Source organism: Pempheris klunzingeri, chromosome 24, assembly GCF_042242105.1.
Source record: "Pempheris klunzingeri isolate RE-2024b chromosome 24, fPemKlu1.hap1, whole genome shotgun sequence".
Classification (NCBI taxonomy): Eukaryota; Metazoa; Chordata; class Actinopteri; order Acropomatiformes; family Pempheridae; genus Pempheris; species Pempheris klunzingeri.
Window position 1 is genome coordinate 14,027,769 of NC_092035.1, and position 144,179 is coordinate 14,171,947.

Below are 144,179 nucleotides of genomic sequence, written 5' to 3' on the forward strand. Positions count from 1 at the left end.
CTCTGAAAGGAACTGTCACTGGCCAAAGTCTCCCGTCATAAGCTAGATTTTCTAAAGCCGAGTCAAGATGAGGTGCAGAAGACTAGTTTTCTCTCAGACAACCTGAAATACAATATACTGAAAGGTTATAAAGGATTTTTGCTTAATGACACCAAAAATAAACTGTGTACCTCAACTGCAACGCATCAGACAATACAGTCAAGATGCAGGACCACACACTTGGCATTTATACTAAACGAGCAGAATGCGCTAGTCCAGGGACTCAGAGAAACAAGTGTGATCAAACGGCCCGTGCCCGTGTTCAAGTACCCACGGCCGGCTGACATTCAATGGGAGGTTGGTGAGTGGGTGAGTTTGGACACCTGCTGGGTGCACGGTAGGGATGACATAAAAGTTAATGAAGTGATAGCCCTGATTAAAAAAAGTGTGGACCATATTGAGTTTGGTATAAATTTGTGATGCATCAATTCTAACATCTTTGCATCTGTAAACTGTGTGTGTGTGTGTGTGTGCATACCTGAATTTGACTGGAGATGTTAAAGGTCCCATATTCTGTTTGTACTTGTGTTTGGAGGTCCTGCTAGAACAGGTTTACATGATTTAATATCTAAAAAAGACATTATTTTTCTCATGCCAGGCATGGCTGCTGCAGCAGTTTTCAGCCTCTTTCTGCTCTGCTTTCTTCTTTCTGCTCAGAAGAGCAGAACACTTAGCGTACTTTGTTTTTGCCATCGACATCTTTGTGTTACCAGAAGCTGGCGTTAGTAAGAAAAACGTTGGCGTACGGCAAAGTGAATTAAGGAGGTTTTCTTTTCAGATCCCCTTATGCTGTCATAAGGGGAGCCAAATCTAAATTGCATGTTTTCACAGTTACTGAAAGAGATGGAGAAAGAGAAAAAGAGAGGTCTTTTCTCATAGTTAAGCTGTATGTATGCACACAGGGGACACATATCTATGTTGAAAAGATAGTAATAAGTGCATTTTGCATTACATGGGGTCTTTAACATTAAGCACAATATGAGATGTTATCTTCACCATGACGATTTTTGATCAAAGTCATTATGTGCATTTGTTTTCCAATTTGTTGAATCGCACTGTGTTGTCAAATTGCACTGTATTGCAATAGCAGTAACTTCATATGTATCTTTAATGTATAATGTTCATTTGCCTGTGTTGAGCCCCACTTACAGTCATGCTCACTTCAGTTACACCCACATTGCTCTGCTCAACCCAGGCAGGCTTCATCTTCCAGAAATGTATCGTTCTACAATTCCTATTACCATTAACTGCTACTTGAGAACTGATTTATTACAACTATGATTTCCTATGGTGCAGCAATAATACAATACAATTACCAAAGAAATTGCTTGCTTTAGTTTACTTCGTTTTCCTTTAAGCTGCAAACTTGGGTCGAAAATAAGGCCTCTTTGTGTGTATATTTCTGTGGATGGCTTCTCTAATTGTGCCTGGATACATTTTTCAGGCGTAGACAGAGGGGTGTCGTGAGCCAAGATTTTTCAATACAGATACCACTGCTATACTTGAGTTTTCGTGTAGACATCAAAAGATAATTCTATCTTGAAAAATGATTACAGAATAATCAAACATTTTTGAATTCTTAGCGTGATGTAGCCAAATAAGCCGACATTAACAAATGCTCCAGTGTTCATGTTGTCTTGACTTATTAATGTGGTAATATCTGATCAAAGATTATTTTCATTCTTGCAGTACAAGTTCAGTTAATGAATAACCAAAAAGCACCAATCATTGTAGAGTTACAGCGCTCTTTGGAAGTGGGGAACAACTTGTTCCACTATGATAGGGGTTGAGGAAACCTCAATCACACTTGTCAGACCTACTGTATGCCCACAGCCTCAAAGCACTTAATCTTCTCCCTTGTTCAGACTCTGCCCCGATGAGTCAGCCTGATCACTACTCCGCCACACAACTTTACTCTGTTTCCCAGGGCTCAGAGGGATAAGTGCTGTTATGGAACTAAAGCGACATAAACTGAGAATAAGTTGCACCAGAAGACCAGAAATGTTCTGGGTTAGGGTTAAGTGTGAATGGATGACAGCCTCACACACAATAGAGAAATGAGGGCACAGAGAAGAGGTCAAACCAACAGGAGATAACCACCAAGATATGACTCATCCCTCCCCAGGGCTAATACCAAATGCCTGAGAGGGGCTTTCTCCCCTCTGCTGTAACAACATGGAGCAGTTCCCATGGTGTTGGTAGACATCACATCAATTAATGTTCATGCATTCAAGAACAAACACTTTCTCAGCATGAGACTACAATTCTGAATCTCAAAGACTTAACACCCACACCAGCTTCATACAGATCCAGAGCAAATGCAGACCAGAACTCTGAGTGGTATTCACGAAGCTTGTATCTTTAAAAGCAAAATGAAATAGAATGAAATGAATGAAAAAGAGAAGGGATGACTTGTTGCAAAGGTCAGGGATGTTCTGATTAGATAGTCTGTGTCTTAAATCCCCAGATCAAATGGATGACCTAATGCTGTTTTTTAACCATGACCATGACCACAAATAACCAAATAGGTTTTCTTTTAGTCCTGATAGGTCCTGAAGGTTCTCATCAACTTTCCCTTGTTTTATTCAATCCATGATAAAGATTTCCACCCAGTGTTTTAGCCATACTTGGAACTTGTTGCTCCTATTGGTAGAAGAATGGTTGTTCCTCTCTTTTCATACAGGTCTGCTAATGTGGTAAAAGTGAGTGTTTGGCTTTTAAACAATACTTTTCTTTTTGTATTTATCTATTTGAATCTGAATTATGATTTGATACCTGAATGACTTACATTTTTTACATTAGGCCACACCTACCAGTAATTGCAATCATAATAATGATCGTCACGTTAATAAAATGAACAGCCTTTTGCAACGGTTATAGAAAGCACTGCTAAAACAGTGTGTCAGATCAGAAATGGCTATTATGAGTTCTTTGTAAAGGCAATGAGAAATACATTGTTGTTTAGTTTGAGGGGATGGCACCATCCTCATTCACTCACACATCATTCATACAGGAGGAGACTGTTCTTTCATACACATTCACACACTGAAGTTAGTTAGTTATTCAGGAGTGAGTTGGGTTCTTGGCCAGGGACACTTCTGCAAACTGACATGTGCAGTTTCACAAAGTGCAAAAAAATGTGGTGAATGTGTTTGCACTCTCCTTTGATACAGCTCAGTTTTGTAATTTAGGTTAACAAGGTGGATAGTCTTTGTCATGACTATTGTGTTTAGTGAAGCTCCAATTCTTTCATTATGCCTAGCAGTCTCAGGCACTCAGGCCATGGCCTGACAATATTCCAGAGGGAAAAAATGGAGACAGCACAATGTTCAGAAAAGCAAGTTATGCTCAGTCTTGGGGCTACCTTGTTTAAATGGGAATTTTATTATCTGGAAATGTCCTATAGAGTTCTATTTTAATCTGCTATGTCTTTTAAAATGTGCAATTACGTTATCTATAATGTTGTATTTTGCTCTAAGATGTCTATTATAATTTTCCAGAATTTGCAAAGTAAAGCCCAGGTGGAAAAGAGCAGGATAAATAGTGATGAAAAATGAAGAGATACTGCAGAGGGGAGAACCGGATGAATTAGCAAAGCTTTTGAAATGTTCCTGCAGAGTCTCCAGTGTTCCTCACAGAAAACAACAACTAACAATAGAAGGAATTATTTTCACTCCGTAACGTCTCTGGAATTCACTTTTGTTTCTTCGTGTTGTGACAAATTCACAAAATCATGTGATCAATGATCAGCGATCAGGAACAGAACGTGTTGTGATACAGTGCATGTGTGTACAAGAGATGGAATATCGGAGCAGTGCTGCAAAGAAGTGCTGCAAAACCTATAGTTACATTTAAGTATAAGGAGATTTGATTTGAAATGGCTCCTTAAGAACTGTCCTTTAGAGTTTGAAATGCACATCACATCTCGCTGCATTTTGGGTATTTCAGGGAAATATATAGTGACTATAGTCTGCTGAGATTATAGGAAATGAGGAAGGAGAAAGGCAAAAATGAGGGGCAACCAAGACTATAACCTAAATGCATGTACATGGTATGCATTTTAAAGAAAAAGGTAACATTCTGGAACAAAAAACCAAGCAAAGAAACTGTTAAATGCCTAAAATATGTTAAATAAACATATATCTATGCAATAACTATGATTTGGGCCGACTGTCTCACCACACTTGAGTAGCTAGCAGTGAAATATCATCGTATGTGGTGGTTGTCACTTGGCATATGCTTGGTTAACATTTCCAAAAGAACGTGGTTATGCTTTAATGTATTCAATTCCTCATCCTCTTCCTTGTGCTTCTCTAGCCATGTCTTCTCCTAGCCATGCACACTTTTGAGCCATCCAATTGCATTTTCAGGATTTGATTTAAATCGCTCGTATAACTACACACCTTTAAGTTTTCACAGCATTATTTAATCAGGAGTAGGGCGTCGTTGAGATTGAAAATCTTGGAATGAAATGATGATTTAATTGGCTCAGTTTCATGTCCATCCAAGCCATGGAAGTGCTCCAACTCATCACCTAAGTAACCTTACATAGTCTCTGAGATTTGACTGGACCAGGAGCACCCAAAACCATCCTCCTCTTCATTTTGCTATGACATATTGCTAACAAACATCAAACATCACAACTTGTATAAGAGCAGAGTTCTTGTTAAAAGCAGTTAACCATGAGAGGACTATTACTAAAAGAGCCATTTCAAACAAGTCACCATGAACCTCACTTTAAGCATTAATGCGTCTCGACATGATGCTTCCAAGCTTCAATCAACACTCGAAGAAGCACATCAAGACTTAACACTGTGTCTCAGTTTAGCTCAGTGTTTCACCCTCCTCTGTGTTTAATGTAATAAGGTTTCCAAATATGCACTGGCCTTCCTCCAAGGACGCTGCCTTTAACTGGTTAATCCATTCCTCATCCATTAATTCAACAGACTTAAAACAATGGCAGCTTGGCCAGTGACAGCCTGTCTAATCTTCAGAGCTCCTCTGTACAGATGGGAAATGTTGCCATATATGCAACATCCCCTTCCTGTGATGACCCCGGCTTCCCCCATATATAGACTTTGCCGCTCTTTATGCTACATTACCTGACTTTCGTCCTTTGCTTCCGTCATAATTACTATGGCCAGTCATGGTCGCCTACGTAAATATCGGTCCTTTTAACCCCCTTGAAAAAACAACCACTGTTGTTTGGTATGTGTGTATTAGTCTTAATGACAGTCAAGTAGGCCAGGCACACGTACATGTCAGGTTTAATATAGGAAGAAAGCAGTCCTATGTCTACAGCCCATAGTCACATCTCCTCAGCTCTAGGGTGGATGAACAGGATGTCATGTTTTTGCATCCTTTCTTCCCTTCAGTGTGAACTAAAGGTGCTTGACAAGGACTTGACAAGTTTTTGAGCCATGCTAAGCTGACATAGTCATATTATAAGCAGACAGAAACCCAGCCCAAGTCCTGCTGAGCCACGGAGGATTTTTCAGCACTTTGGCTGACTGGTAGGCATTTCACTTCTCCGATGGAGTAACTGCATTTGAAATGGGCCTAGAACAAATTCTTGTTGGGAACAAAGAGTGTCTGTCCTTAAAAACCTAAACCCTGCAAAATAGTCTGACATGGCATTCTCCCATTTACACGAATGATTGAATAATAAGTAAAATTGTTCCCGCATTGTGGGACCAAACCCAAACGCTGATCATCATATGAATCATATGAATTATCAGAAAGACAGCAGTGTCACTAAGCCAATAGAAAAATGAATATGAACTGAAGAATTCTTTATGCCAGTGAAGGACAGGATTTTCTCCTGATATTGTGGTTTCAGCCTGTCTGTCTAATTGTCTGTCTGACTCCAACATGAGCATTAGGGATGGAATACCAGGACTAAATGAGGAATTCCAGCACGTCCTCATCATGGCCTACTTTTCATCCTCATTCCATTTCCCCAATTCCCTCTTACCCATTCCTCCCTCCATAATTCCCTCCCATCCACATGGTTTCTCTTAAGCATCCCTTTTCTTCACACTACCTGTTCTCCATTCTCTCTCCTCTATCCTCTTAGCTCTTTGTTTCATTCTTTACACACTGCACTGCCTTCTAAACATGTATGTTGTTCTTCTTCAAAAAGCTGTGGTTTGAGGAGAGCTCCATAAACAGTTCAGTGAAGTGTTTGATTCTAAAGAATATCTTTTTAGATGGATTTGGTTTCGTGTCTACAATATCAACACTGCAAGGTAGAAATTCAGAAATTCATTTGAAGAGAAACTTATTGTTTCAGCTACAAGGCAAAACAAACCATCTCAGCTGCTGTAAAAGGTTAGGCTGCAGTCTACAATAACATTTAACACAGTACACTGCATCTATATTTCATAGCAATATCAAACAGTAGAAGCTCTCGCAGATCCAGTTAATTGGACCCAATCTGAATCTGGACAAGGAAACCAAATTTAATGTTCATAAACCTGAACAGACCCAATAGAGAGAGAACACTAACACTGCTAGCTACAGAATACCTCACCAATGAACAATTAGCTGCGGTGGAAAAGAGCAGAAATACCTATCATTTCTCCTGCACTTCACGGTTCACACTCTCCATCAGCATCATAAAAACTATTTGTACATTTTGTATTTCTCATAATATTCTAAACTCCTAGATAATCTCACTCATCAACCAAGTAAACAACAAACTAAATACTACTAAACAAAATAAATCACAGCTGTTTTCCCTTTTATCATCTGCATCTAACTTGGCACGCGTAGAAACACACTAAGCAAAGAAGAATTTGAATTTAAGGAATGTGAAGACAATAAAAAACAATTCCACTGAACAGAACAAAGATAATGGTTCTTACTGGACGTGGCGCAGACTAAGAATGGCAGTCAGCCACTGCTGTATTAGTCTGTTGGCTTAACTTTTCATCCCACAACTACCTTCTCCATTGACTTCAATAGGAAAGTCTATCATCTGACATGTCTGTGTTCATCAGATTATGAATGCACTGTGTTTTAGGTGCTTCTAGGTGCCTTTAGGTGCTGATTCTTCTGGCATCGCTCTTAGGCCAAGCTGTCAAATTTGTACATAATATATAAGAAATAAATGTCTCTCGATGCACTTCAAGGTCATGGTCATCAGACGATAAACCTTAATTATTAAATATTGCATTTAATACCACCCAATTTGGACCTAAAGGCTACATTGTTAACTGCAGGTCTCATGACTTAGCACAAACAAGTAGTGTAGACCTAAGAGGAGAACATCAAGTAGGTATAGGTATATCATATTATACAGTGGAGGGCAGAAAAAAGTTTGTCTGACGTGGTCATTATGAGCCTATTTAAGCAATTTCCTAGCATCCTACTATGACCCTTCCTTCCACCACTCAGACCCTAGGGCACAATAAGAAGAAATCCTAATGCTCTTTTATCCTCTCAAAATAGCCTACCATATTTAGTTTTTCAGGAAGATTGTCATCATGTGACCTGAGTAAATTCCATTCAACCTTCATATCGAGATCATTTGGTTGACACAGAGATTTTTCTATATTTTAGATTTTCATTCTTTTTTGCTGATCACAACCTGGCGTAGTACTGATATATTTTTTACTACACTCATTTTTTTTCTTCTTCTAATAGGTCCCACAGAACAGACTGCATTTTAAGTTCCACTACTGGTTGGCTCTAAGAATAGTTAAATCATCACAACATTGTTTCAGCCTCTATTTCCAGAACTAGTGCTAGTGGGGCCAAACCTTTAATCATTTTTTAATATGGTAATTAATACTTTAACAAACAACTGTTAACTGTGGCAAACTGCGCATGGCTGATAAAACGTAGAGCTTAGACAATACTATTTCTCACTTCTATCATTCTAAGACATGCAAGAAGTATGCAGATACCATTTTTGAAACCAAGGCAGTGATGGATGTCAAACATGATTACCATTTGCTTGCTGGAATAGGGGAAATGAGTCCCCAACTGGTTAAGTTGAATGAAGCACAATTAGCTGTTAAGATCTCCAACATAGCTGTCACAGTGTGTGGTATGCTTCTTTAAATCCTTTTATTTCCCTCATTGTCCTGCTGCTACCTTCTCCTCCACATCACCATATCACCTGATGTCTCCCAGCAGTCTCTCACCCCTCCTGTCCTGTACAAATAGATCTTTTATTGCTTGATTAAGGCATACTCATATTTGATCATGAACAAAACAAATTAACTTAAATGAAAATAACCAAGCTGCAGGTTATTTCAACAGACCCCACAACATTTGCATTCCCTCGTAATTCACAAGTGTAAGTAACTCACAATATGCTTTAGTTTTGTGCATTCCCTCTGATCCACAGAGGAAGGCTGGGCTCTAATACAGCGTAAATACATTATGATATGGTATTTTTTTTGTGTTTGTGTTAGTTGCCGTGGCTTGCTGTGAGTCTATATCATTCAAGCTAATTTTAAGATAATCAGTGGAGGCTTGTTAATATAGATTTAGACAGACTGTAGCTGTTTATTATGGCGCGGCATCACAACAGATTCTAAATGGGTGGTGAAGCTATTTCTGAACTCCTCTTGTATATATTGGAAACACATCTGTCATATTTCACATTTTGCTCTGAGTCTATATGCACCAATGGGGACCCTTCTACTAAATCCCGTAACCCATTTCCATTCTCCAGCTCCGTCAACCATCTGTCGCTCACCTTTAAATATGTCATCTTGTACCCATGTTTCTATTCTGGCACAGGAGCAGGTTCTTCAGTGTCTTTTTGAACGTCGCATTGTACAGGGCGCAACAAGCTGGATTGATAGTCCAGCTGACATAACACAGCCCGTAGCCACAGTGTCACTGATACAGGGCTGGCAGAAGGATGATATCAACACCATTACATTGTGCTATGTACATGTGATGATGAAAACGAAGACACTCCAATCCTAAGTGTCTCGGCTAATGTTAATACATTAAAAGATGCAGGAAGTATTAATTATGTGCCTACATACATTTTGCGATTTTAAAGATGTTAATCCCACATTTTGGGGTGATTTTTTAATCCCAAAGGTCACACTTGTTTATTCCATGACTTGTCTCCGGAATTAATTGATTGTGTTGCGTTTCTTTTATGTTGTTACTATCTCTGTCAACCTTTGAAGAATCATTTTACCAGCCCACTGTTTAGGAGGACAGGAGATATTACCCTACTAAAATCTGGAACCATTACCCTTCAACCTGAGTATTTAGAGCAGTGATAAGAAAATACAGTCAGATCTACCCTGAGAACAGATAGACACGCGTTTATCCTTCCCCTAAAATTTGTTAGTGTTTACCATGAGAACATAATCATACAGCACTTGTTTCTGTCCATCATATCATATCCTAACAGATAACAGGAATTAGATCCCTTTTTCCACAGCTCCAGTCTACCATCCATCCATCCATCCTGCAACCCAGCAACACTACTTCCTCAGACATGCATGCTTGCAGTGTTGTCCCTCAGTGTTACACACTGTCATTATCATTCAAATATATCTCTCCATTAATCAATCATCATCATATCATTTCTCCATTTTCTCCACCCTCTATACATTCGGTACCAACTTTCTCTGCTCACCTCAGTTGTAGTTCCAACAGTGCAGTTACTTTCCCTGTGTCTGTGAAACCACGTTTTCCACTGTGTTTGTGATTTTTTTTTCCATCTTAGGGGAAGCTGGGCAGGTTAAGGAAGCCCAGATTTACGTTCGCATTTCGCTCTGAGTTTATGTGTCAGTAGAGATGACTGGTATTCAGTTGCTCATCCCCTGCAGGTGTCTCTTCTCTTCAGAAGGAATCCTTTACCAAAATTCTGCCATCCGTCTCTCTTCTCCAGCTCCTTCGGCCCTCTGTCGCTGACCCTTCTATAATATTTACTCCCTTACTCTGTCCCCCATTGTCGCAGCGGCTTACCCCTTCCCCACCCTCAGTCATCTCCTTCCATCTCATCTTGTACCTATATTTTTATACTGGCAAAGGAGCAGGTTCTTGAATGTCTTCTTGAATGTGGCGTTGCACAGTGCATAACAAGCTGGGTTGATGGTAGAGTTGACATAGCACAGCCAGTAGCCAATTGCCCACACAGTGTCAGGGACACAAGACTGGCAGAAGGTTGAGATCAACACCATGACGTTATACGGCGTCCATGTGATGATGAAAGCCAGCAGGATGGCAAAGATAGTCTTGGTCACCTATCGAGAATGTGAAGAAAAGAGAGGAAGAGTGAACGAGAGAACAGGAGCATCAAAAAAACAGTATATTCTCTACAAAGCCATGTCTTTCATTTCACTGTGGTATGAAAATCTGTTTGCTGGGAATTAAAAATAGTTTGATAGTTTGAGATAATGCACAATCCACAAGAGTGAAAACTGTGTCTGTGTTTTTGCAGTCAGAAAATGTGTTATTGTTGTTGAAAAAAATGAAAACTACATGCAGACCTGAAAGACTAAATCTGAAGTATTTACCTGTGTATAGGTATATATAGACGTGTGTGTGTGTGTGTGTGTGTGTGTGTGTGTTAAGATTAGAATAAAAACTAGTCTCAAAACGCTTTACCACCAAATAATAGAGCCAAGAATCAAGTTGCTGTTCTTTTCATCGGCGGGCGACCTGTGCTGCCTTGGAGCCACAGCCTGAGGTAAAGATTTCAGACTATGAGCAGTTGTTGGTTGAATTTTTGACAACATGATGCAACACCACCTAAATACTTTGTGCACAACATCCTGCTGCTGTCCACCTCGTGTTATAATCTCAGCATCCAGCAGGTTGCAGCTCACAATAGAAGGAAATGGTTAGTTTTGTCAACTGATTTCTGAAATAAAAAAAGACCAGATTGGATTTATATCCGTTACATGGATATCTGGGCTAAGAGTCCCTCTTTCCTCTGTTAGATATGTTGGTTAATCTTTATACACAGATATCTGCATATGGATGCAGATAAATTAAATAAAAGCTAACAAGAAGCTAAATCATCGTGTGATTAGTTTACGCTGCCTCTTTTACTCTTCCCACGGACTGCCCATTCAAAATGATTAAAAAAAAGGATCCTAGATTAGAGTAGAAGATCCAAGGTATATCAGATGTGGGGGCTATCCTTTATTGTTGTGTACTTATCTCACAGAAATATGTGACATGACCACAACTTCTCAACAACACATTACTTGGTGGTGTTAGAATTACATGCCTGCACCATGAAAACCATATGTTATATATGACCACTGGAAAGTACCAGTGCACCAGACTTTTGTAGTTATTGTAATAAGTAACGTGGTTAATATTGGTAAATCATCGCAGTTTGGTTAGGTTTAAGCCCCTAAAACAAAAGGTTTAGGAGAATAACATGATTTAGGTAAAATGCATTAGTTGTGTAAATATGTAAATGAAGTTATAGCATGTATGTATATGTATGAATGAGAGGTGTGTTATGTAAGTTAGTTTATAATTGTAACTGAAAATAAGTCAGATTTGACTTTTGGTCTGAAGAGTTTCTTAAGACTTTGAGGTAATTTCATATATGTCTGTGAGGTCAGTGCGGTCTGAACACAGCCTCAAAGTGTGTTCAGACTCTATGTGAAGTCCGTGGAGAGATGCAGTAAGGCTCAAATTATCCCGGAGAGGAACCCACTGAAGTGAGGAGAAATCCGCACTTATCCTGGGGTTCTGTGAACCTGCTTCATAAAGTATGAACAGACAAAGAGGGAAGGGAGACAGGGAAATAACAGAAAGAACTTAAGCTCATGCTAAGTACTGAGATCAGTCACAGCCTGAGCTGAACATCAAGTGTACATTATGTAGAATTTTAACTTTTGCTTATAGCTGCGCTTGAGATAGACAGGAGCCTTCAGAAAGATAATGATAAAGTCTTATCTTTACTTCTTTAAGCTGACCTCCACTAAGAGGTACCCCTAAGGCAGAGGGCAGAAAGCCCTGACTGCTGACTGAACAATAAGCTATAATGTCATCCATTTTTATTCTGTCATTGGCAACAGTTATGCTTTGTGATTAACAAATGTATTGCATGGCTAGGGACAGTGTGTGTCAGTATCTTGAACTTAAAACAGGGTCATATTTAAAACTGAGAGATGTAACAATGTATCTGTGTGCATTCTGAGACAACTAGAAATACGTAACTGATTTCAAATCCTCAGCATCTTGGAACAAAATAGCTGCACACCGACCCTCCCCCACCCCCAGCTGCTGCTGCTGTGGCTCCGCGGCTGTGTCTCTCATTCGATCTCATTCAATTCTGTACACAACCACTGACTGACAACCTCGATTAGCTTTTGCGCTGCTGTGTTAGCTCAATAGCTTAAATGATTATGTCTCACGGCAGCAGCTCTGACTTGTTTTCCAGCTCGGGTTTGCTCACCGAAAGGGTTCAAACAAAGCTTGGATTAACAACACACAAAGAGGGAGCGCGGTGTCATTCCCTGCTCAGATCACTACTGCTTCACTGTGTCTTTACATCGCAAATAGTTGTTAAATGCAATATTAATGTCCTTAATGGTGTATCGAAAACCTTTCAAATACATGCACTGTTACTTTAAAAGCTCAGAGGAATATTTCCAAATGCCATGTGTCATTCTGAACAGTAATTAAGTGAAGAGACCGCAGCACAAAAGCAACTTATCTTTGAAAACAGCTGCTCTATAGCTTTCACGCAGTGGTGGACTTGGCTGTACACCAGCAACATATGATTCCAGACTTATGTTTAAGGGTCAATGAAAATTACATAAGTGTAATTTACCATGTTATTTCAACTGGAAGAACCAATGCGTTCCAAACATGCACTGCAAACTATGAACATTTAATCCTGAGAGTGATTTCAGAGCATCCAGAAGAGACGGCATCCATCCCACTTTGGACAGAGCTGCGCTCTTATCTAGAAATATGGCGAAGTTTATAAATCCTAAAACTTGACAATCCAGAGTCGAGACCAGGAGGCAGAGCTGCAGTCTTACACAGTTCTCTGCTCCTCCATTAGAACATTCACCCACCCAACATCCCATAGAGACTGTGTCTGTCCCCCAACCACTCAGATCATTTAGATCTATTAAGTCCAACAAGAGAGGAGTTCAGCATAAACCACCATTGGCACTATGAAACAGGACAGGAGAGTGAAATGTGGACTTTTAAACATCAGATCTTTGCCATCCAAAGCTGTTATAGTAAATGATCTGATATCTGACCACTGTATTGATTTATTGTGTCTGACTGAAACCTGGCTACGTCCTGAGGAATATGTTAGCCTTAATGAGGCCACTCCTCCCAGTCATACTAATACTCACATTCCCAGAGATTCTGGACGTGGAGATGGAGTTGCAGCAATCTTTAACTCTAGTTTAATAGTCCAACCTAGACCCAAACTTAATTATAACTCCTTTGAAAGCCTTGTGCTTAGTTTTTCACACCCAACCTGGAAAACTCTAAAACCAGTGTTGGTTGTCACAGTGTACCACCCTCCTGGTCCATAATCTGAATTCTTAACTGAGTTTTCAGAGTTTTTATCAGATTTAGTCCTTAGTGTGGACAAAGTGATTATAGTAGGTGACTTTAATATTCATGTGGATAATGAAAATGATAGTCTCAGCACTGCCTTTGTCTCACTTTTGGACTCAATTGGCTTCTCCCAGAGTGTAAATGAACCAACTCACTGTTTTTACCACACTCTTGACCTTGTTTTGGCTTATGGTGTTGAAATTGAACAGTTAACAGTCTTTCCACATAACTCTATTTTATCAGACCATTACCTGTTAACATTTGATTTCTTGCTACTGGACTATGGCCTATATGACAGAGAGGTCCTCACTAGATCCTTATCTGATAGCGCTATTGCCAAATTTAAGGAGGTGATTCCTTCAGTATTTCAGCCTGTGTGTCCCTGTGCTGGGGATGACCCCCATGCTAATCTTAGCCCCTCCCAAATTGATTATCTGGTCGATAGTGCTGCAGGTTCACTGCGAATGACACTAGACTCTATCACCCCATCTAAAAACAAGAGAATTAAAGAAAAGAGACAAGCTCCCTGGTATAACTCCCAGACACGTGAGCTTAAGCAACTTTCACGAAAGCTAGAAAGGACATGGCGGGCCACCAAATTGGAAGAATCCCGTTTAATCTGGCAAGATAGTCTTAAAACCTATAGAAAGGCCCTCTGTAATGCCAGAGCAGCCTACTACTCCTCATTAATAGAAGAAAATAAAAGCAACCCTAGATTTCTTTTTAGCACAATAGCTAGGCTGACAAGGAGCCAGAACTCTATTGATCCTTGTGTTCCCTTAGAGCTCAGCAGTAACGACTTCATGAGCTTCTTTAATGATAAAATTCTAACTATTAGAGACAAAATTCATCACCTCCTGCCCTCAACAGGGTCTGGTCCAACTTCAAACCTAGGAACCATAGAAACAGCTGTTACACCTGATGTGTATTTGGACTGTTTTTCTCCAATTGATCTTGCTGAATTGGCCTCAATAATCTCCTCAACATGTCTCCTAGACCCCATTCCTACTGGACTACTTAAGGAGGTCCTGTCCCTAATTAACACGTCCTTACTGGATATGACAAATCAGTCTTTACTAATAGGCTACGTACCACAGTCCTTTAAAGTAGCAGTAATTAAACCTCTCCTGAAAAAGCCTACTCTTGATTCAGGTGTATTAGCTAACTATAGACCTATATCCAACCTTCCCTTTCTCTGGATCCTATCCTGGAGAAAGTCGTAGCTAATGAGCTGTGTAATTTTCTAAACTCTAATAGTCTATTTGAGGATTTTCAGTCAGGTTTTAGAGCGAACCATAGCACAGAGACAGCACTGATGAAAGTTACAAATGACCTCTTTATGGCATCAGACAGAGGACTTCTCTCTGTACTGGTCTTGTTAGACCTGAATGCTGCTTTCGACACCATTGACCATCACATCCTGTTACAGAGACTGGAACAGTTCATTGGTATAAAAGGAACTGCATTAAGCTGGTTTAAGTCCTATTTATTAGATCAATTTCAGTTTGTACATGTTAACAACGAATCCTCTGTCCACACTAAAGTTAGACATGGAGTTCCACAAGGTTCAGTGCTTGGACCAATACTTTTTATCTTATATATGCTTCCTCTTGGTAATATTATCAGGAAGCACTCCATTAATTTCCACTGTTATGCAGATAATACACAATTATATTTATCAATAAAGCCAGATGAATCCAATCAGTTGGCTAAACTTCAAATCTGCCTCGAGATGAGCAGCAACTTTCTGCTGCTAAATTCAGATAAAACTGAAGTTATTCTGCTTGGCCCCAGACACCTCAGAGACACCTTTTCTACCAACATAACTGCTCTGGATGACATTACTCTGGCCTCCAGCTCCACTGTGAGGAATCTGGGAGTCTTATTTGATCAAGATTTGTCCTTTAACTCCCACATTAAACAGATTTCTAGAACCTAACCCTTTTCCATCTACGTAATATTGCTAAAATCAGGCCCATCATATCCACAGATGATGCAGAAAAATTAGTACACGCATTTGTCACTTCTAGGTTGGACTATTGTAACTCATTATTATCAGGCTGCCCCAATAAATCGTTAAGGACTCTCCAGCTGGTCCAGAATGCTGCTGCTCGTGTTCTGACGAGAACTAAAAGAAGAGACCACATTTCTCCTGTACTGGCTTCTCTTCACTGGCTTCCAGTAAAATCTAGAATAGAGTTTAAAATCCTTCTCCTCACTTACAAGGCTCTTAAGGGTCAGGCCCCATCATATCTTAAAGAGCTTATAGTACCGTACTACCCCACTAGAGCACTGCGCTCCCAGAATGCAGGCCTACTGGTGGTTCCCAAAGTCTCCAAAAGTAGTGCAGGAGGCAGAGCCTTCAGCTATCAGGCTCCTCTCCTGTGGAACCTCCTTCCAGTTTGGGTTCGGGGGGCAGACACCCTCTCTACATTTAAGAGTAGACTAAAAACCTTCCTTTTTGACAAGGCATATAGTTAAGGGCTGGATCAGGCCTTAGCCCCTAGTTATGCTGCTATAGGCTCAGACTGCCGGGGGACTCCTATGGTGCACTGAGCTCCTCTCTATTCTCTCTCCTCCTCTTCCTCTCCATCATTATGTCCCATGTCAGCCAAATGTCTGCCTCTAACTTGCTATCCGGAGCCTTTCTGTGCTTTCTCATCTCTCAGGTTCCTGTGGATCCTGGTCCTGGTCCTGGTCCTGCTGATGTGGTTCTCTGCTTCATGAATCACTGCTGCGGATCGTCGGCCACTCGTCATGTTTTTCAATTATATCATACTGCTAATCTTTTAGTCACATTCCTATTGTTAGTGCTATAGTCACTGCTAGTATGTTGGTTGCTGTTTGTGTTGTCTCTCTCTCCCTCTCTGTCTCTGTCTCTCTCTCTCTCTGTCCAACCTCCACCCAACGCGAACCCTTACAGAAGCCGCCCACATTGAGCCTGGGTCTGTTCGAGGTTTCTTCCCGTTAAAGGGGAGTTTTTCCTTGCCACTGTTGCTCAATATAATATAATATCTGATGCTGCTCATGTGGGGATTCTTGAATCCTTAATTTTGAATTCATGAATCGTTGGGTCTCTCTCTAATTAAAGAGTTTGGTCTAGACCTGCTCTTCAAAGCGTCTTGAGATAACGCTGTTGTGAATTGGCGCTATATAAATAAAGACTGATTGATTGATTGATTGAGAGCAAAAAAACACTACCATTTCAAGTGATGCACAACCATGCATCAGTACATTTTATAATGTTTATCCACTCATGCTTCATGTATGTGCAGTGAATTATGACATACTTTCTTTTCTCTGGCAGCCATTTGTCTTTTTCTCTTCACTTGGCTTCTAGCAATGCTCGCAAACTTTCTCGCCACAGTCCTAGGACGGCTGATCGGGATTGAATGCCTCTCAGCTCCCTCTACAGGGGGGACAATCTCTATAGCCGTGATGCACTCGTCCCCGGCCTGCTTTGTTACAATCTTTATCTTGGACCACCTCGAGGATGGATTGTTCTTGAGCTCGGCAGGGTTGGCTGTTGTCATAGCAACTGGATTGGGATTTGTTGCAGCCTGAAACAAACCCAAGCAAGTTTTGTTAGGAACTCGTAAAGCCACCTGTGACCTGTTGTAGGGTGCAGGAAGAAGCATGAAGTCAGGCAAGTAAAAGATTTAAATTCAATGAAAACAGATAAAGTGCTAGAAAGAGCACTAAACACAGACTGTGTTAAAGAAGTGGCTGTAGCGTGAAAAAGTGAAGCCAATGCGGAGGTGCCTTAAACCTTAAATCTTTCTAATGGCCCACAGGGGGGGTGACTGTGCTGCTTCTCACTTGATTTATTACATCAGTAAATATTTTCCTAATGAGTTTACGGTCTCAGTCCCTAGCTTCAACTCTTTTCAACACAGCGTGTGTGTTTAGTAAATCACGGTCTCATTTAGAATACAATAAAGCAGGATAGACTTTAGGGTGGAGCTACATTGAGAGGTTTTTCTCAACTGTGAATTTAAACAAAATATAAATTCCCTCCAATAGCTTTTGGCGATCTGAATATTGAAGCATACGGCAACAACAGAAAAGGAAAAAAAGAAGAAACACAAACCTCAGATATCACTTTGTTATTGGTATTGTCCTTTGGTTCTGTGGGGGGGATAAAAGCTGTGGACGAATCGTTGGAGCTCTCTTTTTCCTCCTAAATAGATAGATAGACAAACAAACTATGAGCCTTTGTCTGAGCAAAATGTGTTGGCCATATTAAGCAATGAGTCAGTACCTGTGCGAGTCCTGGACTGGGCTGTGCTGGAGGCGGTGGCTGAGCTGGTTTTGGTTCTTCTGCTCTGCCATTCTTCACAGCCTCCAGCGCGGTGGTAGTTGAGTCCAGACTGAGTTTCGGGGTGGAGCGGGGGCTTGCCTGAGGACTGGTCTCATTGTTATTGTTTTGCTTCAACAGGTGACTCTTTATCAAACTCGGTGTTCTGGAAAAAAACCACCCAGAACATTAAAGAACACCATTTTCATTTTCATTTTTCATTACAGACTGTGCTTTGGTGTAAAAAATGTGAAATCCACAAGTGGATATTACTATGCATGCATGCAAGTGGCTAAATTAAGAAAAGGCTTGTGCATCATGATTTCTATTTTGTCATTTGTTGTTTTTGTCTCATTCATTTATTAGTAACATGTATAACACAATTTATTCATCGCTTTGGTGCTCTTACTTTATTCCCTTCTTCTCTTTCTTCTCTGGTTTGTGTTTGGAGACCCTGCTCCTGGAGGCCAGGGAAATGTGGATGTACAGGACTGTCATAATAACGACAGGGAGATAAAATGCTGCTATGGCTGTCCCAAATGTTACTGCGGGGTTAGAAAGGAACTGTAGAAAAAGAAAGAAATAAGAAACCCAGAGAATGTTTAAACATATACATTTTCTATATGCACTGAGTAACCAGTTTGTTAGGTACACTTGTATGATCTATTGCAAATCCAAGGCAACATATGTTAGATCATATGTTTTAATCATAGAGTTAGTGGTGGTGCCTCACATTAAAGGTGTTATATCATGTACATATCTATACATATTAACTAGGACTTTTGAAGTACTTGCTCCCAATCACTGACCCGACCCCAACTCCTACTGAGAACGCATTTTGACAAGTGCAAATCAGCAACTGTTTTTAACCAGGAAGCTGAGGAACTTTGGCTTAAGCCAACATATACGTGAAGTGCCATGCAGAAGCCAAGTTTAAAACATTTCATGGTTTAACATAACAGCATTGTATGGCACACAAACAAGCTCTCCAAAATTGTTAACATTGCAGGGAAGGTGATTGGCAAGTCACAAAAGAAACTTTGAATCTTTGAAATAAAGTGAGTATATCCTGCCAATCTGCGCTATTGTAATTGTAAATAGCATATTCTATATGTTTTTAATTGTGCTCCACGTTATGTGTGGTGTTTGTACTTTTGCTGTACTTGGACACCCTGAAGACAATTTTCCAAAAAACTTTACACAAAATAATGTAACTCTATCAATCTAAATACCTTAACAATAACATTTTGTCAGGGCTTCCACATAAAAGCTTATTCTTGAAATTAGAAACCGAATGAACACCAGAAACGAAATACCATCAGACCAAGATCACTCACAGCATCCAGAGAGACCCTTGACTGCGACCTGTAAGTTGTGGGTAATGTAATAGTGGAAAGCCTCATTGGTTGGTCAGTTCTGCAGTCTAGCAGACTTGCTGCATCATCCAGTAGGGGTTCATGACTCACGGTACATTATCCCTCACCTGGCTGTGTGAGCGGTGATGACAGTGGTATCCAATAGACCATAATGCTTGTGGGTTTGATGATGTTTTTACTGATGAGGAACTGATTATTGAAGTCTATTTTTTCATTATTAGTTATAATTACTTTATATAAATTTTACGTTGTTCTAATCACAATTTGAAAATAGAGGTAAAAGAATAACGCAGAAGGTTGATTTTGATTGTTTCTTTTTGCTGTAGCAAGTTTTAATAATTTTTAAGTTCATATCTTATATATACTTACACTTATACTTCACACAGTACATGAACTGTTTCACCAGAGAGGAGAGGACCCTGGACTCTGGACTCACTTGGTGCAATAATTTACCTCTGTGTAATAATTTGTAATAATAAGTTTTAATACATAATTTTTAAAACATACTTTTATATATTTATATTTTTACTTTTGTGTTTGAAGTTTACTCTTATTCTTTTGGAGCTGTGTGTAACAAAAGCAATTTCCCCCTGGGGATTATTAAAGGAATTCTGATTCTGATTCTGATACTATATTTCTAGTGAACACCTTCGTGCGTGTCTGTCAGTACTAATGAAGTTAGCCTCGTCGGTAGTAGCAGTGATGGACCAGAGTTCAGTGGATGCCAAGAGAAAGATCAAGGAGGACATTACCTGCTTATTTGCCTAAAGGATCATTTAAGTTTCACGGACTGTACCTGAATATAACACTCTCCAGGTGGCACCGTTCGCTGTCCAACGATGAATTGCCAGAACAAGATAGCAGGAGCCCACAAGATGAATGACATGATCCATGCCGCTGCGATCATTAACCCTGCCATCTTGGTTGTTCTCCTTGCAGGGTACGTCAGCGGTTTGGTCACACAGAAATAGCGATCAAAGCTGATGATCAATAAATTCATCACCGAGGCGTTCGAGACGACATAATCTAAAGCTAGCCACAAGTCACAGACCACTGGCCCAAGCGGCCAGTAGCCGACAATGATATATACTGTGTACAAATTCATGCTGAAAACACCGATGATCAAGTCAGCACATGCTAATGAAAATAAGAAATAGTTATTGACAGTTTGTAGGTGCCGATTTACTTTGATGGACAGCATGACTAAAATATTTCCTGTGACAGTCACAAAGCTCAGAGATCCCGTAACCAAGGCAATAAAAAACATCTCCAGAGCTTTATAGGGACTTCCTGCCCCCATTTCATCGTCCAAAGGAGAGCAAGATGTTGTATCGTTGGTGGACATGTTGCATGAGGTGTTGGAGAGTCCATCAGCTGATTGGTTGACCAGTGAGCCTGAAGGAAGAAAGAGGAATGTAAGAAGTCAGACAAAGGGAATCATGGCATCATCATTATGGCCGATGTCCTGTGATTTAATTACAATTTACTGAAAATGTCCATATAACTTAAAAGGGTTCTTGTTTTCTTCTAGGGGAGGAGGCAAGAGGAGTCATTTACTGATGTCCTACAGTAGATAGGTTAGCAAAAGTATAGGAGGAGGTGTAGGAGAAGTGATCTGTGAGTATGAAAAGTTTACATTTCTTGGCTATAATCTCTGCTAAATTTAAGTGATAAATTATAAAAATTCTATTCAAATGAACATTTGTGACTCTTTATCTTATGCTATGATACTCTAATTCACCAGTAGAGGGAAAATGGCATGGATTGAAGGCAGTGATTGACATAAGAGAGCGCAAGAAGTAGAACATGCAACAGAAGATAAATTAATTAGTGTAGCAGTGTAATAATAAAAGAATTACGAATTGTAGTTTCCTGTATACACCCAACTCTACACACTTGAGCTGTGCATTGCTTTTAATGTTAAGGAGCAGAAGCACGTCCACATTCATTAGCAAACAGTTCCAATATGCATGTAGTGCAGTGACCAATGTAAGCAGTAGGATGAAATTAAGAACAAGGGCATGGTAACCTTAATAGCAGAGATTCAGGTACAATACAAATGTACTTCAAGTTACTGCAAATAATAATAATAATAATAATAATAATATGGAAAATGGCACTGCTTTTCTCTCATTGCCTGGACATCAGAGGACTATCAGAGGGCTGGTGTTTATACCACTGGATAAGCCTGACTGAAGTTCCTAATCATGAGTCATGTAGCTTATTTGTGCTGATGATTTCAGCTTGGTATAATATGAGCTTCAGCTCAGCCCTCTCACTCAGCAGAGAAGCTTTTTTCCTTAGAGATTCTGTACACAAAATGTTTCTGACTTTGCTTTATGTGCACTAGAACACATATTTCACACTCTTTGTTTCTCTGCTACTGTTACTTGAATCTGATTAGTTCATCGTTATTTACATTAAACCGTGGATTCACAAACAGTAGCCATCCTTTCTGGTTGTACAATCATTAAAGATCCTCCACCTCTACTTTCAAATAATGGCTTGTTATTTTCCACTTTGTGTCTGATTGCTTCTTGATTTTATCCGATCAGATTGTTCCCCTCCTATATCATATCAGAGGTCTATATCCTGGTGGACAAAATGGACTATTTGTTAGAGAGAATGGGTTAACGTTGTATTGTACCTGTTGATTATATCTATGTGTGTCAGGTCTTTTTGTCCTTTCTGTCATCATAGAGTTTAATTATGTTACTTGATTAAAAAAGTATAATATGTAAATATTAAGATCCTTTACTTACTAACACAACTGTGTTAATGTATTATAAGTAAATTGAAGAATAGAATGAAATAAAAAAGTCAGTGAAAGTACTGCATTGAAAATGTTACTTAAGTAACAGTAAAAGTATATTATAATCAGGAAAATGCACTTTTTGAACTGAAGAATAATTGAAACTAAAAGCACTCAACTCAGACTATGTTTTGTTAAAAGACATTTTAATTCATTTTATCATTATTACACATGCAGGATTTTACTGTTGTAGCTGTATAGGTGGAGCTCATTTTGAAATGTTTCGTATAATGACTGCAACTGATGATCATTTTCATCGTGGATCGGTCTGTTAATTATATCAAATGATTGTGAGAAAACTTAGTGGTTATATTAGTAAAAACTATCAATAAAAATATGTATGTATTAAGTCATTAACAGAGAGTAGCAGAAATGAAAAATAAAATCTTAATGAGAATGTATTAAGTCTATTAATCATGCATCTCATAAATCATTACACAGCTAATCACAACACATCTGACTCGGTATAGACAAGAATATTATATACCTATAGCTGAAATTAAATGCTCAGACCTTTCTAATACATCAAGTCAGAATGGTAATCAAACATATTCTGGTGTGTGTGTATTGCAGGCACTACTTCAAAGCTCCATGCATATTGAAAATGAATGAATAACCTCCTAACCAATCTCTGCTGTGAATTCAATTAAGGACAGGGTTTAGATATGCAAGTATTGTTCTTTCAACAAGATGCTGAGTCAACACAGTCACTCTGATATTCAAACTCATTTAAGAAAGAGAGACTGGCTGGCTCTGATAAAATGCAGTGGACATATTAAGTGCAGACAGAAATTAATGCTGCAGATTCAACAAACCAGGTGATGGCATATGAATAGGATATTCTATTTTTAAGCATTAAAGCAGAAGTCCAATAATGTTCAAGCTTTAACCATCTTTTTTTAATATACTGATGAGCATTCTGGGACTTTCCTAAAGTTTTTGGTTTGACATGGGACAGGGCTGATTTTCAGATTTTAAACTGCCTTTTAAAGAGCCGTGTGGAGGCTGACATTCCCCCTGAACTTTTCCACCATGCAAAACGCTTTCAGACTGCATTCACATTCACCCAATCACACACTGATAGAAGGTATCCAACCCTGCCATCAGGAGAAAACTAATCATGCACACACAAGTGTAGCAATTTGGGATTCAGTGTGGTGTACCCACTCTGCCTCTGAGCCACGGCCACCAACTCATGTGGAGATTCTCAAAAACAGATATACAGAGTAAGATGAGGAGTAATAGCAGTCAATGGTGGTAGTGTGAGGACAACTGGTGGGGAACTGGGCACTCAAGAGTTAAACACAGAGTCTGTAACTCATCTTAGAAGCACTTCTTCTCATCTTGGTTGAAATTCTGCCCAACAGAATCAATAAATGAAATAGTTTGACAAAAAAAGGAAAGAAGTTTGGTGTCTGTGGCTTTCACGGGACTGTAAAAAGCATGTCCGATCATTTCATTTGGACTGAATTCGGACAGAGTTAAATGACTGAACAGCTGGCCTGCCTGTTTGCCTATGTACCTGCCTACCTGTGTGAACACTGCACCCTTATTGTCCTTTATCCTCATGACGAGAACGTAAGAGATAAGAGACATAAGGGATAAGGTTAACAATTGTAATTGTAATTACAAAGCAACTGTATTAGATTGAGATCTGCCAAGCTGGTGGTGTGAAGTGATATCCTGGCTATACTAGAGCCACGCCTAGAGCCATGAATGCCGCGAACGGTCATAGTTCCTTGATTAGATTTCAGAGAGCAAATAGATTACTTCTCATATTTGGGATACATTTAGAATGACCACATTTGGGCATACAGTGATTTTTGACATGCCATAGACTGCATCAATAAGCATTGCTGTGTAAGATATCAAGGTCTCAAGCAAGGTTTTCCTCAGAGGTACCCACATCCGAAGACTTCCCTGACAGATGCTGTCTTGAAGTGGCTCTCATCAGGGATTTTCTTACATCCACCATAGGTACTGACAGTAACTGGCTCTCTTGTGACATGCCAACCTGAGAGCCGACTCTTTGTTGAGGTGATCAAAGTGAGCATAGTAAATGTTAAGCCCATCTGGTGACGAGGCCTCTCACATGATGGGGGCACTCCAGCTTTTGTTGCTTGTGATGTTCTGAATTGCCTGACACAGATGTTTGGTGTTGATGTTGAGCTCTCTCTCCAGTCACTGCTAATGTATTTGCTATGCCTCGTTCATGCCAGCTGTCCGTTCCGTTCTGGCAATGCTGTATAGTTCCTCACCCAACTGAAGGGCAGCTTTTTTTGGTTCTGGATATGGCCCTCGCCTCTCAATTCATTCCGGCTTTCTGGTCGGGGAATGATTTGATTGTCTTTGTGATCACCATGTCATCAACACGTTTGCTGTTGTATAATATATTATATAATATATGGTCTAATCTTTTTAATCAGCTGGGAGTAAGTAGGAAGGAGAAGCAGGAAAGTCTGATTGACCAAATGGGGTCTGAGGAGGGTTTTGTAGCTGCCAGTAATATAACTGTAAATATAATCCAGAGTGTTGCCTCACCAGTTGGGGGTGTGGACATTTAGGTAACACTTCTGAGGTCTGTTGATAAAAATCGCTAGCTACAGTAAAAATGCCATTCCCTTGTCATGTGGCCTAAAACAATTCTTGAATTTGTGTCTGGGGACAAAACAGCACTAACAGAAACATTGGTGAATTCTTCAGGCAGATAGTGTGGCAGCATGTTAACATTAAAAAATGGACATCTGGGAAACATTGTCAATCATTTTTTACTAATCAAGCATCATTGATTTAAACAAAGAATTCGTCTCCTGTCATCTGACTGGTCTATAATACTACATCCAGGATGCAATGATGGAGACAAGTCTCTGTAAAGATGCACAAAAGTCTGAGATAGAACAGTTGCTGAGTATTTCATTTATGTTATTTTCTTGCAACTGGAGCCTTACATCTAATCCTGGCTCTCATCGCTCTCTTCTTTGGGAGGGTTCCGGTTTCAAATCCACGTCTGCGGTTTGAGCCTTGAACCTTTCTGTGTGGAGTTTGCATGTTCCTCCCACAGTCCAAAGACATGCAGGTTGGGTTAATTGGTGATTGACTGGTGACCAGTCCAGGGTGTAACAGGACTCTCACCCAACGTCCAGCCCCCCAACAACCCTTAAAGATAAGCTGTATAGACAGTGAATGGATGGTCTAGCTGGGTGGTTGGAGGATGTTGTGTTTAGTGACATTGGTGCCTGAGCAATTTCAGACCTGGAAGCAAACATATGTTTTTCCATCCCCCACTTTTTGATCAGACAACTTTGCTATTTTTCAACAGTTGTGCTAGTTTGAATTAAAATGTGTTCTCTCTCACTGTATCATATGTAGTATGTAAATTAAAACTTACACTTCCCGTCCTTACCAAAGCCATTTGTATATATATTTCATGGAGAATCAGGTCTAGACATCTGGAGTCAGCCTTTCACAAATGTAGCCACAACCACACAGCCTTATCAGACTGTCAGACTGTTATCACCTACTGAGATACTCTGGTTTAGCCAAGGGTTGCAGCAGGCAGGACATAATGCTAAAGTACACTGTGGTTGTATTCAGCATTTTTACGTGTTTACTAGAAACAATTCAGCTTTTACTGTAAGAGAAATCACAGGAAGTTCTCCCTCCCATTAGCGCTGAGTGTTCAGGCTTAGTCAGAACTAACAGCTGCACCACTGTGGTCCAAACAAACCACTGGAGAACTACATAAGATACGATAACTAACTATGATACTGCACCCTGAATATCTGTGTGGTTGGTTTTCGATCACTGAGCATGAAGAGGGATTTCTGGTAGAAACTCAGTAAGGTGGTGTTCTAATGGGTGAATAGCTCTGTCTATGAGACGTGAAGATTTGGCTAATATTTTAGGGTTTAAGGTTACTTTTCAAGTTTATTGTGGATTGGAAAGTGAAATGCCTGTCACTAACCATGCACCTCCACTTTTAATTATAACTAAGCGTCCATGATCATCTCAAGGTCTGCTACACTCAATCCAATCCTTGCATTTACTTTTCTAATGTCTAATGTGTGTACTTCTGTCATAGACATTATTGTTCTTCCATTGGCCATACAGTGGTGTGAAAAAGTGTTTGCCCCCTTCCTGATTTCTTTGCATGTTTGTCACACTTAAATGTTTCAGATCATCAAACAAATTTAAATATTAGTCAAAGATAATGCAGGTTTAAAATGAAGGTTTTTATTATTAAGGGAAAGCAAAATCCAAACCTACATGGCCCTGTGTGAAAAAGTGATTGCCCCCTAAACCTAATAACTGGTTGAGCCACCCTTAGCAGCAACAACTGCAATCAAGCATTTGCAATAACTTTCAAAGAGTCTTTTACAGCTGTGGAGGAGTTTTGGCCCACTCATCTTTGCAGAATTGTTGTAATTCAGCCACATTGGAGGGTTTTCGAGCATGAACCGCCTTTTTAAGGTCATGCCACAGCATCTCAGTAGGATTCAGGTCAGGACTTTGACTAGGCCACTCCAAAGTCTTCATTTTGTTTTTCTTCAGCCATTCAGAGGTGGACTTGCTGGTGTGTTTTGGATCACTGTCCTGCTGCAGAACCCAAGTTCGCTTCAGCTTGAGGTCACGAACAGATGGCCAGACATTCTCCTTCAGGACTTTTTGGTAGACAGCAGAATTCATGGTTCCATTTATCACAGCAAGTCTTCCAGGTCCTGAAGCAGCAAAACAGCCCCAGACCATCACACCACCACCACCATATTTTACTGTTAGTATGATGTTCTTTTTCTGAAATGGAGCATGATGTCTAGCTTTTGAGGATCTCTTGGTCTACTTCACTTTGTCAGGCAGGTCCTATTTAAGGGATTTCTTGATTGAGAACAGGTGTGGCAGTAATCAGGCCTGGGTGTGGCTAGAGAAATTGAACTCAGGTGTGATAAACCACAATTAAGTTATGTTTTAACAGGGGGGGGGGGGGGGGGGGGGGGGGGGTGTCACACAGGGCCATGTAGGTTTGGATTTTTTTTCCCCTTAATAATAAAAACCTTGATTTAAAAACTGCATTTTGTGATTACTTGTGTTATCTTTGTCTTATATTTAAATTTGTTTGATGAGCTGATACATTTAGGTGCGACAAACAAAAAAATAAGAAATCAGTTTTTCACACCACTGTATGTGTCTCAGTAACATAAGTGAGAAGATAACAAATTAAAGGAGACACATTGCATTTTCAGGTTCATAATTTTGGGGGTCCTGCTAGAATATGCTTACATGCTATAATGTTAAAAAAAAAAGTTCTGGGCGGGATAATCAGCAGGCTGAAGGAGGTCACATGTTAAGCACTTCCCCGCAAAGTGGCCACATCTGAACAGCATCTTTTCACACACATTTAATGAACAAAAATGTTTGTTTGTGGGAGCTACGGGCCACCACACCTGCATGGGCCCTTGTCACCATGGTGTGTGACGTGGTAACCCTTACGAATGATCTGTATCTGGATACATCATCTGGATAATGACATCCATCCACAGGTCTCTCAGTTGTGCTCCAATGGGAGTGGATCTTAATATACTACTTAGGCAAACAAGCAAACAAACATTCCAAGTTGAGGAAAGCAGTGCCATTAAGAGAAATCTTTCATTTGTAAACCACTTTTTGTGGGAAAAGACTAGTTAGCTACTGCTACTACATGTAGCTTTTGGCAGACTTTGAGGTGGAGTGAGGTGACCTTTCAGGGCATTCTTAATATTGTGATCAGGCTGAAACCAATTGCATTTACAACTGCTGACATCATAATGTGGGCCTGACCACTTCCATATGTGGTCCGGCTCATCTGAAGCAGTACTACTGGGGGGCAAAATGACATCAGTGCTCATCACTACACTTCATCAGTGAGGAAGTATGAAGAGAAGAGGTGTAGATGTTTACCACTGCTCTCTCTCTCTGTTGTTCATCCAACCCACATTCAAATACAATCAAAATGGTCTTGAGTGCGGAGTTATAAGACATTGGTTTGAATGGTCTCTGTTTTTAGAGGACAATCTATTAAAAGCAATTTCTATTATCTTAATTATCATCTTGAGACTTGTTTTGCTTATAAATCAAATGCTGTTAATTGGCTGACGAGGGGCTTTAAACCATCAATCAGTGTAAAAAGGCTGCATTTCTAAGTGACAACAAATGAAGAATGAGAAGCTAAATAAATGCTGCTGAAAACTGTAATTTGGAAGAAAAGAGTGACTATAAGCAGACAGATGAAGAGAAAACAATGACAAAAAAAGGAAAGCAAAAAGACTGATTACAAAGACCAGGCTGAACGACAGCTGTCTCAATACAGCATGAGGATTGATTGTATGAAATGTAATCTGTAATGTATGAAATTAATTGTTTCTAGTTTCTTTTTGTGCTCATCTTTGGTGGATTGCTGCATTCACAACACTTTTAGTTTAGTTTTCCAGCACACTTTCTGATTACTTACAGAGGAGCGAGCACCTGGAAATCTCGCCTCAGTCAAATCCCATCCCAGGTTTAGGGTGGTTCTGGAATTGATTTTAATCTTCCATTCATGCATCCATTATACATGCCCACTCATGTTTTGCAAGGAGGACTGCTCAAATTGAAAGTGAGGAAGGGCTCACCTGGATTTGTCACCGGTCTCAGGGCTGACAAAAATGTAAATTCCAGACAAGTTGGCCATCTGGATTCAAACCCAGGGCCACATTGCTTTCAGACAGCACCTAACCACTTACACCACTTCACTACAATCTGTCAAAAACAAAACCTTGAAATGATTCAGTCTAGTGAATGCAGTAACTTTTCACATTTGAGAAACTGTGACTTTTTGCTCACTTTTGCATGAAAAATGACAATTTCTATCAGTCGCTGATTAATTTCATATATTTTTATATGCCTTTTGGTCGTTTAGTATTCTACAGTGCATAATAATATAAAAGTTCTTCACCTTTTGTATGGAAAAGTTAAAGATCTGCAACGCTTTTATAGCACAAACACAAAACTGTTCTCATTCAGCCAAATAGATTGTCATTTGAAATAATCCAAGCAAATAAAGTTAAACTCAACAGTATGATGCATGCATACACATTAAAAGTACCACAACATGATTAATTGACTATACAGTGCATATTGCATCACATAGAGATAAGTAGCTGACCAGCACATGACTGAATGATTCATACACAGACACAGCTCCACTGGTGTTCAACAGTAACAAGCATGTGGTGAGAGAATGGAGTGATTCTGTGTTTAAACATGTATGTAATGTATCCGCAGTGGTTGAATCATGCATACTGCCACTGTAAGACATGCCACACTGCTCTTTTGACAAGGATTTCAGTTTCAGAGAACTGCAGTTGCCTCGTTAAATCTTAGTCTGCAGCTCTATAGAGCAGTTGTTGCGTGACAAAATAATCCTCCTGATATTAGGCTGGCATGAGCAAAGAATTTCCACAGTGACTTGCAATAATTTTCCATGGAAACTCCTTTGGAAATCACTTCAAATAATTTGGGGAATTTTCAATCAATCAACATCACAATTTAAAGGTTCCATATTATACAAAATACACTTTTTAATGTCAACATACATTTTAACATAACTGTGTCCCCAGTGCTGACCACCAAACTATGACTATGAAGACCATCTTCTCTCTTTTTCTCCTGCTCAATCTTTTAGTAAATGTTTGTGAAAACACACTGTTTGGATTTGGCTCCCCTTTATGGGATTTCACGAACAAGTGACCTCCTCAAGCTCTTCAGGAGGCCGTCTGTCTCTGTTCATTGAAAACCTATTGAATTCACCTCGTTATTTTTCCTCACTAGCATGAGGACATCTAGATGCATGCAGACTGTTCTGTTCTTCTAAAATGGAGCATTCAGACAGAAGCTGAAAACATGTCTGCTACAAGAAAAATGTGCTTTTTAAACATTAGGAATATTTCCCTGACAGCGTTAAAGTTTGACTAATAGATTACCATTAGTTGTGTCAGACAACTAACAAACTAATCACTTTGTTATTTAGAGAGCTGAAGCACATTGTACACTAGCGAACTGAAATGGAATTAAAAACAAGGAGTATACACTCCACTTAAAAAGAATATAACAATCATGCGCATACCATGAAGTCACAGTTACTTATATAATCAGATGAATCAGAAGAAATGAAAAACAAGATTAACGAAGGTATGCATATGATGCAGAATAAAACATGCAACTATACTAATATATATTAATATATAATATTTTGCATCTACATGTCTCAAATGTACATAACATATGTTCAGGTTATTTTAAGCTTAACATACATTAAAACTGGTTAAAGTGTATTCTGTGGATTATCCAAATTAGACGGGACATTTCTTGAAAAAACAAGTGGCTGTTGTGTATTGTAAAACTTGTATGTATCTTCATTGGACTGGAGTGGAGGCAGATCACGAAAACAGATATTTCATACTGTAACTATAAAGGAAGGAGTCTCTGTGTGTGTGTGTGTTTGTGTGTGTGTGTGTGTGTCTATCCATCTCTCTGGCTGTGAACCCAAGAAAATTCAGTGTCAAGTGTGAAGTTGTTTTATATGAAATACTTAAGATATCATTAAAAGAAAACTTTTCATGAATCTTAATCTCTCCTCTGTGTGTGTGTGTGTGTGTGTGTGTGTGTGTGTGTGTGTGAAAGACCGAGCTGGAGTCAGTCAGCTAGCTGTAACTTTCATACATGTGTAGCCTAACATTCAATCCAATTTAACAGTGTTACGGCCCCAGAGCCTTGGTCGTCTCTCTCTCTCTCTCTCTCTCTGGGCGGAGCGTGTAAGCACCTACCCTGGCACACCTGGCCAGTGTACCAGGTTATATAGGCCGGCCTGTGGAACCAGAGCCCTCTCTCTTCACATCCAGCCACCCATGCTCTTCGATGTTATAATAAAATGGTCTTTATTGACAGTAAAGCCTCTCTTGCACCTCCTCCTTGGTTGTGGCCTGGGAGCCAGCCGTGACAACAGGCAGAAAGAGAATGCAGTTCATTTACAAGCTGATGTGCCAGGGTTATTGAAAGTTGAACTTTTATGTAAATGGTCTGTATAGCGCCTTTCTAGTTATTTTAACTACTCAAAGCGCTTTACATGACATCCTCATTCACCCATTCACACATCAATCATACAAGAGGAATGTAATTTGGAGGAGACTATTCTTTCATACTCATTCACACTCTGAAGCTGCTTCAGGAGCAAGTTGGGGTTCAGTGTCTTGCCCAAGGACACTTCGACATGTTGACCCATAGGAGCTGGGGATCGAACCCCCAACTTTCTGATTGAGGGACGACCCACTCTACCACTGAGCCACAGCCACCCACGGCTTATGTTAAAAACATTAGTGACTTAAAAACAGGATCTATAATGGCATTAAGAAATACTGCATATAGTATGTTAGTGTATAAAAGAGACTATTCTTTAATTCTTATTTTTTTGATGCACTCTTTATACTATATGTATTAATGGCTGAAGTTGAGTTGCGAGCAAAGATGAAGTTTGTGTCCAGTGAAAAAGAGATTTGTGGAAGTTTTTCATTTGGGTGTTTTAGCTCTTTTGTTAGGTCGACAACAGTCGGAGATACCCTTAGCTTCCAATGAGATATTACAGAGTGATTTTATATATTTTCTGTTGTAAACCTTACTGTTGCTGCTGTGGAAAAGTCAATCAATCAATCAATCAATCACATTGTGACGTCTGCATGAAGACGGGAGGTTAAACAGCTACAGTACTCAACATTTAATTATGAAATTTTATCTTTGATTTTATTCATTTATTTAAATTTTATTGGATGTGGATGGCTCGATCTTTTCCTGCTATCCATAACATGAGTTTATATCTTAGGTAGAACGACAGTATGACAGTAAACATGATAGATGTTGGCTGGAGAGCCCTGTTGTGTTGAAATGCACAGGTGGCAACATAACAGAACCTCATTTGTCAAGTTCCTTATTAACTAAAGTAGGTGGCAGTCCATTTTGTGTGGAAGTTAAACGCACACCCTCATGAAGAAAACATGGCTGACACACAAAGTTAATAACCACCGTAATGATAGAAATCAACTCAAAGTTCAACTTGTTTCCCCCCTCTGCTGCTGGTTGTCATAAGAACCGTTTCTTTCCTAAAAACAACTGCTAGTAGTTAATTTATAGTTTCCTTAGACTGTCTTACATTTTATAACATTATTTCTGTGCTTTTTTACCTGTAAAATGGTTCTTGCCAAAAATATAATGATAAAACCCAAAAAATAAAAGAGTAAAAATGACATTTCAATTTAATTTCAAGGACACACCCATGCACACAGAAGAATTGGCTTCGATCTACTATTAAATATACAACACAGGCAGATGAGAGGCACATTACCACTGATTTCATCACCAGCATCTCGCACACTACTGTATACATGAACAGCATTCCAACAACACGGCTGGAGCCAGCACTCTGTTGCAACATTTATATCTCTCTAGCCTTGGCAACAGACAACAGACAACTACAAGATGAAATATTCATCTAAAATATACATTGTATTAAATTATACAACTGTTGATGTCAGCCTGGTTTATTCCTCATTTTCCTACCGCAGCTTTGGAGCTGAAACAACATATGTCCCAAAACCTGCTCTCATTAATACTGAGCTACCTTTTAATTCAGGATCATCTTAAGCCATACTAAGAGCGAGGTTGATTTAACTGAGTGTTTGAGGCCGTAGTTTGCCTTGGATGTGATTTGAGGTGTTTGGATTATTTATGCTCTCTAACATCTCCCTATATGCTTTTATTGCTTTTTCCTTATTACCCCTGAGAGAAAGAAGAGATGAGCAAATGGGGGTGACTGTCCTTGTGCATCTCCCTGCTGGAAACACAGAACGCTGGAGGAGGGACAACCTGTTGGATCCTGGGATGTGATGAAAACAAACAAATAAATAAATACATGAAAAATTAATGAATAAATAAATAAATAAATTCGAAATGGTCCTTATGAAGAAAACTGGTCTGGCAGTTTTCTAGCAAATGAGCCCCTGTGCGGTCCCTGTTGGTTCTTTGCTGGTAGCGTAGACCAGAGCAAACCCACACTAAACCCACAGCATGTTCCTAATTATTGGCCTATTGTGGATTTTTTTTCTTTGCAGGCCTCCTAAGGTACAGAAAGCCATAAAGACCATGGGTGTGAACAAAGCCCATTACATGAAGATCAATGTTACGTCCCTGTAGTCTAGAGAAAGGGAGGAACATAAAAATGCTCGTGGTGTCAGGCAGTGGGTCACTTTTACTGTACAAGTGGTCAATATGAATAATACAAGAAATAAGATAAGATAAGATGCACCTTTATTTATCCCCCAAGGGGGAAATTCTCATTACACAACAGCTGCATCAGAATCGAGGAAAAAGGAGATAAAAAATTGAGAAGAAATAAAAATACAAATATACAAAATACAATGCAAATGTGCAAAAAATACAAATATAGAAATGTACAAATGAAATGAAATGAAACAAGAGAAGCCGTAGCAGCTGGTTAGTAGGGGAGTTTTGGGAATAAAACCTAAAAAATTAAATAAAATATCGACAGATCACAGAAAATGCTGAACATGAAGAAGAAACGAAATCACTCCATTAAAACAAGATTACAATACGGCAGCCACCCCTTAACCGAGTGTGATATGTGATGGTGCACGCTGATATGGACACAAAAGAAAACCAAACCTTGCCCAGTCCCCAACTAAAACGAGTGACCCTATAAGATTCGCCCGCAAGCTTGCAAACGAAAGTTCACAGTAATCACAAGCCGGCTTCTACACAAAAGCACTGACAACTGAGCCGAAAGGGCACAGCGGTGGACCGTTCAGACTAAATCACAGCCACCCTGGCCATTAGCTCCACCGTCTTTTAAAACGTCCCAGCTGGTGCCCCCGGGAGTCAAGGACTGGGTGGTGATGTCACCAACCGAGGGGAGGAAGATGCATCAATCGCCGCTGAGAGGACAGACTGACCCAGGAGGTGACCGACTGTGAGGAACACCTGGGAACTCACGGGACCTGGACCACACAGTGCCTACGCCCGTAACGATCTCAAGCAGAATGTTATTTGCTAGCATAAAAAAAGTCAAATTAATTATACTGCTACGTTTAGCAAAAAGAATAAATAAAACCAAATGACACAGAAGGCCTCGGCTCACAAGCTATCACAACTTTGGCTTTATTTTCATAGTTTTGGTGTTTATTGGCCCTAATAACACCATCCAAACTGCTACAGCAAAGTCAGAGTAAAATGAGCAGCTTCAGACAAGTTAACAAGAGAATAGTTCACCTGATTATGACGGTAATCAGTAAGAGTTTGTGCAGCAAGAGGTTGATTTAAAGATTTCCAGCCCTTTGCCAGGTGCCATAAAAGTGCAATATGTATTTTACATTAGATTCAGCTTTTAAGGTGTTATGTGGAAGGTGCAAAAATATGAGAAGAAGGAGTGAAAATTCATGAAATGACTGGTGAAGCTGATTTATTATTGCTGACTGACCGTTGTGGCAGAGGGAAGAAGGCAGATGATTAAAAGTCTGAGTTTAGCAGGGGTAAAATGTATGGCTATACTGAATACAGAGACTGAGCAGAGAGAATGAGAGAGACTGTGAGAGATTAAGACAACTTTAGCCCCTCTTATCATCAGAATTATAAGAATAGTTAAGACAAGGGTGACTGCAAAGAATACTGCCTTAAATTAAAAGAAGCATGTTAAAGATAACCTGTGGAGTATTACAACCTGATTCCATCTGCTTTTTTCCATCCCCCATATAGCTTCATATCCACCGGGAGTGTTTCGTTGACTTGCTCAGGTTTAATTGATTTTGTCATTTTCCTTGATTAATGCAGTTAAACTGTTTCTTTCTGTCTCTTTTAATTATGTTTATTGTTGGTGTTTCATACTTTGTTGTGCTGCAGCCTACAGATAAAGTTAATACAGTTAAAAGTCCAGTTGTGAAATATGGATCACAGATTTGTGGCTGTGTTTTAGTGAAAAATACATTGATCCTTATCATTTTCTCCTAATAATTCACATACAGGGCCTGCTCTTCCTCTTCCTATTCTTATTCTTATTAATGTTATTATGTTATTATTTTAATCGTCCCTGATGTGAGTCTGCACAGGGTGTTTTATTTTGAAAATTGACCGGGTGCTCTATGCTGTTCCTGTGACTGACTTCCTGGCTGGAATCACAAGCACTGGAGCACTTCTCTCATGCACTCTCACAAAGACGCACATGCATTATGCACTCCAGTTATGTGACCCACACCCATACCAATCATTTCAATTTACAGATGATAATAATGTGCCAAGAAATACTGCAAACAATACAGATTTAAAATATCTAAGATAAGATACCAATAATAATTAGAATATTTTCAAAGGTTGATTAATTAACAAATGAAATATTTCTTGCTGCAAAACCATCGAGGTGTAAAAGCAAGACTACACTGGTCAGTCAAAATATGAGCCCCTAGACAGAAACATTTCCCCTCAGCTCATATTTGTGTTTGTTCGAATGTTTGCATGGATTTCATGTTTTCTATACCATGTAAATATTTTGCTCTTAATACTAATTCCATTGGGAGTATTAGACTAGCTCTGTGTGAAGGGTGCACTTGACTGTTCTGACATCCATAATCCCTGAAAGTGTGTGCTGTACCAACTGTGAGGGAATGCAGATTTGGCAACACGAGGGAATCTCCAGAGAAGCACACAGAGGTTTTAGTCTAGTAGTGCTGAGGTACTATATCCCCAAAAGAGCCATGAAAATACCAGTAAGGTATTCATTCTGTAACTGCAGCCGTAAGTGATGTCTTTCTTAAATTAGGGTCCAAATGATATTATCAATGATTGCCAATGATGAAAGTAGTTAGTGTGATACTACAGTATGCATGTTTGGTAGCACCACAGGAACATGAGACTCATCTTTGCTGCTCTTGTATGAAGACCACACTAACCATAAGCTTTCACTTCCTTTGGCCAATCACTGAAAAGCACTATTCTTAAGGCACTACGTTGCATCCCATGTCAAATCGTCTTTGAACATGTTGCTATGCTACAGCCAAAAATAGCTATTGGTATCCACCAAACAACAACAACAACAAATGTTTTGGACTGCGTCATGTTGCAAGCCTGCTGTAATCCTCTGCATCTCCGCTCGTGGAAAACGAAAGCGTGACTACGTTTGAACTTGCACGTGGTCGGTGCGACTCACTGGTGTTTCAAATTGGGCTGACTTTAAGAAATTAACCATCATTAAGAAAAACCATCCTATTCTTACACCGCATGTGCAGTTCCAGGGCGTTGCAACATGCAAATCGAAGGTACTATGGATTATGTGCCGCCTACATGGCACACTGTAATGCTCCGTAAAGCTCATTAACATATGAAAAAGTTAAAAAACATTATTAGACTAACAAATATAGATTACTGAGCAACTTCGAGCCACACACACACCCACACACACAATTCCTCTGATATTCTCTGGTTACAATGTCCTCTCTTTGCTTTGACTTGATCTCATTACAGCAGCATACAGTAGGTTGGTTGTGATGATGGTACACCAACTTCATATTATCAGGAAGCTTATTATTGCAACACTGACTGCTTTGTCATATTAATGAGAATAAAAATGTTGCAATATGAAAGGATCTTGTTTTAAGAAGAAAAATGTTTTGCTGTATCCAGTGTGCTGGAGGATTTATTTACTTCAGTTGTGTGTGCAAAATGTTTGTATTTTTGTAATTTCATCTCATCTCTTGTAAAATCATCTGGCAGGAGAAGATATTAGAGGATTATCTCTTTTTCATCTTACAATGTCTTACAATACAGTCCATCCGTTACCTATACCACTTATCAGCCAGGGTGACGGGGGAGCTGGAGCCACATGACAAGAGTGAAATATACAATACAATGCTGTCTTAAATCACAGTGCAAAAGCACATGTGGATGCCTACTTCCTCTGAAAATATAGGGTGGGTCAGATGATGTTTTCCTATAGGAATATGACATATATCATATTACATTGACTACATGATCCGTCCATATTACAATTACAACTATGATAATCAACAGGAACTCCAATAAAACACTATAAAATTAGACTGATGTCAGAGACTGTGTTTCTCTCTCTTTATCACCCTCACATACTCATTTTTCTTTCTCTACGTCCATGTGAAGACACTCTGTTCTCTTCTCTACATCTCTCCCTTGTCCCCTCTTACCAAGTCACAGATTGGTTCTTAGTTTGGATTTTGAACTTTCAAAGTGTGTGTGTGAGAGAGAGAGAGAGAGAGAGAAAGAGAGTTTGTTTTATACCCTCAAAGCATGTCTAGCGTTGCCAATCCATACATCACAGTACAGGGCAAGCAGCTCTCTGTGTGAGCATAATGGTGCATGCAAGTGTGTGCATGTGGTTAGTAGTCTGACACATTCACAGTGTGATGGAGGTTCTCTCCCTTTATAGTACCAGTCTCTCCCTAGCTCCACACATCACACACACACACACACACACACACACATACATACACACTCCCTCAAAGCAATGGTTCACGTCGAGTCTTTGAGAGTTGTTTTGAATGTAGTCAGTCTATCTCACGGACTTAGTTCCATCCCAAATACAGCTTCCTGCATAGACCTCCCTCTGCTGGATTCTGTTGGAAGACAAAACAAAAGGCTCTGCAGCCATAAAGCGGCAACCCTTCCAACAGTTGTAGAGATATCACAGTCCCCACTAACCAAATGACCAACTCACAAATGCAAATGTGGCTAATAACTTTTGTTGGCAGCAAGTCTCGTAGTCTCAAGTCTCCACGTAGTGCTTTTAAAGCAAACCATAGTTTTCTTTAGTCCATCTCACACAACATACACTTTCACAGGTCTTACTGGAGAGTCTGCACATTATTCAACCAACATGTTTCAGTACAGCACAGTCATCAGTCTATACCACCGAATGGCTGAGTTAATTAAACAATCAGAACTGGACACCTGACTCTGAACACCTGTCCCCCACATGAATAACAATCATGTCTCTTTAAATTTGAAACAGCAAAGTCCGTGGCCGTATTATCTGGCCACAGTTTCTTGTTAAGAATGAGCTCATTGGTCTGTAGGAGCACCAACCCAATGACTTTTTTGTCCTCAGTGAAGAGTTGGCTGTTTGGCACCTCCAGAAGCCACATCATATCATAACTGACTTGACCTCAATCCAAAACACGCTGATTATCAGACATGTTTCTAAAGACCAGAAGAACATAAAAAAGTGGCCCAGTGGTGACATGCAGCCATTGTAAAAGTAAAGCACCCATTACACTGGCAACCCCCACACAGATGACAGTTTTGCTCACATAATAATAACAGCTGTCCGTCCCGCTCCTCAACAGATGTTGGCTGTGATGCAATTTCGTTGCCAATTGAAATGAGGGCTAGAAGAAAGGATTTGTGTATTGTTCAGGCGGAGGATAAACGACATGGGAGCCAAAATTCTCCACCCTTCAGATCAGCCGTTCTCATTACATCTCCTGTGCTAGCAGCTGAAACCTCATCACATTAGGTTAGGGTAATAATGACGACGATATTTAAAAAGCCACTGTTAAACATCGCACTGTTCGGTCCCTTCATCCACTACAGCCATAGCAGGATAGACTTAATGCTAGATGGTGAAGTGTTGCTTTGAGTTTAACATCAATACTACCGAGATCTAATGGGGCAGAATGAGATGACTTTTGCTGCATTATTTCCTCCGCTGAATTCCATGTGTCACATCAGATATTGGCTCAGACTCCGGAGGAGCTGACATTATCTACATTTCAGCAGCACAATTCTGGGTCCTGATGTGTGTGTCCTGTTTTCTGTCTCCGTGAGAGCATATTCCTGTTTGTCTGTCACTATATGTTATTGAGCACTGTCTAATGTTCTGCCATATCTAGATTAGGAACTTTAAATGTAGTAACATGCTTTACAGCAGCACAAGTAGGATGGTTTCAGACATCATGCTACAATTCATCAAAATATGGAAATAATATAGAAAGAGTGTAATGTATAATGGATACTGTAAAATCTCAGCTTAGGTGGTAATTAAATACTGACTAATAACAACATGTCCAAAACAAGCTTGAATGAAAAATGTTGCATACAATGTAAATTTACATAGCGCTAACTGTATCTGTACAGTCACAGAATTACATCAGGCACTCTGAGAAAAGAAGTACTACCCTAATCGTTTCCGGTCTGGGTATCATTGCATAATCCGTAATTCAATTGTAATTTCAAGTATAATTTAAAATGTTTTTGGAGTCAAAAAACGAAAAACCAACCCAGAAACGGTCGTTTTTTTGGTCTTGGTAATTCTTTTTATCCTCATTCCTTTTTGATTGAAGAATGAAAAATAGCAGATAAACAGAGATAAAGTCTCCGTAAAGTCAAATAAAGAACAATTTAAGAATTTAGTTGTTGTTCAGTTGTTACGATTTCCAAAGATATAAATTCTGATTCTTTATCGGAAGAACAGTCTTTTTAAATGAATGATGGGAAGATGAATAATAAAATATGAGCGGTGTCGCCACAATCAGTTCGAACACTACCGGACTCGTCGTCCTCTCTAGCCTTGAACAAGTTGGTATGAATCCTCATCTGCCTCTAATCAAAACCTTCTATCGCCCCTCTGTATCCAACCTTTTCTTCCAACTTTACATTCCTCTGTGCCCATTTTGATGCCAGCTCGCAGGGAACGCAACAGCTGGGGCTGACACATCCACATCCAGATACAGAGCCGCGCTGCAGACACGACATGGCAACTGCATCCTCAAAAACTAGGCCACTGCAAGGTGGAAATGGAGTGGAGGATGATGTCAGAAAATGGAGAAGCTGGAGTCCGAAAATGTTTTGCCAAACGTGGTGGAAGATTAATTATGAGCTTCAGCTCTGAACCATCACAATCAAGTGACAGCTTGGAAACAGAAGACAGAAAAGATCCAACCAACTTTGAATGTTCTAAGGGCACTTTTCTGTCAGAAAAGGGGCTCTGAGAAGTGATGGCTTTTGTTCCTGTGACAACATATCATCACTGACTGCAGCTGTTTGAACAATCAGCCCTTTTGCTTTTTACTATATATTTTTGTTCATTTGTGTTTTCACAATGAACACCAAATGGAGGTTACTTGCCCTTGTGTTTTGAATGGATGAGCTTAATATTAGTGATGTCTCAGTTCAATCTGACAGCTGTAGAGCAAGGAGGATGTGGGTAACTACTGTTACAGCCTGATTCCAGCCTATTTTAGGCTCATCAAGAGAATATATCATAAAGGTCCAGATGGAAAGACAGGGCAAGAACAACCTTCCCATTTCTCTCCATTTTTGTGGACTCAGGGTGATGAGTCCCGCCCCATGTAATGTATGATTGGTTGTCTGAAAGGGACCAACAGTGATGACACCAATGCCTCTCTGAAAAGTTTTGAGATTTTCGCTCGGTACGACTCTAAAAAAAAAAGCCACCTCGAGAAAAAAGCACTCACCTCTTCAGGAACTCGAATTCGATGTATTATCACCCCAACAATAAGCCTGAGGGGGTTATCATGTGTCATACCCCATGTGCGAGTGTGCCTGTACCTGTCTGTCAGTTTTGAACCAGAGCATCTGCAGATTGGATCCATACTAACAGGAAATATTGCTGCCCCTTCACATTAAAAGCATTGCAATGGCAGCCACAGGAAATACCGTTTCAGGAAAGAAAATGCTCCCTTTACTTTTACTTTTAATCACCACAAGACGCAACGTTAGGAGAAGAAACAGATGCAGTGAAGCATTTTTTTAGTTTTATGAAAACTAATTTTTGCTATGGTTGCAGTTAGAGATCAGATCTCCCTCAGCCATATGAAAAGTCAATAGCCTTTTCATGGATGGCATCCTCAAACCAATCTTCTCTAAATTATATCCATTCATGAAACAGACTGCAGCAGTGCAGAGTGAGTGGGGGAGGGATGGTACAGCCATATGGGTGTGCTGCTAAAAAGCATTCCCAGTGGAGCTCCGGAAGTAGAGAAAAAGGTTCCGCACAAGAAAAAAGTGAAAAATAGGAAATATGGCGCTGAGTGAGTTGGCCAGACTTTAGCCTGTAGAGGCCATGGCTGCCATTGCTCTACTGACAGAGACTAACTGCCTCCCTCCACCTCTTGTCCTTGCAGCTTGCAGCTCTGTCCACTCAATGCGCAGAGACAAAATTGTCATCCATTACACAAGTCATCACATTTCTATTATGCATTATTCTGTAATTCAATTCAATGTCCCAGGCCACATTTCACCAGAACACGGTTCTTTAATCTGTGGAGTCACTAAAAGAAGCTGGAAGCTGATAATAATGATAATGTGCATCCGTGTCAACGAAAAGAAGTTACAGGAAGTTGATGTAGTTGGGGAAATTGACTAAAAAACATACCCAACAACAGGCTACTGAATAGAATGCAAATGTAACAGAGTCTGGAACAAGCTCATGAGTTAAAAAGAAGTTGTATGTAAAACCCAATGAAGAACAAGGAAATGCAGAGTATTTGTTGGGTCAAACTCCAGTTGAAAGAGTCAAAAAACAGAAGACAGATAGGAATAGAGGAATAGAGAACTGCCTGAGATGGAAATTGTAATTGCAGGTGCATCACAATTAGACTGTAGTGGTACCTGGAACCTTCTTGCTGTGAGGCAACAATGCATTCTATAAGTTTATCAAATACGTTTTATGTACAATGTTTATCTGAGAGGTAACTGGTAACTACATCTTTCAGATAGTAGGAAGTACAGTGTTTCCCTCAGATATATAGTGGAGCAGAGGGATTCAAACCCACTCTCACTCCCACAATGCTTCATTGGTCTGATCTTACTAGCATAATACTTAAGATTATCGTACCCTGCATAATCAGTTTCTTAGTGTATATGTCTTTTCTTGCTGCTTGTAAAATGGCTGCAGTGAAGTAATTTGGTTTATAATTTATAAAATAAGTGAAGACTTGATCCATTAAAAGGACCCAATTACAGTAAACACTACAAGCTTAACTATTTAATACATTTCTGGCAGAATACAATTCTGTTTTTAACTGAAATATTCACATTTGAAGTCCCATACTACGTACAAAAAATATAAATCAGTATATCAGCACTCAACAGGTTGTCCAGAGTTACACCTGTAGATAAGCACATAAGTAAATGCATGATATGTCGAAGCCACGAAAGAGATGAGCCATGAAACACAAAAGTGCACTTAGTAGATTGCAGATCTCTGCTTGGAATGAGCACATCTTCATATTTAAATACTCAACACAGTCCACCATATTGGTCTGCCACCAACCGAGGGCCGTTTGTGTTCTCATGTTTAAGTGGCAGCTTGAATCTGGTGGAGCAAATGCAAAAATTGGAAGACGAAGAAGACGAGAAATAAGCGCTTGCTGGTGCTGGCTACGCATTTAGTGTTGTGAGGAGTTTGAAAAGTGGAGAATCACACTTCACTTCACAGCTTAAAAACCCCTTTAGAGCAGAGTTACTGCTCACTGCGCTAAGTCAGATGCGTGAGCACACCGACAGGTCGGCCGTCCAATCATTTCATTTGGTGCAAACTAAACGATTGAACACTTTTACTGCAGTGGTGTGCCAGCTGCAGATACTGGATGAACTGTGTCATTGATTGCTGTTATGAGAAGTTCAACAAACTCAAATGCCTCTATAATAAATTGCATTCCCTGACTTTAAGCACACAAGATTAGCTGCAGACAGGCAGATACACGAATGCAAGCACGCACATGATCCCCTGCAGGTATACGTCGTTTGAAGACTTTAGAATTTAGGATGGCATAACACAATGACACATGGGGACGGAGCTGAGTGATATCATTTTCACATCATTGTGGTCCAAATTTCTTTTTTTTTATTTCTTAATTTAGCATCAGGACATAAATACATACAGTATGTGTTGGAGCCAAAAAGCATGAACTAAGAAAATTAATTTGTATTTATATTTTGAACTGTTTTTTGGATCATTCATTGTTAGTTATATATATATATATATTTTGATTGTTAATAATTTGAAATATCATATTTAGAGAAATGTTACGTTGCACTCCTCCCTCCTCCTCCTGCATCATAATCAGGTGACAGAAGACAGCTGGGGGATTCTTTTGTGTCTGAAGGAGAGAGATTTATGACCACAGGTCGTAGAATTTAAGTTGTTCTTTTGAGTATTTAACATGAGAATTTGATTTTGATGGAAAAGTCAACCACTGGGAAATTTTTGTTACCCGCAATTTTCAATAAACGTACGACGAGGAACGGATTCCAAGGATCTCTGCGAGTGCTTTATGTTTGTACCGTGAGTCCAATCTCTACCTAACCTTCAGCAACCCATGTGGAAAAGTTGCCCCCACAGTATGTGTATATTATTCTCATCATCAGACACTTAACTATAGGTTTTCCTAAAAGAAGCGAATATCAAACTCAACATGTTCATTACAGCGAAATGCTGTAAAATAATGCTGTGAAATATTATTTCCACTTTGGCATTTCTTTTATTTTTCTCGCAGCACAAACGCGACATTTTAATCTACTATTTAAACGGGTCAGAACCTGCAGTGGCAAATGAGAGGTATGAAACGGCTTTTTAAAGTAGCAGAATTTTCTTTTCCCACTTTGTTTCGTTATGTGATGTGTCAGCTAACAGCATTCACTGAATATGAAATATATTTTACACTCTGTAGAATAGCAAACTGTAAAAGTCACAACTCGAGATACAGTATGACAAGTTTAAATGAAAGTAGGCTGCAGTCTAAGTGTAAATGCAGGAAACTTTGAAACCACCAATTATATTGTACCTATTTTATCTTTTATGACACATTTTCCAACATAAATCCACGTCAGGCTCATACCTTTAACCGTGTGTGAACTGTTATAATGTCCTGTCTAATTAATCATCTCTACCATTTGCTATTACTAAGTCAAACATCTCTAGACACGAGGTGAAAGTATTCATCCTGCAGCTGCAATTATAATATTTTTTGACTCAAACACAGCTTAACCACGTCGTGTGATCTGCTCCTTCAGCTACTTTAAGAACAAATCACGTGGCAGTAAATCTGAGGAATTGTTTGCCAGGAAATCTTCGAATCTTAAATTGCTTTGGAGGTTTCAAACTGGCGCTTAACAACCGTCTCAGAGGTTATGTATAGTAAGATATTACGTCTGTAAACACGGTGCCTTTCCTTTTCTTAGTCTTAGTTGTGAAATGAGACCACAAAGGGACCACAATGGAAAATAACCCTCAGGGCTTTTTTGTGTTATCCTGACTTTTTTTCTTTTATGTTAACACTCTTTGCCGCAGCAGAACTGGTGTTCTCCTTAAAATGAAATTGTCTGATAAATCAAGCACATTGTTATCCATATAAGTCCAGCCATATACTATCATTTGACCTAGTTTTGTTACAAAATCTTTAATTGGAAGGTCGAGAAGTGTCACAGGCTGCACATTGATAACCAGTGATCTCCATCACATCTGCACAGCAGTGTTTCAAGTGCTTCCTTGTAAGCATGCTGAGCACATGTAATATTTCGCTGCTGACCTCCCTCAAGCTATAGCAAGAGCTGAGAGAACAAACTCATGGTGGTCCTTGAGCAGTTAGCACGACTTAGCACGGTCGATGCAAGTATGCATGCATCCACTAGAGATGACCAACAGATACACTCTACTCAGTGCAGACCACTGGAACAGAATCAAACAGAGCCCACCAAACTCTCTGTGTTTATCTTCAAACATTTGTCATTTTACCTGTAAAAAGGTTGTTTTTTTTTAATCTCAAGTGTACTTCACCACATTTCAAGTCTCATCTGTAACAGATTAAGAACAAAAATCACATGAAAAAGTCCTGTATGAGAATGGAATAGAATACATCAGCATCTGCAGCAGAGAGGCTACTGGAGGTGTCTGCGGCTGTAAGGAGGGCTTAGCTCCAGAGAGCTCCACATTCACAGGACAGAAACTCTGCACTCAGCTGACGCTGTGGAACAGATACATATTGACTGTGTGCATTCACTGTCATTAAAATCAAAGGACGACGGCATTATGCGGTACAGTGAGCGTTGATGTGTCCGGATGCAGGGCAGGTATTTATTCCCTGCAACGAGGCGTCCGGTGGATCACAACTGTAAACAGAGGCAACACTTTGCGTTGAAGCCGTTGAATTCGCTCTGTGATTTTTACAGTGACCTTTCAAAGCTCACAGGAGTGACGGTTCGATACTGAGCGACAGATGGAAAGAACAGATTCACATTTTCGGGAACTAAAACTTGTGGAGTTAAATGAGAATTTAATGTCAACAGTTAAATGAGAAGATTGATGACACTCTCGTGGATATAAGCCAGCAGTCTGTTAGTTAAGCTTAGCATCAAGACTACAACTAGAAATCAAAATCAGAATCAGAATTCCTTTAATACTCCCCAGGGGGAAAGTGCTTTTTGTTACACACAGCTCCAAAAGAATAAGAAACCACTTCAATCTCAAAGTAAAAATATAAAGATGTAAAAATATGTATTAAAAATTCTTACACGGAGGTAAATTATTGCACCAGATGAGTCCAGAGTCTCATCAGTATGACATAAATAAGGCTCTGTCTGAAAGTCACAGTATCCACCTTCCAGCTACTCTGAAGCTCACAAATGAACATGTTAGATTAAAAGATTAACATGTTGTTTATTTGAACCTAAGTATAAAAATTATAATTTGTGGTTTTACAAAGGCTTATATTGGTGGACTATTTATTGTTCAGGGGCAGTGACTTCCTGGAGTCTTCATTGGATCCCTGGCATGATGATGAGACATCAAAAAACTATTTTTAACACCTGTGGTAATTGGTTTTAATCATATTTGGGTGGCTGTTCCGACACTGTGTGAGCCTGTGGGAATGGTTAGTCTCTGACCAATGAACCCTGTCATCAGTATATGAACGGTGTCTGAATGGCTGGATGTGAATGTAGGGCTACAGCACTTTGAGCGACTGAAAAGACTAGAGAGGTGCCTTTAAAATGTCTGTCTCACTACCAAAAATCTATTCAGACTGAACTGAATCATTTTTGACCAAACTTTGTTGAATGTTTGCCCTGGAAGAGGCTCTGACTGACACTGAGCCAGCACTGCAGCCTCATACAAATTACACAAGCAGCTGTGAACAACCTATAAATCAACATCAGCCATGAACAAAACATGTTCTTCATATGGATTATCCATTCATAAACACTATATCCTATTTAAAGTGACGAAAGGCTGTAGCCTGTTCCAGCATCTATCAGGCACCCCCCCCCCACACACACACACACAAGTTTACAATCTTTAGAGCTGTCCGACAGTGAGAGGCCTTTATATAACTCAAACTAGACATTTGCTCCAACTAGTATGGCAGATTTCCAATGGGATTTCTGCACTGAACTTTTCAGAAATTAAAAAAAAACATATGAGAAAATGAGCGGTACGGAAGTACGGAACAAAGACTTACAGCACTAACCTATTTAATTTGACTGGAAAATCTCGAATGAACGTGCGATTTATTCTATTCGGGAGGTTATAATTAGCAAATTATACAAATACATTGAATCTTTCTAATAAGTGGCTCACATTACTTGAAAATATTCATCTATAAAATTATGCACGTATAATAGTTAGTTGTAAGTTTCATCATAATATTTGTAGATGTGTGTTTTTATAGGGTTTTTTTTTTTTTTTTACAATAATAAGACTCATAGAGTAGCTGGATGCTCCACTCACACATTTTTCTTCATACACTACATGCGTGCCATCATGCGCACCCTCCCACATCCAAAAGTCTTTATCCACACATACATGTGCACACACACAAACAAACACGCCTCCCCACCACAGGGAGCTGTTCGCTGCTGGAGCGAGGATGTAAATAGGATGGAATTAGGAGAGCAGGAGGAAGACGGGAGACATAATAGGTGAAGAGAGAGGCGAGGAGAACAGAAGAGCTGCTGATGGAGGGGAGGAGACAGGGGAAGAATCAGAGAAAATGGAGAAAAGGGGGAATGTTACATCAACCCCCTGATGTTTTATCTAGAACTCAGACCTGTCAATCATTCTATCATACTGAGCGCGGCGCTTTTCCTTCTGGGAAAAAAAAAGTCTTTTTTTAAATCATGTATTAACTCATTAACACAACATTGCTGTTGTGTACACGCCGTTTCAAAAATAGTCTGTGGAAGCATTACTGGTCAGGAATGACAAATCTAACCCCCTGCACACCGTGACACCGTCAATACAAGAGCCAATCAATGCAACCTCGTACACATGGTTTTAATTGTTGTCACACTGAGGTTTCACAGAGGTCTTCTTTAGTTTTGAGGTGATTATTTCTGTGGACTGCGCTACATTGTCTAGTGCCTGCGTGTGGTATGTCTGTATATTTTGCTTCTCAGTACAATATTTGTTAAGAGTTTTACAAAAGATTTTACTCAAACCTTCATGCAGTCTAATACTAAGAGCTGAGTGATCACTGATACAACAGCCGGAACAAAAAATAAATATGATAAGTCAATAGGTGTTTTATGACAGATGAACACTTAGTGTCCTCTAATGGTTTATAAACTACATGTCTCACATTCCTCTTCCCCTCCTCTTAGTTCTGTGACACACACACACACACACACACACACACACAACAGAACGCCAGTCAACTGTTCAGAAGCAGATTTGCAGTGTCCACATCTCAACACATATAATTCCATGTACAGTCATATGTTGTACAGTCACTTGAGCTCCACGTCTCTCTTTCTCTCTCCTTTATCACTTTTATACTCCAAGACATGAAAAGAGGAGGGAAAAGACAAGAAGTGGAAAAGAAGATGTGAAAATAATGATGGAGGAAAGCAGGACAGGAGAAGAGGAGGAGTTTGATTCAGGCTTTTTAATCTCTAAAAACCTAATTCTTTCGCTCTGTGTTTGTTATCTCCTCCTTCACCACCTACTGTCGTCCTACGCCCCTTTCTCCTCTTTTTTCTCTCTCCTCTACCCTGAGGAAAAGCTGCTGCTCTCATTCTTTGGATTTGGATTTTTAACAACAACACAACCTTCCACCATTTCGATATGCTGAGCGTGGAGCGTGTTCATTATAGACCATGTGAGCATTAAATGACCACTTACCTGCAAATCCAAAAGCACTTCAATCAATGCCAATCAATTATTAGTTAGAAGGGTCTGAAAATATCAACGTCAGTAACAATAAAGAATCTCTTATTTAATCATTTACTATAAATACCACAATATTGTGCCTCTTTTCATCCTGGCTGGCTGTGAAAATCATCTCCACCTTATTTGGTTCACAATGTTCTTTTTAGGATAAAATGATTTTTTTTTTTTGCTTCAACTTGTTTTAGAAGTCCAGACATTTTTTTTCTTCATTTATCAATATTTACTTATGCATCTATTTATGAATTCACTTTTTCTTTGCATTTTCTCTTCTTTTTTCTTTTTTTTTTTTTTACATCATTCTTCACTTTACCATAATGCATCACCGTGCTTCAATTTGCAGAGAAGAATAACCAGGTTATGATCCAACTCACTTTATCCATCTTTTTAGGATGGAATACATTTACAATGATGAGACGCTCTTCCAACACACACTGGAGGCTATCCGGTGTGTGTGTGACGAAATGTACATGACAGCTTTAGGTGAGAAAAAGCCTAAATGACTAAATGGCTTTATTTGCTTTCAGGTGGCTGATCCACGGGGGGTGGGGGTGCGGGGGGGTCATAATAAACCGAGCGTCCTTTGTTTAGCATGGACTGAATGTCTCCAACAACCTGTGCGCGTGTTTTTCCACTCACCATTGAAGTTCCAGAGGGGCTGAAGCCCCCCAACTCCGTTACTGTCGTTACTCATGTTGCATGGCGGAGCCCCACCAGCTGCCAATATCAAATCTCTCTTGCGTAATTGTCCGCGTCCTCTCCTCTCCGCGCTCCCTGCTCCAAGTTTCCCAGCGGCTGTGGCGCAAAAATTGGTCCGTAGTCCGCCTGTAATTCTCTAGTTCTGGTCTCAGAGGTTACCCTGTGTAGTTCTTCTTCCTTCTGTTGGGGGTTTCTGTCTGCGCTATGATATTAACCAGTTTGAGTGGTGCAGGTTTCCTCTCTGGGGGGTGAAGGGGGTGGGTAGCTGCTGTATCATTCAGCCGGATAATAAAAAGGAGTCTATGACAGAAACCACACACACATGCAGCAACTAATCACTTCTGCTTCATAATTACTCATCGATTGTCCCGAAAATAAAAAAATGTGGCTCAGCTTCTGTGGCACGGTTTCACGCGCGTCAGAGAGAGCGCTCCTTCATTCAGAGCGAGAGAGAGAGCGAGAGAGAGAGCGAGGGAGAGAGAGAGAGAGAGAGAGAGACAGAGAGAGATGTGATGTAATTTCCCTAAGCCAGTTCTTAATGAGTGGATCACTGTTTCAGCTGTTTAACATGTATTTCTTCACACTAGTTCATCACTAACATGAATTCATTCCTCTCAGCAGTGAGGAGATTAATATATATATATATATACTAATATATATATAATATTTTGTAGTTGTCACAGAAAGTAAAAAAGGTCAACATACTTTCACAAAATTCTGTGCAATTTTCATTGCAGCTCTCTCTACTACGCCTGCAACACATTATTAGTTCCCTCTAACCCTGACCCAAATGAAATGGTCCAAGAAGCATACATCAGTATCACTGCAATCCCTGCCCCCCCTGGCCTCACATACAATAAGACTAAAGGAACTGTAGTGGAGAGGTGGGCAGGAACAACAGGGTATTTCAATTTGGCCATGGTCAAACATCAAGAGCAGGGGGGGCCAAACTTTTTTCACTGAGGGCCACATACAGAAAAACATACAAAGGGCTGGGCCACTCACTAGAAGTGAGCTGTATTGCTAACTTTAATCCACTAGAGATGAATCAATCAAATGTAGGTAAATTCTGCTTGATACCTGAATATGATTCAAGAAAAAAACAGCCTTTCCATTAGTGGGCTTCAGCATCAGAGAGGGAAGCTTGAAATAGTCTGTGCTAGAGCCCTGGTGCTCAAATCAACAGCCTTACCTCCACTTTCTTGCCCCTCGGCGGACACCGTAGAGGCCCTTCCTTTGCGCTCGCCTGTCCCAGCTGGAGCTCCATCCGTCGTACCTCCACACAGCTCGTCCCATTTAAGTCCCATCATGCCAACTGCATCTGGCACAGCTTCAGAAACATCCTCACCCGTCGTGGTGCTCTTTAGACTGCTAACATCAAGCAGCTCCTCTGTAATGCAGAAGTGATCTTCATTAGTTATTAGCTGTGCTCTCATATCGCACACCGCGTCTCAAACTTTCTGCACTCACTTGCTCTCTTACGTTTCCTTAATTCTGCCACGTTGGGTCACCTGTAGCAAATTTCTTCTTCATTTCTCATTTTTTAGAGAAGCTGCCTCGTTACTCCACCTAGTGGTGAGACTAAGAAGTACAACATAGTCCAGCGCAAGCTCCATGTGTGGGCCGCATTCCAATACATTTTTAGAATTTCCTGCGGGCCAATGAAAAATGGACCACGGGCCGCAGTTGGCCCGCAGGCCGTAGTTTGGACACCCCTGATCAAGAACATGAATCTGTCAGAGGGCAATGAATGATAACCTTCATCCCCTCAGTGTTTAGTTTTAGTTTCTTCCTGTGTTTAAGTCAGTGATCCTCATGATTTTTCAGAGCTACAGCAGGACAAAGTCAGTAGCAACGCTGTCTCTACCACCAAACACCAAAAGCCTCCCTAACCATGAAGCTAATCTGCCTACTAATAAGAAATTATTTGACATTTGCGCTGAGTTCTAGGCTCCAACCTAGCATTTAACAAACCCCTTACTTGCCAGCCCTTGACAACTGTGCAATTTCATATACAGCTACATGTTTCTGTGCTGATTTCTTTTTTTGTCAATAAAAAAAATTTTAGTCCCAAAAGTGGCCAGCAGTTTGTTGTTGCAAGCCCATATCACATCTTGTACAAGTGTTTTCAAAAGGAAAATCACTGCTCAACTTCAAAAATCTTGCAACTCTTGCATTTTACTTTCCAAAGAAAGCATGATTAGAAGCCTGGCCTAACAGCGGATATCGAAGGGGTTTCCATAAAGTTGAACGTCCCTGACAACCGGATTACAATTCTCCCCCTCAGTTCTTCCAGGACGTCAAACCCTCTGTGTCTGAGGTGCTGCTGCACAGGGATTATGAATGATTAGGATGGTCCGTGTCTGGTCTGACACGGACTCACCTCCGCACATTTTCTTCACAAACACTTGAAAATCCATTAGTTTCATGAAATTCACAATTCCAGGCATTGTAATGTTGTGCATGATCATACTGCTGCTGTTTGAGCTGAGATTTGATTGGTTGCTACAAAAGACATCCTGAGCAGAACCTAATGGTCTCTGTTTGGGCCAATTCAGATACATCTTCTGTAGAGATGCGTTTCTGTGGTTTGTAGTAATGAAGAGAGGATACCAAGATTCATTCAAGAAGTTTATGTAGGTTCACGAGCTTGGAGTCCAACGTCACATGCATAGATGAGACTAAAGAATACAGGGGAAAGCGACCACATATATAAGATTCTACAAGCAATATCTGGTTTCAGGTACATGAGGGGATGCCCCAATATGGACCTGATCTTTCCTTAGACCAACCAGTTGTCCAGACAAAGTGGAGTCGGGAGAGTAGAATGCTGACTTGAGAGTAACATATATACCATTTATGGCACAAGTTCCTACAGCATCATGTTACATGAGAAAAACCTTCTAACATCTTCTAAGTCAGACAAAATCTGATCTGAGTTTTGGTCCTCTGCTGCAGCAGCACACTCACCATGCTGCCATTGCCTAGCAACTCGCAACAACAACCTATGTGCATCACTATGGTCTGCTGTAGGATCCACTGAGCAGTATCTACTACCTTGTTGGGATAGTCCAAGGTCCACCACCGGTTGGCATTTGTGGTGCCAGATGGCCAACTGAGATCATTGTAGGACTGTCCAGACACGTCCCATATGGTTTTCCATTGTAGGATTTCCACATGGACATGTGGGCTCCATTAACATGGTCCTGCCATACATTCCTCCATTTTGTTCCGATTCCGATCCTATTCCGATCATCCAAGGTTTTATAGTAAGACAGTTCACCTCTGAGGTAGTCATCCCGAAAACCATTACAGTTCTCTCCCACTCATCTAAATTGGTAATCATTAATGAACCGTCCCAACTCGGAAACCTGCCTTTAGATGAGCAAAGTTGTTCTCTCTGTGTGCAAATTGGTGTGATATTAAGAGTCTTTGAAACTTTATATCAATCCTGTGTTCACTATATGGTTTTACAAAGACTTGGGAGTGGTTACTGATCACCATAAGTGATCATATTAGTGCATCATTAATACTAATTACTGGTATCTTGGGGAAAAAAGTAATTATGAGCTCAAACCACATTCCTGTTAGTAGGCAGAGATAGAATTATCGCCTATCATCCATTGAGCCTACATCTCTACCTGCCTACATTATGTCACTTCATCACACTGAATGTCATTGCATAACAAACAACCTTGCCTCAAGGCTTACATTTATTTATTTCTGTTCAACTGTTAGTCATTTCTGTTCCACACTCCCTCTCGTTCAGCCTCGCGCTCCCAAACTGCGCTGAAACATTGCCATTTACACAGACACACGGAAAGTAGACTTTGTGTACTGTTACGGTCACTTCAAAGCTCAGCGTTAATTAATCCAATTAGGAGAGGAGGAGGACTAAGTGCAGAGCAACAGAAAAGCGGGTGAGGTGGGAGAAGAGGCTTTCACATCTGTTCATATACATTAATACCCCAATAATAATGCATGTCAGACATAGACCAGCTCCATATAGAGGCCTAAGTGCTGCTACCCTGTGGAATATATGACCTGTAGTATTGTTGGAGGGCCCCCCATCTTATACACCTGCCATTCAATGCAGATTGAGTAGGCTGCATTTTTGATATTTCAAGTATATTTTGCTGATAATACTAAAGTAGTTTTACTTAAGTAGGATTTTAAATGTCTGATTTTTACACGTAAGGAAGTATTCTCACATTGTTATACTGGTACTGACACTCACCTCTGCACAGAAACAATATACAGTTGCACCTAAAATTATTTAACTTCCATTGCAAATTAGGTGTTTTGGCAAAGTGTACAAACTTTCAGCTGTGTTCAATGAGCAACTCAACCAAAAACAACTGAAAAATCCCTTCTTGACAAGCATCTTCGGCACCTAGTAGAGCACCCTTTTGCTGTTATGACCTGCTGCTAATGTGATGCACAGCCAGACGCCAGGTTCTGACATAGTTCCTGAGAAATCTCAGCCCATTCCTCATGGGCAATAGCCTCTCTGACTCTCTAACTCTTGGGTTTGCGTGCTGCAACTTTGAATCCCATCAGAGATTTTCTATGGGATTCAAGTAAGGAGACTGTGACGGCCACTCTAGTATCTTCCAGGACTTTCTCTGAAGCCTTGGTGGACTTTGAGGTATGCTTGGGATCATTGTGCTGTTGGAAGGTCCAATGATGCACGAGCTTCAGCTTCCTCACAGACAGCATGACGTTTTCTCCAAGGATTTCCTGATACTTGATTGAATATTTCTTGCCTTCCAAACGCAGCAGGCTTCCAGTGCTCCTGCCTACAGTGAAGCATGGCTTCACTGTGGGCAGGTTGTTCTTTTCAGCGTCTGCCTCATTCTTCCTCCTCCAAACATAACGCTGATCCACAGACCTGAAAAGTTCCAGTTTTGTTTCATCGCTCCACAGAACAGAATCCAGACACTTCTGGGGCTTATTTATATGGTTTCCGGCATATTGGAGCTGACTTGTCTTCTGCTTTTGGGTCAGTAGCTATGAACGTGTTTGGGCATGGAGGCCTTCAGCGTTTAGTATGTACCTTACTGTAGAAACTGAAACCTCAGTACCTGCTGCCACCAAGTCTTACTGCAGGTCTGTTGCAGTCACTCAAGGGTTTTTGTCCTCCTGCCTCCTCAGAAATCTGATGGCAGCCTTTGATAGCTTCCTCTTTCTGCCACATCCAGGAAGTGTAGCCAGTGTTCCTTTAGCTTTAAAATTACGAACTATGTTTCCAACAGCATCTTTTTGTATCCTTATCCTTGTTTGTGGAAGGTAATGATCTCCTCACTTAACTTTTTGGACAATTCTCTTGACTTACCCTTATTTCTAACATGCAATCAAACGTTGCTGTGAACAAACCCCTACTCAGTCCGGGTATTTGATGTGTTCTATCTCAAGCACCCGTGATGCAACTAATGAGGCCCTTGATTAGTTGCATCAGGTGTGCTTGAGACACCACCTGATTTGCAAATGAGGGCTCTTATGAGGGATTCTATTCAGGGGGTGGAATCATTTTGTAGCATCAGTTGTGTTGAGCTATTTCAACTGTTCTTTTCCGAGCTGCCAGTTGAACACAGCTGAAAGTTTGTATATTTTGCCAATACACCTAATTTGCAATGGGGGTTGAATGATTTTAGGTGCAACTGTATAATTAACATCACTGCGATCCTCACTGGTAGTGACGTTAGTTAAATCCTGGACTGATGCAGAAAAAGGAGACTACAAATTTAAAGCATTTTATTTATAATAGAGTAAAAAATATGACTGAAAAAAGATAATAATTGTAATTTAATTCTCCATAAAAATTAAAACAACACAAGTGATGCTGATGAGCATCAGCATTACTCCTAAAGCAGTTGAATACAGTGTGCTGCTGTGCTGCTAGAAATCATTATTTTATAATTATGATGTTGTCTGGCAATATCTCATGATTGTAGGTTAATGACAAAAGTTGTGTGATTAGCTGTTTAAAACAAGTGACCACAAATATAGTTACATCTTTACTGCTGCATCGCCCCCTGTGTGAGTGACTATGCATCCTCCAGAAAAAAAACACTGGTTTAACCTGTCAAGCCCCCTCCTGGTCTCTGTGGTCACCTTTACTGTTTGAATGCAGCTGGGAACGCAACAGAAGAAAAGGAAGGAATATCAAATATCATCCCCAAGCTGAGGTGATCAAATCATATTTCATATTCTTGAAATGATCCAAGCATGTATCAGCAAAAATACAGATGAATGACAACAGCTGTGCTCTAATAAATATCTGAAACCTGAAACAGATTCTGGTTACTTCTCCATCACAGCCCCTGCATGATGTGAAATACATAAAGAGAATGCACAAGCGTTGATACTACTTTGGGAGTCCTGCACAAACACACAGTTATGATTAAGGAGGGCATTTGCGACTCCTGGTGGCAGAAAAGAGCATATTGGATTTTATGAGGCTGGGAGGGCACTGCATGATTGCCATGGCAACCCTGTGGGGGAGCTGCTTTTAAGTGCTACTGTGAGGACTCTGAAGGGTTATCAACTGCTTTACCGCGCAGCTGTGGGGAGAAGGTAGAACTTATTTGGACAACACTTGTTATGATCACTTCTTTTTGACCATAACCCAGCTTTTACATATAGGAAGATAGAGGATAACTGATTAGATTTGATACAGTGAGATAGGTGGTGATCAAGGGTTGTTAGAACTATTGTTTTTAAAAGTTATGTTCTCCTCTTCATAAAGCTAAAATGCTAAAATGATTAAAAAGAAAAGCAAACCTTCACCACAGTGCGTTCAAGTACGTCTAATGCTTCAGTTGATTATATCAGTTTATCACCACCCCTCTGCCGGTCTATGATGGGTTTATACATTTGAATCACCCATGAGTACAGTCTGCTAGTCTAGTTCAGCCTTTAAAGTTATTATTATATTATATTATTATTTTATATTACTTAGCCATAGCCATTACTTGACTGATTAAGTGTACACCTCCAAACTCATATTTATCATACAAATATTACATGTTATATATATATTTTATCTGGTTTTATTGGTCATAATGGGTCTATTATATTATCATCTCAAGTATCTATCCTGTATTATCTGCTATGAATGGAGCCTTTTAATCCTGTTGTGCTCGGTACTCTGGGGCACCAATAAATGTTGGAGTTTGCACCATTTCTGGGGCGATTTGGCTATTGGAGATAATCAATAACTATTAAAGATAATTGCTAATTATTATTTGGCACTATTTTTATTGATTAGTGGTACTTAATGTAAAGTCCACCTCGACAAACGAGGAAGAAGATGATTCAGTCTTCTAAAATACTAAACTATCAGTTTGGTATCATGATTATTAGGCCTGTGACTGGACTCTCAGAGGTCCTGGGGAGATTAGGTGCAGCGCTCAGCTGGTCTCCAGCAGAGGCCAAGATGAAACAGAGCCGGACCCTCAGAGGTTCAGAGGAGAATTGGGAGAGCTGAGTCGGACCCTCAGAGATCCAGAGAAGTCAGAGAGAGCCAAGTTGCGCCCTCTGGGGTTCAGAGGAGAGGTGAGAGAGAGAGAGCAGTGGGGGAGCTCTGGTTTTGTTGACCTGAGGCCGTAGGGCAGGGGTGCCCACACTTTCTCAGCTTGCGAGCTACTTTTAAAATGACCAGGTCACACAGGTGACAAACAGTGATGGAATCAATACTGCCTCTCACTACCTTACTCTGATGACCTGCACTGAATGGAGTTGAATATCTCTTCCTATCCTATTCCCCATCCCAGAATATCCCTTCTTTAGTAGATATAAATTGGAAGGCTAACTAGGTCACTTCGCTCACTGGAGTTTTGCAATAGCTAGCGCGTATGTCCCTGCCCGTGACCCGTAGCAGAGAAGAGATCTCAGACTGACCGCCCTGTACGACAATCAAGTCGCAAACGCCGTAGGGAGGATACAGACATTCATTCATTTTCTAAATAGTCCTAATAGTCCTAATTAGGGATGATAGATGATGGACTAAAATATATATTTCTTTTTAATGCCATGCAATCTACCTGCACCACCTTTGCGACCTTTGTGATCGCGATTGACGTATTGGGCACCCCTGCTGTAGGGTCATGTGTCACACATTGACCAAAGGCGGCTGTAAAGCTGAGTCCAGGGGTGGGTTTAGCACATACAGTGGGGCAAAAAAGTATTTAGTCAGCCACCAATTGTGCAAGTTCTCCCACTTAAAAAGATGAGAGAGGCCTGTAATTTTCATCATAGGTACACTTCAACTATGAAAGACAGAATGGGGGGAAAGAATCCAGGAAATCACATTGTAGGATTTTTAATGAATTAATTGGTAAATTCCTCTGTAAAATAAGTATTTGGTCACCTACAAACAAGCAAGATTTCTGGCTCTCACAGACCTGTAACTTCTTCTTTAAGAGGCTCCTCTGTCCTCCACTCGTTACCTGTATTAATGGCACCTGTTTGAACTGGTTATCAGTATAAAAGACACCTGTCCACAACCTCAAACAGTCACACTCCACTATGGCCAAGACCAAAGAGCTGTCAAAGGACACCAGAAACAAACTTGTAGACCTGCACCAGGCTGGGAAGACTGAATCTGCAATAGGTAAGCAGCTTGGTGTGAAGAAATCAACTGTGGGAGCAATTATTAGAAAATGGAAGACATACAAGACCACTGATAATCTCCCTCGATCTGGGGCTCCACGCAAGATCTCACCCCGTGGGGTCAAAATGATCACAAGAACGGTGAGCAAAAATCCCAGAACCACACGGGGGGACCTAGTGAATGACCCACAGAGAGCTGGGACCAAAGTAACAAAGGCTACCATCAGTAACACACTACGCCACCAGGGACTCAAATCCTGCAGTGCCAGACGTGTCCCCCTGCTTAAGCCAGTACATGTCCAGGCCCATCTGAAGTTTGCTAGAGAGCATTTGGATGATCCAGAAGAGGATTGGGAGAATGTCATATGGTCAGATGAAACCAAAATAGAACTTTTTGGTAAAAACTCAACTTGTCGTGTTTGGAGGAGAAAGAATGCTGAGTTGCATCCAAAGAACTCCATACCTACTGTGAAGCATGGGGGTGGAAACATCATGCTTTGGGGCTGTTTTTCTGCAAAGGGACCAGGACGACTGATCCATGTAAAGGAAAGAATGAATGGGGCCATGTATCGTGAGATTTTGAGTGAAAACCTCCTTCCATCAGCAAGGGCATTGAAGATGAAACGTGGCTGGGTCTTTCAGCATGACAATGACACCGCCCGGGCAATGAAGGAGTGGCTTCGTAAGAAGCATTTCAAGGTCCTGGAGTGGCCTAGCCAGTCTCCAGATCTCAACCCCATAGAAAATCTTTGGAGGGAGTTGAAAGTCCGTGTTGCCCAGCGACAGCCCCAAAACATCACTGCTCTAGGAGGCAGAGGAGGAGATCTGCATGGAGGAATGGGCCAAAATACCAGCAACAGTGTGTGAAAACCTTGTGAAGACTTACAGAAAATGTTTGACCTCTGTCATTGCCAACACAGGGTATATAACAAAGTATTGAGATGAACTTTTGTTATTGACCAAATACTTATTTTCCACCATAATTTGCAAATAAATTCTTTAAAAATCAGACAATGTGATTTTCTGGATTTTTTTTCTCATTTTGTCTCTCATAGTTGAGGTATACCTATGATGAAAATTACAGGCCTCTCTCATCTTTTTAAGTGGGAGAACTTGCACAATTGGTGGCTGACTAAATACTTTTTTGCCCCACTGTATATGTGAAAGTATAGGACTGAATTCAGAGGGGGGGCCCTTTGTTCAAAAGACAGAGAAACATTTAGTCCTCCCACAGTATTTTACTCAGGACTCAGCTGCACGATGTCACCGAGGCCTCACTGCGAAATAAAACATCCATAATGGCTCTGTTGATTATACCAGCAATTCATCTTGTCAATATTTTTGCATCATAGCGTTGCCATCTCAGGGGCCATGCAGTTCTTTTGAAATGTGGGGTCATTACGATGCCCACCTGGCTGTTGTATACTTGACAGCATCCAGTTTTCATCAAGCATTTTTAATGTATGTTAGTTTTTTTTTAGATCAAAGAAGGCTCTGTATGTTGGTCTAAGTCCAGAATAATAGAATGCTTCATTATAATATTTTTCTTACTATTCTGATATTGAAGCCTTACAAATAATGTTATATATGTATCTAAATGTTCCACTGTCCCTTATATTGAATGCAAATCTGACATAGTCTCTCTGTATCTTGTGCTGTGAGCAGCAGGGAGCAGCGATGTGTTTGTATGTGTGTTGCATAAGAAATTCTATGTTCTGCTTACCTCACCTCTGACACACACACACACACACACACAGACATACACAAACACACATGTCATTATGGATTGAAGTGGGCTGATTTTGGCTCAGCCATTATCTTCTTACACAACCCACTACAGTGAAGAGAGTCTCCGTGTGAGTGTGTGTGTGTGTGAGCGCTCACATTACTCATGTGCTTCGGTGCCATTTCAAGTCATTTCTAAAATTGCACACTAATAAAGCAGCGTGCTCTATCTGTCAGCCCTCTGCCCCCTTTGTCAGCAGGGCTGGTGAGCTTTATTGTCAAGTGTGTAAGTCTGAAACGCAGAATTGATGTAATTACTATCACTTTGAAACCGAAGAGATGCTGAAAAAAGCTTTCCCAGACGTGGTGGCGGGGCTCTCTCCAGGCTCTTACAGTCTGTATGCAAACACGGGCACCAGAATCCACATTAGCCATATGTTATGTTGCAATAAAATGAGTCTGATGATGATTATCAGGCTGATTATTTGTTAAACAGGCAGCACGGTTGGGGGGTGGGGAGCAGATTTGTGGTTTGAACTTAGGGCCTTGCTGAGTGGAGTTTGCATGTTCTCCCTATGCTTTTGAGTGGGTTGAGTGGGTCAATGCAGCCATGCAGATTAGGTTAACTGGTGACTCTAAAATGCCTGTAGGTGTCAGCGTGAGCATAGATGTGTCGGCTCTCTGGTTGATTGATACTGGTGTGTATGTGTGCGCACTTGTATGTTTAACTTCCTTTTTCAGCCTCAGTTCATTTACTAGATTCAACTTTTCAAAACAGAATCGTTGTTTGATTAATCTTGTCAAACAACATGAAGACAGAACATTTAACTTGAATCACTCTAAATCATCTTCCTTTAAACATTGTGTTCCTCGCTCTCCACCCTCACTCCTCTGACACTCTAGATTCTCTCCTGACTACTTCTGCTTCTGGTCCTGGTCGTCTGCTGCTCTGCCTCACATGATGACACGCTTCTTATTCGCTAATCAATCAACCTTTTAACATGCATTTCTTCTTTTAAACATTACATTAATGAACTCTTAATAGAAACTGATTTACATTCCGATCTTACAATAGCATGTGTATTTTTATTCCTGTGTATTACAGACTTACATGACACAGCCTCTTGCAGTTCCTTACATGGTACAAAGGCCACAGGATCTCAACTTTCTTTTCATTTTAATTGATTAATTTATTGATTCTTATTCTTTATTTCTGTTTAAATCTTTTTATTTTTATATATAATTAAAAATGCACAAATAAATGTTTTTATACATTTTCTGTGTATCATTATCATTAGGAAGTTTCATTTGTGTCCCCTATTCTAATCTAATTTCCTAAGTTTTCCGTTATTGGGCAAAAAAAAAAAAAAAAAGTTAAAGATAGATGATTCATAATTGTTAGTAACTGGGTATTAAACTTTATAAAACTTACCAAAGCATGAGCAGGATCAGACTGAAGATCTAAATGTGTCTGCATTATGGAGGCTTCAATAAGTCATTTCAGTGTTATGAAGGATATCAGACTATGAATGTGACATTTATCATGACACAACATCTGCATATCCATATCTATAAACTTCTTAAAACCTTCAGAATGATTAAAAACATTATTTAAATGTAATCATTTATAATATTAGTAATTCCTCTTACTGTTCCTTAGAATCACAAATGAATCGAGCCCACTACAGACTGCCTTAAGGGCCTCAAACTCAGTCCTCAGTCAGAGTAAGACACAGAGCCTGCTGCTGGAATCACTTGCAGGCGTACTGTGGCTGTTCTCGTTGGTCTCATAGGGTGCGGTAACGTCCCAAGCAAATGGAGTGACTGTGTCTAAGCGGCCGGGGTTCGGGACAATGACTCCATCAGAAGATGTGTCTCTCAGCTTAGTCTCACTTCTCGCATCGGGCTCTTTGTCAGGCTCTACATGAAAAGGAAATTCAAAGGAAAGTTTTAGGATTTAATAAACCATTGTATCTACCCACGACATGCTGTCCTCTCCAAATCCTCCATGTCACAAACAAGTGTTTTATTCAGTTTGACAGTTGGGAAAGTTTTGCAGTTAAACGATATGCTAAAGTGATCCTCACCTTGGAAGAACATTTGCCTCTTAATCAACTGATAAGGTATAAATCCCAATTAACACACTTTGAGTGGTTGAAAAGACTAGAAAGGCGCAATACAAGTAAAATAATCTGACCATTTCCCATGAAGTTAATACAAACTCTTCACAAACACAGAGTAGACCTGGCATGTGTATTAACTTCTAAATTCTGCAAACCAGCAGATGTCACTGTACTGCTGCCTTTACAGACCCAAACTACAAACAAGGTCAAGACGCACAAAAAAAAGGGCTCTTCAACTCCGTCTTTTAATAATGCATCCACAGCGCATGCATTATTTAATGAGTAACCTCTTCCTGGATGCAGAGCAGACATGTTGACCTGTGTGACTTGATATGTTGTCAGATCAATACCTGTTTCGCTCTGGCCATGAGGGTCCTCCCTGTAAAGGCAGGTCCCGACCTCTCTTCCCATGATGCCATCTTCTGACACCAGCGGGTTCCCCAACAGGAAGTAAGTGGTCATCTGGCCTTTACCCTTCACCTCAATCTGCCCGCGCTCTTGTATGTTGAACCCTGCGTCCTTCAACTCACTGAGGGATTTGGGTTGAGGTGATTGGATGGGGGGTGGGGGGTGAACAATTAAAACTACCATTGTACTTGTACTTCAGTCACGTGCATGCACATATTAATGTATAAAATGACAGCAGGATAATCCCTATACATCCATATACTATCCATACACCATATACATGCAGGCTCAACAGATACAAGCTGATTTCCACTTCCTCTGTGATGTTCTTTACTACATTAGTGATACATCATGTTTCAGATACTGGAGATGTCCATCCTATCTGTCCTAAGAATCAGCAGTTGTCAGTACTTTCTCTGCCCACAGTGTTTGCATGCACTTACTAACATCCACAAGTCAATAGTGGGTTAGTTGCTTGGTGTTTATAAGTTTTAAAATTGGAGGGAAAGAAGAAGAATCAAAAAGATAATTTAGTACGGACAGAGGAATCCAAGGTAAATATAGGATATGTGGTCACATCTGTGCTTATGTCCTAATTAAAAGGTCCTGACTCTGCTGTAGGTCTCAGTAGCTGAGTGTGAGTGAGACACGTGCATGCACACACATACTCATATGTGGAATTGCTGAGGTGAATGTGGTCAGGGACTCCGTGACTCTCCATCCTGGAGGCGGTGTTAACGGTGTCTCCAAACAGGCAGTACCGAGGCATCTTCTCCCCCACTACGCCAGCTAACACCGGACCCGTATGGAGACCCACGCGGATCTGGAACAAACACACACACCATGTCGGAACGTACATCCTGAGGCAGAGGGCTCATTTTGTGGTGTAATGTGTCGGGATCACAGATATTATCTACGGTCAACATTTTGTCTGTGGTGTAGTAGAATCTTTGATAATGTGTTAGTTGCCTCTTCATAATACAGATATTAACTGAGAAAGTACAGGTTGAAAATACTAAAATTGGTGTAAATGAATTGGCCTCAGTGATACATATATATATATATATATATATATATATATATATATATATATATATATACACACACATTTTAGTATTTTCAACCTGTACTTTCTCAGCTAATATCTGTATTATGAAGAATTCATGTATATGAACATATATATATGTGTGTGTGCAAAATTGGTTCAATCTGTCCGTGTCCTATGTGAATTAAAAATGACATTCCCTGTCTTTACTGAAGCCCTTTTCTCATATACACTCTGGACATTTACCGGAGAATCAGGTCAGCACAGCTGGAGTCGGCCATTCACACATGCAGCCACAACCACACACCTATTCACACAACAGGAGGCTGTATGTCAGAGAGTTATCACCTACCGCCATACTGCAGGAGGCAGGACATGAATTACGCTGTGGCTGTAATTCAGCGTGTCAGCGTTTATCAGAAACAATAGGGCCTTTTACTTTACGGGAAATCACAGAAAGTCCTCTCTCCCATTAGTGCTAGCTTTACAGTGGAGCGTTCAAGACCAGTTAGAAGTAACAGTGGTCCACTTTCTGCTAGAAAGACTTCAGGAAATCAGGTGAAGTAGTTAAAAGGTGAAGTAGTATAGGTGAGGTCCTGGAGGGTGAACTGACCTGTTCACCCTCCAGGCCTATTAAAACAGACCTATTAATCACATTTGGTTTGAGTCCTCATTGATGTACAGAAGCTCTGCCGATAATGTGTATAAGGGGTTAGGATTTGGTTAGTATACATCACAAGTTTATTGTGGATTAGAAACTGAAATGCACATGATGTTGGACCAGGTCGACCACAACAAAAGCTGGGTTTTGAGTCAAACCACGAAATATCTGCATCATGTCACTATGAGACAACAGTCTGTGGCTCACTGCTGAAAACAAAAAACGCAATAAAAAACTAATGTGTTATGATGCAATATTAACTGAGCTTTATACTGAAAGAGCAGCTTAATTGGTCATTATTGAAGACTCTGTTTTAGGAAATGGCATTTTCAGGTGTTAATTACATGAATTCATACTATGTCTCCCCTTGTCATTAATCATGCACCCCCACTTTTAACTTTAACTATGTGCCTATGCGTTCATAGACAAGATATCAGTTACCAATGTTAAGCATACAAATGTAATTTACAAATTACCTGACAGAAAAAAGAAAGAAAGAAAAACGTACCTGTATGGGTTTGCCTGTTACAGGGTTGGTGACCTCTCTGGCTGCTATCCTCATACCCAAAGCAAAGTTTGACACTCTGTGAGCGTGGGTTACTGTAGCAACTGGAACGCCTCCCACCACCATGTATGCATCACCAATAGTCTCAACCTTTAAGAAACCAATAAATCCAAAAGAATCTCATGCCGTCCTTGATTGAGCAATTTGAAATACAAATGTACAAACTTGTAGTAAAGAGGTTATGGGAAATCTTAGTTTTAAACCTGGGCCCTGGTTTTACTTATTTTGGGATCAAATTACTAGTAGATATTAAAAAAATGGAGTTGGTCCAGTGTGTAACCCTTGTCGATAGGCCTCAACTATGAAACTGTGTTAAATTAGGAGTTAGCAGTAAATAAAATTCTGAATCCGATATTTTCCATAAAGGAATAAATTAGGAGTTGATTGTTGTTGAAAACGGCACCATGCTATAAAACAAACTGTGGATCTTTAATATGGAAATGTCTCTCATTTCTATGGAAGTAAACGGGCCTTGATGATTTCACGCTAAATCCTGATGATCATTTCCTTGTGAAGACCCTCCCCTCTCCTGAGTGGACGAGATCAGAGTCAGATGCACGTTGGATTGCTGTGGAGATAGAATTATGCTGGAGAACTCAATATTTTTGCTTTCTTTTCGACGATACAAGCTGTATGAGTGGAGAAGTTCCTGTCTGTCAGAAGACTGATCAAGAAGCAGCTGTTGTACACAGCGAAATAGGGAAGAGAATCGTAATGTATACATATAGCTGTGCTCTGCACACACTAAGACAGTTACTGTCACTAGAGCTCAGCTGACTTAGATGTCCAGCTGAGTGACTTAGATAGTGTGTGCACTCTTAATGCCAGTAGTTGTGCCACCAAGGGGTATCTCGAAGAACTGCAAGCCATTTCTAGAAGTGCATATAACATGAATCAGTCATTTGGGACTTTGCCGCTAAATATTGTAACAGGAGTGTTTAGGACCCAAATGCAGCACACAGTACGTCCTCAAAAGCTCAAAGTGAATTTTATTACGCTTGGCAAGCACATGAATGCAAGTCCAGAATAACAACCTGGTTCAGAGTCTCTTTGTGTTTGGAGGATGCCCCAGGACTCCAGATAGGCTAGCCGGTGGGCGAAGCAAGAAAGGAGAGCTCACACTCACAGAGGACAGTTCAGTGGGAGCTCGTGGTGCTGTGAGGACTGCAGCAGGAGCAGAGCTCGGTGAAGCAGCGGGTCCAGAACCAGAGCAGCACTGGGCAAGACAGGCAAAGCTCACCTGTTGAAATGGCACCTATGCAGTTGAGAAGGTATCCGTGGATGCCAAGAACATGCAAGACAAAGATGCGGGTCTTAAAATCATCATCCAGCCACAACTAAAGCCACTCTGTGAGGTCCAAGGTAATCACATTACTATAGCCGTGTTATTGCCAAGGACTTAAGACCTTACAGTGCAGATGAAAGTGATGATGTGGGTAGAGGAGTAGAGCTGAGGTACCTACCAAGTAGACCACCTCACCGACAAATGCAAAGTTAAAAAAGAACTCTTGCAAAAAAGTGTACCCTCTGTACACCAACCATTGTGGCATCAGAATGAGTACTGAACTGCTAGCAGCATGTGTTGTAGGGCAAACAGGGACTGGGAGACAAAGTAAGCACCCTAGAAAACCCAAGAGAGAGTAAGCAGCAAGTGTGCTACTGCCAAAATAGCACCCCTTGGACTGCCACCAGGTCCACTAGGAACAAAATGTACCGCTCAAGTCACTATTGAGGGCAAAGAAGTTCTAGACACGGGGTCTCAAGTAACCACTGTTCCACTATCATTATACGAGAGGCACTTACCTCATCATTGCATGAAGTCCCTGGATGACCTTTTGGAAAGAATTCCACCAATTCCATCAGTCATCCCTTTCCAGCTAGGTAGGGTAAGACAATGACAGAAACTGGTGCTCTAGTGTGAAGATGCAAAGTAAAGGGGCAGCTATGGCTCAGAGGTAGAATGTGTCGTCCCTCAATCAGAAGGTTGGTGGTTCGATCCCAAGCTCCGATGGGTCGTAAAAGTGCTTTGAGTAGTTGAAATTACTAGAAAGGCGCCATGCAGACCATTTCCCATTTTAATGTCCCTGAAGTAGTAGTCATCCTTGATGAGCGTGTTAGTAGGGCTCATGCTGAGAAACGGGTCGAAGTGGAGGCCCCATCAGAGTCTTAAGTGAGGTGAAGTGTTGACTGGCTCAAAAGGATTCTCAGTCCTTGACGTAAAATCTGGCTATAACCAGAAAGAAGACTGTATTTGTCTGCCTCCTTGAATTTTGGGAGTTCAATAGCATGCCAAGGGGCATAACCAATGCACCGAGGACATTTCCTCGGGTTTTCTTGATACTACAGACCATTTATTTACAAAGGATTATTCCATTATTCAAGGCCCTCAATGATCTTACGGCATGGCATCCCTCTCTCTGGAAACACAGCAGAGGAGAGAAGGAGAAGAGTACCCAATACTTCCATCCGAAGAAATCGTCTGGAGAAAGGTGAGCCTCAGTATGTCAGAGAGCCTTTGATGAGATCATTAACAAGCTCACTACAGCCCTTGTCTTGGGGTTTGCAAACCCCAAACTCCCATACATCCTACGCTTGGATGCCAGTATGAAAGGGCTTGGTGTGGAACAAAGAACAAGATGAACAGATGAGAGGTATCGCCTGTAGAAACAGCAGACTGATAAAAAAGTGAGGCTGAATATCTTGCACACAAATAAGTGTTCCTAGCTCTGAAATGGGCCTTCACTGCCAATTTTACTGATTACCTGTACCTGTACTTCACAGTTGGACAAGTTGGACACTACAAGCTGCTCCATACAGAGCGGGAACTCAAAATCGGGATGCAGATGAACCAGTCATTTCAAACTCAAAATATGTAAAAAATAGGGCACAGGTTTAAAAGTACACGAGTTATCCTTTAACCTTTTTAATGCAATCACAACCATCTGCCATCTGCAGTATGCATCACATATAATCTCCACCAAGTTACACCAACAGAAGCAGAACAGACAAATACAATTGTTGTAATTTGCCTGAAGAACTACTCCACAGGTAAATCAGCAGGGATTTTTTTTGCAGAGGCTACAAGAAATCAAAAGTTGTAGCCAAATAGGTGTTGATCTTGTAAGAATTATTGCTTGCCAATGCCTCCTAGACATTGGAAATGTCTTAATTATGTTAAGTCTACTTTGCATAGTGGGGTAGAACCCCTTACAAACATGGAAAAAATATAGAAACTATGTAAGAACTATGTAACTAAGTAATCATTTCGGCCACAAGAACATCCATCCTAACACAGGTGGGATAATAATACCTTGTAGATGTCGTGTACACTGGTGAGGCGGTCGAACCTGGAGTACATGGAGTTGAGCATGTGCACAACATCAATGGGCTCACAGGCAGCACAGATGTTTGTGAAGGTTACCACATCACTGAACAAAATAGTGCACACCTCAAACTCCCCTGTAAAAGACAGACACTTTGACAGAGCGACAGACAGATATGTACAGACAGTCGGCTGGTTCGATGGGCACACTGACCTGCTTTTACGCTCCTCCCATCTTTAAGCTGATTGGCTATGTGGCGAGGCAGCATGGCATACAGCAGAGTCTCTGACTTCTCTTTTTCAGCTTCCAGGTGCCGTGACAGGATTCTCAGTTCCTCCTACAGACAGACACACATACACAATAAATTATATAGACTCAGAGTGTTGCAATTATTATTACACTCCCCGCCATCTTGTCACTGTGTCTGACCTCTGGAATAGCTGTGCCAATCACAGTGAAGCACAGCACCATAAATCTGCAGGCTACGGCAGATGGTACAAGGTTTTTTTTAAACAAAGTGAACAATGATGATTGAAAAACACAATCAGAAACATGTATATTGTATGTGTACAGCAACATGTTCCACCAAAATACCAACAACTTGCTTTGCGGCTGTGGGTTGTCCTTCAATTGGAAGGTCAGCCTCCTCAGCATGTCCAAGTGTCCTTGGGAACCCCAACTTGCTCCTTGAGTGCGCGCTTTAAGTAGTCGAAATGACTAGAAAGGCTACACGCTGTACAAATACAGACCATTTACCATTTGAATGATCCTCCACCTGCACATGGTGCACTTGGTGCTAGACACCGAAATACCACACAGACCGACCAAAGCAAATGTCAAGATCAGAAAAATAGCAACCTGTTCAAGTGCTGCTTGTGTTGGTGAACTGAGGGAAATATTGTCACTGTTTTTTCAGATTGAAAGTTAAATTTAAAACTTAAATGTCATTTTTGAGATACTGGATCTGCAGATCTTTAATTTTACTTTTTCCTGTGATTAAATTCCTAAGATTTAGAAACCGACCTCTTCTTTCGAGCTGATTTTGTGTTTGGATTGTGTTGATCCATGTAATCTTGATAACAGCAGTTCTTACTCTTTCCTTAAAAGATCATTCAAAAATGAATGCTATTCTGTCTAAATGTCAGTGTGGCATCATCGCAGCAGTTAGGAAGGTGCCCAGTGATATAGACTTAGACTTAGACTTTTCTTGATTTGATCCCCCATAGGGGGAAATTCTCATGTTACAGCAGCAACAATAGAACAGGGAGAGTGAAAAGAAGCAATAGTAAAAGAAAAAATAGCAAAATAAATATAAATATAAATATAAATATATGGCTGTGATGAAATAAATATTTACACTATGGGATATTTACACTTTGGTTCAGAAATGTACAGGTATGGACAGGAATGGAATGACATAGATGGAAAACAGTGTATTAACATCAGCCAGTGATGCTGGTGTTAAAGAGTCTGATGGCTGATGGGAGAAATGACCTGCGGTAGCGTTTCTTCTTGCAGGAAGGAATTGAGGCTATAAATTTAACAAAACCATGTAACTGGAAATCTACATCAAAAGCAACAGTTGAACATCACCTGAGTGCTATTGTAGCATTCTGTCTGTTTAAGCCACACTGACTCCAACCACAACACTCCATTATCCACCTTTGCATAAGTGGTTTGAGCACCACAGGCCCCAATCAAAAGGCCATTATTCTATCTTTGGAAGCTGAAAAAGGGATTCAGCGGAGTAGGTTGCTCCTTTCTCTTCAAACGGTCTGGCTAATATATCAGTGGCTGGTTCAAAACATTCACTCATCATGCCTATGGGAGCGCAACAGAATGCCCATGGTCACTCGTTTTACACCTTCATGTGCAATGTTCAACAACATTCATACACCCCAATATCCCAAACCATATATTTTCCTTGAGGATACATTACTGTGATGTGTTCTAATTTAATGTAGAACTAAATACACACATATAATGTTCACATGAAAACTACAGCACACACAGTTAAAAAGCCGCCTTCCTACTTTTTTCCTCTCCAGCTGATTGGTGAGCTCCATTTCAGCAAGACGTTGCTGATTGAGCAGGACCAGGTCTCTGGTGACATCATGCTGGGCCAGGTCAGCCAGGTGGAGGCCAACATCTTGAAGCTCCTGAAGGCTTCGTAACTTCGGAGAACACAGGTACAGCATACAGCCGAGAGACTCCATCCACAACATCTGACCTACAGATAGATTAATTATAGGTCAACCTAAGAGGAGAATGTAGTCTTATGTTGTTGAACTGTCAAGACTGCTCTTGGTTACCATCAGCCCTGCTCATTTTTCATTTTTTCCTCTGCTGTCACTGACTCACTTACTTAATCCTCATAGTTTCCTGTATGACAGAAGGTTGCAATGAGCTACCTCTATCACACAATGTTAAGCATCCCCCGAATTTGGTTCAGCACTCTTCTCTGTTCTGGCCCTGTAATGAATTTCTCTTCTTTTGAGTGCTATGTAATGCCCCCAACAATATCAAGGTTGTATGATAATAAAAATGTATCGTGGTGCTGTTTATTGGAACCCACCTCTAAGTTTGAGCTTGCTGTGTTTGTCTTTGTAGCTCTTCAAGACAAATTGGCTGTTGATGAATTTCCTCATGCTCTCAATGGTAAAAGTCACCTGGAGGAGAGAGATAGAAGCTGCACAATACTGGCACAGGCACCCGAGCGATGGAGCAGATAGAGCAGCACTTTTAGACCTGGGGGAGCAAAAGTGTCTTCTTGCACCCCCACTTTTTGATCAGACACCTTTGCCGTTTTTAAATATTTTAGCTAGTTTGGATTTAAATTAGTTCTATTAGTCTGTCATATGTAGTATGTGAATCTAAAATTTGATTTTCTGTTCTTACTGAAACTGTTTTCTCATATAAACTCGGACATCTGGAATTGCCCTTTCGATTCGACTCCTGCATTACTGTACAGTGGCGTTATTGATATTTTATTTTTCTGAATCAGGTCACAAACCGCGTGGTTTTGAGCCGAAAATGTCCACAAGTTAGATAGCTTTGCATTTCTTTCTGACAAACTATGAAATATATGTAATACATACACTTTGAGACGACTTTTAATTGGTCACTCATTGCTAAAACTAGAACAGAACCAAATGAAAAACTAATATTTTTTGGTGCAGTATAAACTCAGCTTTATACTGAAAGAGCAGCTTTACTGATCATGACTGAAGAATCTATATTGTACAAAATGGCATTTTCAGGTATGATTAAATGAAAATGTTCCTGCCATGCCTCCCCTTGTAACTATAACTAGGTGCCCATGACGACTGGTTTAATGTTACTACTGCTCGCCACTATATTGCACTGCACTTGAGTTGAGTTGGCACTCAGAAATAACCTCTCCATAAAGTAGTTTTAATTCTTAGCAGTGAAGTCTGACCACCAAGTCTTGCTGCAGGTCTTTTGTAGTCACTCGAGGGTTTTTGTCCTCCTGCCTCGTCAGAAATCTGTTGGCAGCCGTTCATAGTTTCCTCTTCCTGCCACATCCAGGTGGTGCAGCCAGTGTTCCTTTAGCTTTCAACTTGCGAACTATGCCTCCAACAGTATCATTCAGTGCCTTTGCTATCTTTTTGTATCCTTTTCCTTGTTTGTGCAAGGCAATGATCTCCTATCTTACATTTCTGGACAATTCTCCTGACTTATTTTTAACACACAACCAAATGTCACTGTGAACAAACCCCTTGCCAGTCCAGATTAGTGATGAGAACTTGATTAGTTGTAGTTGGTGTACTTGAGACGACACCTGATTTGCAAATGAGAGCTCTTATGATGGATTCTATTCTGGAGGTGGAATAATCTGGAGACTGTCATTAAAAGTGACATTTTGTGTTAAATTGGAGATGGTGTGATGTGGTCACTTCTCTTAGTATGTGTTAAAAGCCTGGCCCTTGTATCAAATGATGTCTATGGATTCCAAAATAAAGTGTGTTTCAACAGTTAAGTCTGGAAGAGATGAAAGCATGGATGACCTCTTCTAAGCCTGCAGGCCATAGGGATGACCTGATATTAGTGAGTTGTGTAAGTTGGGCAAAGCAAGATTGGACCACTTTAGTCAAGTTAGTTTCAATGAAACCTTAAACAGACTAAACAAGTTGTCGACCTTTTGAAATATCAGGCCGTCTTATGCATGAAGACATAAAAAACGAATTGTGTTTGAAATTTGTTAATTATGTTTGATTACAAAAAAGCTGTTGGATAAAGTTACAGTGTGGTCCAAGGGCCAGATCAAACATCAATACCATCTGAGAGGGCACATTCTTAACCTTCACCTACTTCCAATGTGCGGATGAGGGAAAAAGGTCAACATTCCAGCAACACTTGTTTGGGGTAAGGTTCCTGTGTTTCCGCTCATTAGTGCAGTATCCTGTGCTCTTCTCTGCTCACACTGCTACATTTCACACAGTCTCACAACTCTTTTACTACATTTTACATCGACTCTATGAGTGAGTTTTACCTGTGGGTGTATAATGATGAAGTACTGGTCCAATGTAGCATCTGCGGCCTGGAGACCTGGAACAAACTTTTGTATGTTCACCCCCGTCTGCCTTACCTTCAGCTGATACACAGAGACCAGAAACAGAGAAAGGCAGATACGTGGCATAACCACACGGTATCAGGATTCAACAACGTGCGTTTGGGCCAAAGTAAAGATATCAGTAAGTGTGCCCGAGAATGGTCCCATACTCTAATGGAGCTGTTAAAGTACAAATATACATTGTTCCTTACATCTTCATCGAAGACAATATGGAAGGGAAAAGCATTGCAGAAAGCTTTCTCTTCCATCCACAGCTTGTTCGGGTAACATGGACTGAAGGTGCTCTGGGAGCTGCCTGGAAAGTAAATCATACAAACCCATTTCATCAGTGTTGGAGAAGCTACTCTTCAAACATGACTGACTGACACGAGATGACAACAGGATCACCTGTGTTGTGTTTGCTTGTGCTACGGCATTGGTTCTTCAACAGACTAAGTTATAAGTTATATATATATATTATAACTTAGTATAAGCATAAATGTAAGTTTACAGCTCATTAATGTGTTAATACTGTTAATGATGTTAGATTGTGGCTGTACTTTATTCAGTTTAATTACTGTATGACACCCCTCTATCTATTATCCATACGTCCTGAAAAGGGTGTATAGTGTAGATTAGCCAGTGCTCACATTAACCTGATAGTCCTTAAGATTTCGATGAAATCAAACAGTGTTTTTTAAATGTTTTTTTATGTTCACCACTTTTTCTGCAGTTGCCATTTAGTATTTACATTCATCTCTACAGTAGTTTTTATTATTAGTGGCGAAGTCTATAATTTTTATGCCGGATTAACATTGAGTATCTCAACGTGGGTTCACAGAAAATGATGCAGCATGCAGTGCAAACACTACACTTTTAAAACTTTTCTTTACTATTAATGAACTGACTTAGTAGTTCAACATTTAGAAAAAAAATTCTACTTTGTTTCGTGTTTTTTTTCTCTTTTTTGCTGTTTGTGTTCCTTTCTGTGATGTAGCTTTGTTTTGAATGCTTATGCCATATAAATAAAGTAATTGATATTATTTTTGCTATTGCACAGGTTTTCAAAATCTTTGAAGTAAAAACTTATTTACAGTTTTACAGTTACCTTTTTCGGAGAGAACCGCAGCCCTGATCAGGTCCCAGCCGCCTTTTTTTCCACCCAGGGACACACACCTGTCCCTCATTGCTCTGAGTAATACCTCCTGAGGATAATCAGACAGTGCACAGGTAAGAAACACAGATCATTTACAGATATATAAACAGAATATGCACATGTGGACTCCCAACCTGTCTCTGACAAGAGTACTGGTGTCTTGCCTTGCTATCTTGGTTGGTCTGCTTGACCAGAAACACAACATGTTCCTTCTTCCCTGTCCGCTCATCCTCCTCTGATTGATTGAGAACCACCATGGTTACTTTGCAATCAAAAAACTCTTCGGCGACTGCCTCCATAATACCTGCAGACACAAGGACAACTAGATGGATGAAGAGGGGTTCTGGATGTGTGATGGAGAGGCAGGAATGTAAGGTCAGTGTGTGGTCAATGATTCAATAGCAGCCTTCTAAAGGATGAAATCAGCATGTGTATGCATGTGAAAGTTTTGTTCAGAGGCATCCACATGGCTGTTAAAATGTAACTCCAGCAAATTCTGCTAGAAGTCTATAAATCTATAGTAGATTTGGCCTTATGTCACTGTGTTATTGTACGATGATAGGCATTTTTGACTGTACACATAACATGAGCAAGCACTTGGCAGCAGTGGCGAGGACAAACTCCCCTTTAACGGGCAGAATCCTCAAACCTGGACCTTGCTCAGAGGTGGTCATCCACCTGCCTCAACCGACTGGGTTGAGAGAGAGAAAGAGAAACAGACATGCACGGCAACAAATATCAATCAATGGACGCCTGCTCTACTGTTTTCTAAGATGGATTCATTTTTTGTCTCCACATCAAGGAAAACTCAAAAACAGAAACAAAACTACTCACCAAACTAATAGGTTAGAAAAGAATGTGAAACATGTAACATCAGGTCGAATGCAGCAGATGTAGGGAGTCAATCAGTGCGGTTGGTCTTACCAGGCACAATATGGTACAAGCCCTTCCTGTCAGAATAGTAGTGAAGCAGCATCCTCCCATCATCCGTTATCTCCACTCGAAAAGATGGAGCGTTCATTTCCTTAAAAACAGGAGATATTAGTCAGATTCAGTTTGAGTTTTAAAAAAAAAAAAGCAGTAACAACAGAACTGAAGAAACATCCTCCTTTATAACATTCCTGCTTTTAACTAAGGCACATAGCAGTGGTGTCCCCACACAGTAGATATTTAAGAGGTCTAAAAGTGGAACACTTTGTTTATGCTGGAGATAAAAAAGAACATCTTTCATGTATGTAACCGGTGCTTTTGTCCAAAGTGACTTTCAATATATGCATGTGGGTGCAACCCAAAAATTCCAAGAACCATGCAGTCGAGGACACTAAATCTATCAAATAAGCTGAGCTACGTCAAGTTTTACATTTAGAAACAAAGGGTTTTGTGCCAAGGTGCAGTCTGAACAAGTGAGTTTTCAGTTTTAGATGGAAGATGAGCAGAGTTTCTACTGTTTTTTCATTTATTCATTATTAATTATCTTCTCCATGAGAGGCAAGGTACCAAAGCACAACACTACAAGATCCACTTGAGCTCAGAACCAGTGTCACCAGCTTTGACATGATGATGGGAAAGGCACAGGAGACACAAGAGTTGATCTAGCTTCCTGTAGTTTATTTTGTAAAGGATTGTGTACTAGTGTGGAAGTGGAGACCCACTGCACATCCAATGAGGCTATTGTTGAGCACAGTTGTGTCTCCCACTAAGCGTGCTGAGAAGGTCTTCACTACCTTATGAGAGATTGTGTGTGGGGGCATTTGCAAAGTCCATATGTGGAAATAAAATTCCATACCATGTTAGCCATACTGGCTATGGGCACAAGATAGCCAGAAGCTATTCTTTTCCTTGGCACATCTACCCTGTGCCATCAAATCAGACAGGTCAAGTTGTCTCCCTGCTTTGTTGGTCCTTTTGAGATCGATTATATTAACCCCTGTGCAGTTTGTCTTTAGCTTCCTGCCTCACTGCAATCCATCCTATCTTTTATTTTCTCCTAAATTAAGCCTGTGTGCGGTCATCCACGTATCTGCTCTCTGTCTCCCCATTTCTCCACCTCCTCCTCCTCCTAGGATGACTGATGACCAGCCTGTCTACACATAGTTCAGAGGTTACTGGATATCCACGGCTATGGTTCTCAATTTGTGCTTTTGGTAATATGTTTCTCACTCTGCCTCCTTGGTAGGAAACAGCATTGGTTCAGCCCATTCTGCTTGGCCAGTTTCTTTGTCCTACCCTGCTCCACTTCCTGGACCTCCAGTCTAAGTCTCCTGCCCATTCTCATCAAATATCAGTTTGTTCATAAATTCTCTCAAATTTCTGGACATTAAAAGTGTATGAAATCTGCGAGATTGCGGGCAACACGCAGGACACCGTGATGATTCTGCTCATTCTCCACCAGACATTGTGAGTGCCAGCGTGTAGAATACTCAGGCTCAAGCTGATTTGCTAGTAGTGACCCTTGGTCATTTGCAGGAGGCAGGATATATAAAGTATGATTGATGTGGATACTGTATTTGTAGAGCTGCGCATGATGTTGAGCAACTCCCATAAAACTACATCCACCCTGTAAGACGCAAGTCATTCAGAAATCAGACTGAAGTGATGAGCTCAGTCACACAGGAGTTACAGAGCACTTTCACATCAGTGACGTTATGAGATACAGCGAGACATGGGAGTTGCTATAAAGCTCGATAAAGCTGAGGTGAGCTGCAGATTGAGGTGATAACTCTCTGTAGGTTGATCACTTCATGTGACTCCTTTCACATTGTCAATTTGTTTGACATTGTTGTTTTTAAGATTCTACAGTATTAAAAGAATATTGATTATAGGCACCTTACGTGGCCCAGCTTAGAGGTCAAATGTCCTTGAACTAACTTGATATCACTTAACTACTTTTTTTTGCCTTGCATAATTCACAGATCTTTACGTGCATTCTTAATATATCAGGGCCAGACTGGATGTGGGCTTAAGTTCTCAAATCCACATCTGTTGAGCTTATTTTTCAGAGATGTGATTCATAATATACTATATCTTCCTGTCTTGCTTGGCAATCTTACCATTCTTCTTTGTTTAGGCTGATAAAAAAAAGCATTTTTATTCTCCCTTTCTGCCGCTTCACATCTCTTTCCCAACAGGGGCAATGATGAATAGTGATAATAACAATAATGGTCATAAAGCAGAAAATTACAAAGACTAAACAAAGTATATAAAATAACGCACACGGGCTTACCTGATAGGACAGTGCCAGGTAACTGTGGAGAGCATCCAGATTTCCAATAAATTCAACAAGATTTCCTCCCAGTGTCCTCATCATGGTGTCATAACCCGCTTGCTTACAAAACATGAAGAAATGTTGGCCAAAAAGCTTCAGAAATGCATCAGCAGGGACATCTGGAACATGAAAACACACAGGGACACTGTCACAGAACTGTGTAGGTATTATATCCAAATCCAGCACACACCTCTTTATCTTATTACAGAACCGACAGCAAGTAGATATTCAATTACAGCATATTCCCAAATGTATATACAGTGTGGATAATCAGACCCTTGAGAAGAGCTTAGTAGAATGTTGACATGCCCCGAATAAACAATTCTTATTATGTTTCATACATTCGTGCCCGGGGGCTCACTGTTTCATAATGTATCCATATACCTGCCAAGTATGATCTATACTTGTATCAATAAATAATTCACTTGTCATGTGTAAAACATTTTGCAGCTGTTCCTGTATTCACTATCCGGACTATAAGAAGTAACTGCTTTCCTACCATACTGTGTAATTATTATTACATTATTATAAAAACATAAAGGGAACGCTTAAATCACAAATCGGATCTTCAGTGAACTAAATATTCAAGTTCAAAATCTCAACTGTACATTGTGTATAATTCATTGAGAGCAAAATGACGTAACGACGGTCGATAGAAACCAAAATCACCAACCGCCTGAGGGCTGGATTCAAAATCACACCGAAAAACAAAGTAAGAAATTGAAATCACAGGCTGATCCAACTTGCATGAATTTCATCACAGCAACTCATAACACATTATGAGTTACGTGGGGGGTCATACACACTGCTGAGTCACAACTCAGCAGTGTGTATGACCTGTATGTGCCTGTATGCACTCCCAACAACGCCTGGGCTCCTGGTGAGATAGTGGATGGTGTCCTGGGGGATCTCCTCCCAGACCTGGATGAGGGCATCAGTGAGCTCCTGGTCAGTCTGTGGCGCTACTTGGCGGCATTGGATGCACAGATACATAACGTCCCAGAGGTTCTTGGTTGGATTCAGGTCTGGGGAACATGAGGGCATCAATGCATTCGTCATTGAGGAACTGCCTCCACATTCTGGCCACATGAGGCCGGGCATTGTCCTGCACCAGGAGGAACCCAGCGTAAGTGCAACGATCACCACAGCATCTCCAGACTCTTTCATGTCTGTCACATGTGCTCAGTGTGAACCTGCTCTCATCTGTGAGGAGAACGAGGCACCAGTGGTGGACCTGCCAATTCTGGTGTTCTCTGGTGAATGCCAGTCGAGCTGGACGGTGCTGGGATGTGAGCACAGGTCCCACTAGAGGACGTCGGGCCCTCATGCCACCTCATGGAGTCTGTTTCTGGCAGCTTGGTCAGAAACATGCACACCAGTAGCCTGCTGGAGGTCATTCTGTAGGGCTCTGGCTGTGCTCCTCCTGTTCCTCCTCACACAAAGGAGCAGATACTGGTCCTGCTGCTGTTGATGTCCTTCTACAACCCTGTCCAGCTCTCCTCGTGTAACGGCCCGTCTTCTGGTACCTCCTCCGTGCTCTTGAGACTGTGCTGAAAACCTTCTGGCGACATCACGTACAGATGTGCCTTCCTGGAGGAGCTGGACTACCTGTGCAGCCTGAATGGGCTGCAGGTACGGCCTCATGCTACCAGTAGTGACAAGGACACTAGCAAACACAAAACTAGAGAAGAATCAGTCGGCCACCACCTGTAAAACCATTCCCTTTGGGAGGGTTGTCTTGCCTCTTCAGTGCATCGTTGTCACTTTCATTGGCACCAAAACAGGTGAAACTGGACAGACTGATATCCCCGAGGTTTAATTTACTTGCTGTTATGCTTTGATGATGAAGTGTTCCCTTAATTCTTTTGAGCAGGGTGCTTTTTTTTCCAACATTTTTAGCATCTATTTCCAGTTCTATAAACATCTACAGGGTGGAACCTGTTGTACTTCACGAGGGACGTTGTTAACACTTGACTCATCACATGCACATACGATATAAACATCTACAGGGTGTAACCTGTTGGATTTCATGAGGGACATCGTTAACACTTGAGGTATCACTTTTGCACACACACATTTATGTTTTAGTGCAAAATATTATTTACAGTAAACATGATATACTTATTTAACAACAGGGAACCAATATGTATATTATTACAATAATTACATCAATGAAAGCCTATCAACAAAATTAATGACGATACAGTAGCTTCTAAAAGATTTAGCATTCTTACCCAGTAGTGAACAGGCCTCCTGCACCAGGCTGAGGGTTAGGATATCATCGTAGATTGTATATGTCATGAAAGTATCCTGGACTCCTGGTAAAGAGCTGTACACGACCCATGATTTATTACATTTGCACATCAAGTTGTCAACATCATTGCAATCATTATCTCAATTCTAATATCCTATGCTGTCCACCATATTATATATGCATATATGTGCCGACACCTGAGCTTTTCCCAGGTCTCCTGGCCGAACCTCTCCACCACCAAAGACTGCAGGCAGCTGTTGATGAACCCGTACTGCGAAGAGCACAAACACTAATTGTTCTAATTCAGTGCTACAAATTGACAAATCAATTCAGTGTGCATGTCCTTTCATTGCATTGTCTGCACAAAATACATACACAGGTCACAGTGGATAAGTCCTGTAGGAATTTAGATGAAATGTCCCTTACTAATGCTCACATATAGTTTTAAGTTAAGTGCATTAGTTATCTACACAAATGTACAATTATTTGCAAATTGCCAAAACGCAAGAATACCAAACTATAAAATGAACTACAAAACATATCAATCAAGTTGAATACATCAGATCATAACATTTTTGTTTGATATTGTATACGGCTCTCTAATAAAAAGGTGACTGAGTGAGCAGAAGTCAGGGTGGCTGTGTCTGGTTGTAAGATTCCTCTGCTCTGAGCAGTTTCAGCGGAGAGAAGAGTAGGTTTGCATTTCATATTTGTACCACCACCAATAAAGATCAATAACAAAAAATATGGTTGCATTAATGTATTCCTTTGACCATAAAAAAAACCCCTCAAAAATTCATTTTTGCAGTATCCATAATTATTGGCAACATTACATCTTTGAAATTTTTCACCAGGGTTTGTTGGACAAAGTGATCCATCAAAATAGGAGGAAACACTCACCATGTCTGTGTTTGATGTTATCCTACTGAAGAATGGACTCTTTCTCTCTCTCTCTCTGTCTCCCTCTCAGTCTCTCTCACCTCTACACCCATTCTCTCCACCTGACATGTCCACAGATGTCCATAGAGAGCCAGATTCCCACCCCCTTTCCCAGCTTGCCTCTGTCCACCTGCTTCTCTACTTCTTATGTGGAGGTAGAAACATCATATACAGACACTGTGGTATCAAATATTGAGAAATCACAGAATGTAAATAAAATGTATTGATACAAATTAGATGATCTAGTTCATCTAGTATGAACTGATCAAGATATGTAGCATAATGACTTAGTATAACAGGAATATTGATCAAATAACAAGTGTGATGGAACATGTAACCAATCAAAATGAGTGTGAAACAACCAGAATGTAACCAAATATCACATTTTACACTTTGGTTTTTATAAAAATGCAGTAAGAAGAAACCAGAACCTAACGGTGTAAATTGGAGTGAATACTTTGTTTAAACTGTGCTGTAGGACAAAAAATAAAAAATAATAACTGCCCAGGGGGACTTTCCCGTCATGTCAGGTCAAATTAAGGTCAGAAGAGCAGGCCCCACCTTGAAAAGTATGGTATATTGTAATTGGCTGTGGATGCAAGGGAAAAAGAGAAGAGGGGAGCCCAGTGCATCATGGGAAGTCCCCCGGCTGTCTGAGCCTATAGCAGCACAACTAGGAGCTGGTCCTGAGCCTTGGACCATAAGCTCTGAACTATAAGCTTTATCAAAGAGGAAGGTTTTAAGCCGACTCTTAAATGTAGAGAGGGTGTCTGCCCCCCGGACACAAACTGGAGGAGGATACCACAAGGAGGAAAGTTCTGCCTCCCATACTACTTTAGAGGACTTTAGGAACCACCAGTAGGCCTGCATTCTGGGAGCAAAGTGCTCTAGTGGGGTAGTACGGTACTATGAGCTCTCTATGATGGAGCCTGACCATTAAGAACCTTGTAGGTGAGGAGAAGGGTTTTTAATTCTAGTCTAGATTTTACTGGAAGACATTGCAGAGAGGCCAGAATGAGATAACTTGTACACTGTGACAACCCCTCCACCTGGACCCTAGGTGTCCCTGCTTTTTCTTTTGCTTTGACCTTGTCTTGCAGCTACTGAGCTGGAGGGTTGCCGTTGATTGAGCCGCACATGGGCCTGGTGCTCTACCTTTTAAAAAGCAGTTCCCAACTAGTTGCTGGTAGCTCTCGCTCTCTCTTCTCTCCCTTCTTTGAGGCCTCTCTTCCCCAGCCGACAGCATGTTTATTTTATCTTTGTTAATTCTTGCTCATGACACTTTTCATTCTTGTAAATAAATCCACTCGATTGCATTTGCCGCTCCTCCTGTCTGCTGCTTTGTGGTAGCTTCGGGGCCGGGCCGTGACACACACACATACATTCATAGACAGGATGGGCCTGATTTTAGCAATATTACGAAGATGAAAAAAGGCAGTCCTGGAAATTTGTTTTATGTGGGAGTTAAAGGACAAATCCTGATCAAAGATAACTCCCAGATTCCTTACTGCACGCCTACATGCATACACACACATATACACAGCACTGGGAAAAGGAAGCACAGGGTTGGGACTAGCAACAGTTGATGAATGACATCAAATGTTTGATGTTAAGATGCCAATCCCACTATCAACACTATCTTGTTGATGCTGTTTTTATTCACTAAAGAATTATTTCCTGGCTGTACACGTGCATATTTAAGTATTTAAGAGCTGTGTATGTTATTTTATTATATTCTACATTTAAATATCTGTATGCACAGCACAAGTCAAAAGTTTGGGCACACCTTCTAATTCAATGGTTTTTTACTGCATTTTCATTATTTTTTTACATTTTAAAGTAATATTGAAGACATCACCTGGAATGGTTTTCATTTAACACGTGCATTGTTGGGAGTTAATTAAGTGACATTTCTTGCCTTCTTAATGTGTTTGAGACAATCAGTTGTGTTGTGCAGAGGTAGGTTTAATGCACAGTTCTATAGCGTGAACAGTATTGGAATACTGTTCTAATCCATATTAAGGCTAGAGCCACTCCACTAAGTAACATCGTTACTTTAAGACATGAAGGTCAGTCAATCTGGAAAATTTCAAGAACTTTGAATGTATTCTGAAGAGCAGTCGCAAAAACGGAGACACTACGATGAAACTGGCTCTCATTAGGACCCCCCAGGAAAGGAAGACCAAGAGTTAGCTCTGCCGCAGAGGATAAATTCATCAGAGTTTCCAGCCTCAGAAACCACAAATTAACAGCACATTAGATTAGAGCCACATAAATGCTTCACAGAGTTCAAGTAGCAGACACATCTCAGCATCAACTCAGTCATTGTGCAACCCTGTGTTGTAAAATGACAAAGAACTGACCCTGACCTCAAGCCCACTGGTTCCTACTGAAGACATCGTTTTCTAAAAATATATAGTTTCATTGCTATTAAAAACCTATTACCACCAGACTACAGAGCATCTTCTTCTTTAAGAATTCTTACGTTTTTTCTTACGCAGAAAAAGGAACTATAACTCTTTCATTGTGCAACCTGTGTTGTAAAATGACAAATGAACCATGTGCCTTTATTCTACATTCATACTGAGCTCAGTCAAACCACAGTGTGTAAATGGACTTGGATGCAAGACACGCAGCCACGTCTCGTTTCTTCATTATATCACATCATTTGTTAATATCTTTGAGGCATAGTGGGGATTATGTAAATATTTCTTACATAAAGATTTAACTGCCTGTGCAAAGATTTATGGGACTGAATGGAAATTCCATTGATTGATTGAGTTAATTAAAAAGTGTGAGTGCTTAAAGACAACAGACTCTCCTCCCTCCCTGATTAGATCATCCATGACACGTTAAAAACATTTGATGAATGATTTATGGTTCGTCCACAGTTTTTGACTGGATGGTGAATAAAATCAAAAACTTGGGAGAAATATTACACCTGACTTGAGTCTATTATTTGTGATTTGGTTGGTTTCAAAGCAGCTTGATCAGCAGCAACAGCCAATCACTACCAGGGTTCCAATAAAGGAGCGTACCTGCCTGATAAAAAGCTTTGGTGGAGGCTGCTCTTGTGTATCCCCAGCTGAAGGATGCAGCGGCAACTGTAATAGTTATATAAAAACACAAGCATGTAGTTAAATACTTGGGTTGAATCTTTATTCATACAAAGTTATCTCACGTAAAAGGATTTACAATCAACAAAAAAAAAGAATACAAAAGGGGCTCATTATGTATTCCAGTGAAACTCATGAATATCATAAAAGCTCCCTCGCGGTACGGCCGACTGAGTGTCCAGGAGCCAAGATTCGGTTCAGAGGAACTAAAAGTGTGAGGATTTGCATATAAGAAAGACCGTCATGATGTATAGTAGCCATCACCCAGACCGGATTCATGATCGGGTACCCGAGGAGTGAGGGGATACGTCGAATGAGATTAACATACGGTGCTCTTCTGGGAGCATGATGGAGCTATGATGCAAAATATATGTGTGTGTAGTGGTAAAGACGGGGCTTTTTTTTTTTTTTTAAAAAGGTTTTGTACAACAGTGGAGCAGGCTTTGGATACACACACAATACCTAAGCTCAAAACACAATACGTCATTAGGCTCAGTTCATCGTTGCCTTTGGTCTTTTCATGCGATTTGTTGCTAATGAGAAAAATAGAGAATTTTACCACTTCTCTTTAAAGAGAATCTACAGTGGACATCTTACCTTGGTCAGAATTGTAAGTTTATGATGGTCAGGTAAGGAATAATGTGGTTTACTTACACAGGTATATGCTCGGATTATTAAAACATCTGGCAAAGAAAGAGCTTTACATTTAGTAGTCATGTTTCATCCATCTGGGATATCACTTTTCACAAAATAACGGTGAAAAATGAAGGTTAAACTTGTAGTTTTTCTCTTACTGCCCTGTTGTACATCAAGATATGTGCAGGGATTTATCTGATTCTTTATTAACAGAAGAATAAATGATGCCTTAAGCAGTGGAGTGGGTGGACAACAAACCTGGCAGTGTTTGCAGACGGTGCACTAGCGTCTCCTGCTGGTTGGTGAGGGTGGCTGCGTGGTGGGTGCAGGGAGAACATTGGAGGAACCTTCATGTGCGTTTTCACCCACCAGTGAGTCTCTTCACTGGTGAATGAAAAGCAGCAAACTGCCAGGAGTCTCGTATGCAACTGGAGGCCAGATACGGTTGTAAACACCTCCCCAGTCTTATAACCACAGGGACACACTAAAGAAGCTTAAAATTACATTCAACAGGCATTACCAGTAAAAATAATGTGGCTTCCTCTACTACATAACATAAATAGAATCTTTATTTCTGTATGCATGTCTTTAGAAGGTTAGTTCCATAAAGTTTAACAGCCTCTTTCACGAGAAACATATTTTTTTTTACGAGGAGGCCGGGCCACAAACAGAACGTCAGGACCTGCAGGAAGTTTCTAACCGACGAGACAATTTACAAATGAACTAATTCAACAGCCTAATTTAGCTCTGCTTTGTTATGAACAACAAAATATCCATTGCAGAGAAACTCATGTCAGGCTATATCATACATGTCAGCATACACACACACACGCACACACACACACACACACACATACAATCCATGTTTAACAACCTCCTAAAAATTTGGCAAAAAACGTGTTTGCCATCCTGTTGTGAGCAGAGTGACATAAAAAAATTTGATTTTGCGGGTATCAAATGGATCACAACTAGCTTCACCACAAACGTACTCAGTGCCATCTGGAGCCAGACTGGTCATCATCTTTCTGGTTCATTTCTTAGTATGTTAATAAATCATACATACTTGCCAGTGTGGCAATGATGGACCGTTATTTAATAGGACTCAAAAAGTCCTTTCTGTTAGTGTCCCACAATTGAAGTCAAACAGTTGTGTCTATGTAGAGAACAGGGGGCCAGTAGAAGCAGCGGTGAAGATGGGGCCAGTGTAGAGTCCTGGTCCATCAACAGGAACCTGGGAACAAAATAAAACACATTGGAACAGGCACATAATCAATCTGATATTTTATAATTAGCACGTCAAATGTGAACTAGAATTTTAAATGAATAGCAACACAAATCATCCTCAACTGTCATCAACTTGCATGCCTTTGGGAGAAAGACAAGCAAACATGGGGAGAACATACAAACTCCACAAAACCCAGCTGGCAAATGGGTTTGAAGCTGGAGCCTTCTTGCTGTGAGAACTAAAGAATTGAAATCAGACTGAACTATGTAAGCTACTTGGTTTTGGCTGCTTTTGGGAGATGGACAGACGTCACTGTGCAGTCAGTGTGGTATTGTAGTCCCTAAATATGTGTGTGTTGCAGTGTTTTTTCCGACCTCCATGTTAGAGCCACACAGCCTGCATTGAGCATCATGCACCACTCATCTAGGGTGTTGGAGTCTCGCCTGTTTTTTTCCGTGACAAGCACGTGGTTCACACCAGAATAGACAGTGAAACTGATCTGTGACCATCATATTGAAATCATACCGGCAACATTATACATATTTAAATGTCTGTACCTACAAAATATGACACAGACAATTCAACTCTTCCTGTATCGGGTTAAGATTAATCCGATCTGTTCATTTGTTGACAAGACATTCATTTGACGGCCATTATCAAAGGCAAACTCGGTGCAGAAAGATAGGCTGGCTACCAAGCAGCCTGTGTGTGTGAACATCATGAACATGCAAGTCGCAGCAGTGTAGTGAGGTAGCCATCACACACAAGCAGAGGTAGAGAGTGTGGCCCATTCTAGGCTACAGCAGAAACATGGTGGTGCAACATGGCAGACTCTCTGGAAGAGGACCTGCTCACTATACACTATACACTCACCAGAATGTTTGGAGGATGGAGACTATTGTGCTTGCTGCGCATGTTATTTCATAGATATGTGAAGATGATATGAACAGCTTGTGTTATTATTTTAATATTACCTCTCCCAGAGCCTGCAGGGCAACTGTAGCTGCCATGGCCTTGGCATGTTTCTTATTGGGACTAGCTGTCTGGGGTTGGTAGTCCACGCCATTCACTGTGACCTGCAGATGACAAAGTATATGGATGAATCATATGTCAGTGTGACTCATTTCAAGTGAGTCATATTTTAGGTGCTCTAATCACTAAAGAGAGGACAGAACATCTGAGGACAGCTTTCTCCCTTTCTGAAAATACAAGCATTGTTCCTCTTATGTATGTCTTGACAATGTATAATTACAGACTATTGGAAGATTATAGTATATAATATAGTATATTCATTTCCTGGCAGCATGGTGGTGCAGTGGTTAGCACTGTTGCCTAACAGCAAGAGGGTTTGAGGACAGAATCTGCTTTAGCCTTTATTTCAAAGCCTCACTGTGCCTCAACACAGGCTCCATCAGCCACTAGCATGGCTGCAGACTTAAGGAAGAAAATATAACATATAATAATTATGTTTATATAAAACATAATTCAATCAATCTTTATTTATAGAGCGCCAATTCACAACAGCGTTATCTCAAGACTCTTCCCATAAAGAGCAGGTCTAGACCAAACTCTTTAATTAGAGAGAGACCCAACGATTCAAGAATCCCCACATGAGCAGCATAAGATGTTATATTAGGAAACAGTGGAGGAAGAACTCCCCTTTAACAGAGTGTGGGCGGCTTCTGTAAGGGTCCGCGTTGGGTGGAGGTTAGAGAGAGAGACATAGAGAGAGAGAGAGAGAGAGAGAGAGAGAGAGAGAGAGAGAGAGACGGAGAGAGAGAGACAGAGAGAGAGAGACAACACAAACAGCAACCAACATACTAACAGCGACTATAGCAATTCAGCTTTGAGAATTTCTTTCTGTGTGATATTGTATCTTGGTACCCTTTTAATAGTGTGGACAAACCGTAAAGGTCAAACATGTAACCACATGAAAAGGAGTGAAAAAAAAAAAGCCCACCTTGAAGAGGAAATTCTTGCGGTGGTCAGGCCCACTGTGATGAACCATGACAAAATCTGGCTGCATTATCCGCCTCTTGTTACACAGCTCGATAAGAGCAGACACCGGATGCTTCCCTGTTCACAGACAGAGGGGCAGAACAAGATGAGACATACAAACAAGATACCTGTATGTATGAATGTGATATGGCATAACTGATGAACCAAATATTCATACATATCATTCATATTATCATTGATCAAGGCTAACAATGGTAAAGATGGTCATTATAACCTTGAGAGACTGGGGATGTATTTACCAGCTTGGCAGTGTGTTAACAACATGCACAACAAATCACTCTGTATAATTTTGATATTTGAATAAATAATGGTGCTCTGTTGCTTTTGCTGTTTATTAATCTTTATTGCTCATAATATAAGATGTGAACATTTTCATACTTATTTGGCACAATCCTCTTCATTTTAGAGTTTGCTGTAGCATTAAATTACACCACATCAATATGGACTGAAATCCTAAGGATTACAACTTTAATTGTAACCAGACCGAGTCAAAAATACAAGATCCCATCCAAAAGTATTTTAAGACATATGAAAATAATCTTTTTGAATATTTCATTGTCTGATATTAATATTAATTTAATTAATATTTTAAAAAAATCAGAATCTAGGGGAGAGAGAAAGAGAAGAATAGGGAGAAGAAGAAAAAAGCAGCAGTGTGGGAGAGCGAGAGAGCACAGAACAGACCTTTCCATGGACAGAGAGAAAGAAGCTACAATTGTTACATCTGAATAGACATTATCAGTTCTGACTCTTCCAACAAAGATTTCTGATCCAACTTGATGCCTTGTGCCATGAATTAATCTCCGAATATGGAGCCAGTACCAAGATTCAGATTTATTCTCACTGCACATGCTGTGGCTGTGTTTGCTGTGTGTCTGTTACCCATTAGATCCTTGGTTACCACCAGTCCTCCTGTCTGCTTCTGTGGCTTCTCTCCTTCAGCTACTAGTCCTGAAACATAAAAATTATCATCACCACCACCCCCATTGGCATCAATGCCATTATTATATTATTATATGATTTCCCTATGGCACTAAGACAAGTCTGGGTGATCTGTGACAGCCATATTGCCACAGGTGTGTAAGCCAAGACTGGACACAGGGCTCAGAGTATTCCTTGGCTTCATGAAAATCTTCTATGACTCTGTTCAAACTTGTCATTAACATGCGTCTTAACATTAAAATGACTCTTCACATGCGTCCTGACTGATGGATCAGATCTCACTTCCCACACTGTATGCAAATAAACAATCAATTGAACAATCATTTACAAAAGAGTGTGAACATTTTATTTTAAATCTATTCAACAGCAACAAATTCACTTTTAAAAGTCTATGTATCGGTGCAGTGTCATACTTTAAACGTTAACTACTCTTACTACTCTTATGGCTCAACACATTGCTAAAAGAATGTGGTTAAATGTGGCCGATTAAACGTGGATTCGAACCTTTGCGGTCGACCTTGAAGTCAATAATGATTGGCTCCACGGTACCCTCGCGGTTCCTCCCTAAGCCCTCTCCAGTCTTCCAGCCCATCTTTCTCATCAGGAACTCCCCGACACCCCCGGATACTGGAGCTGCCCTGAGGAACTGGTCCTAACCAAGACAGTAACAGTAGACATAGAGGGAAAGAGGGGAAAATGGAGGACAGAAAGAAAAACGATTCTCAACAGAAGGTAACAAATAATAATGACTGAGGGGAAATAATGATGACTCTGCACTAGTAGAGAAACAGAGCTTCCTTCATCACATTGTCTTTGCAAAGCAGGTGTAGCCAGGGAAAACCATATTAATGTGCATGTAACAGTGACAGAAAAGAGTTTTTTATATGGATACAGACCTGAACAATGCAGAGATGTCATACAGGTCTGTTTCTGTGTGTTTACAGCATATGAGGCTCATTTTCGTAACACTTGTCTCAGTGATTTTGCATGCTTGCTTGTGCATGCTATATTTGTGTGTCTTACCTTCTTTAGCCATGCTTGTGGTCCACTGGTGGACAGCTCCTCTGAGCTGAGGACCTGGGCTCCAGTTGAACCAGTGAAAAGACCAGGAACAGTGTTGGATTGGGCCCATGCATCTACCTGTCAGAACAGGACATTTCCATTAAATCCGACAGCCACAGACTTTAGCGGATGAAATATTCTAACAAAGCAGACAGTACAGAAACATTTAGCAATGGAGTGCACAAGAGACCTCTGGTTGAACGTGGTATGTGCAACGCTGGGCTTGGACAGAAAAAACCTGTTTAATCTTCACATTATTACAAAAACGCGATCCTGGTAATGATCCACAAATCATTTTGGATTATGTTTCTCGAACCCAAACAATCTATTATATCTTATTGCTAATCAGAATGACACATCAACCTGTATCGTAACTGAAAATGCGCCAAGTGCGCACCTTTGATCGCACTTGTTACAAAAGCTTTCACATAAGTATTCCCCTTGATTTTGGGTGTGTGAACTGTTTTGGATGTTTCTGTCTTCAACACAGCTGTTTATTTACAGTGCAGTAGGTTCTGTATGACAATCTAACTCTAACAGCACGTCTGATGAGCACATAAGCATGGAGGTGTTTATTTTCTGCGTGAAACGTCGAAAGACATGAGCAAAACATGACTGAAATAAAGAGGTTTGTATGGGTGTGACCAAAATACTACACTATACTATACTGTGCAAGACACACTCATTCTTGGCACCATACCAACATGAAAGAGAGCTCTTATTGTCAAAGAACTGTGTTTACTTATATTACAAAGGGGATCACTGCCTGAGAAAGTGTTAGAAATGTTTTAAGTCCTTTGAGATAGCTGTGAGTTAAATGTTCCGTAAGCAGTTTAACCCCGTGGTCACTGGATAAAGAGGCTTAGCTACTGCTATTAAAATAAAGGGTGTAAAGCATCCTACGTTAATTAAATCTGAACCACTTCTTTGTTACATTAGGTCTCCATAGTTCCATTTAGTGATTTCCAGTCTGTCCATTCTATTCATCTTCCTGAGGTTTTGTCCATTTATCTGAATTCTGGGTCTAAGGATAGCAGGTATTGTATGCTCTTCAGATTATACAGCTCCTTGAGGCACTTTCTTGAGACTCTTGCCAAGGTCACTGGATCCTGTGGTGATCCAGTGACCTATGCTTTAGCGCAAACACAAAGTTAGTTTTCACTTTACCAGTGAAATATCTCGGCATCTACTGGATGGATTGGCACAAAGTTTTGTACAGATGTTCATGGTTCCTAGACGATGCCCCAATTTCTTTGCTTGTAATAAACTATTTGATTGGTCTGATATTGATTATTATTATTATTATTATCATTACTATTATTGAATGCATCCTCCACCGTTGTTGGTGTCTGGCCAGATGCCCTCAAAACTGTGATATGAGGTAAAGATGCTAAACTAATATGGACAACATGTTAAAAATTATACCAGCAAACCTGTATTATACCTGCTCTTGGGCCCTGCTGAGCATGCAGATGGCACCGACATCATAGGGGTTCTCAGCCAATCGCCTCTGGGCTTTGATTCTCTCAGTTACAGCCTGAGAAATATCTACTGGCTGCAGAGAGAGAGAGAGAGAGAGAGAGAAGGCAAAGAGGAGAAGAGAGCTTTTAAAATGAAGAACTTATCAAGCTGCGAGGCAAAAAGTCACAGGGTTATGTGTCTGCACACTCAGACATTTGACAGGTTTGTGAGCACAGATCCAAGTAAACTTTAAAACACAATTAACAGAGACAAACTTAGGTCTAATTAGAAAAACCTGAATTGAACTATGAATCACATAATTATCTGTGACACAAACCTCGATGTGTAGAGGACGTCGTGCGTGAAGTGAAGATTTTGATGCGCACTGAGACATCGATGCTTGGTTATTGAACAAGAGCCTCGTGTCATTCTTAGAAGTTCTCACTATATGTACTTGATCTGCACTGCAGAACAGCATTTTTCAAATTGGAGGCAGTAGGTTAAGCGCATATATGCTTTTTGCTTTTGCTTGATGCATCAGTTAGATGTTCCGATGGTAGTGCTATTATATTTGACAGAAATGCTCATATTGTACACATGTACAGTTGCACAAATTATTCAACCCCCATTGCAAATTAGGTGTATTAGAACGATAGCAAATGGCGGGCTGAACCAGCGCTCTCTCACCGATCTGAAATAATTCCCCTGATTAAACCGCTTTAAGGCGATAAACAAAGAAAAGCTAAAGGTAAAACAGCGACAACACACAGGGCTCTGGGACCGTGTCCTCCCATGTCCTACTGTTTGGAGTACAACACCTAAGACCAGATTCTGTTTGCTGAAATAAGAAGAGCGCTCAAGGAGAAAGGTTCCAGACGGCCCCCGCCTACTAAGCTGAAGGTGTTTCTGGACAGCGGACCTAAAATCTACAATGATCTAAAGAGGATGACCCATGGAAAAACGTATTCCATACTGACCAAGAGAGAGAACCCTGCCCGACCCCTACACCACAGAGGATGGCGTGGGAATGAGTCGGAAGCAAGCGTCTGCAGCAGGCATCCCACACAGAGAAGATCCGACAGAGGCTGCTCTCATTTCACCACAACTCCCAGACATGACTTAAACAGTGCCCAGCTTCAATTTCTCAAATTTCTTTTGAGCTGTTGGTGGTACTGCCAACAAAGAGGAGCCCTTACCTTAAACTAGGTTTTCCCCTCAGATTTAAGGAGCACACTTTTTCTCCAAATGTGGAAGTGACTTTGATCTGTTGTTCATATTTTTGTAGCTGTTGCAGTGAAAAGAATTAAAGTCATTGCTAAAATGAAAAGGGAAAATGTTCAAGTGCTTTTTTTGGCAAGAGACACATCTCTCAGACTCTGGAGCATGAAAAATTAAAAAGGATGGAGTTCATGAATACATTTTTACTCCTCTCACAAATCAGGTCGCAAGGGGGGGGGTGGCCATTTTACTCCCTAATAAGATCATTTTCAGCTAACAGCTCAAATTAAAGATAAAGAAGGTCGTTACATTCTGGTTAAAGGCAAGATAGACCACAGGGAAATTACTTTAGTAAATGTATATATGCCTCCTGGTCATGATAAAATGTTTATTAAAATATATTTGATCTAATAATTCAGTCATTAGGAAGTTTAATATGGAGGGGAGTGGAATATTCACTTGCACCCTAAGTTTGACACAACAAATCTGCAAAAGAGGAGACGCCGAAATTCAATGCTGATGCAGAAGCTGTTGAAGGAATCTGACATGGTAGACATTTGGAGGGCCTTACATTCCACAGAACAAGTGAATGTGTCAAAGATGATTCAGATCACTCAGGAGTGAGAGGTAAAAGAAGCATCCTTCTATAAAAAGAAGATATAATACGGTCAAAATAATGATAATGGAACAGTGTCACCAACTGTATTATGGGATGCATGGAAGGTGGTATTGAGAGGTAAACTTATTGCTTTGCAAACAGGAAACAGGAAAAACCAAACCACCTGATGTAACTGCAGTCAGAAATGAAGCAGCTAGAAATCCAACACTCCATACATTTTGACCAAACTGAAGTGTGTCCACCAAGAATTAAACAAGATTTATGATGAGGAAAATGAGAAAAAGATGAGATTCACAAAACAAAAATATGAAACTAGACCTAGTGGGATGAAGCTTTTGTCATGGAGGTTGCATTAACAACAAGCTGAGAGGACTATTCACCAAATCAACAGGATATGTCACAAACTTGAAGAAATTCAGCAAGGCCTTGAAATGTACAACAATGACTTACACACACAACCTGATGAGGCTGACTCCCTTACAACTGATCAATTCTTACTGGATCTCCCCTCAATAGGACTCCGCCTAAATAATACACTGACTGCAGAGATAACTGTGGCTGAGTTGGATTTCCTGTCTGAAGGCAAATAAAACTCCTGGATCCGACGGCTTCAAAGGTGAGTGGTATAAATGTTTTAAACTGGAGCTAACGGCAATGCTCCTTAGATGCTTCAATCACACCCTTAAAGAGAGACAGATTCCCCGACCATGGACCGAAACAGTCATTTCTATAATCCCCAAGGAAGGCAAAGATAAAGGAGATTGTAATTCATATAGACCAATATGTATTTTAAACATTGATTATAAACTGTATGCATCAATTATCGCTAAAAGGCTTGAACGATTCGATTCGATTCGCTTCGATTCAGGTGGGGTGGAGTTATCTGTACCAAGTATTAGAACAATCTGGTTTTAATAAGAAATCAATACAGTGCATTAGATCATTATATTCATCTCCCACAGCCACAATAAGAAGTAATGGACACCTGTCAACCAATCAAGTTAGAGGGAGGCTGTAGCCAGCCCCCCCAGTCTCTTTTTGAGTTCTTTATAGAAGCCTTAGCTCAGCCAATAAGGGAGGACCCAGAGATTAAGGGGATTTTAATTGGAAATTCGGAATTCAAGAAAAGCTTATTTGCGGACAATGTTTCGCTCACATTGAGAAGTCCAGAAGAACAGTGTTCCCAAATCCTTAAATTGTTTAAACACACATAAATTCCAAATACTTCCAGATTTGTGTAAGAGGCCCCAGATTAAATATAGGACCTTACTATAGACTCAAGGAAAGCTGAAACCACTGGTATGCTGGTGCATACCAGACTATGTAGCCAAATGGAAAGATTTGGAGATGCAACAATTTGAATGACCTGGGCAGTCGATATTAGGTAATTACAATCACAAGGATATGTACCTGGATAAATCTAACCAATGGGTTAAGGTACCTCTTAGAGTGAGGTTTCAACTTGAGAGACATGCAAAAAAGCTTAAATGGGTTGCATATGGACCAGATTTTAAACCCTCTGGTTTGGATGTGAGGTTTAAGCAATGGGTACATATTGGGGTTTCATCTTATTGTAATATAACAACTGTTTACAATCAAACAAACAACAAATTACAATCTTTCACCTGCTTATCTAATACCTATGGTCTTGAAAAAATGGACTTTTTAAGATATCTCCTAGTCAGAAACAATGTGAGAACACCTAATTTGGTTGATAATTTTACTGATGCTTATAAAATAAGAGACAATAAACATCTTATATCTCGACTATATGGCAGATTAAAAGACTCCAGAAACAACTCTGCAATGCAGATCAAGCAGAAATAGGAGAGGGAATAGAGTCCGGAGATTTCTGAGGACTGTAATAATATCTCAGGGTCAGAACACCTGTTGAAAGGAGTGTGGTAAACCAATGGCAGATCATTTTCATGTGTTTTCAATTCATCTATTCTAGGATTGCCAAAGAATTAAGCATTGTCTTGGGAATGGAAGTTGAGTGTTCTTTTCTGATGTTGTACTTGGGTAAATTCCCAGACAGACTCAGGACGCATGATGAATACCTTTACAAAGTTTTACTGGCAGTCAGATAGAAGGCCATAACCCAGAAATGCTGCAGCCAAACCCCCCATCAATACAGGAATGGACTGGAGAAACTGACATTTTCACTGAGACTACGATTCAACCAGTCAACAAAATATTGGAACATAACCACACCATCTGTGTAATTGAAAACCTGTTTTATCTCTATCCATGGCCCATGTTAACCTTTGTTCATCTGTTCCTTACTTATCTCTGTAACCCTCTCTAAGTTGAAAAAAAAAGTCTGACTTTAAGGGGGGAGGGTTTTTTGTTTAGCATTCCAGTGCTATTTATAACAGGGTTTCTGAGATGTTGAATATATCAGGCCTAGGACGTGTGTACCAGTAAGTTACACATGCAACAAAAAGACCTTTTCACATACACATTCACATATATATATATATATATATGTTGTACTTCTCACCTGCAGTAATGGGTCAGGAAAAACGCTGTCATTATCTGCCGCACTTGCTGCCGGTTCGACAACCTCTGGTAACCCTGCTGCTGTTTCCGTTTCACCGGATGATGAGGCAGCTGTCGCTATGGGAACAGTGGTCAGGGTCTTTCTGGAGGCAACTGAAGTTTTGTCTGCTGTTTTGTCAACTGGAACCCACTCTCCGTAGGCACCCAGCATCTCACCCTCCTGGACAGAGTAACACATGAAATTTCTCAATACATCATTTGTAGCATTGTTGCTTTCATTGTTTGCAGTTTGGAACACAGTAACTGGTTCCCCGCACCTTCACTTACTGTGTGTGCACCCACATTGGCACTTTGCATCTTCCTTTTTTCTTCCTGTTTTCACTACTTTTTAGTTTTATTATATTCCATTTTGTTTTAGTATGTATACAACTGTAATGTATGCAGATGCAGCAGCTGTTAGCTGTTTCATCAAGTTCAAGCTCATCAAAATGAATACTGTGGAACAGCATTTTTCAAATAAGATGCTGCAAGTTTATAGCATGTATGCTTCTTGCTTCTGCTTGATGCATCAATTAGATTAGGGTTTAGAATAAGAGCAGTGGACCTTGAGACCATTACTACCCACAGCATCTTCCGACCAGCTGATCAAATGCTCCGGCAGATGGTGCAACCACCCCATGAGGACACAGAGGAGATCGAGGATAACAGCCAAGCTAACCCAGCTTGGACTCAAGGCTGATCCTGGCTAACGTCCAGTTGCAGGAAAATGGAACGGATGGAATGGGACTCAGGCTGGCCCCGCAACAGGACATAAGAGACTGTGTTGCCCACATCTGTGCATAGACCTGGCTCCATCACATCACCCTGAATAAAGCTATTGTACTCGCTGGGCGGACTGTGGGTAAAACGAGGGAAGGTGGACCATGTGCTTACATAAATGATGCTTCTTGCTCAAACGCAAAGTTGATGAACAATGTTTCCCAGATGATGAATCTATTTAGATGCCCACCTTACTATCAACACTTACTTGCTGCTGCTGTTTACATGTCCCAGGATCACATGAAGCTACTCAGCCAACCAAATCTATACATTACAAGTCATTACAGATGAGTCAGTGAGTGAAATACACACACAGGAGAGACGAGAGGCGAGAGTTGTTTTTTAAAATACATGGTACTCTCTTGTGTACTGCAATGTAATTTGGTACAGACATTATTGCCCCCTTCAGGATTCATTGTAATAATTTGTTAGTATTTTGCCTTCAATTACCTCTAATGCTTTATTGCACTGTAAAGACCCGTCCCAGACCTACAGCAGGAAATAAGCTAATTAATGGTGGAAAGCATTGGAGGACATTTGGTGTAATTCTCCTATTCCACCGTGAACTACCTTGTAGAATTTAAAACTTAACTTTGAAATAATCTTACAAGATTTCAAATCTAATGCACAAATGTTCAGACCTTCTTACGGTGTTGGGATCCTGAAGACACAGGAAACTCTTTGGCCATCCCTGCATCACTACGCACAGCTGGACGCACTGTTGTGTTCTGGAGGAAAAAGGACAGACTGTTTGTTTTTTTTCTGAACTGTGTTCTGAGCAAAATTGGCCAATAACACATTTCTGGTATATTTCATCTAACTGACCGAAGGCTTTAGCTAATGCTAGAGGAGTATATATAAAATTATAGATGACCAATCCATTTGTAAGGCACACACCAAAATTATCACACATCGCCAACTCATGCACCTAAACACACACACACATAAATGTATGTTAATGTTATTCTTTTTGGATTCTACACAAAATAATCTATATGAAAATTATCCATATAAAATTCTAATACATCACCAAAAACAGATGTTGCTTGTGGCAGCTACCAAATCGGACTATGGTACCAAGCAGTACCATGGCTTGATTCTAAACACTATCCTGGCTCAACAGCTACAAGGCTGTGATAATCCGTCAATATGTTTTCCTCTGGTCTTTTACAGAAAAATGAGTGGTAGTACTTCAATAACTGAGGTCTATAAAAAGTGTAGAACTTGCAATAATAACTATGAATTGAGTTGGTTATAAGATGTCACACAGCCTGGCCAATTTTGTCCAGGAACACCATGATAGGAAACAAGTACAAGGGTTAAAACGTTATTTACTGACTGCCTTCAGGTGTGCATTAGAATAATTTGAGGCACTAAATCATGGCACATGGTAGAAATCACAGCAAAATTATGGCCTTACTCTACACTGCCATTTAATTCACTGGTGAAAGTAACCAAAACAATGCTATTACTATTTGTTAGTCCATAGTATAATATGGATGGATGTAATAGTATGGTCCAAATAACTATTGCCTTATTATTTCTGAGCTGCAGTGTAAAGTGCTACTCCACATACTTCAATGTCTACTGGGTAGGGTTTTACCACACATTCAAAAGGGAGGACACTTCAACTTACATTGATGCTGAAGCTGATGGCTTTTTGCTCTCTCAGAGCTGATCCCCCAAAGGGTTTCCCATCATCCTCTTCGTCTGAAACATGTGGCATTGCTACCGGCAGCTCTCCTTTACTGTCCACAATCATCTTGCATTTCTGCAAAAACAAACACACGCAGCAGATCAAGAACTGTGTTCAAACAACATCGTTTTACCATGCCGCAGTTTGGAGGTTCTGTATGTTCTGTATGTGCACTCATTGTGAAACTCAAAATCACGGTTGTGTGTGGTGTCAACTTGACTTTCGAACCTATCGGGGTAACGCAGCAGCAATTGAAATCAAAAAATTATCCAATTTTACATCAGCACACAATCAAGATAATTATCAGATAATTATCCTAGAATTAATTAAATGAATTAAACATAAAAGGGTTCTCAGTAGAAATCCCTGTGTGTTTTTTTAAGCACCATTAGAAGTTGGAAAGATCCTGGATAGCAGAGAGGATTCTCTGTAGATCCTCTCATTGGGGGGCTCAGGATGTAGAGCTGTCACTGGTAATCTGAAGGTTCCCAGTTCTATTCCAGCTTCAACATGTTTTTATTCACTGATATTATTTTAACAGATTAACAAGGTAAAGTTGTGGTAAATACATTTATTCTTTATGTTGTAAAACTACTTTGAGTGGAAAAATGAAATGTTATGAAAATGCCTTGAGTGTTTAAAGATGCCAAAATAAGTAACAGTCCGTGGACAGTAAATTGTTGTAATATAATTTTCTTTTTGTTAAAGTGGATTTTATGAAATTGGTTTTGAAAAAAGCAGCAATCAGGAATTGTATTGTACCGGAATTGGTCCTGTTGTTCTTATTGATATTTGTATATTTTATGAACTTACACATTAGTTACAAATAAGATGTTAGAGAATTTTAAATTTCATTGCCACTGCAGCGTTAATCAAATAGAAGATAAAATAAAAGATTCTTTTTTTTCTGCGTTCAGTGAAACTCCAGTACATAAAACATTGTTAACAAGCTTGGCGCCCTTACATCAGTGAACTCCTTAATGCTGATGCTGTTAGCCTGCTTTGCTACTTTCCTCTTCACTTCCTCCAAAGCAGAAATGCTGGGCTGAGCAGGGACAGGAGGTGGCTTGTTGGTAATGGAGGGCAGTGGGAGCAGTGAAGACAGAGTGCCCATGTTAGACAAGGCAGCTGTCATGGTGGCTGCGAGGAAGATAAGGACAGAGAGGAAGAGAGCAAAGCAGGAGTTAATGAAGAACAAGACTTGAAGCTAATTCAAGTTAGGTCCAAGCTTGTCGAATCTCTGTTCTGTTCATGTTTGTCTCAGAAGCTGATTTACATAGCAACCTTAAATAGCCTATTTGAATGATATAATTTCCCAAATTGTTAACATCTAGGCAAAATGAATACAAAAATCTGTTAAACCCAAGACAAAGGCAAACTGCTTAGGCTTGCTTATGTGTCACCACTCTGAGAAATTTATATCAACATAAAGCTTAATAAGACACACTAACTATGATTCAAATAGTGAAGAGAATATGCAGAAATTCAATACACAGAATATATAAAATGCAAAATTGCAGTTTTTCCAGCTCATTAAATGAGTATAATTAATATTAGAAACACTTCAGTGAGACAGAATACAATTAAATAGCAGCACAAACCACAGCCTCCAAAATGTCCGTAACGGAACATTATATCTTCACGAAGGTTAAATTAACAGATCCCGAAGTAATGATTATAAACCACAAGTGTCAAAATCTTACCAGCAGTCATACTGGCCATAGCAGCATTCATAGCCATACTTGGCAGAGCCAGGGGAAGCACTGTGGACCTCAGGCTGGCAGGGATGGGCATGCCTGCTTTGGCACACATGGCAGCAGCATTGGCCTTGGCAATTTCCAACAACTGCTCCTTATCTGAGGAAACGAAACAATCAATAAATACAATGGATGTTTGTTGACAGTGTGATGTTCAAAACACAGTCAAATATCTACTCACAAACCAACTGAAGTATTTCTGGATTATTCTAGATCTGACTGATCAGTGCAACTTAACACGTCGTCGCCTGTTTGTAGTTGAGGAAATGCAGCTACTAGTCCTGTACAAGTTTGGATAGACCTTCTCATTCACCTGAAATGGTTTTCAGTTAACAGGTGCCCCTTGTCAAACGTTAATTTGTGGAATTTCTTGCCTTCTTAATGTGTTTGGGACCATCAGTTGTGTTGTGTTGTGCAGGGCTGGTATACGAATGTACCCTTAACCATCAAACGCTATAATGGAACAGGCTCTCAGGACTGCCCCAGGAAAGGAAGACCAAGAGCTACCTCTGCTGTAGAGTTACCAGCCTCAGAAACCACAAATTAACAGCACATTAAGATTAGAGCCACATAAATGTATCACAGAGTTCAAGTAGCAGACACATCTCAGCATCAGCTGGTCAGAGAAGACTGTGTGAATCAGGCCTTCGTGGTCAAATTGCTACAAGAAACAAAATAAATGGGCATTAGACTGATGGAAATCTGTACTTTGGTATGCTGAGTCCAAATGTGAGATTTTTGGTCCCACCTGGCATGTCTTTGTGAGACGCAGAAAAGATGAGCAGATGGTTTCCACATGTGAAGCATGGAGGATAAGGTGTGATTGGAGGGGGGGGCCTGTGCTGGTGACACAGTGATTTATTCAAAATACAAGGCACACTTAACCAACATGGCGACCAAAGCATTCTGCAGCAACATGCCATCCCCTCTGATAGCCTGACCTCCAGGCTTTGTAAGGGCTGTCTGACCAAGAAGGAGAGTGATGGAGTGCTGTGTCAGATGACCTGGCCTCCACAATCATCCCGACCTAAACCCAAATGAAGTGGTTATCCTAAACCATGGACCACAGAATGAAGGGAAAGCAGCCAACAAGTGCTCAGCACCTCTGGGAACGTTAGAGTTTAGATGTTTTCAATATCAACCTACAATGTAGAAAATAGTAAAAGTAAATGTTTGGTCTAGACCTGCTCTTTATGTAAAGTGTCTTGAGATAACACTGTTGTGAATTGGCGCTATATAAATAAAGATTGATTGATTGATTGATTGATAAAGAAAAACCATTAAATGAGAAGGTGTGTCCAAACTTTTGTACTGGATGTAGCTCAACATCAACCATGTAATGCTACTACTACTAATACTAAACAAAGAGTGAGGGCATAGTCTACTTTTCTATGAAGAGTGATTTGTAAAAATCACCCAATTTGACTATGCTTCATTAAGAAAACAGTGTGCAGTCTCACAGCCTGCGAGAAACAGGTCAGTTCTCTTATGTTTAAAAAGACAGACCTCTTTTGTACAGTTGTACAGTTGTTTACACAACAGCACTTTGCCATTGCAACTGTGTTTTACCCATTTTTCTTTGCATGTGAATGCATCAGGAAAGGACTGTGACACAGATAGCCTCTTTGTACAATGATAATGGAAAAAAGGAACAAACAGTTGGTGTTTAACATTCACGAGTGATTTTATATCATCTGACCCAATTCACTGATGCGCTGAGGGCTGTTGCTTGAACTGCAGTGTTTCCGGGTGGGGGATCTATTTTTGCGGAGGATGAGTACAGGGGAGTGACTCGGGTCTCGCTTCCAGCGGTCCCTCTGGCTGTATGTAGCTCTCCTCCGACCCCATGACGCAGACCGTGAACGTGACCGCCGTGATCTCCGGCCCCCTGACCTGCACAGACAGCATGTAGCTCAGTTCATTTGCAGTAACTGCAGAGGCGAGCAGTGGCAAGAGAAAAGATTCACACACACTTTGATTTCAGCAAAACGAAAAAAATATGTGGGCTAGCCGTTCCCTGTTCCTCGGCCTCCTAAACTTTTAACATAGTCTCAAATGAAGAAGTCATCTTAGCAGCAGGGCTGAAACAAACTAGTTCATACTATGTGTAGCTGCTGGGGTGAAAGACTGGCAGTTATAGAGAGAGAGGCAAGATGCAAGATCTTCCGCTTATCCGGGGTCAGGTCGCCGTTAAAAGTCTGTATCTGTAATCTGTAATTCATGGCAGGCAGCTAGTGTTCACAGCCAAACCTTCGGCTGTGTAGTTGAAGAGTGGGTGCAATACTATGGTGAACTTATTGTTGACATTTTCAAACATTACTGGTATCCTTACAAACTTTGGTAAATGTATCTACAACACTGACAGGATAAAGGAGAATCTAAGAGAGAAACTCTACCTCGACCGTGATCTCTTCTTCTTTGAAGGGCTCCCGGATCCCCTCCTGTGACTCCTGCATCGTGATGTGGATCTCCTCTGCCTTTTTGATGACTTTGCTTCTTTTTTCCTCTGCGGGGATGGTATCCTATTTTTCTTTGATGGTGATTTCTCATTGTTGGCAAAGGACCTCAGGTATTCTGATGCTGTAAGCTGAGGAAGGCTGGGCTCAGTGGTCTGGTCAGGCTCAGTTGGTATGGACCGGTTCAGCATGGACTGGGATGGGCCAGAACCTGCAGCTTTAGAATTAGACCACAAATAATATTTCTTGAACACATATGGAAAAGCCAGGTAAAGTGTCAGGTAAAGAGCATTTAAAGGCTAACTTCAGTATTTTTAAACCTGGGCCCTATTTTTGGATATTTTAACATATAGAAGACAACATGTACACTCTGAGTGTACATGTTGTTGTATGTTATTACTATTATTATTATTATCATTATCATTATTATATGATTCAGCTCCTCACTCTGTGTGTACATGTTGTTGTATATATTGTATTATTATTATTATTATTATTATTATCATCATTATTATTATTATCATTATTATTATCATTTATGTAATACATCTCCTCACTCTGAGTGTACATGTTGTTGTATATATTGTATTATTATTATTATTATTATTATTATTATTATTATTATTATTATTATTATTATTATCATTATTATTATTATTATTATCATTATTATTATCATTTATGTAATACATCTCCTCATTCTGAGTGTACATGTTGTTATATATTATTGTTGGTAGTAGTAGTAGTAGTAGTATTAGTATTATATAACACATCTCCTCACTCTGAAGGTACACGTTGTTATATATTATTATTATTGGTAGTGGTAGTGGTAGCATTATTGGTAATATATAATACATCTTCTCACTCTGAGTGTACATGTTGTTATATATTATTGTTGGTAATAGTAGTAGTGGTAGTGGTATTATTGGTATTATATAGTACAGCGCCTTACTATGATTGTGCATGTTGTTATATATTTTTATTAGTAGTGGTATTATTGTTATTATTATTATTTTTATTTTTTTATTCATACTTTTATATATTTGTATTTTACTTGTGTTTGAAGTGTATTCTTATTCTTATTCTTTTGGAGCTGTGTGTAACAAAAAGCAATTTCCCCCTGGGGATTATTAAAGTAATTCTGATTCTGATTCTGATTGTATTTGCAGAAAGTTTTGGAATCGGCCCAGTCAAATGCCTCAGCTGCCAGCTGCAAAACGGGCTACAATGACTGCTTTGTAAGACTTTGGCATTTTAATGGGTTAGTCCAGCACGATATTTGTGTAACACACAATAACAGAATCAAACTAATCAATCAAGGCAGTGGCAGACCCATCCAGCCCTGAAACTCACAAGTTAAGCATTGTTACTTTGAAGCTACACAAGGAGGAGAAGGAATAGCCATAAAAAAAGACATGTGTGTGTGTGTGGTCTAAATACAATGCATTCTTATCATATTGAACCAAAACTTGGTTAGGAATAGACTGTAGGTCCATGCAGCAAATTATCAGTTAACAGTTAATCCTTTCAAAAGAATTGTGTTTTAAAAAAGTCCTAAGAAAGGAAAAGTAAAAGATAAGTTAAGAAAAGTGTTCCCTCAATTGAGTTTTCGTAATGTTAGGTACTATTATGTTCTAAAAAGAAAACAAAAAAAAAAAAAACATGAACTTTGACGAAAACACAAAAGAAAAAACAAAAAGTCGAGTTTTTTTGGGTTTGCTTTTCCACAGGTTTCACCTGGCCACAACTTAAAAAGAAACCCCTGGCTGGAAAAGGAAGTGCCCCAGGTTTAAAAGTCCACACTAAAAGATAAATTGAAACAAGTTAGTTTGATATTAAAGCTGGGTTGATGTTTGGTTGCACCATGGAGACCTAAGGGTCATCTGAACTATTCTGGTGTCAAATCCTGCACAGACCGTTGCAGAAAATGATGTTTTCACTTCCTGTTGTCAGTGAAAAGCACTATTATTAATTCAGTGCTTATTACCGTGTTGTCCCTCATACCCGTCTTTGGTATAAGACAAGAGATAACACTTTGCTAAAAGCTAAAGTCTAGAAATAGCCAACATTAATCACCAAGTAACACAAACGTGTCTGGCCACGTCAGGTTGCCAGCAGGTTGGTATAATCCTCTGTATGTAGCACGAATATATCAAAGTCTTTCTAAATGTCCAAGGGGTGTAATCTGTTATGGAGAATTTGTTACAGATGCAAAACGGCTTCTATAATTCGCTCTTCGTTTACCTTCAAGTTTAAATGATGTGCCATACCGTCCGCTATTTTATGGAGGATTTTACACCTGCTCGGTGTAAGATGTAACATGTGCCTATGTTGGAACTATTTCAGTTGGTGCATCCTTTATAATATTAGTAGTATGTAACCTGAGTTAGAAATGATCATTATAAGCTTACAGTGAGATGCCTGTGGGATGAAGACGGCAAAAATGATTTAGGTGCGTTGGTGCTAATCTAAAATTTAACTGCAGTTGGAAAAATACAGATTTGCTTAACTCTTTGTTCTATCAACTCCAAGCAGATCATGTTAAATCAACTTTACTTCATCTCAGTCATCAATAATTAAAGCATATCAACTTGAAAGTTTTAAGGACCATCAATATTTGGATTATATAACTCCTGAAAAATAAGGTGTGCCAGATTTAATAAATAAAAATATTGTAGGAAAGCTGTTGAACGCGCTCATTAAGTTATGCACGTGTGTCATCGGCATATCAAGAGTGAAAAACAAGGCATGAATTCCAAGTCTGGTGAGGAAGCTTTAGATCTAGAGAGAACTAAGCTAAGTTCCTCTTCACCAAGAGAAAAATTCTGTCTTCCAGAGCCCCAAGTTTCTCCTTCAGGTCACTTACATCCACCAAAGATGCTTTCCCTTCCAGCCTCTACATCAGCTTTTGGTCATACTTCCTTTTATCCTCAGTTCTCTTTTGATCCATCTTTTCTGCAATTTGATCCTCCAGTGCACCAGGGTGCTTTCCTTCTCACCCAGGTTTAGCATCCTGTAGTTCCTCTGCAACAGCCCAGTATATGCTGTCATCACCCATTCAGCACTGTATCTCAGCATCAGGTTCCTCCTCCTCTGCAGCCCAATATCAGGTCAAATCTGAAAGAACTTTCAGATTTCTTCTGGTTTCATCTTTCATACTTTGAGTCAAGTAAGAAGAGTGACTTTTTTGATCTTGAGTACCTTTAATATCCTAATGCTTACTAACTAGCCAGAGCTCATGTTTCTGACCACCACACATACAATGCTGCTATGAAGCTTTGAATTCTAGACGTGGAAAGCCACGTAAATCCAGAGTGAAATGCCTTTTGAGGAGTTTGTCTTGTCCATCCAGCCCTTAGTTGGTTTGGTTCCGTAGAAGGAAGTTATGGAACATGAAATGAAATACGGTTCACGTGCTGATAAATTGCTCAGCAAACTACAGGACACTTACTGTGACTCCTTCATAAAAAAACGATTGTAGAAAGGGATCCTGGGCAATGGAGTCCAACAGTCTTGCACCTTGAAAACCTTTCAGTACAGCTGCACTCGAAAAACACCAGCAAATTGTTGAGTTAAGAGAGAAATTCACAACTCCGCTGATAATTAAAACAAAAGAAATGGTGAGGAATAGGACCAAGCAGGCAGGAAGGACACCATGTATCTTGGCAACCCAACGTGGTGACTTCCTGCTCTTGCAAGCTGACCAAGAAATCATCTGGTAAAGCAAAATTCATTTCATACTGTGCATTCTGTAATGAGAAAGAACACCTTCTAAATAGTTAATATGATAATTAATGATAATTCACCAAATTTAGAGTTGCTGAGAGAGTTGTATGGATTAAGACAGATGATCTGCACTGGAAGTGCTGTAGGACATAATCTCCCGAAGATGGACGATGGTTAACGCACCTACCCCCATCCATCTACTTTCATAGTTCCAACAAATCCCCTTGGATCATCTTGAGGGTTATACTGCATCGACACAAGCAACAAAAATATACGCCATCTTGGATCATGACTCAAACAGATCTATAATTCTATGGGCAGCTGCAAAACATCTTGAACTTATGGGTGACGTTTTCAGGAGCCTCAGTAGCTTTCCACACCAGCCAGACGTAGAAAGTACCAAGTAGAAAAAAACATTGACTGCTGATTAAGTCTGATTGAGCTTTTCAGTCCAGCCACTGCTTTACAACAGCATTGCCATCAACTAAACACTTTATCCTTGCCTCGGCATAGCAAAGATGAACCCCTGTACTGAATCTGATCATCCACATCTTAGCGTAGCCAGTAAATACTCTGTATATACTCTGGCCCTTCTTGTGCTCCATCTGCTGCCAGTCTTTCTTAAGCACTGAGCAGCATCTTAAAAGATAATCCACATTTCATTCTGAGGAGATTAGCAAACTGTTATTTGACCTAGCCTGAGCCAGACTCTGATCGCAATATCACTGAGATCTGGTTCTTCCTCTGTAATGTGGTCAAACAGCACAGTGGAAAACACAACTCAACTGTTCCTACCAGTACCAAAGCCAAAGCCTAAATGATAACCTCTTACCTGGTCCCATCCTTGGGTCCTTCATTACTGGGTGTGCTTCTTCACTTCAGGCAAATACAGGACAGCGTCAGTTTCAATCTCGCCATCTGTCCACACTTTGGCGGAATCTGGGAGAGAGAGAGAATCCGTGTACCTTTGTCTCAATTGTTTTCCGATTCTAAAAACGGAAAATCTTAAAATGAAAAACCAGGCTTTTTATAAAAAATGTTTTAGATAAAATGGATATCTAAACATTTTCGGACACGAAATGTAATCTATACAATGTAATCTATTGTATTGTATTATTTTTTACTTATATTATATATACTATATATATTATATATACTTACATTTTTTATTATATATTTTTACTATTTTGGCAGCTAAAAATACTGATAATGATCCAACTCACCTTTTAATAACAAGGATCATTTAGAATTGCCCCAATTGTGTATTTGTGAAATGGAAACTGGATATTTTTGGCTCACTAAATGAAAACCTGTAATTGAACTGTAAGTTCAATGGAAAATGGCTCTATATCCATTTTCAAAACATTGTTACAAAAAGCCCCGTGTTTCATTTTTCCGATTTTGGTTTCAGAAGAGGAAACTGAGTGATACTAAGGTACAAGGATTAGAGACAATTGGCCCTGCTAGTTAAACAGTGCACAATCTGGGCGCAAAACGTAAGGCGCAAGGTGCAATGGGGTTGTATTTAGTCTCTTAATTAATCATAGGTGCGTTTTTTGGCCTTAACATAAATGAAACCAATCAGAGTGTCATCTCCCATTCCCTTAAAAAGCCAAAGCTTGCTACACACACAGGCACGCGCAGCAGTCCCTTTGTGTGTATAAGCACTGTGAACCCATCTAAATAATGTGCCCTTTGAATAGCAGTAAAATGCTGCGCCCAATAACTGGCACAATCACTTTCTGCTGCCTTAAGATGACAGTGAAGAACAATGCGCCTGACCACACCTCATTTTAAGACCAACACGCCCACAGATGAGCACAAGTGCATTTACTACTTATCCAATCTGTCCCAGCTGCAGTTCTGCATACCGTACAAGTGGAAGTGGGAGGAACGCTGAAATAACAGCCTTTGGGAAACGTCTCTTGGGATGGCGCTGGTCTGGACCCTGTCACCCAAAATCTACCCTTGATGGTTCGTGGCTCGCACAGCCTGTTTGTGCTCACAGTCAGCTGGCTGAGAAGAGATGCTGGCGTCATAGCCAAATCCAAGCTGGCCATTTCGGGACAAGTTTTATCTGGGAACATGGAGCACGGAGAAGGAAAATCTCAAGTGAAGATAAGCTGTCATGGCTATTGACTTCCAAGTTGCTTGTTTCTTGTGGCCTGTTGGGAAAAATGACACAGAGCTAAAATGGAAAAGATGGGCTTGTGAGGACAGCAGAGATGCAGATGGAAACCAAAACTGACTCTAGCCAAATGCCCACCAGGTTCTTCTCCCAAAGAAAGAAAGACTCCTAGGTGCAAAACAACTGTTTTGGGGATAGCTATCACCAGTTCCTACCAGAAGGCCAGACCTCAGAAGAAAACAAGCCCCTCTACCAAGAAAAGGAAACACCCACCCAGATGCAATCACTTCACCTTAACAAGAGAAGAAAGAAATCAAAGAAAAGAGTCCTGCCTAGTCAGTCTATGGGTCTTTGACACACACTTCAGCTTAGCCACTAGGTTTCAGGAGTATGTATTTCAATCAAAGTAAACAAGTGATAACCAAGTGTAATGACTGTGCTGCAGATTTATCACCCATAGGTGTTGCCCTGCTGCCTCCGGTTGGCTGCAAGGATTTAAGTAGTTGAAGGAGAAGGCTTTCACATTATCTAAAGCAGCTGTGAACATGTTAAAATTCAGTCCTCTGGTCCTGATGTTCTGCTATAACATCACTTTATTTCCAGCGCCAACTGCAGAATATCCACTGGTTATTGTTTCATTCTATCAGCACCACTATTCAATAATTGCTGTACATTTACCTCTGAACACTTCTACCTGTATGCATGTGGTGTCCACACAGTCAGCCTGGCTGTTGCGGCGCTGTCTGCATGTAATGTTGCTGGTATGATGTCAATCTGACTATCAACAGATCATTTTCACTGTCAGTGCTGTGAAACACACGCCTGATGGCAGGCAGACACCAAATTTCTACATGGACGGCAGTTGAGACATTGGTGCTGAAATAAAAAGTTCTGCAACGCACACATGCTACTCAGTTAGGCAGTGCATAAGTAGTTCGTTTGACATTACCAGCTGACTGGCGTTGCATACAAACAAGCAAGACCCATCCTCCTGGCAACAATGCAGCTGTTTGGCTGGCATCAACATCATAATGGTCAGGCAACCTTAACAAGCTAGATATAGCATTGGTCCTACTGTACTCCAAATACTGTACAAACGATTTACACCATGTAACCACTCGTGTGCAATAGCATAGATTGAAATGCAAAAATGAAACATCAGTGCATGCTAGACTGCTAAACTAAATTCTTTCTGCTTCGAAAGCTGACACGGTAAATGACAACGTTTTTTCACCCGACGTTTCAAACACGGAGATCAGCTGATGAGCGCGCCTCCACCATGTGAAACCAACAGCAACAAGCAATCGGTTAAAAAGACTGCAGACACACTTTAACGGTGTAGACATATTTACGGTGGTTTATAGACTCTAACAACTGGCCTAGTTGCTGATGTGTTTTTTGTCTACACGCCTTCTAGTTATGATTTTCTGACTTATTGACTAGTTGACTATACCGCTCCAAAGCACTGCCAGAAAAATAGAGCCCTATGATTTATTAGGTACGTTATCTAATACCCGATTTTCCATTGCTGTGTGGTAGACTGGACCGATTCTTAAAGAAATAGTTTCCAATATTATTTGATTAAACACAGTAAAGGGTCAACAGAGTACTATGAGAAGTTTTACACTACCATCAGTCCTATCATAAGACTGGAGTGCAAAACTGCACACAGGCCAATAAACTGGTTTAATATCCACACGGGACACAGCGTACAGTACATGTACAATGTCATCAACCAGATCCTACCTAGTTTTTGTGTTGTGCTCTCCGTTTTCTCTTCTTTTTCCTCTGCTGGCTTTTCACTCTGGTCAGGACTCTGCAGTTCTCCGATTGACTCCGTCAGCTCCTCTGCTTCAGTGTTTCCTCGGATGGGGCTGGAGGCAGATGTCTGGAGGCCTTCTGAAGGAGCTTGGGTGGATTGTATGGATTCATCCAAAGTTCCTCTGTTCTCGAAGGAGCTACCAGCAGTCACATCAGGCAGATCGTTGCAGGATAAAGCACAAAGTACAGGCTTCATTTATGTGTACGCATATGCATACATACATAATGTAATTCCTTTTTTCCCCTCCTATCATCATTATTTCATTTAATCCCTTCTCCCATACAACTCGGACATCACCAGACATTCCCTCTACATCCCCGTATCTGTCTGTCTTTTGTACATCACTACTGTACTGTATTCAGAGTTCACATTTAATTAAGTTTGAGAAAAACTGAGAGCTTGAGCTACATTACTATACCAATACTACAAAAACCCATTGTAAGTAATCAGAAGCTAAATTAAATATGTGCCTAAGGATATGTAATTAAAAACAGCACACTCAGTTCAGTCAGTCTGGAGTTTTTGCAATGTGATCCAGCTTTTAGAGATATAGTCTAAAAGCAATACAACTTAAAACTTTCATTTTACTTTCCCTGTTTGGCCAATTGAGTCTTATGTCAATGATTTAGCATCTTACAGGAAAATGAGTAGATGCACAAAGAGTGAGGAGGTTAAAAACATTTCATGGTTAAATCATTCAGGCCAAAATGTTTTGCATTTCTCTCAGGAATCAACCACTTGATTTTTCCACCACTTGGTTTTTCCTTCATACCTGGACTGCGTCCTGTCGCGCTGTGAGTTGGATAGGGAGCGACTCCTAGATCTTTTGTGTTGGCGTCTAGACCGAGAGTGACAGTTCTTCCTCAACAAGCAGGAATGTGAATGAGAATAGGAATGTGAACGGGAACGGGAACGAGAACGGGAACGACAGCTCCTGCTGCCATGTCTCCCCTTATCTCCTCGTCCTTTATTGGAGCTGTCCTGTTAGGAAGCCATAAAGACAATACAGCCTAATGTTAAAATTCCACTGATGTACAGTACCAGTCAGTTTGGACACACCATCTCATTCAATGGTTTTTCTTTATCTGTATTATTCTCTACATTGTAGATTCATATTGAAGACTATGAAGGAACACATATGGAATCAAAGTAGCCACCTTTTGCTTTGATGACAGCTTTGCACGCTCTTGGCATTCTCTCGCTCAGCTTCGTGAGGTAGCCACCTGGAATGGTTTTCATTTAATACGTGCATTATCAGGAGTTAATTTGCCATCTTAATGTGTTTGATACCATAATTTGTGTTGAGCAGAGCCCTATTCGACTACTGTTCTGATCCATATTATGGCAAGAACCACTCAACTATGTAAAGAGAAACGACAGTGCATCATTACTTTAGAACTTTGAATGTATCTTCAAGTGCATTTGCAAAAACCATCAGACACCAAGATGAGACTGGGTCTCATGAGGAAAGGAAGAGTTATAGTTTTGATGTCTTAATTAATCTACAATGTAGAAAATAATAAAAAAAAAGAAAGAAAAACCACTGAATAAGAACGTGTGTCTATACTTTTGACTAGTACTGTATGTATGGCACATCATTTCATCAGCGAAGATGATGATGGCTGCATTCATTCCATTATGAGGACAGAAGTCTGTTCACAAAGTCATCTTCCACCAACGGATGGAGCCCACAAGTACAGGGGTAGGACTGGATTTTTAACAGGTTAGAGATGTAGTGGGTACATTTAAGGTTGAATTGAATGTGAAGTTGATGTGACTGTGTCATGCATTGCCATTTCTGTCTGTCAATTCTCCCCCATAATTCATTCTTTTTCATTATATATATATGTTGTTCACCAATGTCTGCCACATCCCATTAGCCATACACCCCGATAACTGCATTGTCCATTTGCACCTAAATTATGGTGGGATGCATATATCAATACTTAGCTATTCTGTATTTCACCTATATGATACACTATATAAACACTCTAGACACTAACATCAAACAACACAAACATGGACATTGCTGGAACTTCAGACTTTGCAAAATGTATTTTCTACACACCAGCTTTCAGCCCTGTTTCACAAGGTTAGCAACGATTTCTAAACTAACTAATTCTAAAAAACAACAGGTTACAGGCTTAATCATCAATACATGGAAATAGACACATATGGAATGAGTCTGACTAAACTAAACAACTGGAAAGAGGAGCACACTAAGTGAAGTACTCTTTAAATATGTTGTATGACCTTCTTTGATCAGTCATTAGCCACGTCCCAATGATAACCTTGCCCTCTTCAATATTCTGAGGATCTTTAAGTATCTGTTGATCCAATAACAGATAAACTAAGGCCAATTATGTACTGTCAGAGTGATCAAAACAGCATGTGGTGGAGACATTTGGTGGTTTTACCTGTTTTGGGATGATATCAGGTAACTCCTCTCGTCGCCTTGATGATAAGCTTTGACCACATTTACTATCCCTCTGCTTTGATGCGAGCTCCAAGTCCGAATCTGACGAGCACTCTTCACCTTTCCTCCTTCTCTTCTTCTTCTTCCTCTTTCCTGTTGAGCGCCGCTTGTAGCATCTGGATTTACTCTCGTTATCCTCCCCTGGAAAAACAACACACACTTCAACTTAGAAAAATTGCAGTTTCTGCTGACCACTGAGTGAAACTACAAAGCATTGCTGAAGATGCTGAAATGCTGAATGAATTTAGCTGAAAAGCTGAAAGCTCGACTGCATCGCTGTGCAATGCTTAAAAAACCTGAGAAGTGAAAAGTGGAAGAATCACTGTTGGAAAAGGTGAAAAGCAAAGACTACGAGTAGCAGTAAAGGTAGTGGTGGTAGTAGTAGTAGTAGTAATACATGTAGTAGTAGTAGTAGTAGCTGTAGTACTATGAGTGGTAGCAGTAGTAGTAGTAGTAGTAGTAGTAGTAGTAGTGGTAATACAAACTGCTGGGGGTTCAATCAGCCAATCAGCAGCAGCAGCCGTTGTCACTATGAGCATCAGACGACTTTGCTGAAGATGAAGATGTGTAATTTGTTTGTATTAAGTTTAAAAAGTCCAACATTTGTGGTTTTGCTCAAAAGTTTCAGAGCCAAAATAACATTCGCGTGAATGAGACAAATGAGGGGCTCCTTGTTGCTATAGGGCAGAAAATATAAGAACTGTGAGTCAGTGGGTGATACACTGATGACATTAGCCGCTCTGAGGAGTACGCACCCATAATAAACTCTGAAAAGCTGAAAAACTGAAAGTGTGCAGAAGACGAAGCGTGCCAAACAACGTACAGAAGAAGAATAATAAAGAAATGGATTACAGGCTTACCTTGATCCTTATTCACCTCTGTCGGTGTTCCTTTTCTAAGAAGCAAAGATAAAACCTGAGTTAGGCACACTGGACCAACTTTTTTGTCCACAATGACAGAGATTTCAAAGTAAACCTAACCATTCATACTATTTTACAAGCCACATTTTGAATACATAAAGTTGAAATTAAATTAAATTACTGTGGCCTGAAAGTGAAACCATTTGGTTGTTACCGGTGGTCTTTCCCAGGAAAAAATGTTAAGAGGAAAATCACAAAACTAGTGTTACAGTTCATCATATCGCACATACCGAGCAGCAGTTAATGTCACCAGTGAACAGATGTAGAAACGTGAACTGGTATATTTAAAAGATGAACGTGAACAACCTCACACATACTTCGGACCAGCATACACATGCTTTTAGTTGATATTCATATTTGGAAACTGCCTGTTCATGTTTGTGATTCTAAGCTAATTTCCAACAAAATAACATGATTTAGGCTTGTTGTTGCTGTTCTTGGGACGTGGCAGGCTTTATTCTTCACAAACTGTGCATTTACTGCTAAACCTTCCCACTGTTCGCACACATGGTGGAACTGGAGCTCAGAAATAGTCAGCCAATGGCAGGCTTTATACCGGTATCCTACATTCTGTGAGCCAGACTAAAAGAAATCCATATTTGGTTTGGAAATAAGGGTACAGCTCTACTGTGGGCAACCTTTTCTTTGTCCATCAAATTCAGCCTGTTATTGTTATGCCAACAAGGAGCATGGTGCATGAGTGCTATCTCTTTCCTCTAATAGAGAAATTACTGTCAAGGGCCATCCACACCCAGAAATATAATTAGAACTATGGCAATAACGACTGATAAAGCTCTGTCAACAGTGGCGTCAGCCATGTGCTGTGTGCTCCAGCTTAGAATACTGATGACCTAAAGATGAACTTTATTCACAGTTTCGTATGAGTCAACAATAACGTCATAGTGTCTTATTAGTAGGACATCAGTACGAATAAAAAGAATGAACTCGTGGATGGATTTTGATTGGCTGTCAGTGTTACATATATGTGTACATATATATATATATATATATACACTGCCCGTCCAAAAAAGAAGTCGCACACTCAAAAATTTCGTTGGACCGTCTTTAGCTTTGAGTGCAGCACACATTCGCCGTGGCATCGTTTCAATGAGCTTCTGCAATGTCACAACATTTATTTCCATCCAGAGTTGCATTAATTTTCCGCCAAGATCTTGTACTGATGATGGGAGAGTGGCTTGTACGGTAGGCACTAGGCATGATGGGTGCATCACTTCATCCGCCTCTCTTCTTACCCTGATGTGCCCATCACTCTGGAACAGGGTAAATCTGGACTCATCAGACCACATGACCTTCCTCCATTGCTCCAGAGTCCAATCTTTATGCTCCCTAGCAAACTGAAGCCTTTTTTTCCCGATTAGCCTCACTGATCAGTGGTTTTCTTAGGGCTACACAGCTGTTTAGTCCCAATCCCTTGAGTTGAGTTCTGCGTGTGGAAATGCTCTTACTTTCACTATTAAACATAGCCATGAGTTCTACTGGTGATTTCCTACGATATGATTTCACCAAACTTTTAAGTGATCTCCCATCACGATCATCGAAGAGTTTGTTCCGACCACATTTCTTCCTCGAAGATGATGGTTCACCACTATCCCTCCAGGTTTTAATAATGCGTTGGACGGTTCTTAACCCGATTTTAGTAGTTTCAGCAATCTCCTTAGTTGTTTTCTTTGCTTGATGCAGGCCCATAATTTGACCCTTCTGAAACAGATTAACACCCTTTCCGCGACCACAGGATATGTCTTCAAACACATCAGCTATGGTTAAATAAGTTGTTGCCAGCTGAAACATATTCATCAGTGCAGTAATTATCCTATGGAAGGCTCTTACCTATTTGCTTAGTTAAATCCAAGTGGCGACTTTTTTTTTGGACAGGCAGTGTATATACATGTGTGTGTGGAGTCCAGCATCCACTTGAGTTAGAACAATATAGTTATAGTAACCTCTCTCTGTGTGGACAGCCCTGTACTAACCTCTTAAATATATTCTATGAAACATAGTTTGAATAGATATTAAACAGTTTGAATTGGACTATTTTGCTGTTGACATTCAGGTCTCACCTTGGCTGGTGTTTGGTTCCTCCCTCCAGTTCTGCCCCGGACTCTGAACTGCTCTCCTTCTCTCGGTTCCTCCTCTTCTTCTTACTTTTGTGCTTTTTGTGCTTCTTATGTTTCCTTTGCGAGCCACTGCCCCTCAAATCTTCCTGTTTGTCTTCTTCTGAAATGGCTTTGTCTGCACTGCAAGCACGGGCGGACAAGGAGACAGAGGAGACATGTTACTATGTAGTTGTGTTTACAGTCATGTAAGCTTAATGCAAGTTAGCTAGCACACCAGTAAACCTGTCTGTGTTCAACATGAAGTATCGTTGTTGTGACACTGAATACGAACAGGACCGCTATACAAACTGCTTTAATCACACCGCTCCATCCTTACTATTAACACCGTCACCAGTTGTATCCATACCTTCAAATGTATGAACATATAGCTAGCATTAGCTTGTATGGTAAAGCTGGTAATAGAGTAGCAGCCGGCCGTTGAAGCTGAAAAACTATCGTGTTTGTTCAACACTTTTCAAGAGCTAACTACTCATATTTATTCATCGTGGTTACAAAACATAACAGTTACATACGTTTTATCTTCATTCTGGTCTTCAATTTCTCTAATTTTATTCAATATAAAATCTTGGAAAATTTGCTCTATATTGGCCGCCATGTTTAAGTGTACATCAAATTGCATGTCCGGGTAGGAACTATGTCATTGCCCTCTTAGTTCCGGGTGACAGTTTATTTCCCCCTTCGACTTTGTCGTAGCGTTTAATTTTAAACTTCAGAGAAATTGTGCAGGTTCACGTGTGGATAGGAAAGTTTTCCACAGCTTCTTGTTAGAATTTGAAATAAAAATGAGACTTTATCTGTCATACTTTGATTGGCTTGAAAATTTTATTACCAAATATTCCTGAAACGGGATGATTAAAAATTCCCAAACCCTCAATAAATTCTACAGAGAATGTGTTTATTTCCTCAGCAACCTCAAAACAGACAGTGATTACATCTATAATCCAATATTATAGAAGCTGGACTGAAAATAATTAATGGGACACAAAAAAAAAGTCCTCTACAACATAAAACAAAAAAAACAACAAAAATATATATTCAAACAAACTATGCATTTATCTACATTAAAAGTACTTTCAGAACAATTGAGTCATTACAAGAACACTGCTTTATAAGAGATTTAAAAATATATGGTTCAATGCAAAAGAAAATTGTTTGTAAAAGCATTTTAAAAGAAACACTTTTCCTCTGAACATGAGTAAAACACACAGTAGGAGCGCAGCTCTTAACATGCAACTGACCAGAAGTTGCAATCACCCCCTGCTTTTTAAGAAGCTTAATAGATCCACACACTGAAACACTAAACACTTCCCCTCTGTTAGGTCTTCCAAGTGTAGCTGTAGTTGTTCATGTTGATGTGAGTCAGAGCAGTCTTGCCCAGGCTCAAGGGCTGCTCAAGCTGCCGGATGGAAGCAGGATGGAGACCACAACCAGACAGGTCCGCTGAACCACTTGTACACTGCAAACAGAGAGACACAGCCGGAGGAAAACCATGTTTAGTGATGACCACTAGGTGGTGTCATACAGCTATATCATGCCACTGGATTTCTTTTGGAGGAGACAACACATTCTTACCAGACAAAAATACTCCATAAGGACAAACGTGTGGGAGTGGGCTCCCCAACTAATTATTAAGTTCAGGTGTTTCAGCCACACCCATTGTTAACAGGTGCATAGACAAAGATTTAGAATTTAGAACAGGGCACTGCCATGGGTTGCCACCTTTGCCTTTTTCTGCCTTACCAGATCTGTTCGTCAACATTAAGTGCCATTATTGTGAAGTGGAAGTGGCTAGGATCAATAAATCAATCTTTATTTATATAGCCGCACTTGACAACAAGTGTTATCTCAAGACTCTTTCCATAAAGAGCAGGTCCAGACCAAACTCTTTCAGTAAGAGTCCCAACGACTCAAGAATTCAAAATGAAGGAACAGCATCAGAACACCGACTGTGAGCTGGGTGCTTCTGAAATGGGTTGTTGTTGTTGTTGTTGTGGCCAAGCAGCTGCATGCAAGCCTCAAATCACCATGTGTAATGTCAAGTGTTTGCAGACGTGGTGCAAAGCATGTTGCTGCTGGACTGGAGTAGTGGATGTATCTGGGTCCCCTGGATGCCAGGAGTATGCTACCTGTCAGCAAGTGTAGCGTCTACTGTGAAGTTTGGTGGAGCCGGGATAATGGTCTTTTTCCATGATTAGGCCCCTAAGTTCCAATTAATGCCACAGGTTATGAAGACATTTTAGCCAACTAGCACTTCCATCGTGGCCAGTTTGGGGAAGGCCCTGTATTCTTGTTGTTTTCTTCGGAAATAATAAACCGAATGGAATAAACGGAGAAATTCTAAAATGCATTGATCAGACATGTTAAAACCTCACCTACAGTATGGCACATCTCTGTTCGCGTGTATTGAGATTGTGTGGGTGTGTACAAAGACCATGCTCTTTTTAAAATAGCTGTTGTACCTGCTGATTGGTGGTCTGTGTGTTCATGACAGCTGTAGGTGTGTGTGTGTACAGAGCAGCTGAGAAGTTTCCTTTTTGTGCAGGTCGAAGGAGGGTCGTGATGGTGTGAAGAGTGGAGGGGAGGATAGGTCCTGAAGAAAAGAGGGGAAAATACATAAATAAATAACATCTAAATAAAACATTTCCTTAATGAACTACATCAACAACTCCCTTCATGAACTGGCATCTTTTGGTGCGGTAAATTGAAAGAAGTATGAAATAACCGCTGCAAAATTTGCACTAAAGGGTTGCACAAAAATAAGATCAGCTCCTTCAGTCGTGTACCTGTGATTTCCAGACTGCTGATATTCTGAAAGGTAGAACCAACCTGGCTCTTTACGTTCACACTGCGGGCCTGTAAAAAAGCCAAAAAAACACACAGACTTTGACATATAAATGATAAAGACGTAGTAAGAGCTATATTTGTGTGAACTAAGGGTTTGTCTCCATACCTTCAGTGTGTGCATTGTAGCTCCTCTGAAAGCCATGGGAGCCAGCAGTGTTGGGGGTAACCCAGCCTGGGACCCCGCTACAGCCACCACACTCTTGCAGTTGATGAGGAAGTTGATAAGGGTGAAAGTATGTGCTCCCTCCACACACACCACAGACTCCGGCTTGTGGTCCAGACACACAGCGTGGCCCTCCTTCCGACTACACCACTGGTCAAGGAACTGGACTACTTGTTCTTGTCCTCTCAGACACAAAGCCATCTGCATGAGCCTACGCAAAGCTTAAGAGCACTATATGGAACACAGGCAGGAGGATACAGTTGCATGGTGATGCTGTCTGGCTTCTTGATTTTGTCCTCGACTCCCATCTCTTTTAGCCAGGAGAAGCTGCCATCTTCATCATCATTGTATCCATCCTTCTCTCCATCATCACCTGCCTGACAGTCCTCGCCCTCTTTCAGCTCAGAACACCTGCAATTCAAATTATTAGCACTTTGATAATAAATGTCAGCATCACCAAAATCATCCTTGCCATAAGTGAGAGACAATTTTGATGATAAGAATTCATTGACGTCCTCCTATTTCTATGTATTGTCTGAGTTTAAAACTGAGAAAACAATGACTAAAACTTTGACTAAAATTAAAACTGAGATGCATCTTGACTAAAGCAAAACAAAAGTAAAATAAAGTAAACTAAATTTTAAATTCTTGTCAAAATCAACAGTGTTTCAGAGCTCTTTGTTTCTTAAGTTTTGATTGGGTGGGCAAGACGCACGTTTTGACAATAGCGACCAAGTCTTGTATGACAGGGAAACCCTGCAGTTTATTCTGTTGGCTAAAATGTTGGTGACACTAATATAAACACAACAGGCAATTATCAAGGTCATGTCCATATATCATAAGAGTCAATAAAGTAATTATCATGGGCGACCTTCATACAGCATTCAAATATTTTTCCTCAGCTAATGTATTCAATATGGTCCTTCATTGACTGATCACAGTGACAGGTCTTTCACTAAAATTTGTAATAGTGAAATGTTTTCTGTAACTTCATCAAAGCAGAATGAATAAATACTGCAAGTCATTATTATGATCAGTGTTCTGAGTTTCAGAAATGTTCAAGGTCTGATAAGAACTGAATGCTGGGTTAAAGGGCTTGAAATGTGTTGTAATTTAATGGCATTGACACTTGTGACACATTCATACAATTATGTGTGTAGTGTAAGTTAAGAGTGCAGACAGAGAATGAAAAGAAAAAACATTTACCTCTGCGCTTCCTCCCTTTGCTCCTCCTCCCCTCCCTGGTGCGGTGCCAGGTTCTGTTGCTCCCTGTTCATCCTCCTCTCCCCTGCTAGAGGGAGACTGAACTCTATACCTAAACAGGCACAAAACATAAATGAAGAGCGTTAATGATGCAGCCACGCTCCTGATCAATCAGTAACAAGTGAGAAAATACTACACTTTAAAGTTCCATTTACGTTTTTAGCTTGTGATTTCTAGGTGACATCTGTTTTTGCCTACAACTTTAGGGATGGATGAGATGACAAAACTGAGTGCGAAATTCCAGACTTCACAGCAAAAAAAACATGGGTGAGGTGTAGGGTTTCAAAAAGTCTAACTTTGACTCCTTGTAGTTTTAGTGCAATAGAAAGAATGAGACTCACCTTCAGCCTTCATTGCCTCTCTTAAACCTCTGGTTGTTGGAGTAATTAAGGCGGTGATGTTGCTTGAGCCCCCAAGACCTGCTGCCCTGAACAACACTGTAAACTGACAGAACAGAAAAGAATATAATAGATGAGGGGAAGGGACTGGAAAGGGAAACAAGTTGTCACTGAAAATATCAATTTGGATGCAGATGGCAATGCATGCTGCTACCCCCATGTGACATGCTTAAATTAACTAAAAACTGAAGCACACAAACACCTACTTGATAGGAACAGAGATAGAAGAAAGGACACAGTCTGGTCTTCAACAGACTGTAGAGAGATGACAGACTGACGGACCTGAAGCAGAGGGAAAGAGGGAAAATGCTGTAATATGAAACCCCTCAATCACTTTTAGTGGTCAGAATACATTTGCAATTTCTCAATGACTTTTGAATGTCATTGTATCATCATTAATATTTGTACCACAGTATTTTATTTTATATATACATTTAATTCCTTTACTTTACACAATTTAATGTTGGGACTTTATGTTTCACATTTTAACAAATAAAATAATAAATAAAAATGAACTACCACATCTCCCCCTTTTTGAGTCTGCCATATTTTCATCCCACCATTCAGTGTGGCTATTTGTAACAATTATTTAAAAAATTCTGACGTGCCCTGTGGGGTTTCAGGGTAAATGTTGTGGCTTCTCCCTGCTCTGGTATCTTTCGACAGGCTTTGGCGGCCTTGCATAATAGCCCCTGTCGTCAGTGTATGAAATGCCTGTGAATGTGTGAAAGTTAATGTAGAATTACAGCGCTGAGTAGTCTAAAAGTGGAAAACCAAAAACAAACAAGTTTTTTTTTTTTTTTTTTTTTTTTAAAAAGTCAAGCCGAGTCGTACATTCAGTGGAAAAGAGGGTTAACCTCACCATTCACTCATGAGACTCTGCTGCAATGCTGGATCTTGTGCCCATGGGGTGCTCTTCCCAGTAAAGCTCCTCTCAGCATTGATCCTGGGAAAGAGACGGATCCAGGGCAGGGAGGGATGCTGCCAGTACACTAGGCTCTGCTGGAAGGCACAACGGAGCTCTGAGCAGGACCTGGGATCCTGCAGGGGGGGGCAACGAGGATCATTGGAGGAATTCTCACTAAACATGAAACTGCACAGCAAAAATGAACTTCTTGAAAACAAGGCGATAATCGTTGTAATGGCGACACAAAAAGCTCTACCTGTAGACTGTGTGGCAGAGTGCTAAACTGAGCTCTGCAGTGATGGCTGAGGCCCACAGCTTCCTCCTGGGCTTTGGGGTGCTCTGCCCACAACAGGGAGAGCGGCGAGGTGAAGAGCACGCGAGTCTTCAGGCTCCAGTCTGCTGGATACTCAGTACAGATGGGAGGAGCTATGGAGGCAGGAGCAATGGGAACAATGGCCTGGGGACTCTGGGAACGGAGACAAGGGATGAAAACACCTGTTAAATCAATAAATGTTAGAACAATTGCACATGCGGCTTTGCAACAGAACAGATGTGGGGAGACGGATATTTTTTATCGATACAAAAAAATTCAAACCTTCAGAAGTAGACTTTTAACATCCTCCTCCTCTTCTTCAAACAGAGAGTCATCTTTAGAGAAAGTGAGACACTTCTATGGCAGAGCACAGACAAATCGACATGGAGAATATGAAAATGTAGAACGGCCACAAAACTAAATCTTGTGAACACATTGGACATCCAATCCATCAGATTGTTCATTGTTAGAAGTGAGATGCCACAGTTACAGTTACAAGGATATGGGACTGTTCTCGGATCCCTACACACAATGTTATTTACTTTCTTCTTACATTTCAAGCCTTCAATTACACACTCATTTCTATTCCAATCATTTATCGAAAAAGTAGAAATTTAATAAACTGCTACTTTTTTAGTCATAATTGTGTAGGTGCACCCAGATACAAATCATCATAGGAGCATTAACTGTTAGGTTCTATTCGGCTCACATAGAACACACACACACACATATTTATATATAAATAAAAACATGTGATGATTTGAATATAATCTAATTAGCAGTAACCTGGCCGACGCCTATCGTGTTAAGTTTTGTTTTGTTTTGAACTAACTGTGCTTTGTGTGTGACCCTTAGGATCCAGAACCGTGTGGTGTGTATAGTAAGGATTGGACCACAACAAACCTTGCTGAAAATATCTTGGTGTTCCCGTTTTTCCACCTCAGACAGTCTTGCACTGAACGCTACATCTCCTGGACACTCGGTCTTTGTTGACATGTCATCTCCCTCCTTTTCAGTCGACTTGTGTCCGTCCGCAGTATCGGCATTCCCGTCGTTGTTAGAACTAAGAGATCTCTTCTTTGGGCTGTATGTGTTTTCGATATTTGCGAACGGGTTTCTGCGTTTTATCCCGCCACCGGAGCGATTCTGGGAGTGGAAAAGCGGTCCCGGGGAGAAGGAACGAACGGATAACGGGGATGAGTCGCTTTCTTCGGGTCTTCCAGCGCAGCCCTGGCTGTTGGGGCTGCAGAAAGCCCCAGCGTCGCTTCGGGCTCTTTTTCTCCTCATTCGCATAATTTCAGCCGGTCGTTTGAAGCTGGGCGAATAGCCTGCCTGTTGAGACATATCGACGAGGAATACTTAATCAAAAATAGCGAAAGTTTAACAAGACAATGTTGAGAAAATTGGACCCGTTGGTAATTTGTTGTTGCGTCTTCCGCACTCTGCGATTTTGGCGCGCAGCGTGCTGACGTAAACACTCCCGCTCGTGTTGCGTTTTAGTTCAAGGCAGAAGTAGGAATGTTGAGCACTCGTGGTAATTTACGTTGATCCAGAGATTCTGAAGCATTTCTTACAAAAGTTTAAGAATGATGTAAATGGCTCTTTCTGTGAATTACATTCTGAAACTTGTAATTTGACATTTGAACTGTGTGTGAAAAATGTTAATTCGATTTCTCACATTTTGCTTTTTTTTTTACAATAGAGAGATCAGCCCGTTTTTAGTTGCTATGATTATATTGGCCAAGAGGAAAATTTTTGTTAAATTTCACATTCACAAATGTAGATTTGCAAACAAAAAACCTAAAATCTCTGTAAATAATTTCTCACCCACAAAGCAAACAAGCAATTAAAACAATAAATGTATGCAAGTTTTGTATGAATTTATCACATTAATGCCTGTATTACTATTCAGTTTATTTGTTTTAACTTAAATTTGATCCATCTTTGCTGTCCTTTTGTGTTGACACCTCATTCAGCGTGCCAAGAGCACCTCTAAGGTGAGATGCCTGGGAGACATCCTAAGCAGATGCCCGAACCAACGGTTTTTTTTTTAATGTTATTTTTGGAATTTAAGCTTTATTTGATAGAGACAGTAGAGAGAGAAAGGAAACAGGTGAGAGAAAGGAGAATGACATGCAGCAGAGGCCAGAATGTGCTCTATTAGGTGAGCAGTGGCTCTATTCTGAGCCCCCTCTGAATCCCCTTGTTCCTCACCCTATCGCTAAGGCTGAGCGGAGCAAACTCATTTCTGTAATGTAAAAAGTGTCATATTATTGCAGTGGATTGCATGAATATTTCTGAAATTATAACGGGTTTGTTTCTGATACAGTGGGGAGTGCTGAACCATCCCTTACTCAACTGACATCCTGATTCACAACACAAGTGCACGCAAAGCTGTTGGTTTTGTAGTGCATCTCAAATGTAAATACATAAATACACGCAGATCTTTCCTGTTATAGCTGCCTGTTGCTGCCCCCTCCTTGCCATCACCACCTCTGTTCCCCTGTCACAGTGATTAATAGAGCATTATGTAAATTCTGGCTCCCTGTTCATTTGTCCCTCGTTTGTCATTGCTGCGGGTCATCAATCACATCTGAATCTCAGCCAAGTGCCAAGTGATGGCTGCTGTTAGGAAATCAATTTTCCTATCTGTTGGTAGGATAGAAGAGAGAACACTTGTGCCTTGAGTGTCAAAACTGTGATTGAGTTTTGAATTGATGGCTAATGACCTTACGCAGGGCTGCTTAAGTGTTGTTATGTCCCCAACCCCCCCAAATGGTTGTGCTTTAGACCCCATGAGCCCTCATACTGATGGGGGAGGAAGCTATTGTTGGGCAAGGTTTGTCATCAAAAGTAGACTTCTGAATCAAACCATGGACGCTTGGAAATGTCATTGAATCCTTACAACTCTACAACTTCAAGGATCCCTGAACAGTAGCATCCTCTGAAACTTTTTTTGGAATGGGACTCTTGAAGAGGAAAACCACCTCTTTTAAGAAGCACTGATTTATGGTGATGAAACGGCACATGTAAAAACAAGTCAAAATCCAAAATGGGACCTACGTTTAAAACTTTTAAAATTCAACATCTGTGTCAACAGTCTATTTCTCTATTATCTCAAAAAATGTCTCAGACCTTCCATTTCTAAAGCTTTGTAAAGTGAACCTCCTTTCCTGGTGCAACACTCAACACTGGGGTGGCAGAATCCAACTGAACCACTAGATGTCAATATTCACCAAGGCCAAATGTCCTGTTCACTCCAGCTGTACTGCAGGAGGATTCCTCTCAGTCACACTATAGTTCAAATGAAGGGTCAAACTATTCTCACATAACACATGGATCCCTTGAAATTGATCAGAATATTGGAATAAAAAAAAATAAAAAAATTTAAATTCCCATGTTATTTTAAAGGTATTTGTAAAACAGTTTCTGTAAAACTGTATAATGTAGGAATAGAACGCTGACTTCTCGGAGAAATTTTCAAGATTATTCAGTGGATCTTCTCATATGTAATATGGCACAAGGTTTTTCAAAATGATCATAATACGTAATCTGTTAAATCTAGAGGAATCAATAACATACATCTCTTTGTATTAATATTCAATCATGAAAATCTTGTCCAAGAAGTTTTAAACTATGTGATAATAATATAACTCTATAACTGATTTGTAAAATAGCCAGCAGTGATATGCAGTACATGTGATTTGGCCCAGTCATAAGAGACGCAAAGTGCTTTCTCGAAAAGGCGATCTTGTCAGGCCAATATAGACAATGGCCAGTGCTTTAGCCGACAGTGTCTGGGGTGGCGTCTCATCATCTTTGTAAAGGCTGGAGGATGCTAGACATTAGCTAGCTCATATTGTCAGGCTCTTCTCTAAGGCCTTCAAGGAAAGTGACAGAAATGGTTGTGTAGAGAATAAAAGAATGATTGGCATTTCAGCTGAAGAGTAACCAGTGATTGGTGAGTTGTGAGAAAGTGGGAAGTTTGAACCTCTTCCTTAAGTTCTATTGATTCAAACATTTTGCCTGGAGACTTGTTCAGACAACACGTCATATACTTCTATATGTTACGTTAGTTGGGAAAATACACTCTGGACTTTTCTCGACGTAATAAAAAAAGTCATCAAGTAAGTCACCATTTATCAAAACGGCTCCTGGAGGAGTGTGTTAGCTGACTTTTGTAGATGTCTGAGTATTAACTTAAGAACCCATGAATGCTTTTGTTGTCTATTATAGTATTTTCATGTCACTTGTCTGACAAGTTTCCGAACACTATGCACTCTAATTCCCAACCTCTGCCACGACTAGATCAGCTTTTTATACTGTGTACTCACCGTCTGGCTGCAACCACTTCACCTTTATTTAGCAACCTGTGTATGTGTGTGTGTGTGTGTGTGTCTAAACTGGCGGAGAAGGCAAGCTAGGGCTTGTCTATTTGCTTGTAGAAATTCCTTCAGGTTCAAGAATAGCAATGATTGAAATGTCTGTGTGTGTGTGTGTGTGTGTGTAGTTGTGTGTCGTCTGGGGGTGGTTTGGCATGGATGCAAGTGACATTATGCAGAAGGAAGAATTTTATATGAAGAGCAAGACGATCAGAATCAGACGATCGGAACCAGAGATGTATTTTCTTCACAAGAATATTTATATAAATCAAAGCCAAATATGCAGCATCAACGATAGCAAAACATTGGTTTGCGTGTGTGTGTGAGAGAGAGAGAGAGGAAGGGGTGATGAAAACATCAAATGCAAGTGTCATTTACAGCCAGGGGTATATAGTACAACTATACAGTACAAATCGGTCAGTAGATGATGGGATAAGTCAGCACGCTCTGTCTCTCACGCATGTACACACACACACACACGCACACACAGAATGTGGTTGTCTACAATAAATATATAATCAATTGACATAATCAGGAACTACTAATCATTCGGACGGGGTATTTGGAAGTTAAATTAGGGTTAAAGGTCATAACCAGTTTTTGTCCAAATTTGCCTCAAATGCCATAAAAACCACTTTAGTGAGTGAGGTGATGATATTTCTTTTTCTTCTTCAACGCCGGGTTCAGTTTTTCTGAAAACGTCAACCAAGAATGAGCAAAGAGTCATGGGGGTGAAACAGTGACAGATGGATAGATGAAGGTAAATACGAATAGGCCATCACGATATCTGGCATGAGCAAATCATCTATTCACAACACCAACAACATTTATGAGGAACAGGTCTGTTTTTCAAAGGAGACTGAGTTGAGATCAGTCCAGTGCTGCTGCATGCACCTTTTTCAGTGTAAAACAAAAGTATTACCGTTTATCTGTCCACATTTAGTTCATTCATTTAAAAGAATCTCCTCCCTTGAGTCCTTTTCTATGTCCCCAGAGTGAGACTGGCATGTCCACTCACATGCGATCTGTTGGCTAATGACAGTCATTCTGCTTGTTTTTAATTGGCCAACGTGTGTCATTAGACGGTTAATTAGACACGTATACTGGGCACACTCATCCGGCTCCTGGTCAGGTCATGTACAGTATTGAACAGAGTTTTTCCAAAAATTAGAAACCAATAATGAAGTTCTCAAAAAATTGAGTGCTTTTATATGAATAAGATAAAAAAAAAATCAGCAGACTTCCTAAGATGAGAGGTGAAAATCAATATTGCTGCTAACTCAGGGTAAAACTACTGGATGCTAAGTGTCCCAATGTTTCCTCCACACTGTCAGTAAGCCAAAAGTCATGAAAGCCAAAAGTAGTGATATTCTACATTTTTCTGCTTGTCAACAAATTTCATGTGCTGACCCAAAAACCAGCGACGAATGTATCTACTAAGTATTTTGTGTGTAGCAAAGCCAGTCTTTGCTTCTCCCTCTGTGCCGTAGAGCTCCACTGTTGTCCAAACTATTAAAAGCACATCATTGAGCCACACTGTTGCATTTGGGTGACATGCTCCATCATTAACATGCACACGCACACTGTAGTCCCACATACACTGTCTGGCTGCCCCAAACGCTGACTAGAGCACCACATTTGAATTAATCCGGCATTGAAAATCCCAACAAATGCACAATTTCCTTCTATTTGAGTACGTTTGGTATATTTTTTTTTAACTACTGTGACCAGCTGCTATAGGAAATGACTGAGCCTCTTCTAAAAATGATATATTTGTGAGCTGTTTTTAAAGGAGCTCATTAAGAATTGAGTGACAGGCTACAAATTGCTGTTTTGAACCTTTTCAAGGTATTTGTGGGAAATAAGATATAATAACGCTTCCTTATTTTTTAACTGAGGGTTTTGTGGTTCAGTTGGCCCTCCTAGTTTGAGCATTACCAATGTGCTGATACATTATATTCAACGTTCCATTAAATTTATGGCACCTCATGTCATTAATCTTATTTTGGATTGGTGAGTATTTCTGTGTTCGGTGTGTCCGGTGTCTGCCATCACAGACCAGGTGGTCATCGCAGACCAAATGAGTGCACCCACTGTGTGTCCTCTACCAATACGGCTGGTTCAGTAAGGTCTCCACACAGCTTCAGCAGCTGCCATGTTTGTTGGGGAGCTACTGTGGCTGGACTCCACCTCCACACCCATTCCTTCATTCTGATTGGGCAAAGAGGGGTGCAGGAGGGAGGAGCCTGTGGAGGCGTTGGTGCATGGTGGCAGGATCCTCGGCGGGGAGCGTGAGTCACTGCTGCCTCCTGCTCCGGCCATCATAGAAAACTGGTACGAGCCGGCAGCGGTAGAGTAGTACAGGTGATACGGCGAGGAGGTGGACTGGAAGGGGCCATTCTGAGCCTGGTGGGGGGTGTTCGCCGGGTAGGGAGGAGGCAGGTAAGTGTGGTACCTCCCCGCTGGAGTGGTTGCCATCGCCGTTGCCATGGTGATGCCAAGGGCACCATTGGAAACAGGATTGTGAGAGGGGGTGTAGGTAAAGGCAGCCGCTGTGGGAGGGTAGTGGACCCGGGGGTCAGAGAGGCGGGAGTCAGGCAAGGAGGGGAGAGACGTGAAAGGTCGTTCTAGTGTCATCCTGGGGTCACCGAAGGCCGTGAGGTCAGGACCTGAGAGGGGGCAAAGGTCAGGGGTTAGAACCTACTTATTTATTCACTTCTGTCCATTTTCTTTGTGCTTCCATATTTCCGTGTGTTACCTGTGAGTCGTGACGACAGGTCACTCAGCGACGATCGGCCAGGTGAAAGGGCGTTGACCGTGTGGACGGCAGGCGTGGTTATCTGGCCAAGATAGGGATACGACTGGTCGTAGGACCAAGATGGAGATGACTGCATTTGTCTGGAATCTGAGACAGAGGAAGACAAAGATCATTCATTTAAACCCTCAGAGCTGTAATGCCAAGGGTTCTAGTCAGAGAAAGTTGAATGTTCCATCATGACACCGTAACAGGTTCCATTCATTAAAATAGGACATGGGGTGAAGCGTAAAAAGCTAGGAGGTGAACCTTGAATCTAACATGTTTTATCACACATAAAGGCACACTTGTGTTTAACCCAGAAAACATCTTGGCTTTAACTTGACATGCGTATGTTCACAAGGTATGAATTGAATAATTTGTTCTCGTCGTCCTATTGGAATAAAGGCTGATTTAAATGAACTTGGTCTCGAGACTAAATCTGTTAATAGTGAAAGGAACAGAAGAAAAAGAGACAGAGGAGAGGAAGCAATTAACTTAGAGTGGGGGCGGACGAATGAAGGGGAGGGCTGTGTGTGTGTGTGTGTGTGTGTGTAGAGAGAGAGAGAGAGAGATGGAGAAAGCTCTTTCATTCAATCCAGTCCTTTTCCCCACAGTCTAATAAATGGCACTGATCACCCACAGACTTGCAGACAAGTGTGTGTGAGTGTGTTTGTGTGTATGTGCGGTTAGACGAGGAAACAAATTGTACACAGCGGCCAAGATGTCAATGAAGGCTTTTCAAGTCTAGCCAAAAGCTCTCCCAAGCATTGACGTGTGTGTGTGTGTGTGTGTGTGTGTGTGTGTGTGTGTGTGTGTGTGTGTGTGCGTGTGCGTGTGGTGTATCTGGTTGGTGGTGAAGCCGAGGCCCCGTGCCAAGCCCCCACCTTTCCTGGCTTCTCTCCCCCTGACAAAGTACACTAATGTGGGGCAGGAGTCACAGATGACGGGCTGTTTTACTTCCATGCATGCTGTACCTATTGGCTACAACAAAACACACACTGACATTCATTTCAGCTGAACTTTCATCATGTGACACGGCTCTGTGTGTTTTACATCTGTTATATGCTTTGAGCAGTTCGGCAGCAAGGGAACACAGACTGTTACTGCACTGCCACACACACACACACACACACACACACACACACACACACACACAAACACAGACATTATATTACATTACTGTTAAGTATTTATTACTTACAGGAAAATTAGAGAAGTGAAAGCAGGTAAGACAACTCTTTAAAAAGAAATGAAAGCTAAGCAGCAGGCATGATGATGGGGGAGAGAGCGCTGAGAGAATAGGAAAGAAAGGGGAAGAGAAAGAAAAAGAGTGTTAAGTCTAGATTGGCTTAATAACGGTTTCCTGTTCCTATTTTCATTTTTAGAGGGAGCAGAGAAACACAGAAAGCAGGAAGCACCGAGAGCTATCTCTCTGTTTCTCTTTCCCTCAGTCTAGAGCTGCGATGTGTCAGTCTACTACTGTACAGTTTCTATTTGGTTTCTGTCTCAACTCTTTGGCGTTCTAAAGAATGGATGGTTTTCTGTTGCTGAGCATGTTTGAGAAACAGTACAGGAACCCCTTTTAAATACAAAAGGGTGATGATCCATGATCGTACGCACTCATAATAGTCCAACATCTGGCTAAAACTCATGTTGGATGCAAATGTATTCAGAATGCAACAGTTAGATGGCACTTTACACTACCTATGTGCTTACATTACCATTTCCATCCAAGTTTCTGCATTTATTGCTATATTTAGTGCAGCAGGTAGCACTGAGAGAGTTTCTCAGGTATATGACTACCTGCAGGAGGAACGCAGGTTTTGCAAGATGCGTTCTGGCCAGTAGGGTGAGGCATGTGTACAACGCGTTCCATGCTGGCGTGCAGCGAACATGAGTGCAGGAACAACTGGCAGGCCTAATGCTGTTTTCCATATATAATGCTTTATGCTGTCAGGTTTGAATGAGGGTGAAATGTATTGTTTTCATCTATTTGACACTTGCTTCCCTGCTGCATCGAAGGCAGCCTTAGAAAAGTAGATCGCCGTTCCAGGTATTTTAAAGTTGAAGTCATATAGTTTTATCATTTAACATTTAATTGCCATGAATTCTAATGTTTGTGTCATAATTTCTTTTTTTTAAAGATTGGTGCCCTTTGCTGTCTCTTGACATGGAACATGGGGCTTTTGCCCTTGGGGTGTACAAGTTCTCTTTTCTTTCTGTTTGTTTCGTTTCGGCGGGCAGCTGGCTTCCTCATCATTACTAATGTTAACTTACCTGGGTTGAATTCCCAGTGGGCAGTCAGGCTTAGGGTGTACCATGGTTGCTATTTGTTTGCAGTAAGAGTAAACTCATCTAGTGTCCAGCACTTATTGATTGAGTACTGATGTGTAGTGGAACTTAGTCCCTGCCCAGTTAGTGATAGGTGGGAAGCCAAAAGTAAGGAGGTTAAGGTTGGTGAAGGTAAATTGCGAAGTTGAATGTCTGTAATAAAAACTATTTTTACTTCTTTACTTCCTGTATTGTCATTTGGTCATTATGCTGATGACTTGCATTGGGGGCATTATGGGTAACATTAAGACATAAATAAAAAGACATGAGTAATTTGTGAGTTTGATGTTTTTTCATATTCTGACAGTTATACATTTGCTTTTAAATATTTTTTTTTCTCTCACAGTTGTACTTCCTGCCAGCTGACTCTCATTTCCTCCTTAAGGCATAACTTGCTTCCCCACTTATAGCCACACACAGCCACACACACACGCACATGCCAATGCAAATACACACAAGAAATATTGTATCTAACTGTACTTCAGCTGTTGTGCATGTGTGCGAACACACACACACACACACACACCATCACTATCACTGAAGGGAGAGAAGGAACAGAAACTGTTTTTTGGTGCCACATAGAGTATCCACGACAACCGCAACACACACTCTCACACAGGGACCACAATGGATCTCACTAAAACCACAAGTGGGAATTGTGAGGTTTTCTGGTGGGGGTGGGAAGATTCATGATAAACTGAAAAAACACAGTTGCAACTCTGTTCAATAAACAACTCAGACAAGAACAACTGAAATAGGTCGACACAACACATTACAGGTGGCTTCTCTTTCTACTCATTTGCAAATCAGGTGTTGCCTCAAGCACACTTGATGCAGCTGAACAAAAGCGTCATTAGCTGCATCAGGTGTGCTTAGGATGGAACACATCAGTTACCCGGACTGGCTAGGGGTTTGTTCACAGTGACGTTTGATTGCATGTTAGAAATAAGGGTAAGTCAAGAGAATTGTCCAAAAAGTTAAGAGAGGAGATCATTGCCTTGCACAAACAAGGAAAGGGATACAAAAAGATAGCAAAGGCACTGAATGTTCCTAGAGATGCTGTTTGTAGCATACTTAGCTACACCACCTGAACGTGGCAGAAAGAGGAAGCTATCAAAGGCCGCCACCAGATTTCTGAGGAGGCAGGTGGCCGAAAACCTCTGAGTAAAAGACCTGCAGCAAGACTCTGTGGCAGCAGGCGCTGAGGTTTCAGTTTCTACAATAAGAAGAATGAGGCATATGCTGAAAAGAACACCCTGCCTACAGTGAAGCATGGCGGTGGCTCAGCGATGCTCTGGGGCTGCTTTGCTTCTTCTGGCTCTGGAAACCTGCAGCGTTTGGAGGGCAGGATGGATTCAGTCAAGTATCAGGAAATCTTAGGAGAAAACGTCATGGCGCCTGTGAGGAAGCTGAAGCTTGGGTGTCATTGAACATTCCAACAGGACAATGATTGGCTTGGCTTCAGAAAAAGACAAGGAGATTGATACCAATTTTCTCCTCCATGTGTCCAATACTGCACATAATGTTTCTTTAAGTTATTAATAAAATACTAGAAATGCTACTTTGTCACTTTTTGACTTTCCTGCCCAGACCCGGAATATTTTCTAGAAAGATGACCCCCCCTGCGGGTTGTTAGTTGAGAGTGAAATTCTATTCAAGGCACCAAAACATCACTTTATGCTACAGTGCTTTTTTACCAGTGTAAGTTTATACCAGGCAACATGGAGATAAAAGGAGACAGTATGAAAACAGCATGGAAAGAAGAGGAGGAGGTACAGGACAGGAGACAGCATGCAGTGGACTGGACAGGGGAAGAGGACTCAGTATGCAGGGGATAGTGTCAAACTTTACTTTTTAAAGGTAAATGTATATTTATTTCCTGTTATTCCTGTCAGAATTCCAATATAACATACACAATAAATACACATAAAAGTTCATTTGGTGGCCTAAAAGTAGTTTATTACCTATTATTTCTCGTCTTTTACAGAGATGAGAGGAGATGTGAGGAGACAGAACGCAGTAGAGGGGAGAGGAGAGGAAACAATGAAGTGGAGTGGAGTGCGGAGCAGAGTAGACAGCATGGGAGCGACAGAGCAGAGAGCAGTGGAAGTTTTTGGAAGCTGAAAAAGTAGTGTCAACAAGATTATCATTAATAAAATCAAGAGTAAATGATTAGCGGATTTTAAATTACTTTTGTGAGAGATTTTTCTCCTGCAGCTCTCTTGAGTGTGAGAGCTACAAAAGAGCATAAGTTATAACTAAAACCAATAAAAAAGTATTCAAGCATTCAGCTCCTGATTTGAACAAATAGATTACACTACATTATTGTGCAATGCATGAATTCCCCCATTGTAAAATGTGGCCATTTCTACCATTGAAGAGCACCGAATACTTGTCTTGAACACACAAGAAGACAGAATTTTCCTCTTTGCTGCTTTTTTTTTGCCTTGATTAAGGCTGTTAAGAGGTGATTCAGTTTTGGACTCTTACCAGCTGTTAGCTGAGTATGCGTGGGGGTGGAAAAGGTAGCGGAGTTGAGTGCTGCAGATTGGCGGGTGTTGGCAGAGGGTTGATGGTGGTGGTGGTGAGGAGGCGTCACCCTCATTGAGCTCCGTCTTAGATGTTCCAGCTCCGTTAGCCTCTCGGAGAAAGCCAGAGATCCTGGTTTGACCTCGTCCATTTTCTGACGATGACCTGTGAGTGGAAGATTACATGAGACTGTCATGATTCAGTATGGTCAGATTGAATTATTTTGCACCCTAACAACAAACTTCCTGTAGTTTCATTTAAAGTGTGCAATACAAAGATATCTACAGGTGATTTCTCATTGGATTACTTCATTCTTGTAATCTGATTACATAATCCAGAGATTACTGTAACAGTTATAATCCAACACAGGCTATAAGAGTGTCTCGACATTGTTAACACACTCTGTCTGCTTTTGCGTTTGGGAATCTGACAATGGGCGCCACATAGGGTTATGGCTGTGTGTGTGTGGAGTGTGTGTGGAGGTCTGTTATGCTGTCTGTGGTGTTGGCTGCACTTCAAAGCACTGAGACTGAGCTCCAGTTACAGGCACTTCCTCCCAATGGGGGAAGTGTGCATGTGCATGCATTTATGCTGTGTGTGTGTGTGTGTGTGTGTGTGGGCGAGTTAGAGACGAGTGATGGTTATTCACAGCTGAGCGGAGCTGCCAGGAGTCTTCCTCTCTTTCTGTCACCTCATGTCTATCCTTGCTCTTCTGACCAGTGTCACTCAGTTCACTTCCATTTGACATGAATGAGAATTATTCACAATTTATTATTCATATATTATATTATTCATATTATATATCTAAACAAAAGATGTCTTTCTTGTTTTTATCTGCCATTGGAATCCCCATGTTTCATCACACTGAGTGATAGAGGAACTCAAAGTTGCATCAGGTTCCTTATTGACTCACTTAGCTGAAAGTTTGTCTGTCAGGATTCGATGCATTTGTTCACTATGTTATCTACACTGTTGCCCATAAAGTTTGAATAAAATGTTTTTTACCTCTTCTCATGAAATGATTGTGACAATGTGATTTATTCTTGATAAATAAAGTGTATATCTTCTCAACTTTATTGATCAAACTCTTCCAAACATATCACAGTGAAACTTAAACCACAATGAACCTTTGCAAACTGTGGATTCAGGCTTTAACAACATTGGGGGTATTGAACAATTATTCCAACTTTATGGGCAACAGTGTAGTTAGTTCATTGACTTCAAATAACAATAATAATAATAATGACTTAGATTTATATAGCGCCTTTCAAGAAACCCAAGGAAGCCTCAATACAACAATATGACAAATATTACGTATAACTTTAAGTGATCAAATACAAACATTAGATTCAGAAAATATTCTATACGATATAATTATGTCAGCACAAAAGTAAAACTATTTAACAGCTATCATATTCCAACTTCATGAGGCAACATAAGAAGGGACCTATAAGTAGCAAATTGAGATCAAATGTTACGTGACTCTTCTGAGTACAGTTGAAAGACATGCTTGTAGTGGATGACTCTGCAGAACCTTAGATTGCATCCAGTGTCAACAGGTCTAACATGTCAGCGTTAGGGAAATGTTGTGGTTATAGCAGACAAACAGTGGTTAAATTGTGTTTAGGGTTATAGGATTAGGATTAAAACACTGAAATAATTGGTTAAGGTTCATGAACATTATCATTGGTTGTAATTCATGAATTGCAGAATTGTCTAAAATGGTCTTAACTCTTTGAAAAGACCCCAAGTTGGTATAAGCATCCATAATTTTCCCCTGTGGCAGTATACTCTAATGTATTATCCAGTTTATTACAACTAAGTATCCCATGGAATTATGCAAATATTTGATTAATTATGTCCAATGGCAATGTTCAGTGTCAAGGCAGGAAGTGCACATATATTGAAAGGGAACATGAGAGATGTAAAAAAAATGTTGTTGTTGAAGGTAAACACTGCCAACATGCTTCATTTATAATTTATTCAATGTTGTTTAAGTTTGTTGAAGATTGTAGATGGATCAAGTGGATCAGTCTGAATAGAGAATTAGACTGGACCAAACACTGAATCATGTGGGACTCCACATGCCAATATCTGCTGAGGAGGAACATATCAGCATTTGTTTGTCAGTATCACTACGCCGTCGCTCTCTAGGAAAATATAAACTGTATTTATAGGTAGATGGATCAAGTGGATCAGTCTGAATACAGAATTAGACTGGACCCAAAACGGAACCATGTGGGTCTCCACATGTCAATATCTGCTGAGGAGGAAAATGTCAACATTTGTTTGTCACTGTCACTCACGTCGTGGCTCTCTAGGACCGTCCACTGTAATTTTAATGGCTCTTTGGTATGTTGCCACCTGTGGAGGGTTGGTGAACACTGTGATGGTCAGAGTGAAACTCTTTCCTGTGAGAGAAAAGAAGAGGAGAAGGGAGGGAAGACGGGGAGATAGCAGGAGAGGATAGAGGAGGAGAATATGAGAGAAAGACAAGAGAAAAGGAGATGGAATGGAAAATGGAGGAAAAATAAGTGTTATTAGCATTTGGGATCTTTTTCAAGTAATACTCTCCTCTCACCTTTCTATCTCTCCTCTATGTTTGTCCTCCCTCTCTCCTGTTCTCCCCAAACATCCTCTTGGTCTGCTTAAAGCATTAAGTCATGTAAGCCATGGACCACCACACAGGTATAAACCAGATGCCACACACGCCCACACACATGACAAGACAGATTTCCATTTCTAGAAGCTTTGTGACATAGGAAGTACTCGAGGAAGATGGTAAAATACTGTAGCTGGCAAGATAATAGCTAATGTTCTTTCAAGCCCTGAGCATGCTATTCCTAGCCATTTCATTCAATAAGGAGATGTTAGCTCAGCTGCTAATGGTACAGTATATTCACACAATAAATACAAGAGATCTATTTGTACCATCAGCTCCTATCTCCTGCCCCAAACCCTCTTTTATGTGTTTATACTCATGCAACTCTGCTAATGAGCTTTGGTAGCTTTTCTCCATTTTTGAACTCTTTGGCTCTACATCATGCGTGAGGTAGACAAGATTGAAGTGAATAACTGTGATTAAACTATGGCCACTTGTCAAATGAATAAAACAGCAAAATCATCAGCTTTTAATATGTTTGAGGTAATGTGAGAATCTTTTATCCATAAATCACAAAAAAAATCACATAAAAGTCTGAGCACTAATTTAGAAAAGAGAATAAAATGATGACCATAAACATGATTATGATGTCCCAGTATACAATTTTAAGGATCAATTGCCAGCCAGTCAGACACAGGAGTTCAGTTTGACCATGGCATAATCCCCAAACTATCAAGCATAAAAAAAAAATTTATCAACTGAACCCTGGTCATATCTGAGTACACCCAGCCTCAGCTTTACTACCACACACACACTCTCACATGTGCAGACCACCACTGTTGTTTTGTGCCAGGGCTGGAGTAGAGTTACCTCATACAGTCAGTCTGATGTATCCCCCCCACACATACACACAGAAAAAAACAGGCACATGCTGGTAATGTCAGGTGCTACTCTCACTTCTCTCGGTTTTTTCTCTCCCTGAACATTTCCCTATTGCATTATTGGTGAGAACACTCATGACTTCTGAAAAATGTGTTATACGTAATGTGTGTAAAATGGTGTATGAACGTGACAAAGAACAACTGGAAAAACCTTTTACAACATTTCAGTTTTGAAGGAACAAAATCGCATTTCCAAAGAGAGCTGCTACAGTCTGACATATAAGCATATAGCATATATGCATATATTACATGCACAACAAACAGACGTTAGCTTCAAACTGTGGAGTCTTGCATTATATTACCAGAAGTAGCTTTGGTAAAACTTCTTGTTAAGGATGAGGATGACACTATTCAACCACAGAACGTGTTTGAACGTTTATGCATTGATTGAATCTTTGACTGCTTTGATTAGAAACATTACAGTCATTATCATGTGTTCAATTTGGACTGGACAAGTCATGTTAAACTCTATTTTCTATTGTTTTGCCCTGCTCTTGACATGTGTAGTATTTGCTTTACTCACAGTATTGTTCTTCTTGTCCCATTGAAACCACACCTAACTGGCACAAACTGGCACTGTGCCTGTTATTTACTGTTCTTTATTTACAGATAGCTGATTAACTACATCTGCAATACTCACAGCCACTAGAGGGTATGTTACCTCCCCCTGTCTCCCCTTTCTTGGTCCGTCTGAGTGATACAAGTACATAAACAGCATACTTACTATATACTGTATACTCTGCTATATACACAGTGTATACTGTGTATACATTACTGCACATCAACAAATAAATTGTGCAGTGTAAATTGTATAGACTGTAGAGAAACACAGAGTGTGTTTTTGTGCAGGTTGTTTACACAGAGAGTTTACAGTCAGAGATTTTGGCTGATAAAGAGAGACAGGACGAGGGAGAGACAGCTGAGGTCTTTGTGTCTGTTGTGTCCAGCTGGTGGCACCACACACACACACACACACCTTTGTGATTTAGAAATCTAGTGTGTGTGTCTTGACAACAGTATTTCCCAGGAATTTCTCAACAATCACCACCACGTCTCTCTCTCTTTGTAGATAAGAGCAGATTTCGCACATAAGGTGAGCTGTGTGTGTGTGTGTGTGTGTGTGTGTGTGTGTGTGTGTGTGTGTGCATCATGTCAGGGCTTGCTGAGTTGGGGTGATCCAGTTATTCCAGATGGAATCTCTTATTTACAACGTCTTCAACAAAGCGATGTGTGTGTGTGTGTGTGTGTGTTCCCGGAACAACAAGATGATGTTTACTTAGTAGGCTGAACCATCATATAAAAAACACACACTGAGTGTGGAACAGCAGCATCATTTGAGAAGTTTTCTTTTTCTGCCTTTTACTTTACATCCACAATAATGCAGTAATTCATTACAACCAAACTCACAATTAAGTGAGTGCTTCTGTTTTCTGAGTGAGCATCAACAATAGCTAGTTTGTAGCTGATAGACGTGACTGTACCTGTTAACCAGCAGCCTATTTCACCGGTTTGCGACATGCTGATGTCTCATGTTTTGCAACATTTCCCATGTGCTCATTTGAACATGTTTCACTTGTCAAAATAAACTCCATACTTACAGTCCATCTAAAAGTATGCAAGATCCCAGATTATGTATCCAGATTTACCAGGCTTTCAGACTAAAAACAGCATTGTGTCAAATAGCTAAATAAATATAAAGACTACAGTAGCAGGGGCGTGTTACTTCACTTCGCTCTCTTTGTATAAAAAAAAAAATACACTACTCATGTTACGTGTATTTGATTTGCCAATGCAGTGTGTTGCCAGATGATGTCACAGTGGCTGCAGCAAAAGTTGAGCCAGAAACAACTTTTTTGCCAGAAGACCTTGCATTTATTTGCCAGGGCTCACAGCGTTGTGTGAATATAGTGCTCTCATTGAAATGAATGAGGGGGCCATAGTTTTCATTAAGGGATTTGGGGTAGCCTTAACAAAATTAGGTTTGTATTTTTTTAGCTAAAACCTCATAAAAATACATCTTCCCATAAGAAACACAATTTAATAAAACCATTGACTTGCTCATCAACTTCAAAGTGAAACAGATGAATTCAATGAGAGAAAACAAAAGAAAACATAAGAAAAGAATTTGATGAGATAAACAGCTACTAATAATTAAATCCACAGGGCAGCACATTGAGGTTAACACTATGTAAATACTGTACCAATCCTGGGCGTGCAAGTGTCTCTGTGTGTTGTAATTAAGTGCTTCTGCAAAAACAGGGAGCGCTGACTAATGATGACTAAGTTTAAGAACTTTGACACAAACTCCCACCCACACACGTGTAAACAAAGCACACACAGAGAAACCACTAGTCAAACCACTAAACCACTCATTGCTGTCAACAGTTAAACTAACCACTTCCCACACAGACAGCTAATGACAGTTTAGAGGTTTTAGGTGGAGAAACTCTGCTCAACATGTGGGATGATGTGGCTTTTTACCATTCAATACACTAAACACTCCTACAAAGCTCCCACAACAACGCGGGACACTTTATAAAAGATAATTTCATCATATCAATATCAGAGGAAGGAGACATAACTGGCAGAAGTTAGACACTGTCAGTAAGCCAACAATGATATTCATTCCATTTTCTGTTTGTCAATAAAATTCTGGTGCACACCAAAGCTAACAATGAAGCTGCTAACAAGTACTGTGTGTGTATCAAAGCCTGGTATAACTTCTTCCTCTCCCTTTGCAGCCCAAAAACTATAAAAACATGTCCAGGATCCACACTTATGCGCTGGCTAACACGTTCCTCCTACACTCCTCTCACACACACCAACCTGCTGCCCCAAATTCTCGCTAGAGAACCACATGTTGACTCATCAGCCACTGAAAATAGTCCCCAATTAATGTACTCCCTCTTGTTCAAGTAATGTTTGTTCAAAATTCTAGAGACCAGCTGTTTTAGGAAATGACTGAACCCCTTTTTAATGAAACAATAAAATGAAACAATAAATATATTGCAAAATGTACAAACTTTCAGCTGTGTTCAAAGAACAACTTAGACAGTTTAAATAATTCAACACAACTAATATTACAGGTAGTTTCTCCAAATTCAACCCAACATGCCACTTTTAGCGACTACTGCAATCTCAAAATTGGACTTTGAGGTATGTTTGGGATCATTGTCCTGTTGAAGGTCCAGTGACGTCCAAACTTCAGCTTCCTCACAGACAGCATGACGTTTTCTCCTAAGATTTCCTGATACTTGATTGAATCCACCCTGCCCTCCAAACGCTGCAGGTTTCCAGTGCTAGAAGAAGCAAAGCAGCCCCAGAGCATCACCAAGCCATGCTTCACTGTAGGCAGGGTGTTCTTTTCAGCGTCTACCTCATTCGTCGTCCTCCAGACATAACGCTGATCCATAGACCTGAAAAGTTCCAGTTTTGTTTCATCGCTCCACAGAGCAGAATCCAAACACTTCTGTGGCTTATTTTTATACTTTCAAGCATATTGGAGCTGACTTGTCTCTTGCTTTTGGGTCAGTAGTGGTGAACATCTTGGAGTACAGTATGGAGGCCCTCAGCGTTTAGTCTGTGTCTTACTGTAGAAACTGAAACCTCAGTGTCTGCTGCAGGTCTTTTGCAGTGACTCGAGGGTTTTTGTCCTCCTGCCTCCTCAGAAATCAGGTGGCAGCTGTTCATAGTTTCCTCTTTCTGCCACGTCCAGGAAGTGTAGCCAGTGTTCCTTTAGCTTTGAAATTGCGAACTATGCCTCCAACAGCATCTCTAGGAACATTCAGTGCCTTTGCTATCTTTTTGTATCCTCATAGTACCGTACTACCCCACTAGAGCACTGCGCTCCCAGAATGCAGGCCTACTGGTGGTTCCCAAAGTCTCCAAAAGTAGTGCAGGTGGCAGAGCCTTCAGCTATCAGGCTCCTCTCCTGTGGAACCCCCTTCCAATTTGGGTTCGGGGGGCAGACACCCTCTCTACATTTAAGAGTAGACTAAAAACCTTCCTTTTTGATAAAGTCTATAGTTAAGGGCTGGATCAGGCCTTAGACCAGCCCCTAGTTATGCTGCTATAGGCTCAGACTGCTGGGGGACTCCTATGGTGCACTGAGCTCCTCTCTATTCTCTCTCCCCTCCTCTTCCTCTCCATCATTATGTCTCATGTCAGCCAAATGTCTGCCACTCACTTGGTATCTTCCCTGGAGCCTTTCTGTGCTTTCTCATCTCTCAGGTTCCTGTGGATCCTGGTCCTGGTCCTGCTGATGTGGTTCTCTGGTTCATGAATCACTGCTGCGGATCGTCGGCCACTCGTCATGTTTTTCAATAATATCATACTGCTAATCTTTTAGTCACATTCCTATTGTTAGTGCTATAGTCACTGTTAGTATGTTGGTTGCTGTTTGTGTTGTCTGTCTCTCTCTCTCTGTCTCTCTCTCTCTCTCTCTCTGTCCAACCTCCACCCAACACGGACCCCTACAGAAGCCGCCCACATTGAGCTTGGGTCTGTTCCAGGTTTCTTCCTGTTAAAGGGGAGTTCTTCCTGCCACTGGTGCTCAATATAATATCTGATGCTGCTCATGTGGGAATTCTTGAATCCTTAATGTTGAATTCCTGAATCGTTGGGTCTCTCTCTAATTAAAGAGTTTGGTCTAGACCTGCTCTTTATTAGAGTCTGGAGATAACGTTGTTGTGAATTGGTGCTATATAAATAAAGATTGATTGATTGATTGATTGATTGATTGATCTCCTATCTTAACTTTTTGGACAATTCTCTTGACTTACCCTTATTTCTAACATGTAACCAAACGTCACTGTGAACAAACCCCTAGCCAGTCTGTGTATTTGATGTGTTCTATCTCAAGCACACCTGATGCACCTGTGCTTGACACAACACCTGATTTGCAAATGCGTGCTCTTATGAGGGATTCAATTCAGGGGGTTGAATAAATTGGAGACCACAGTAGTCATTAAAAGTATCATATTGTGTTGAATTTGAATAACCACCTGTAATATTGGTTATGTTGAGCTATTTAAATATGTTTTTCGTTGAACACAGCTGAAAGTCTGTAAGTTTTTCCAATACACCTAATTTCCAATTGGGGTTGAATCATTTTGAGTTCAGCTTTAACAGTCTTATCTGTAAGCCACTACGCTTTCCACTTGAGTTAAGAGAAAATGCCAGTGTCCTGGAGTGGGTGTCCTGCAGTCACCACTCAACTTAAAAAAAACATGTGTTGTAAGTTAATACCCATCAGATGGAGTGGTGCTGAGAAAATGAAGCTCATTGTACTCTGTACATTTTAATTTGCATAAAAACAAATACCCCCAGCTTTTGTCATTTGAATCCTACTGCATATGAATTACTAAAGTGCTCATTTTCAACAGCGGGGCAGTTATTACCATATGTTCATTCAGTTGGGGGGGGGCTGTCATACCTATGTATGTGTGAGAGTGTTCGCAGAGCTTGTGTACACATGACTGATGTCTCAACTTAGATAAGTTGGGACATTTGCCTGCGACTGATTTAGTGTAACTGTGGTCTAGTGTGTCCGTTAAAGACAGAAGGGGAGGGGGGGGGGGGAGCAGAGCGAGCTAGATGTTGAATGGGCTGTAACGAGGAAGTTGTGTGAATACTGTTTTTATTCATATGCACTTCCCCTTATGTATCCATGCTGTGGTGTGTGCTTGGACAAAAGGCACCTATTACATTTCAACCAGTATAACATTTTAAAGGCTTCTACTGTTCACAATAAAATGTAATATTTTGCATTACACTATGTCAACAAAACTACTTTCACATTTTCATTCACATCTTTTACTGTATTTGTGTGTTTTTATGTGCATGTGTACCTCTTCCGCTGCGGCCAACAAAGCGCAGGTCGTTGAATCTGGCCACTTGGTTCTTGATGGCGGCTGTGGCGTTGCGAAGCTCAGCTGAGTAATTCTCATCATTTCCCGCCATCACCGTAACCAGGGTGCCATCAGGGATGTCACCAAGGGCAACAACCTGATGATGCAATAAAGGAGGATAGGAGATTTGGATGTATGGCGCATTAAATTAGCGAGCTAGCTAAGGGTACACATGGAGCCCTGCTTTGTCTAGTCTTAGGAGAATTTTCTCTATGAAAAGTTGTACTTCATTAGCTATCACAGGATTGCTGTAGGTACTGAAGAAAACTTCCAGACATGACAATTACGTAGCAAAATCTTTTAAAGAATGTCATTTGTATTTGCTTTCTCTGTGGATTTATGGATGTTTGTCTGGATGCTCAAGGATATACCACTGTACTGTGGCCTGAAGTAAACACACATGGTCACAAAGAAGAAACAAACTATTTTAGACTATCTGACTATGACTATATTTATATTTTTTACTTTTGTGTTTGAAGTTTATTCTTATTCTTTTGGAGCTGTGTGTAACAAAAAGCAATTTCCCCCTGGGGATTATTAAAGGAATTCTGATTCTGAGCCCTCAAATTTCATGTAGAAGATGCAAATAATGAAAATTAAACTTGCCCAAAACACACGAACAAAATGTGACACTCGAGAGCGCATTTTCCTCCTCCACACCTACGCAAATGTAGAGGCAGGGTGGCCAATTTCCATATTAACGCTAATCACACCATACCATCAGTGTGCAAATGACCACTGCAGATACAGTACTATTGAAAGTTTCTCCTTTGCCCCTGAGCTCTCCTAGCGAGTAACCACAGCCCATGAATGTCACTGGGACACTTTTTTGGGTTAACCTCACAGTTAAACCTTGACTCCCTCCTTAAAATTTCCTCTTAAGTTTCCTTAGAATCAAACAAACACATTGTTTCCAAGAATAATGTTGGTCTAAGATATTGGTCTAACTCTGCTGTTTGTTTTCTAAGTGGCCTTGAGAATGAGTCACAATATCAGTATGCTGATGCCCCAATAACCACCCAATGATAGTATTGATCTAAGCCTGTGGTGGAAGGTGATTGGATAAAACTCTTGCTGGGTTTTAAAAAAGCAGGTCTTGGTCTGCAAATACTTAACAAGAACTCAGAGAGGAAGAATGAACACACACACTCACACATGGGCAGAAAAGAGGGAGAGCATGAAACCAGCCCAGCGGAATAAACAAGACAAAGGAAACAATTATGAACCTCTCAGACCAAGGCCAATGTGTGTGTGTGTGTGTGTGTGTGTGTGTGTTACACATTGTACCTGTGCCTGCACAGTATAATGCATGCGCTACATTTGCAAAGGTCTGTGCACATTTTAGCTTGTTCATGAAACACTTAATTGTATGTGTCTCTGTAACTGTATATGTAAGATTACGCACATTAAAGTCTTGCATTATCGTTACGAGGCAGTGACATCCGCTCATGACACTGCATAATGAAGCATAATGCACCAAACTCACACTCACACACACACACACACACGCATGTGTGAACACTAATGCATAAAACTCAATAAATCAATCAGTTACGTATTCTGCGGCTAAAAGCTGGTTTTCCACAAATGCATTTTGCCTCAAAGTGCAGGAAAGCAGTCCTCATCCACACACACATCAATACACGAGGGAATACACTGCAAGGAAAATAAACCCATCATACTGGACACGTAAAAACACTGAAGATGGATGTATCAAATTTTCTTGTTTGCTTATAGAAAGAATGCATTAATGCCGTAGATTTGGCAAAATGCCATTTAGCATTTGCTTCTGAAATGTGGTGGAGAAATGTGGTGAAGGATAAAGTAACATACACACCTTAAAAGCAATGGGCAGGGTCTTGTTGCATCTCCAGTGTGTGGGCAGCACAGAGCAGAGGAAGTTGGGACTGTCTGTCTTCACCAGCTCTCCTGGATGATCTGAGATCACCTGAAAAAACACCAAGTCTGTGAACTGCGTTGTCTTTTAAATTATCATCAGTGAGCAGGTTTTAAATTTAAAATGTTCATCATCGTTGTTATACTAAATCCAAGTAGTGTATATATTAAGTCTGCTGTCCTCCTACCTCCACCATGCCGCGGTCGGCCATGCGCAGTTTGCCCACCAGAGCTGCCCCACCTCCGGCCTCCTGGGCGCTCAGGGGCAGGGCCTCGGCCATCTTCCCCCCTGAGGCAAGGGTGGTGGAGGGAGGGGTGTAACGCCGGCCGGGGGCTGGATCTTAGAGAGTGGAAACGAGGTTAACAGTAAGCCGCTCTAAATATCTCCGGATTTAAAATGTTTAATGGTAAACAGATAGACATAGAGAAACATCAGAGGAGGGGCAACAGTCAGTTAATAGATTAGTCATTCAACAGAAATAAATTAT

At 40.5% G+C, this 144,179-nt stretch overlaps 5 protein-coding genes across 5 annotated transcripts in view; all 5 read right to left on the reverse strand.

The window, feature by feature from the left end:
- Positions 1-10,019: 10,019 nt before the first annotated feature.
- chrm4a (cholinergic receptor, muscarinic 4a) lies at positions 10,020-49,026 on the reverse strand. Its single transcript, XM_070855693.1, has 7 exons — positions 48,972-49,026; positions 20,042-20,640; positions 18,279-18,433; positions 17,834-18,035; positions 17,663-17,752; positions 16,863-17,132; positions 10,020-10,265 (listed from the first exon to the last, which is right to left on the reverse strand). Exons 1-7 carry the CDS (start codon positions 49,024-49,026, stop codon positions 10,020-10,022), a joined length of 1,617 nt encoding a protein of 538 aa, XP_070711794.1.
- A 12,063-nt stretch (positions 49,027-61,089) lies between these two features.
- gucy1b2 (guanylate cyclase 1, soluble, beta 2) lies at positions 61,090-79,734 on the reverse strand. Its single transcript, XM_070855340.1, has 17 exons — positions 79,723-79,734; positions 78,940-79,013; positions 78,723-78,817; positions 76,447-76,607; positions 74,148-74,247; positions 73,358-73,527; positions 73,176-73,272; positions 72,280-72,383; positions 72,008-72,109; positions 70,070-70,163; positions 69,528-69,724; positions 67,708-67,831; positions 67,482-67,630; positions 64,115-64,261; positions 62,565-62,723; positions 61,843-62,017; positions 61,090-61,289 (listed from the first exon to the last, which is right to left on the reverse strand). The coding sequence occupies exons 1-17, from the start codon at positions 79,732-79,734 to the stop codon at positions 61,090-61,092; spliced, it is 2,160 nt and encodes a 719-aa protein (XP_070711441.1).
- A 3,797-nt stretch (positions 79,735-83,531) lies between these two features.
- LOC139223593 (protein SON) lies at positions 83,532-111,501 on the reverse strand. Its single transcript, XM_070855562.1, has 17 exons — positions 111,303-111,501; positions 109,658-109,866; positions 108,810-109,021; positions 101,150-101,426; positions 100,453-100,646; positions 98,700-98,852; positions 97,961-98,136; positions 96,937-97,071; positions 95,942-96,028; positions 94,483-94,701; positions 90,126-90,236; positions 88,643-88,759; positions 88,124-88,271; positions 87,560-87,628; positions 86,619-86,734; positions 85,633-85,734; positions 83,532-84,664 (listed from the first exon to the last, which is right to left on the reverse strand). The coding sequence occupies exons 4-17, from the start codon at positions 101,398-101,400 to the stop codon at positions 84,587-84,589; spliced, it is 1,956 nt and encodes a 651-aa protein (XP_070711663.1). The 5' UTR covers positions 101,401-101,426; positions 108,810-109,021; positions 109,658-109,866; positions 111,303-111,501; the 3' UTR covers positions 83,532-84,586.
- Positions 111,502-115,295: 3,794 nt separating this feature from the next.
- Positions 115,296-121,720, reverse strand: LOC139223804 (protein downstream neighbor of son homolog). The gene is made up of 12 exons (XM_070855802.1): positions 121,208-121,720; positions 120,587-120,661; positions 120,248-120,457; positions 119,947-120,125; positions 119,291-119,366; positions 119,028-119,130; positions 118,630-118,738; positions 117,682-117,834; positions 117,367-117,565; positions 117,200-117,269; positions 116,876-117,006; positions 115,296-115,872 (listed from the first exon to the last, which is right to left on the reverse strand). Exons 1-12 carry the CDS (start codon positions 121,646-121,648, stop codon positions 115,732-115,734), a joined length of 1,887 nt encoding a protein of 628 aa, XP_070711903.1. The 5' UTR covers positions 121,649-121,720; the 3' UTR covers positions 115,296-115,731.
- A 3,648-nt stretch (positions 121,721-125,368) lies between these two features.
- The window catches only part of runx1 (RUNX family transcription factor 1), a 20,814-nt gene continuing 2,003 nt past the window's right edge, over positions 125,369-144,179 (reverse strand). Inside the window, exons 2-8 of the mRNA XM_070855613.1 lie at positions 143,880-144,031; positions 143,633-143,743; positions 141,736-141,892; positions 134,650-134,754; positions 132,305-132,508; positions 127,445-127,591; positions 125,369-127,355 (exon numbers count right to left, since the gene is read on the reverse strand). Coding sequence (XP_070711714.1) covers positions 126,808-127,355; positions 127,445-127,591; positions 132,305-132,508; positions 134,650-134,754; positions 141,736-141,892; positions 143,633-143,743; positions 143,880-144,031 — 1,424 coding nt within the window. The 3' untranslated portion in view covers positions 125,369-126,807. The remainder of the gene's footprint in view (positions 127,356-127,444; positions 127,592-132,304; positions 132,509-134,649; positions 134,755-141,735; positions 141,893-143,632; positions 143,744-143,879; positions 144,032-144,179) is intronic.

What these genes read in the sequence shown, in the direction of transcription:
- LOC139223593 (XM_070855562.1), bottom strand. Translation starts at nt 101,400, where the DNA reads ATGCTGAACCGGTCCATACCAACTGAGCCTGACCAGACCACTGAGCCC. An exon ending in GCATTAAGGAGTTCACTGAT is followed by an intron (nt 97,072 to 97,960) that starts GTAAGGGCGCCA and finishes TTGTTTTTGCAG; the next exon opens with AAATGCAAGATGATTGTGGA. An exon ending in CCATCAGCTTCAGCATCAAT is followed by an intron (nt 96,029 to 96,936) that starts GTAAGTTGAAGT and finishes TTTTTCCTCCAG; the next exon opens with AACACAACAGTGCGTCCAGC.
- gucy1b2 (XM_070855340.1), bottom strand. An exon ending in GGAGGCCTGTTCACTACTGG is followed by an intron (nt 76,608 to 78,722) that starts GTAAGAATGCTA and finishes TTCATGTTCCAG; the next exon opens with ATGTCCCTGCTGATGCATTT. An exon ending in TGCGGTTCTCTCCGAAAAAG is followed by an intron (nt 72,384 to 73,175) that starts GTAACTGTAAAA and finishes TTTACTTTCCAG; the next exon opens with GCAGCTCCCAGAGCACCTTC.
- LOC139223804 (XM_070855802.1), bottom strand. Translation starts at nt 121,648, where the DNA reads ATGTCTCAACAGGCAGGCTATTCGCCCAGCTTCAAACGACCGGCTGAA. An exon ending in CTCTGCCACACAGTCTACAG is followed by an intron (nt 120,126 to 120,247) that starts GTAGAGCTTTTT and finishes CCCCCCCTGCAG; the next exon opens with GATCCCAGGTCCTGCTCAGA. An exon ending in GACAGCATCACCATGCAACT is followed by an intron (nt 117,566 to 117,681) that starts GTATCCTCCTGC and finishes CCAGTGGTGTAG; the next exon opens with TCGGAAGGAGGGCCACGCTG.
- chrm4a (XM_070855693.1), bottom strand. Translation starts at nt 49,026, where the DNA reads ATGAGTAACGACAGTAACGGAGTTGGGGGGCTTCAGCCCCTCTGGAAC. An exon ending in AAAGAGAAGAAGGGAATAAA is followed by an intron (nt 18,036 to 18,278) that starts GTAAGAGCACCA and finishes GTTTTTTTCCAG; the next exon opens with AACACCGAGTTTGATAAAGA. An exon ending in ATAACAAAGTGATATCTGAG is followed by an intron (nt 17,133 to 17,662) that starts GTTTGTGTTTCT and finishes GGTTTGTTTCAG; the next exon opens with GCTGCAACAAATCCCAATCC.